This window comes from Argopecten irradians, chromosome 13, assembly GCF_041381155.1.
Source record: "Argopecten irradians isolate NY chromosome 13, Ai_NY, whole genome shotgun sequence".
Classification (NCBI taxonomy): Eukaryota; Metazoa; Mollusca; class Bivalvia; order Pectinida; family Pectinidae; genus Argopecten; species Argopecten irradians.
In genome coordinates this window covers 9,170,421-9,314,599 of record NC_091146.1, presented here as the reverse complement: position 1 = coordinate 9,314,599, position 144,179 = coordinate 9,170,421, and the positions used below count along the sequence as shown (strand labels likewise).

The following is a 144,179-nucleotide window of genomic DNA, read 5'->3' as shown; positions in this document are numbered from 1 at the left end:
GCGACATATTATGTTTGTTTAAAGATTATTGTGTTGATTGGCTCATTTTGATTTCCATTAACCATAACACTAAATTACTTTATTTACGTTTTAATTCATTACATCGTTAAACAGTTATCACATTGAAAACACCATATCAAGAGTATTCTGTATTTGTATATTATAGAGGTATCTGTCTCTACGGGCATATATTGATTGTGATGTCATGTGTTTGCGAGTGTGACGTCTTACGCTTTAAAGAAAATGATGTGAATTTCGCACACAAAAATGATGGCGTCACAATGGATACCTACACCAGCAAGGGTGTTAACTGTGTAATATATAAAGACCGAATACTAATCTCCAGTAGAGAAAAATCAAGCAATAACGTATTGTGTTATTTTTTATTCTTTCTATTACAATATTTTATACCGTAGAAATAATCTACTTTTTGTAATGTCTTATAACATAGAGCACAATCTAGCATGAGACATATTGTATAATGTAAACAATGCATTAAATAATGTCTATTACTGATTTAGAGTCGCTTTGAGAGACAGCTCGTAGGCTTGGGGACTGCTAAGTGATTAAATCCCGGCTTTCGCTATGTGCCATTAAGACCTCTGTGCCATTAGGTTTGATTTATCCTTGCGCCATTGTTTCACCATTTGCTGTGACCAATCCCTATTAATGACCTCCAAAAGAGAGCGGCCTGATTATAGTTATTTCAATCTGCAGTGTTTTATGGCGGTGCTTTGTTATTCCCAAGGGCAACGCAATCATTGACACAAACGGAATTCAAAATGTAATGTCAAGATATTCCGTTCGGAAAATTAATTATTAATGAAGCAAAATGTCATACAAATTTAAAAAAAAATTAACTTAGATATTGTTCAATGATTTGTAATGGATTGGAATCAGTTTTTTTATGCACGAAGGATAGCGATTGAGAAATATTTTGCCTTGATGGGGGGGGGGGGGGGGGGGGGGTGTGGGGGACCATTTTCGACCTTTCGACTTTGTTTGAGACATAGATCGAGTATTTCAATATATCTAGATGATTGTAAAATGAAAGCATCCCGTCTTTGACTGTACGTGTTCAACAACTACACACAATGAAACTACATACATCGTCAAGGAAGATGTTAACCATCTACTCTGGGACAACTATATCCCACATTGGATACAATTGGCCAGCTTGAATTCAGTGAGTTATTTACGCAAGGGAGGTAACTGTTACAGAATACTGTGATTTAACGTTATTCCAATAACACATTAACAAAATAATTACAACCCAGGGCCTGAATAATGAGGACGAGGCTTCAGGATCGTACAAAACAATTTTAAATCCAAACTTTAGACTTGGTCGTTACAAAAAGTTACGTTATGAATGATTGGCTTGGTCAAAACTTAAGCCTAAGATTCATTCATGACCCTAGAGCATGTATTACTTATCTAATCTAACAATGCCTTCCACCTAAACTTATAAAATACATTATTTTAACTACGTAGATAGCGGATATATATGGAATTAATGAAATCTATTTGCATAATTTGATAACAAAAACAAATTACTCCGTTTACATCGATATTGATATAGATTCCACCTGACATATCCGTATAGTGTACTACTAGTGTGTGCAAACTGCAGATTCACTACGGAGGATGTATACACTACAGGGAGTTACAACACCTCCCTTTTTATCCGTTCTTTACTCTATCGAATGAACTAAATGTGTATACTCTTTGACAATGAATTGTTTTATATATTCCTATGAATGAAATTATTATTGTTAATATATAGAAAAAAAATTAGGATAAGTGCACAACCGGAATGGAAATTTATCCATCCACATTACTTGTAAAGATCTAACCTCAATATATATCTTAACCAGAAGCCTGAAGTGGCTCTCAACGATTCAACCCATCAACTGATTTATTGATTGAATATAATGTATTGTTATAAAATTTCAATGAATAATATCAAACCATAAAATGAGTTCATACTCTTTAATCGACATTTGACAATCAGATCATGTTTTGTACCATACATTTACAAAAGATATGCGTTTGTTGACCAGATATGCATATATGCTAATATTAGAATTGTTAATGAAAAATGTTGTAGTCTTTGTTTCGGAAACAAAAAAGACCTTTAAGCGTGAACTTAGGTAACTATCCTGACATCATATGCTTCTGCGAATAGCGTTATATCTGCAATGGCCTTCGGCCTATATAAATGAACACATAACTGAATAATAATTCGAACTAGACAAAATATATTGTATATATGATATATAACATTATCTGCTACATTAATATTACATGTTCATAGATATCTAAGTTTTGCACCAATTTTACACAAGTCTTTTTATATATGTAATTTTGTTTACGATATTCTATATGGCAAAGCAAATTAACATTGTCAACATTGACTTGATGCCCAGATTTAGCACCAATACGTTTTGTTGTACATCGTAAAGTGACCTTGATTTACAATGACAATAAAATGTCAAACTAAAAGTTTAATCTTAATAGGCAGTATTTCATCAAATTCATTTTTACGTACATCATACATTTTACTCCAAAATGTTTCACAATCTGCATTATAGTAGTTAATCAAATCATTATTGGGAGAGAAATAAACTTGAACTTTTAATTAGGTGTGAAGAACATATTCTTCCTAACCACATCCGCCTAATCGTTGCTATGGAAAACCGTTATATAATACAGCTCACATGTACATTACACAACTTCCATTTGAATAGATGGATATTGCTATATAACCAACTTAAAGATTCTCCACCGCCGATAGAGCATAAAATGTATTTCTCAATTAGAAAATCATTGATTTTTGATCCTGTATATATATGTCTTATCACAATGCATAAAAAATAGTCTGTTTTGATTTTATTGTCTGCGCAAACAGTACATCATTCAGTCTATGTCATATTGCCATGCCTAGGGCATATTGTCATGGATTTTTATTCGGGATGCAATTAAGTATTTTAGATAATTTTATATTGAAGAAATTCAAAACAATAAATGATGGAAGAAGTGTCAAATAAGTAACTGTTGTTACGAATGAAAAATATTTATCCATCTCTTTCTTTACTAATAGGTATATAACATTACCATTCGTCGGCGGTGTAGCATCTTAACGCAAACTTGAACCAACAGGAAAACTATATAGCTGACCTTCTAATAGAGCAATATCCATACCATAACAACGATATGTATCAATAACGTATCTTGGCAATGTTGACAATCTTTTTAAGAGAGTGCATCAATAACGACTTTTATATGGCTGATATAAACAACATAGAAAATGTCTGTGCCGTAAAGCTCTACGTTAATTAAATGCCTTGTCTAGTACACGTATAATGCAGATATTATAACCGACCATTTCACACCCATTTGTTCCAACAATAAGTGTTTTGTTCTTAATATCAACCAATATATAACATAATGAATATAGCAAAATAAAACTCAACCCCCTTCATCAAGTACTTTCGCCATGGCATTTTAGGAATATGAAATTGAATGATACCCATATCAGACAGAAAAGTAACAAAAATGAAATGACTATGAACTTAACATAATGTATACATATACATATATCCTATAATTCAAACATGCAAATCAAGATGGCCTACTGTAACAAATGGTAATCAATTTATTGATTTGCAACGGTAACAAACATTTACAGAAACAAAACAGTCAACAACAATGTTTGGAAATGCATGTATATTAATCTGTGTATCACCATCTATAATATATGCCATGCATATATCACCACCTTACACGGTATAATTTATGTATTATAATAGTAAACAAAACAACGGACAATTGGAATATAAACCTCTAGCGTCAATATATATTACCAGAAACATATATACATAGAGATTGGAAACTCCCTCTTTGTCTTTGTTGACAGGCAGAGGGACCTCCGGTTAATAGGCATTTTGCCTTGGCTAACTACTTTTAAGTGTAATCTTTCAAACTTTTTCATCAAACCAAAGTTTAAAAATCATGTCATAGTTTGATGTGATCAATTTTTCCGATTGATGTTATTTGATATGATTTTTGAAAGCACGAAAATAAGCAATTTTACCTGGGTTTTTTTTTCGAAAATCAGTCATTCAAAACCGGAAGTGCATTTTCTTTTATTAATAAATAGTTAAAATATATTTTTTTCTATCCAAAATCGTACTCAAACCATCTGAAAATTAATGAACTTTTACAACATATCAAATTTATTCTGTTATATTAAACTATTTAAGAGTTTATCTAAAAACCCCTAAGCACATACAGAGGTACAATTGAATTGCCAATCACCAATATTAGAAAAATGGTATGTTGATACATGAGAATGAATTAATTTTCATTGAATACAAGTAGCATTACGAAATATAATAACATATCACATTAGCGACTTTAATTAGTTGAAGACACCTCATTATGTTAAAGCATTGGCGAGTATCTAATTATTTTAGGCTGTGTGCCCACATCAACACCGTCTATTATTAACAAGGAGTTATCTCCCTTCCAATGGTGTATTATTGATTGACAATAGAAACACTATTTGTATACGCAGATGGATATGCAAAAATTATATTTTCAGCATTTCCAATATAAAGATGCTCCACTGCCGACAGAGCATAAATGATATTCATCATTTGAACAATAATTAGTGTTTAATCGTTCAATTAATTATTTTTTTTTTTTAACTTGAAGTAAAATTAGAAGCTCAAACTTTTCAACGGCGGTAATGGTGTAAGGTAAGTAACTTTTGTCACTGAAGAAAAATACTAAACCGTCTGCTGCTGTTTTTGATAGTGAAAAAATACCATTTTTCAGCGGTGGAGCATTTTTAAGAAAACCTCGATATTTTATCGGTAAACAAGCTTCTGGGCTATATAAATGGAGGTTGTTACCGATGCACCACAATCATAGGAAAACCACGGATCACGAACATCTAATGATATTGCTTTATCACCTATCAGAAAAAGGCAAACCGTAATCACTTTTACCAACATCTATATATTGTATTTCAGGACAAAATACCTTGAACTGCGTACAAATGGTAATGATATTGCTTTATATATAAATTTAAAATCACTTAACAATGTAGTGTAACATAAATAATGTAAATGTCCAGTAGAAGGGTAATATTTAACCTCGGATTATTTTTCCCAGACATGTTTCCAGGGAGTATCCCACAGTCGGGTAACAAACCTCTATATTACACTGGAGCAACAATGCGTGGATATTTTGTAAACTTGTTAAAATTATCGATAACCATACATGTTTAATTCTAGAATTAAGACGTAAACATGTATGACGTCAGTAATTATTGTACGCAAATAATGTACCCGGCATCTATTTTACGTTGGATGTTTAAATAGTTTGATGTTAAAGTACCTATTAACATATTCATATACATGTACACATTTATATTTACATATGTCCCTATAAGTCAACGGGAGGGGAGTTGCGTTCAAATTAGCGTAAACGCAATGACGTATGAATAAAAAAGCAGTGCAGGTTCGGACTACTTCTAGTTCACGCTTCGATAAGATTTTGCGTCATAAGTTGACGGATTTTAAAATAACAATAAAGAGTTTTTATTACATCCAATTAGATATGTATTTGACATCAAAACAAAATATGTGTGTTCAAGCATTGTAACGGTAATAAACTACAAAATGAATCGCTGGTCAGGGCTACAACCGGGGACTTTCCTAAGGAATGTTCGGGGAATCCCATAGTTACGTCAGTTGTACATGTGTATACAGAGCATCTTATTGTCGGTGAACAATTCTGGGAGCGTCTAAGCGAACAATAGGTTAACAGATCATATACAGGTTTCCAGAAAAAAAAAAAAAACATTACAGGTAGCCTATCCGAAACAGTATCATCAGCTTTAATGGGGGCGTCTTGGCATTCAAAATAGGCCTACACACACGCAAACACTTGTCTATCCTCCGTACAATAAAATAAAAGTCATGACTATGAAAAATTTAGTCTAAATCGCGTTCTTAGACCGATACATACATGACAAACATTCAGCAGCTCAACGGTCATACCATCAAAAGGCTAAATCACAGTCACTTTCTTCGGTTGAAAATCAAATATGGCGGCTCGCTCCACTTCGGACCGCATCCCTACCCTGACAACGATACATACCGGTAGTCGTTCCGCCTTGGTTATCTTAATTTTTATTCGAAATGGACATTATTGATATAGTATCAAATTGAAAAAAAATATATGTTGAAAATAATTGAAAAGTGTCATTGTTGTATTTCAAACCAAACTGCAGCTATAACATTCAACAGTCGGAACTATATCTTCGGTCATCCTGACTACCGTAGTTACCCAACTTAGCAACCATCACCGTTTTAAATTTTACGTAAAAGTAAATTTATTTATGTAAATATATAGATTGAACAGTGTTTTGATTGCGTTAAAGGTGGTATGAACGCAATGGGATACAGACATATTCTACATGTAGCGCTAACGCGCTACATTGAATATGTCTGTATCCCATTGCGTTCATACCACCTTTAACGCAATCAAAACACTGTTCAATCTCTATATAACCGCACAACGTAAGGAAAAACATATTATTGTTTGATATATATTCATGATAAGTCACCTTTATTGATAAATCCACCGTGTAAAAAAATGTCAAAAACCATTACAAAGAATATAGTTACGATCCTTCCATTTCTTTCCAATAATTTATAAATTATTATGCACTTGCTTTTTAGATATTTCTACATGAAATATCCAACATACACACATAAATAAAACTAATTTACATTGTAAGCATAAAGTATACAAAAACAGTAATGAAACTAATTAAACTACTGAAACCGAATCTTTAGCTTTATAAATCAAATATTCAAATCACATCAATACGGTGTAATCAAATCTTATGAGGAAGAAATAAAAAAAAATCACAATTGTCATAGAGAGTTATAACATTGTACAAGCAGAGGAATTAAAAAAACACCTTACAATTGTCATTAACATTTATAACATTGTACAAAGCAGAGAAAAGAAAAGCAATCACAATTGTCATAGAGATTGAGAACATTGTACAATACAGAGGAAATGAAAAAATAAAATTGTCATAGAGAGTTATAACATTGTACAAAAAGAGGAAATAGAAAATAACAATTGTCATAATAAGTCAAAACATGAATAAAACAGAGGAAATCAACATCAACTAACTCACAATTGTCATAGAGATTTATAACATTGTACAAAATACAGGAAAAAAAATACAGTTGTCATAGATAGTTATAACATTGCACAAAACAGAGGAATTAAAAAAACCTCACAATTGCCATAGCGAGTTGTAACATTGTTCAAAACAGGTAATTTGGTTTCATTAATATTATTACATAGCATAGCTGGTACTAGTTTAGCATTAAAAAGGTTCATAAATACCGCATAGCCTATAATGATCATGGGGAGATATTTCGCAATTTTACAAAACATTGCTTTGGTCCACAAATTAATATTTATGTAACCAAATTGATAACTTTTGATAACCCTTATATCTAACGTTCTTGTCCTGAACCCGAGTCGTGAAAAATGACCCGTGATGGAAATGGTTATAAGGTATTGAATTACATTGGATCAACAGTCATTAACTAAGATAAAAATACATGAATGTTTAAGCATACAACAATGTATTGATACACCGAAAACTGTTCCCAATCTTATCAATCTTACGAAACACAATCAATAGCTCGCACAAAAGGAATACATACATACTTTCAATGGGACTGATTCAGATACCACATAATACCCGGTAACGTTTGTGCGGGACTAACACTGATTCAGATACCACATAATACCCGGTAACGTTTGTGCGGGACTAACACTGATTCAGATACCACATAATACCCTGTAACGTTTGTGCGGGACTAACACTGATTCAGATACCACATAATACCCTGTAACGTTTGTGCGGGACTAACACTGATTCAGATACCACATAATACCCTGTAACGTTTGTGCGGGACTAACACTGATTCAGATACCACATAATACCCTGTAACGTTTGTGCGGGACTAACACTGATTCAATAATACCGTAACGTTTGTGCGGACTACACTGATCAATACCACATAATACCCGGTAACGTTTGTGCGGGACTAACACTGATTCAGATACCACATAATACCCTGAAACGTTTGTGCGGGACTAACACTGATTCAGATACCACATAATACCCTGTAACGTTTGTGCGGGACTTACATCTCCAGTGGTGATGGAACGTTACTTTCTGTAATCGTTCCGTTGAAATGAATTTAGCGCGGCACATCATATGTTGACGTCATTCCACCAACTGTAGAAACATCAGACCCCAACAAACGTTATAGGGTATCAAGTGGTATGTTGATATCATGTTATTATTTAAATTTAAGTGTCTCACAAACGTGTTTATAGGGTTTACATTCAAGTTAATAACGAAATTGGTGGCAACAAAAAAAAAGTAAATTTAAAAACAAATAATTTTACTTGAAATATTGTTATGATATAGATGACGAAATGGCGCTGATAGTGGTCTGGAAAATATAAGTGTATTTTGTGAATTGCAGTATTTAAATCACTTGTTATACACGACAAGTGTGATCATGGAAACTATGTACAGTAGCCCCCTCCCACTTTTCACTTTTGGCATCTAGATATGAGGTAGGCAACACTAGAAGTTTAGAAATCCAAATACAAATGTACGACCAATCTAAAGATCTATATTGTGATAGCATTGAGATTTGTCTGAGCGGTGTTGGTTTTCAATCTTTGATCCGCATTTGCACATCACATGACTTTCTATACTGAGCATTTCCACCTTCTCATCACATTCTTGACAAGTTGAGTTATGCAATAACTTCACGCCGTATGCTTCTAAGCCAGTTTGTGCTGTGAACGCAATTAAAAACTCCACGCGAGAACCTGCATATTTAATACCCACCAAGTTTTCTTCTGTTTTAAATGGAAAGTAAAATATTTTTACAGGAACACGTGAATTGCCCTCGACATCAATATTGATGTAGCCTTTTTCTCTGTATGTATTTTCTGGTTTTATCGTTCCTCTAAATACAGTCAGAGTGTACATAGCGGCCTCATCGTTGAATGATCTTTTCGCTTTATTAGTTTCGAAAGTGTCCCCTGCCTGGAGACAGCTTACATCTGCCCCTTTTCCTAGTCATTCTCTTGGTTTGGAAGGATTTGATAGAGTTTTGCTCAATTGTCTACTATGGATATGTTCATCCTTTGTTTTCATTGCTTCCTTCAATAGCCTTTCATCAACTTGATTCCCTATGTTGATCGCTAATGTAAATAGTATGACAAAGAGATAAAACTTTGAGTAGGGGCTGTTGAGCTGTTTGTTCCAAAGACGCACTGTAGTTAGAACGTCCTCAAGTGGATACAGTTTTTCTTGTTTTTTATGCCTTATTGCATAAAGCTAGTCAAGGAATGTAAAATCAACGTCCATATTGGAAAATTCTTTTTTGCCAAGCTCTATTTCCTTGATATTTTGTTCAAGCATTGCTAGTATCATATAAAAATCTTTTGCGTCTGTGATATCATTTACTGTTCCAATACTATAACCATCTCCATACTTTAACTAAATGCCTGTGAGTTTGGCACATCTGGCTTCAAAGGAATCGCGGATAGTGACTGTATTGAATAACCACGGGATGATCATTTCTTTGAATAGAGATTGATATCGTGTCAGGCTTTGGCGGACTTCGTTGGCAAGGTCAGCCTGATCAATAATGGTAAAGCACGTAATGAAGAGGTGCTGGATTTTCGAAACACTTCTTTCGACAAATGAAAAGATCAGAGTGTTTTTCGATTTCTCTATCAGATCATCAATGGAACTGAAATGATAATGCCCTTTTAGAAACTCACATATGCATAAACGCACTTTGATCTCGCCATTACATCCATATGACTCACCAGCGACACCGCAACGACGGCACTTTGTAAACGCAGTACATGCAATATCTGCTAAGTTAAGTATGTTTTCAGCTGCCTTCTGAAATTCCATTTCTGAATCTTGTTGTCCTCGACACATATCTATTTCTCCTTGAATTCGTCGAAGATAAAACATGCCGTACATGTGTAACACGTAGCTCAGTACAACGTCAGGATCATCATAATCAGTGTCAGTCTGACTTTCCTCTTTTTGACAACCATCAATCGCTTTCTGGAAAAACGTTTCAGTTTTATCAAGTTGTACCGGACACAGCAACGAATATGCTCTTCCAAGATGTGCCCACAAGCTTGGGCTTTCGGGAAATGACTCTGCTAGTTTCTCTAAAACTTTCAGACATTCAGTAAATGGGGGCTGTGCGGGTATACTTTCTATCAGTTTTGAAAACTTTCGTTTTCTTTGTTGATTTTGATTTGAGCTGAATTCACGATAAATGAACGTTTGTATTATTATGTCAAGTACGTGCTTTGACATTTGACCAATTTTCTCTTGTCGCGTTTTCAGATCGTCTATAAACTCAAGAACAAATGGTTGTAGACGACTTTTAGCGGACTCGCTCAAATCACATCCCATTTCTTTGCTTGGATTTCCAGACAAAAGCTGATCGAGTATTTGTCTTGCTACTAGAAAATGGCATATTCGAATACTGTGCTGATTAGATGCTGAACCAACAGGCACGGTAAATTCTTGGATATCTCTTGGGAATTTGCCATATGTTAACTTGTAATCGTCTGATTTTCCGAGCATGGTACCTAACATTTGGCATGGCAGGATTCCTTGACCAAAAAACTGAACTAATGATAAATAGCCAAGGACTCTCTGAGATTTGCTGAATCCTTTGCTCTGTTTGTCGATTTTCAGATATTCCGCTACATATGATGCCAATCCGTTGAACTCCTCAAGGTGAATTACCAACCCAAATTCTATAAGATGGTGCTTCACACCTTTGCGAACGTCATCGACAAGTCTCTGAATCTGATCTTTCTTCTTCACATCATCACGACAGCATCTGATAAATCTGGGTCCAATACTACAAGCTTCTTTGGGCGATAAGTGTCCTTCCAGGAAATATTCGTTTTTTAGAGGAGTTATTTTGTTGTCAGAGGTACGTTTCAAATGTATAAATATGACAATAGTGTTGTGCAATTGCTGCTGAATCAGGTCTAATTGATCATCTTCTATTCCATCGGATAATGCTACAACAGGACTATGCGTATTTTTGCCAAGGGCAGATATGTTTGCTGCAATGTCTCTTGGCTTAGCAGCGGCATCAGTTCTGATTTGTATACATGGAGTAATGTTATGTAACTCCCAAATTATATTTTGACCAAGAGTTGTCCCCCCTGCACCAGGCGCATGCATTATTTTAACGATACCTGGATTCAATCTGTCTACGAATTCTCTTTTTATATCATCCACAATGGTACGAAGAAGATCTCTACTAGAATAAAAGTATTCAGGACCATTGGCGTAGTAAGATTGCCAACTCAAAGTACCGCCCTTAAAGAAATGCTGTTCTTCTACTTCAGAGGCCGACATATCTGACACACTACTTTGATATGGGTTGTCAAGGTATAGGACGTGCATATTTTCCCGAAGTGAGTTTGCCAGAGAACTGTCAATTTGAGCGTTATTGATCCCATCATCTGTCGGTAACATATACCTGAAATCCTCAGAGCTTTGTTGGGGCTCTACGTTTATTGATAAATCATGGAAGACATGTTCCAGTTTTTCTTTGAGGAAACGGTCTGGTGAAACCTTGTCAAGAAACGTATCATGTTCCGCTGATGGAGTACCAATCACCACAACCTTTGGAGCGGGTGAAATTGATTCTTCTAAAACGGAGATAATTTTTTGAAACTTCATGCCTGTAACCCTATCTTCTGGCCAGAAGGCAACAACTGTCAGTATACTCAAAGTATCTAGTAAACTGTTGATCTGTTCAACATGTTTCTCAAATTTCTGCTTTATTTTAGGATACCACTTCTTAAATTCATCTGGGGTTTGACTTTCCGGATCCTCCTTTAGACCGGATATGAAACACCACTCAGTTCCAGAATTGGTTATATTAGGGGGCTCGTTCCAAGTGCGAGGGTGCAAAGATCCAAAATTTTTCTTTACAATATCTTCAATTTTAAAAAACAGTCCGTCTTTACGGCTGCTGGGATCGAAATCGAAGACGCAAATCCATTTTATATTAGCCAGTGTGTCTATATGTTTGATAAAGTTCGTTTTGGATATCAAAAGTAAATTGTCCCCGCTAAAATGATTGACATAGTTTAGAAAGTCTTCAAATTCTGAACACTTGTTCGGAATGTAACCTTTTTGCTTTTGAACATACACCGGACGATCTGCTGATGCTGAATCTGTGGCATGTTTTGAACATTGTTTTGTTTCACGTTTGGAAGATATGATATTACTCTGAACCGAGCTTTCATTTGTTTCGTGAATCTGGGAACTTGTTTTCGGTGTACGCATGTGTACAAAATATTGACTTCCCATCATTGTTATAACAAAATAATCTGCAGCCTGTTTAAGAAAATCTAGCATTTGAATTCCATTATCAGATTTAAAACTCTTACTATACCTCCGATGAAAACATGCTTCGAGAGTTTGCAGCGACATTGTATTCATTCTTTCGTTTCCTCCTACTGCTCCTTGTCCAACCATTATCTCATGAAGTTGATCTCTGATTTTCTCGCTATCTAGACCACCTGTGGTGATTGAGAATGACATTTATTTATATCGCAATTTATTCATTACACATAAAGCATACCTTTCGTTATTGTATATTAGGAAACAACAATAGCGACTCTTTGTATACGTTACATACAAAATCATTCGTCTCTCTCTGTAAGTGGTTAATCGTATATGCCAGATACAAAATGGTATAAATGTAATGTAAATGAAAAAGGAAACATGACCGTATCATTACTATTAAGAAAATGGTTCTTCCTTGCATTGATGCATTGCCGAGAAACCAGTATAACTATGGTATATGCCATAACAATACATGTTTCATAATGGACAAAAAGTGTGATAAATCAGTTGGTTATCGTGTTTGTTTACACACTAAACATATAATCCATTGTGGAACTACCTAAGGCGCATCTGATTGGCCAATTCCAACATCATTTAATTCCGATTGCACTTCATTTTTGGACTGCTTTACATAACGCATTTTCTTTAAAATAACATTGTATTTACTGTATAACAGGTACCTATTTAATTAAGGTATTGAACAACAGAATATTGTCTCTTTATTCAGGCATTATATTTCCTGGCGGCAAGATATTATAACGCATTGCATGGTGGTAAGTAGGTGAACAACATATGACCACCATGGTATAAATATAAGAGTGAAAGGTATGGTATAAACAAGTTTTCCCGACATGCAACTGCTATTCATCATGTTTATCAAATTCGAGTTAATTAATTTTCATTTTTTAAGACACGAGCTTTTGCAACAAAAGTCACTTGTTCTGGAACCTCTATATTTCGTAGTATATTTTACCTGAAGGAGATGATTGACTTGTCTGTATTGACATGATATTATTGTCGCCGATCATCGCAGGCTCGTTAAAGTGGTAATGTACTGCTTCTGAAATTTAAAAGTGTTAATGAAATAATGGACCCTCTATTCTTTCTACCCGACACAATATGAACAAGAATTCGCGCAAATATCTACACATACTGGCGAAGTATTATATATTAGACTGAGATGATAAATCGAGACACTTTCATATATGATTTGAGTTAGGAATAAAACAAAATAACTTTGAAATGTTTTGATAAAAATGAGGTTTCTGTAGACTCTTTACATTACATGATGCACGCAATAAAGATGCTATTGTAAATATGACCATTTTACCTGTTTTCCTATCAGTTCTTCTTGTGGCTTCCTTTACTTCGTCTGAAATTGTTATTTCAATGTGTAAAACCTCAATTATCTATCTTATTGAAAACCAGAAATTACTGGTTTGGAATAATATCTGATCAACTAATTTCAATTTTCAGAACATTTTTTTTATATTAGAGAATTCCATCTTCGTATTATTCGTATAATGTATTTCTCATGACTTGTGTGTGAAATGTTTTTGTCTGTTTCATAAACATGGTAACGTAATCATTGAATTAAATCATCAAAAATTATATATAAAATATCAATTTTTATGGTTGACCTAATTGACATATTATTACGTTACATGATTTTTGTTAGTTAAAGTAATACTCATCATTGAGAAAAACGTGATATATCGCATACCTCTCTATTCACAAACTTACATTTCATTGAATTAGAATTAGTAAATATACTTTTGTAACCAGTAAATGATTTTTCCACTTAATAATAGTTTTCTAATAAAAATATACATGTAATTCAATTACAGCCTACAAAGAATAATTACAAGAAACTGATCTTTCTCACTTTACTTTATTTACTGAACTTTGAATAGCCTTAATTATGGATGTCTAATAAACCTAGCCATTGATAGGGTTTTTTTTTAATTTTTTTTTTTTAAAAACTAAATTTATAATAGCAACATATCATTGAAATTATCATATTGTCAATTTAATAAGTTACCTTCACATGGAGTTTCTGGGGACGCAAGATCATCTTTAAGTTCCAAAATCGCTGTGTCTTTTTCATCCGGCTCTGTATTCTCCTTAGGTGCTAAGGAAATAGATGGACTATTTATTGTTTTTAATTGTAAGGCTACTTGAATTCATCGGTTTGTGAGTTGAAGTTCAGAAACACAAATGAAAAAAGGAAAGATTTTTTTTTCTATTTTAGCATTAACGACTTCAAATGATTTTGCTGAAAACCCTTATTTTACAACTCCTTGATAGATTGAGATTCACGTTAAGTACTGCATGTGGATCTTGAAACAAATATATTTTGATATGTAAATCACTTCAATTAAGTTCGGTATCAGTTATTAGTTGTCTTTTCTCTAGCTGAACTCTTGCTCACAAATTCGTAGCTTATATTCCTATACGTAATATATCTTCACATTTAAAAATATGATATATCCATGATAAACATGAAAAAGATGTATTTCTATACATCCAGAATATAACTTCAGTACCATAGATATATTTATTAATTACCAGATATATACATTATGTATCTTTGGAATATGGAATATAAAATATTGTATATGAGCTGAAATAGACCAGAAATCAGGCAAATAAATAATAATATAGTGTTTTTAAACAACCGTAATACATTATCTTAATTCTACCTGATGGATATAACTACACAGAGACTTGATACGAATTTATATATATAGATATTTACATATTGACTATTCGTTGGATAATCGTGCCACGTCCCTGTGTATACAGTGTACATGATAGGCTGATGGGCTTTCATCACCGCTCTTTTCTAGGCATATATACATCCATATAATATCATAAAATGAAAGTAAATCATAATAACCAGCTGTACTTATATGTTCTTTGACCTTCGGTGCAAACTACCTGACGTGTTTGTGTTTACTTTTATTTGTTTTAAGATTTGTTGAGTCACCCCGTGGAAGGCCTCTTTAGGAAACATTATATAAACATGTGTTCGATTTCTACGTACATTTGCAATAAAGCGTGAAGTCGACCTGGCATGAAGTCGAGAGCAAATAGTAGAGATCGACTGTTTTTTAATTGATCGCTAAATCGTCGTAGTTATCAGAGTTTGACTCGTTTTTACTACTGTTCCAAGGAGCACATTTTTTTTATTTTACTCGTATTCAGTGAGTTTTAGGCTAATTTTGGAATCTCTCATCAAAAAACATCAGTACAAAAATTGTTTGGGAAATTCCACTTTTTTCCTGCCTGCGCATACGACCTCGATATTTTCAGCTCTGTGGTAATGAGTCGGAATACCCTCTGTTATACGAGGGTTTTTTGGTTTTGTTTGTGTTGTTGAAAAAACATGGAAACATTGGGAATTTTTCATTAGCAGATATTTTCATAAGGATATATGCTCTATCATTCAGCAAAGTTTGGTTCTTTATAACGATAATGTTCGCTCGTTTGAACACACACGAGGCCCAAGGACCTTAACGGTCATCCGACTGCCTTGGGAATAGTGGGATGACAAATGGTGCCATGGTGGGTATCTTTGATTTTGGATCAACCTTGAATACTTTGTCGAGACCATGTCATGATCATTTCAGTCAAGTTTCAGCCACATCGCACTGATGGAACTTCAGAAGTTCAAAATGACTTTTTAAGATGGCAGCTGTGGCCGCCATCTTGGATTTCAGATCGACACGAAAAATAACAACACTTTGTGGGGAAATGACATTATTATTTCAGGCAAGTTTTAGATAAATTTAACCGGTAGAATTTCAGTCAAGAAGTTAAAAATGTAAAAAAAATCCCAAAAAACACGAAAATGATGATAACTATAGGTTAACAATTACCTGTAAACTGGTGTAACTCTTGCGGATTTGACGATTTTTTAGAGCCACCCAAAGTTTCAGTTTCTGTGTCACCATCAGTTTCCTTTGCAATCCCTAAAAACAGGAACGTGATATTAAAATAGACGTTTCCCACATGATGGCAGTGACTAGCATCGATCATCATATTGGCTTTGGAGATTAAAATATCATAAATCTAAGTTTATAATCCTGTTGACGTGAGGGATCCGATATTGTCATTGTTTTAGTAAATGTGAATAAACTACTAAAATACATTTAGTGAAATATAGATTCACCATCATGGTTAATAAATGGTACATTTGGAACATCCTTTAATTCGGATATTATTGTCTGTCAAATTACATAAATGGTATTTGGATTAGTCGTGTACATTTGTAGGCAGCTGACACCAGAGAGAGACGGAAGGAATTTCACACTCTTATCTGAGCTTATTTTGTTCAAATTCAGTAAAAGTGACCGTCGATTGGAAATAAAAAAATGGGAAACAAAAATAGTTTTATTATCTTGAGGTTCTAATAACAACGAAGAAGTCTCATCCACCATTACAGATCGTGGAAATAAAGTCATAATGTGTGATAACCCGAAATAAAATCGTAACGCGTGATAACGCGAAAAAAAGTCGTTATGCGTGATAACGCGAAAGGGGATATAACCATACAGTTTGGACAGTTGTCCATTCTGTCCGGCTATATTTGGCGTTAATTGATCCCCATCTTTGTATAAGGTATTTTCTTTACTCCATTTTATATATAACAAACAAGTCTTTATACTAAGTAAAGATTATTGATTGTATTTCCGTCATTTATTATAATAATAAATGACATCATTCATTTCAAGAATATGGAGTTGTTGTTCTTCTTCCCATTATACAAACATAGCACATCCATGATCTTTACTGAATCAGAGCTAAAGTCTTATTTATGTTATGTACATAAATGGTTTTAGTGTCTGTTGAGTAAGTAACTTATAATCAGTAATTATCAGTAAATGTACGTGACAAGGGGAGTAACTCTTATTAAAAAAATGTCCAGATATTATGTGAGTAAGCGCATGCGCATTCAGTTGTTTATGGAACAAATAAAATTCACAACACGAAAATTTTCACAGCGACTTTTGAGAAATTCTACATCAAAAACCACCACCTCCCCTTCCACCTCTAGATCAGTTCATTTTTTGTTTACATGTATTTTTGATTCATGTATTTATGTATTTTTGATTCATTTATGTTTTTAATTTCGTTATTAGTATGGAGTAAGGCGTTAATTGATCCTCATCTTTGTATAAGGGATTTTATTTACTCCACTTTATATATAACAAACAAGTCTTCATAATAAGTAAAGATTATTGATTGTATTTCCGTCATTTATTATAGTAATAAATGGCATCATTCATTTCAAGAATATGGAGTTGTTGTTGTTCTTCCCATTAAACAAACATAGCACATTCATGATCTTTACTGAAGCAGAGCTAAAAGTCGTTATGCGTGATAACGCGAAAAAAGTCATTATGCGTGATAACGCAAATAAAGTCGTTATGTGTGATAACACAAAATAAAGTCACACCGATAACAGGTTGATATTCAGTAAATATGGCTCAAGTAGTACACAATCAGATAAATGTTAATCATCTTCTCAATATACCTTTTGTTTCCATAAAATCTGTGAGATGTAATAATCCTTAACATTCTTTGTACATATACCGCCCGAAACAGGTTTTCATTATAAACATTCAGTTTGCACGACTGAAATCGTTGTAGAACCAGGTACTATACGCTATTGTTTGCAATAATGTATGTTTATGTGTATGGATTTGGAATATATCGAACATGCCTTGTGATTTTCATAGTGTGTTTTGTCATGATCAGATGGCAAGACAAGCAACACCAGGAGTGTGTCACCATACAAACCACGCAATAATGAATTAATACAATGCTGTTTTTTGTGAAAGATACATATTAATTCGAGTGGAATCATTTATAATTGTACACGTATGGATTAGTTTTATACTTACGATTAAATTCTTCAATTTGCAATATTTTACCATGTATGATCGTTTTCCTCAACCAGCTTTGTAAGATAGGGATAGTGTTTAACCTTGATAATATTTTAATTAAAAATATGCGTGGTAGGAAAACAGGGGTTTATCAAAATGCGTATTCTTAGATTAACCATGACATTGCAGGACTTGTGACTTTTAATATTTGTGTATATCTTACAAACACGTACGGTTAATTAATAATTGCATTAATGATCGAAATATCACATATGAAATATCAATTTTATGGTCGACCGAATAGGCATATCATTACTTCACTTAAATATTCTTACCGTCATCGTTTTTGTCTTTGGCTTTTTGCTTATTTTTCTTCATTTTCTTGATGATAACAGGTTTGTCTGAAACATTGATAAGGTAATACTCCTCAATGTAAAAAAACGTGATATATTTCACAATTCTCTATCCATAAACCTGTTACATTACATCGCAAATAGACTTATTTAACCAGAATATGATTTTTTTTAGTTAAATCATAGTTTTCTAATACAAACGATATAGATATTTCATCTACGGCCTACGACGGATAATCACTGGGTCATTATTTACTGAACTTTGATTATTCTAGGATGTCTACTAAACCTAGCAATTGGTCGGGGTTTAAAAATAAATCTATAATAAAAACACGTGAATGAAATAGAATTATTATCAATTTAATAAGTTACCTTCACATGGAGTTCTGGAGGACGCAAGATCATCTTTAAGTTCCAAAATCGCTGTGTCTTTTTCATCTCTCTCTGTCCTCGCCTCAAGTGCTAAGGAAATACATGCAGATGGTTTGTTTTGGAATATTTTTTTATTTCTTTTTGCAAGGCTACTCGTATTCATGGGTTTGTGCATTTATGTTCAGAACACAGATGAAAAATGGAAGAATTATGTCAATGTGACCAGTTACGATTTTGTTATATTTTAGCATTAACAGCTTCGAAAGATGTTGCTGAAAATCCTTATTTTACAACTACTTAATAAATTGAGTTTTATTTTGAGTACTGCATGTGGATCTTGATATGACCTGCTTAGCATCATTACATGGACTGGATGACATGACAATACAATAACAGACACGTCAAGACACATTAACTTAGGACCTGTACCAGTAAAGATAGGGAGTCAAAATAATTGCAACATATTTTTTTTCTTTTTTTTTCTCATACATATTTGACTTTATTTAATACAAGAATAAACGTCGCCACAAATAAAATTTTAATAACAATAAAAAAGTGTTTTTATTCAACCCCTAAAAATCAGAAAAATGGGGATATCTGCATAATTGAACAATTTTGAAAGCCAAATATAAATTTAAATGGTTATCATAAGATACTAGAAAATTACTGAATGGCAAAAGCACAATATAATGGCAGCACAGTGTCAAAAACATTATTTGAAATCAGCACAGGCTAAAAGTATAACAACATGAAAATTGTATAATCATGTCATTGTGTAAGAGCCTAATATGCTTCTGTTGGATTGTTAAGATAAGAACTCGAATTATCAACAATACCATTTATACTCGTTTTGGTGGAATCTTTTGAAATAAATTTTGTTGATTAAAAACTTCAAAATTATTTAGTTAAAACCGTTGTAAAGTGTTTTGATAGTTATTTATTCATTTTCTATTTAGGCTATTCTCACTTAAAAGAGAAAACTATATCAAGATATAAAAGAAGTGAGATCGATAAAATCCTCATTTAGTGCAAATTTGACATACCTTCTCAGTCCCTAAGTTGAAATATCAAAAATGTGAATATCTGTTTTGTGACTAATCAGATTGCAAAATCCTTTGTCAGATATTATCGCCATAATGGGGAGTTCTTTATAAAAAGATATTTCTTTTTTATCAAATACATGTATTTGAACAGGTCAGTTTTTCATTTTTCCAAAATGGTACCGAATGGGGTTAACATAATTATCAATAAGATAATGAAATAAAAGAACAGTTCAATATCAATTTTATAGCTTAATATCATCACAGTTCTGATTGACTTACTGGCAAGTATGACAATCGAATAAAGAATGTTCGAAAAATCCAGATTTTTTAATTGCAGATTTATGGACTCAGACACATTTTTGTATTCAGGAGTTTTTGTTTACTGCATAATATGTGCATATTTATACCGTTTTTACAAAATATACAAAAAAGGATCTCACATATTTGAAAGCATCCGCTTTTCTATTTTCCGAAATATTAGCTACCAAACACCTCCAATTCGTAAGATCAGTCTACTTGACAGGTTGATATCTAGTTTTTTTTCTGGCAAATGTATTATAGGTCATGCATTTATATCAAAGAAAAAATAATCCTTTAAGACATTAAACATCAACTAATATCATTCAGTACTTAACCTTGAATATTCCTAGTTACGGATATTTACCTTACCTAGACATTGAATGTGGTTAAAAAAGCTTAATCTATAATAGCAATACATCATTGAACAACCTTCACATGGAGTTTCGGGAGACGCAAAATCATCTTTAAGCTCAAAAATCGGTGTGTCTTTTTCATCTCTCTCTGTCTTCTCAAGTCCTAAGGAAATAGATAGTAGTTTGTTTTGTAAGGCTTGTAAGGCTTCATATATTCATTGTATGTAATCATGAGTTTATGAATCAGGTCACATAAGTACAATGGTGAACGATTGAAGTATCTAATAGAAGGTAATAATACAAGAAGGAATGTTAAGATACATAATCTGATCTGATCTGATCTATAAGAAATACCCACAACGGCCTAACATAGAGGAATTGTTTTTCTTTATTATATCATTATTGTTGATGATTGTTGAAAAATGACAGCGGAGACCGACGTTGATGTCCAGTGATATGTTAACAGATTAACAAAATGTTCAATATTTATGTTTATCATTATCTTTTTCATTTGTATGAATTAAAGTGCCTTAAACTGGGTACGAGTATAAGCTACTACAATGTAACGGTTATTTCTACTATCTTTGTACGATACACGTTTTGTTTGGTCCCTTTAACTTCAAAATGACTGAACTAACTGACGCCAATTTACACCGATTGTGTTTCGCCAATTATCTTTCAATCACAGACAGAGTCAGTGCACACGGACACGCAGTTTTAAATAGTAATCTACAAGTGGATATAACATCAACCAGAACAACATGAGGATCGTAGTAGGATGAGCGTCAAAGCCACCCCAACAATTAGATCCTTGTCAGAACTACCAAATCAAACATCTCAGCGAATATGCTCCATATCATGGTTCAATACAGAGTCATATCTTACATGTAACATATTCAGAGTAGATAATGTAAATTTCTTACCGCTATCTCTTTTATGTTTTGACTGTTTGTTCTTTTTCTTCTCATTCTTTTTGACCTCAGATTTGTTCCCTGCCCACAGAAATAAAACCTTAAACATGCTTGAATATATTTTGTATTTATTTTACACCCGACAAAAGGTACTACTACATTTCAGGGAGAAAATTAAAAACGAATATTTGACACATATGATGTGTGCAATGTTCTTTCACAGTTTAACCATAGAACTTTCAAGAGAAAAACGACAGTATGTCAAATATAATTAGAAAATGTTGTAAAGCAAACCTTTTCCCTCCGATTCCAGATTGGCTATATTAACAGTGTGAAGTTCTTCGATGAAATCGTCCCATATATCCACTGAATATTTATCTGGTGGCCCTAAACATATTCGGAAACAGAAAACTATTTTATGAAGTTATAATTTTTTAGTTGGTTTAAGGTATCAACCTCTGTTTAAACTATTGATATTTTACATGTCTTCAGGTATACTTGAACATTACTAACATTTTATTGTATTACTGTAAAGTTTGACAAAATGCATGAATAATGTATATTTCATGAAAACAATCCACTGGGTTCCATACATATATCTGTCACTAAATAATCATATCGTTATATTTGCTAGTGTATATAACACGTATATAGTGTATTTACGAATCGACAGTAGTACCTTATATTAGCCATGACACATACACAACTTAGGTAAGATGTTCAAGTGTAATTAATAAGCTATATATAAACATGTACCATATCATTAGTTCAAACAGGGGCTGATACTTTAACGTTCCATAAATATTAGACGTATATGTGTATAAATAATGAGTATATGTTTTTGCACCTGTTTCATGTCGTGTTTGGGTTTCATTTTAGTTACCATGAGTTATTGGTATACTTTCTTTTATGTTTTCTTAGCATTACCTTATTCAATCTAGATATCACAAAAACTGCACACAGTCTACGTCATCAAACAAATCCATAAGCACACTTTCTTTGATGATAATTATATATATATAAGCATGTAACATATCATTAGTTTAAACAGGGGCGAAGACTTTAACGTTTCATAAATATTATCTGCATTAGACGCACATGTGTATAAATAATACACAGGTGTACATGCATATGTTAGCTTTGTATTTTGTACCATGCCTTAAATTCGTTATAAATTCGAGTCACTGATATAATGTATATTCGTAGCATTTCCTCATTTACTCTAGATATCACAATCCTGCACACAGTCTATGTTATAAAACAAATTCATTAACACAATTGCTTTGATGTTAATTACTCCTCTTAAGTTTTATTTTCAAAGTATTGTATTGACGGAAAAAATACGTCCCAGCATCAATGCGTAAATACCAGGTGTTTACATTACATATCTCCTACCTACCTGATTTAAAGTACTCGATCAGCAGGTCATTTCTGTTCAAATTCAACAGAGCTGTGTAGATGACATATACATATTTTGTTGTGTGCCTTCCAATCGTGTACAGCCATTTGTCTATCACCAATCGGTAAACGTGTTCTCCAGCGTGTTCTAGATGTTGCACCTGTGTTTCAGTAAATCCGATTTGGGATGCAAATTGGGTGAAATCACGTCCGAGTTTCAGTACTATGTCTGCAATCCACTTGTTCCCACTGGACCCTTTAAAAGTACATTGTCTTATATGTAAATGAACGTTGACTTGTCATGAAAAAATGTCTCCATCAAGCATTTCAAAACAATCATTGTCTTGTAAATTGGGTTAAGGGTAGATTGTAATTAACAGTAAGAAAAAAATCTTTGGCTATCGTTGTAATATAATCTTATTTTATAGCATTAGTTTAAACATATACTGTATTGCACTCAAAAAATATTATATTATTAAAGGCCTCAAATGAGATGGCAAATATATTTATTCCTATACGATATACATATATATATATATATATAGTTCTAGCATTGACCGCCCAATACGCAACATGTACGTGTGAGCATGTAATAGGTCCATAGCATGTACTATTTTGACAGGTATGTATATTTCAATCTGATTGTTCTATATTCGTAACCACAAGGCATGATGTTTTCATTCAAACAAAAACGAACTTAACCCTACGATTGATTGATTGATTGATGGGCCTTAACGTCCCTGTTCCGGTTATAACCTAAACCCTACGATACTAACAAACCTGTGATTTATGTGAAATTCTTTGTTATTAAGTTCACCCGTTTAAGGATTGATAGTACAACACTGACCTAGTTTGCGGCTAATACAGATGTACCTTTAAACTCACAACCGCTACTGTAAGTCAGACTCCTTCATATGTGCATGTGAGGCATATTCTACTTGGGGGTCACAAAATGTAGTAAAACCCAAGTTTTGTGATCCCGAGTATAGAATATCTCTATCCTTCATATCCACATACAAAAATAGTAGTTTTATCTCATGCCTCGACGTTTCTATTGCAATTTCATGAATTTTACAATTATGCTATCAATAAATTTTGAAAAAGTTCGACAAAAACTGCGACTGCAATGCAATTCTCCATGCAAATCTCACGGTTTGCTTATTTTATAGTAAAACAAGTCTAGATCCTTAAAAATGAAAGAAAATACTATTTTGTTGTCGCAGTGACGTAATGAAGTTGTATTGTGTGAGAAGTTATATGATATAGCCTCAGACGACACAGGTACATAAACCAGTATTACACCATAGTGATGTTATCTGATTACATGACTAGTATAGCGATTACCTGTTCTACTTCGCAAAAGCAGCCCCGAGGTCGGTGCACATGCCATACTTCATTTGTACCTGCAATACCGTACCACAAATCAATGATTATATTACTTCCAAACTTTCTAGATATTATAATTCATTCATTGAATTACTTATTTATTTGCTTTCCAAATTAATCATAAACTCGAAATACAATCATATAAATCAATAAAAAATGACTTTCGATATACATTGCAGAGAGCCGAATTTAGCTAACCCTTGAACTAATATAAATTGTAGCTGTTCAAGATGTGTTGTTTGTTAGCTCTGTTCATGAATGACCTTTATTTTGGTCTCTGAGTCCGCCATTACTTAAAACGAAAGAAGAAATTCCAGAAACTTCGAAAACAATTGTGTGTATCATATCAACATTATTTTCAAAATGACAAAAACATAATTGATTAATTACGTAAATTAAATATATACAACTGACCATGTTGTTTATAATCTATCTTATCAGTAACTTCCGGGTGCATAGATGTAAATGGTTATACCTTCGTTTAAAGTGAAATATACAATTAGGTCATATGAGTAAAATGTTGATATTTTACATGTTTTCAAAGTATTAAAGTGATATCTAGAACCAGTAATTTTAGTGAAACGATAATCAATCAATGCTAATAATTATGATAATGTAGAAACGTTTTCCAAAACGTTGACAAAAAGCTTTTGGGACACAACTTACTGACTCAAGGCTCCAGTAACCACACCACCAGGCACACAATTTCGGAATACCCTTTGTGGCGAAGATTAAATCCGCGTTGTCCGAACGGCTTACCAAATATGGAATACTGTATGTGTGTTTGATTACGTCAAGATACACATATAGTGTACATATTTTTCAATCGTTACTTATTTATTAATTGATCAATTAGCCAAAATGTACTTTAAATTTGTATTCTTCTTTCGCGATGTATGTCGCCACACCCGTATACCCTATTTTTAACAATGGAGGTCTAGTACATTTAATAGTATACTGTGGCCTAGATATATGTACAGGTAAAATTGTAGAAAATTACAATGAAGTCAGGCACCAATCTGATTAAAATACAGATCCTTATGCCCACTCCGTTCAACAGAGGATCTGACAACTTCCGATAAAGGGGTCATGTTCGGATGACCTTTATATCACATGTACTTCGATTAAATGCATTTCTACACATTGCTAGGTCAATTGTTAACATCATTTCGTCCCAGTGTACTTATACATTTAGCTTTGTTATGCATTTTGGGCGAGATGACTACGTATACGAAAATAACTTTGACAGTTTTTTTTCCAATAGTTTCGTTCCTAAGCAAGATTCTGGCAGCAACAATTGGATTGGCCATTTTCAAAGGTCACCAGAACGTGACACTAATGAGATGTTGTCAGATCTTCTTATCAAATGTAATGATAATAAAGATCGGTATTTTATATTATAAATTGTAAGTAAGGTTTGTTTAATAATTGTTTAACATAAGCATTATAATTATAATGGTATGTGTGATCATGTCTCCTAATGTGCATAGATGCACCAGAAAATATATACACGTGTGTACAACGACATCCTCAAAGCTTTTTCTCCTAAATGTCATTATAACAGTATGATTATTCTATTTTCTAATCGCTGAACTACTTGAAAATGTTTTGACAACACTCATATTGTATGATTCACATTATTTTAGGCTTCAATGCATAATATACGGATCTGATATAATCATGTTAAATATTTTGATAATTACAGATTGGAAATAAGTAATCCGGTGAGATGATTTCAGGAAATCCATTTTGTATTACTTTGAATTTCAAATCTACTTTCGCTTTCGGCAACCGAGTTATATAAATAGTTACCAACACAGCCACATTAGTGTCCTGAGTTATATACCCGATACACTAAATACCATTGTCTGATCTTTGATATGCGATATGTACAGTATAAAAGAAACAATTATTCAAACAGGTCTTTAAAACAGGATAACTGCCAAGGATTGCAATACGGGGATATTGTCAACTTCAGTGCATTAATAGAATAATTAACTTTACACCCTGTCCCTCTTTCCATCTAAAAATAACAGTTTTAAAATAATGCACTAGCTAAGTGTAATATGTATTTGGCCCTTGAATTTGTTTATCTTCACATCTTTAACATGCATAACTATGGAAAATATCTCGTATTACTATTAACTGTTGGTAAAAGGGGTTTTACTTTATATACAGGTATGTGTTACCGATATATATAATATGATGTGGAAGATACAGGTTAGCTCATAAAGACCAATAGCTATCGTCAAATATTTAAAAATTTGGAAGGCGATAACTCTTTTATTTCATTTATCGATATATCACCATATGCAAATTTATGACTATTTAAGGAAGTGTCTTATTTTCTTTCATATCTACGGGTGTAATACTGGCTAATCTAGGGCAATACACTCATGCCGCCTGAGGCTGTATTACATGGCTACCCATGCAATAAAGCCTCATGACGTCACGGCGTCAACAAAATTTCTATTTCCGCGGTAAAATTTTAACATTTTTTTCACAAATTTGACTGTTTTTACTATAAAAGATGCAAACAACGGAATTTTTGTTGAAAATATCACGTAATTTTTCATGTATGGAAAATTGACTCTCAGTCGTGGATTTCTTCGAATTTATTTCAAAATGGCGGGGTATTATAGTTGTAAAATTGCAATAAAACGTCGGGGTATGAAAGAAAAATACTCTTTCATAAGTGGATATGAAGGAGAGGGATATTCTACCCTCGGGACCACAAAATGTTGCAAAACCCTCGGCAAGCCTCGGGTTTTACTACATTTTGTGACCCTCGTGTAGAATATCCCTATCCTTCATATCCACATATGAAAGAGTCTTATAGTATTGAACCTGTATTGAAAGAAAATAATATGTAAATAGATAAGTGAGCACGAACTTATGACCCAGAGTATGTTGGTTTTCAATACAACTATTTAACTGTTAATCAAACTTAATATTCATCAAATAGCAATTAAATAAACAAGTATGTCATTTAAACTATATTCACATATTCACACTCATTTATTTTGCTTGAAGAATGCCAAACAATGCGCTGTATACTAGGATGTTTTTTGGAAATAAACGCAAATATAGCTGGTTTAGAATATTCGTGATATTCAAATTGATTCCGTTGTATTAATTATTGTATTTCGATAGATTTATTGCAATTCATGCTGGTATCCTATATGGAGATACTGTTCAAATCACATCATGTCTATAGCAGTTGTCTCCCGTTTATAACTCGCCATATATAATGTTTATTTGTCACAACTCCGATGACCAACGTTGCAAATATCGGTTTTAGATAAATACACAGCGGCATGAATAATAAGTCAGAACATTAAGATGGTAGCGCCATGTCTGCTAGATAAGTAGCTTATAACCTGAGTCCAGTTTCATGGTCATTCTGTAAAGTTACGGACATTACTTACAATTCACCTTAGGAAGCAGTATAGATTTTCAGGAAGGCTCCTTAAAGTTATATGTGCCGTATTTTTCATAGTCACGAATCTAGAAGAGCTTTTAATATGTTATTTAACTCCAAAAGTTACCAAAATTTTTAATAATTACAATACTTTCAATGTATAGGATTTAATTTCACAAGTACAAAAAGGGCTGAAAATGATTTTGTAAAGTGATTTCTGAAGGTATATCTCCATCTAAACATGTATATGGCATAAACACAAGAATTTCACAGTGCATAACCAATGTGTTCTATCTAACGTTTATAAGGCATGTACATATGTGTGTCTGTCCATTTGAATGATTTTCACAGCTTTATTCATTAAAACTTATGGTTTTAAATAGATAATTGGAGAAAAATTAACATGTCAAAATGTTCGGCCAGTTACGGCACTTATAATTTAAGATTAATTCCCTAACTTTTATAAAAGTAATATAATTTTCGTATAGAGAACTGTAAATTTGTTATCCCTTTAGGCTAATGAATGGTCATGACACTTGACTCTGGCAGTATCGGCTATCATGTAAGACATAAGTTCCTGTCAGTTTGGTGAGAATTCAATTAAAGACTATATGTATTCGTGTATTCACTGTTGTTTGGATATATTGGGATACCCCATAAGAAACTCCCCCACCCTCTCGTTATTCTACATTTGCATAATTGAAAAATATATTATTGTAAGCGCATCTTTTGTGCCTCGTTATATATGCAAATTGTGTTTTAGATAGGTAAAGTAGAGTTGTGTCCCTTTTGCTACACTTACACATAATCACATACTCTCCTCATATTTGACAGATGTTTATATATATTAAAATTGTACTTATTTTGTATTTTAGAAGTTAAAAAGTTATGTTCCTTTCGACGAAATATTTATGTGAAGTAGCAACAGAAATAGTTTAAAATCGAAGTGAAATAACAAGGCTTCAAATACATGTACATGTATATCTGCCGCATGGTAACCGAGTGCAGTCGGGTCAATAGAGGTTTACACTGAAATATAGGATTAGCGTATGTTCGGATGCTGGTTTTATTGGGAGTTATTTTCTGATATGCCGATGGTACAAACATCATATTTCATATCTCATATTCGATTTGAAATATTGCAGTTTTAATTAATATTGACACTGGACAAATTGGTTTTTTATATACATATGTGTTTAATTGATTGATAGTTGGTAAACAACCCTTGTAATATCACAGGGGATTACCATGGACACCTTTCATAAACAATTGATTAGCATTACATAATCTTTTAACTCTTATCTAAACTATCAACCGTTATGTACAGTGGAATTGAGATTGCACATCCATAATCAAATAACCTCATTATTTTGAAAATATTCCGAATATAGATTAATAGAATCTTACATGGGTCTGTGAAGTGGACAGGGATATCTCAACCCGAGTGAAATATTTTGGCCGGTCAACCCGAGACTTGTCGAGGGTTGCATTGACGGCCAAAATCTTTCACGAGGGTTGAGATATCCCTATCCACTTCACAGACCCATGTAAGATCCTTTTTTTCCCATACTTTGTAGAAAAAATGATGAAATTACACTTGGTTGCCAGTTTGTCATCACGCCATTATCGCATGAACGTCGTTATGCGTCAAAATTGATGACCTCATCAACAATGCGCGCCGTAGTTACGCCGCATGTATTGATGACGTCACGTTATTGTCTAGCGCGTGTGAGCTGTCTTACACCCCTCTGTGTAAGATAGATATATTTTCCCTAACAACCACGGGATATCCCTGTGAAGTATATGAGAATAATATAATCTTACACGAGTGAAAGATTTGGCTGTTCAACCCGAGGCTTGCCAAGGGTTGATAGTCAAAGTCTTTCATGAGAGTTGAGATATCCCTGTCCAACTGACTAGCCCATGTAAAATTCTTTTTCCCCCATACTTTGAGGAGAAATGGTGAAAATGCGGTCGACATGAACGTCGCTGTGGGTAAAATGATCGCCGCATGTATTGATGACGTCACTGTCTAGCGCGTGTGACCTGTCTTTTCCCTACCCCGGTAAAAGACATAATTATCTATTTCCTAGCGACCACGGGATAACCCTGTCAATTATGGAAGAATTTATTATTCTCATATTCAAATACTGTATACTCTCCAAATAAATAAAGCATTAAACAATATTATTGTTACAATTGATATATATATACATATGTATGTGTTCCCAACATGACTTCATATCTTTAAATGCGCGTTAAGTTCATTTTTTATCTTACTTATTTCCCATTCTACATGTAGATAAATACATCCCAACATAAGTTGTATCATCTGTTTATATAAAAAGTCAAATTGTAGTTGTAGATCAGTCATTCTCTGTGAAGACCTCCTATCCAGAGTTGGTACATGTGAGCAACCTTCCTGCAACAAACGGGGAAATCATTGTTATCTTGAATTTAGTTGGACTGGATACATGCATGCATTTGTATCTGCTGAACATGGGAGTATAGAGTCTCATCAGCCAATATTTAAAATAGTTTTGTCTAAGTTAAAAATTCTAATTCACTTAGCAGTTTAATTGCTTCTGAGTGTCTGTTCAATCGTGATTGATCACGCGTTTTTGTTCACCGTGTGGTTGACTTGTTGTGATGTAAAAGGGGGATAACTCAAACGCTAAGATTAAACTCACATATAGTAAAGGCGGAGACACTTGGTGTTCAGCAGCTGTCAAAGGAATTCGGTTTTCAATATTTAGATATGAGTAACAATTCAGAAGCAGCATTATAAATAAAAAATGGTAATTTAATAATAAGAAGATTTTGTATTTATAATTCTATGAGTTATTGTTATAGGTAATTGAAAACAAAACTTTCAATATCTAAATAATTAAAGAAATAACTATTAATCAAAAACCGTTTTAACCATTGATTTCAAATGTAACCAAGTAATTTAGAAAGTAGTTGTATATGTCTTTATTCATGATCTAATAAGGTATCGTATTCGCCGTAATTAGCGCCCCTCACCGTATTAACACCCCTCCCCGTTTCTGAAGGAGAAGTTAGGTTGTACAAACGCCCAAATTCCATTATCTAACTATGTTTTATAACAATGATGCCTCTGACATCATGCGAGTCTTTTACTCAAAGGTTACAAGGCATACACACATGTGTGCGTGTTTACCGTAACAGATTAATATGCCATGAGTACAGAAAGTGTTCAATTATGGCTGATTATTTTTGTCCACAACTTTAATATATTTTGCTTCACTAATAGGCCCCCCCCCCCTTGTTACAAGACTTTAAGTATCCAGGGCGCTAATTATGGCGAATACGGTATATGGCAGGTAAGTAGCATGCAAGCATGCATGCAATGTTGAACAGGTGCCGCAATCAGATTGAGTCTTCTATATCTATCAGATATTAGAATCATACCGTATTGACACAGCATGTCGATATTGGTAATCCATCAAAGTAAGTAAATGCAATACTTACGATACACAGTGACTTCATGCATGGGAGGCCAAGGGAGAAGGCGATGCTTCAATCCCTCAAAGTTAGTAATTAGGGGGGGGTGGCAGCGCATTTTGTCACCTACTTTCACAATCTTATTAAAATACAGATCCTATACTCACTCTATTTCATAGATGATCTGACAACATCGCATTCCGAGTAACATTTCGGTGACCTCTCGGGACCAGAATCTCGACCAAAGAGCACCACATAGCTACATACACGTATATTAATGCTGAGATGCTGTCATATGTAACGGAGTGATACTACGGATTAATATTTCAATCAGAAATGGACCTGTCTAGTTCTACAATACTTGTTTTGTAATTTAATATTATTACAAACAACATATCCTTATAATTAATTTTTATTTGTTTTCATACTAAATACGACTTTCCGACTTTGGCAGATTCTTTCTCTTCATGTACTTTGAAGAAAAAATCCGAGAACGTCACAATAGAGACATCGACGTTGCATATTGATTTAGCAAAAATAATTCATTAAAAAAACAATGGAATCTAACGTTTAAACGTATTTCGTACTATCACGTAACCTGAAAAATTAATTATAAGCATTTATGTCACTATTTTTGAACTTCATAGGTTTATGAAATAAATTTTTGATTGCAAATGTTTGTGAGAATCTGCAAAAAATATAACTTCCATACCCCTAAGAAGTTAAAAAATAGTGGCATCAATGCTTAAATCAAATATGAATAATTACTGTTAAGAAATAGGTATAAAACATCAACATTATGTCTATATATATTTAAGTTAGGACATTTAGCATTTTTATCACCATCGATTATCCTATGGTCATTATGACGACACAGCTGTATCATTATAAAGATTACCTGACAAGAAACGACATTACGAATGGCATTACGACGCCATTTTTCTTTGATGGGCTGATAAAGCCAATACTCGTTACACGAAAATTTATTTAATAATAATTATTTATTTTAGAAAATAAGTATTTCCAAAATATATGTGATGTTGTTGAACTAAAAGTGTAGACTTTTAGAAGACATTTCGATTTCGATTCGACACCCTTTGTCATCTGCCATTTTTATGTAAGGTTAACTGAGTTACCTGGCACAACATTATTAATTAATAAAGCGTTGTCTCCGCATACCACAGAATCTGCGTAAATTTTCAAACATGTAAGCAAAGGAAAAGCAACTTGTTAAAATTAAAGTAGAAGATCAAGGTATTGTCAGACAGATGTATGTTGTACCAATAGCACTACATTTTTGAACACAAATATTTAAAACAAAATATTAAAGATTCTCCACCGACGACAGAGTACAAACAATATTCATTATTTAAACAATAATTGGTGTTTAATCTGTATATATTTGCCTTATTGACACACTTGTTTAATACGTTATTTTACTTTTGGTGAATGCGCAATCAGAACATCATTCCATACAGGACATAGTGCCACGGAATTCTTTCGGGACGCAATTAATTGTTTTCAATACTTGAAGTAAAATAAGAAGCCCAAACTTTTCAATAGTGGTAATGTAAGTAGCTTTTGTAATAGACGAAAAATATTAATTTGTCTTTACCAGTTTTTGATAAAACAAAAATCATTTGTCAGCAGTGGAGCATCTTCAAATATCCTTTACTTCGCCGATAATCCATAAATTGTATAATACAAAGTTTCATTGCTTCACTTATAGATTATATACAATTTGTAGTACTAATATCGAGTAGTAACACATTATTACTACTGAATCGTTTCAGTAAAAAATACATAACTGAGCTATTTTTATATAATTTCAAGGACTAAGGTGTTTTATTATTAAAGTTCTTACCATGATTGTTTTGATCATTTCGTCTACTCTTTCTATGCTTGGGCTTTCCCATAATTATGGTATGCTATCTGAAACAAAAATATCTGTTTATAGACTATGTGGAATATATCTCCCGCATTCTTTTGGAAGGACACTAACGGTGATATGATTAATATTTAAAGAATAATATTATACTATTTATGAAGAAGATTACAGGTTATGCGAACTTTCTTCGTTACGAACAATGTCTGTTTAAAGACAATAAGAAAATACAAGATAAATAAAATTATATAGTGGCCCTAATACGCCGCCGTACATATGAATACTCAATTGTGACAAGAATAATATTGATATAATTACTAGATTTATTGCTTGATTTCCTGGTATCAACAAAAGTTGTTTTTTAAAAAGCAATTGTGTGTTTATCAAAATGTGTAAAATATGTGGATGGAAACTATAGACAAAATTACCTGATAACTGGGGCTTAATCAGAGTGTCGTTGTCGTGGAGAACTAGCCCCACCAAAAGGCTCCTGTTATACCAGTCGCTTTAACATCAAATCAACTTTGAATGAAAGTATGTAAGTTAAAAGATTGTTTCACAATAAGCCAATATGTAATGGTTTCAGACAAAATAAGCAACATTTCCACATAAACAATAAAGACAATTTCAAAAGAAAAAAAATCAATTTATATTTTGATATTGATTGAGATAAAGAAACATACATGAATATTGTGTGTGGAAACGCTATTAGGTATATAATGGGGACCTGATAACTGTAATCATTCACATTACTCACATTATTTACATAAGGTGATATATAATAGGGAGCTGACTAATACTTAAGGTCGATCGATATTCCAAAGCGAAAGTAAAAATTACCAGAACTTATCAATCAAAAAGACACACAGATAAGACAATATTAAACAAAGTACAAATAACAGAGATTTTCCATAAAAAAGACACACAGAAAAAACAACACAATTTTTATAAATACGTTTTATTAATCGCAATATCGTTATGTATCAGTTGGCACGGCGCATCTGATTGGTCAATGCCAAGATATCTTGATTCCAATTGGCTTTCAACTTTAGGCTACTTTTCATACATGTAGCACATTTTCTTTAAAATATCATTGTATTTACTGTATAGCATGTAGATGTTTATTTAAAGTATTAAACAATAGAATATTAGTTCATTCTTAAGGCACTATATTTTATGGCGGAAAGATATCATTACACAATGTTTAGTGGTAAGTTTCCCTGAATGAAGACGAGAAAATGGTCACCACGGTATAAATATAGAGTTAAAGTTATGGGATAAATAAGTTCCCCAACGCGTGACTGTTGTTTATCATGTTTATCTAAACTCTCGTTAGTTAATTTTCAAATTTTAAAAAAAGACACTCGCTAAAGTTTGGGTCTATTAAAAATTTGAAAATTAACTAACGAGAGTTTGATAAACATGATAAACAACAGTCACTTGTTGAGGAACCTCTATTTCAATCGGAGCGAAATAATAGATAAACCATCGTAATAGAAAGTAGAAATGGAAATACATAGACGATCCATTTTTCACGATTATTAACATTTTTGTTTTATATAATTGGAGCTGACTTGACATGGATCGATAGTCAAAAGCGAAAGTATCACCACAAAATGACTGTATCACCACGGTCCAAACAGGTGTTTTATTGCTTTACACACTGTGTTGTGTACACTATTACATAATTATCACGCGGGGTGTGCATGTTTAGGTTATTTATATGTCTACATAAATGAGGTCATCAGACGAATAATACTGATTTAAAACTTTATGTCGGATAATTTTATCGATACAATACTACAACATCCCGAGCAGCATATAGGACTATGATTTACATATGTATAATAAAATAACAACCAAACTCCCAGATGTTGTGTTTGTTGTAAACTACAATAAACCCTATCACAATTTCGCATATTAAGAACTATTTAGACTATAAAAACAATATGAAACTAGGATATATACATTGAAGTCTGGGAGACATGGGAAACGAAAAGAAAACATACCATACCATATAATCAAGATCTTTAAATACTTCCAGGATAACAAAGTTCTTTCCTACATTGAATAAGTAACTGGACTAGTGTATGGGACTAAATTCGATTCCGATAACACTGTTTATGATATCTGTACTCCAGCCATTATGCAATGAAAAATGCAGAATGAAACGGTACTTATTCTCTACCTGATTTTGTAGCATTATCGCTTTATTTGTCTCTGTTCTCGGGAGAGTACGACCTTTTCCTTCTTCTACGAATAGCGAGGGAGATGAGAGACATATATAAAACATTAAAGATAATAGCCAGAATAGGTTTTGTTAGGTTAGATTGTAGCGTAAAACTATCAATGAGAAATGTATTAAGAAAGCATCTAGAAGACATCTCAATAAATTTGTGTCTTGATTGAATACAAGTATAACGCTGCCTGAAACAATACAATAGTTAATTTTGTTTACAACATACTGAGTATACCAATTTTTTCTAAACTCTTGTAAAAACAACTTGGCAATTCGAATTACAGGTAATTATGTCTACAATTATACATGTCATCATCAATGGACTTAAAAACACAAATCAGACTTAATTAATTTTTAACCGTAGTTGATGATTCTGTATTTCCTGGTGATATGAAGAGCATTCCACCTAATTCAGAGTTAACCATAAAGTATGGCGTACTTTTCTTACAATTGATTTTATTATAAGTTTAACAAAATCGATATGTACCTTTTTCAATCGCAGAGTAGCATAAAATTCCGTGTTTTACAGCCATAGATAAGGACTGGGGATACAGAAACATTCCAAATATTAAGCTTACACTTTATATCGAAGGTCAGACTATTACAGTAGCATTATAATGAACATACGTTTTCGACCATGTTCCGGATTTTTTTTTTCTCTTTGTTAACAGTAAGAAGTCAAGTCTCACTTTAATAATTGAGGCAAACCTAACAAGTGTTAGATGAAGGTTATGTGAATATAACTGTACATCATTGTATCTTTTAAGAGCACAGCATCGATCACCGGAGGTATTAATCAGTTCAATTCTCAAATTAGTAACATACATAGAATAAAGGAAGGGAAATAACCCTTTCCTCTCATTAGCCTTGAAAACGGCTTATACTTTTTACATGGTTTAAACTCATCATATGAAGATTTTAGGGTATTTTCCACGCATCCTGTGATTAAAAATGTCTAAAACAATTAAATCTCTATCAAAAGCCTTACGAAAATCAAACAACAGAACTGTATAACTTTAATTTATAAGACAAATAAATTCTAAGTAAACTTTGAACACTTGATAGATAAAATGTCTGATTCAGTGAGATGAAGGATTTGGTGGAATGTACTTTATAAAATCATATCTAATCGATAGATCTAGATGTTTAATTAACGACATAGAAAAACAAACAGGCCACCCGTATGTTGACCAAAGTGGGATCAGGAAGTCGACGTGTATGACTTTTTGGTTATTTAAACAGAAATTATCATGTTCAAGCACTTGCGACTTGCCATTTGACTACAGACTTTACACAGAAATTGTATTAAAAAATATTATTGTTTTTGTAGATCAGCACAAATAAACGGAGATGTTTGATACCCAATATGTCATTTAATCACATCAAAAATATAGGTATCAATTTGAATAAAATCTTATGAAAAAAATGTATATATCAGATCATATTCTCTATTACATATTTTTGATGTTATACATTATTGTACACTTGTATATTTGTTAAGATAATGTCATAGGGTAGAGTGATATCAAGTTAGACAGGCTGTACAGTCGGACTAACTGTCCTTATATCGGGCACCACGTATAAAAGTTGTCTACAGACTAAATTAAGTATTGGACTTCTAGAGTTGACTCCGTTTGATCACTTTCTAGTTTTGATGCTTTGCTGTGTCCGACATTTATCGGAAAGAATGGGTAAAGTTAAGAGACTTTTTAAATTGGTGTGAAAAATCATTGCTTTTGATTATTAAGGCATATAACTGAAAACTAAAGTTGAACTGTAAGAATTCTTTAAAAATAAATGCAGAATTATCTTCACTCTGCTAAAAGACACAACGTTTTATCTGATAATTTGCTTCAAAGTTGCCAATGACATTTGACCTTGAGTCGGACACCAAATATTTCCAAAACGACCATAAGTCGGACAGTGTATATTTTTATCATTATATGATAAAGCATTTTATTCTAGCGGCCGTTTTCATATCACGAGTACTATTTTACTGAACGCAAAAGGGTGTCTGACTTACGATCACCCTATTTATCGAATAATGTCTAGCATTACGTAATGTATATGTGATTTGTGCAAAACTATTTTGCACACGTTCCTATACACATGTGAATGTACACACAGGCAGCCATTATTCTAGAAGGATCCAAACATGTGATCGCTGGTTTAAAACCACAAGCCGAGGTGAGCTAACGTCTTACATTATCTTAACTAACAATTAGACAAGCTTCAGAGAATACAGAAAAAATGTTTTACTCAAAATTTAGAAATCGCACTATTGATATCTTAATTCAAAACAAAAAGCTATAGTGTTGTGCTTTTCCAATGTGTCTGTATGTGCAAATTATTGAATACATCTCATAATCTATCCGCTCAACATAACTTACAAACAAAATATATCTACACATGCCGCATATCATTAACAAGCAAACGATTCATGCGGACCTCGCTGAATTTGCTCTCTCAGGAACTAAATCAACTATTACCAGTGCTGGTTTGTTTAATATTATAACCTACTCAGAACCAGGGTCATTTAAGGACGAGATTTCGTGAAGAATCAAACCACCGATATTGGTTCCCTATATTGCGGCTACCCGCTAGTGTGGCTTTCGAAAACAAGTTCTTATTGCTCGGGACATATTACGTGTAACCATTCTACCACATAGCCAATGTTCATATTATCAAACGTTTAAAAAGTTTGAATTGTTGTCATGGAGGTTAAAAATATGATCAATGGCGTTGTTTATTGACATGTCAGTTTTTTGTATTCTTTACAGCTCAGCTAAAAATAAAACAGTTTTTAAAGATCAGCATTTGGCATTGTTCAGTACCCATGAGAACACGTACTTCATTCAACAATGATCACTATTTTTGCAGTGTTACTACAACCAAGAAGGTAGTTAGGGGGATCTAAACAAATCGTTAGGCAATACCTGGAATTTCCTGTTATGTCTACTTTCGCTTTCGGTAACCGACCTACTTATTTACATATATACACATCAAAGTGGTCCAAGATGAGTCATATAACTGTGTAAACTCTACAGTGCTATCTGATATTTGATCTTCAATATGTGAAACAGAACTAGCATTCAAACAGGTCTTTAAACAAGGCACAATAGCAAACTATATTTGCCATTATATGTGTGTTATAGTATATATATATATCTCCTATAACTGATACGTAAAACCTTATCTTCATCGACCGGAGTCTTTTAAGGTTTTTTCTCAATTCTTATATGGAATGTCATCGAGTAGCTGTAACACATAGCAATCGAAGGGGTTTAGGTTTATTCCAACTAATTCGCTGCGATCACCGGCTTTAACGAAGAGTACTTAAATTGGTGAATCTAAAAAGTATGTACACAAACAAAATCCATTAGTTAATCATTGAAAAATACAGATGTCCAAATTTCCCCGAAGCCACTATTTAAGTTGAAGTTGTCAATCGAAAAAAAAGATAGGAATAACACTTGATTGGGTTGTTTTGTTTCTTTTGGTTGGCTCTGCGGATAAGTTGATTTATCGTCCTCTTTCTCTTTTACATAAAATAAAACATACGTCTTTTCTTTACGTGCTAACGTAAAACATTCTGTATAGGACAAAAACTGATATGTAGGATAATAAGTATTGTATGTAGGACAGTGAATTATCTTTTATGAAGAGTACACAATCTTTACTTCCTCACATAGAAGAGAACTAGTTTTCACATTACAATACATATTGTTATTACTCTGCGTGAAACAAACTATTTCTCGCTCTACAGAAAAGTACTACGTGAACACATATTTTTCACCTTACATACAAATATTGCATGTGGCATCTTTGCTGCCGTATGAATCGCACTCACTGGTATGATTGTCGCATCTTTGCTGCCGTATGAATCGCACTCACTGGTATGATTGTCGCATCTTTGCTGCCGTATGAATCGCACTCACTGGTATGATTGTCGCATCTTTGCTGCCGTATGAATCGCACTCACTGGTATAATTGTCGCATCTTTGCTGCCGTATGAATCGCACTCACTGGTATGATTGTCGCATCTTTGCTGCCGTATGAATCGCACTCACTGGTATGATTGTCGCATCTTTGCTGCCGTATGAATCGCACTCACTGGTATGATTGTCGCATCTTTGCTGCCGTATGAATCGCACTCACTGGCATGATTTCGCATCTTTGCTGCCGTATGAATCGCACTCACTGGCATGATTGTCGCATCTTTGCTGCCGTATGAATCGCACTCACTGGCATGATTGTCGCATCTTTGCTGCCGTATGAATCGCACTCACTGGCATGATTGTCGCATCTTTGCTGCCGTATGAATCGCACTCACTGGCATGATTGTCGCATCTTTGCTGCCGTATGAATCGCACTCACTGGCATGATTGTCGCATCTTTGCTGCCGTATGAATCGCACTCACTGGCATGATTGTCGCATCTTTGCTGTCGTATGAATCGCACTCACTTGCATGATTGTCGCATCTTTGCTGCCGTATGAATCGCACTCACTGGTATAATTGTCGCATCTTTGCTGCCGTATGAATCGCACTCACTGGTATGATTGTCGCATCTTTGCTGCCGTATGAATCGCACTCACTGGTATGATTGTCGCATCTTTGCTGCCGTATGAATCGCACTCACTGGCATGATTGTCGCATCTTTGCTGCCGTATGAATCGCACTCACTGGCATGATGTCGCATCTTTGCTGCCGTATGAATCGCACTCACTGGCATGATTGTCGCATCTTTGCTGCCGTATGAATCGCACTCACTGGCATGATTGTCGCATCTTTGCTGCCGTATGAATCGCACTCACTGGCATGATTGTCGCATCTTTGCTGCCGTATGAATCGCACTCACTGGCATGATTGTCGCATCTTTGCTGCCGTATGAATCGCACTCACTGGCATGATTGTCGCATCTTTGCTGCCGTATGAATCGCACTCACTGGCATGATTTGTCAACCAATGTTGTTAATAATACGGATGTATCTTCGATCCTATTATATAAGATTTTAATTGATGATGTACATGAGCATGACATTTATTTATATACAAAAAAGAGGACGCAAATGTTTTATTGAAATACATTATTAAAATATTATTTATTAAATTGTAAACCTATAAAATAACGTAGCATAACGTACACTATAGAGATAAAAAACAAAGCATGGCAGTGATACTAAATTGTCCCAACAAATAATAACTTACCACACGTTTGCTTAAGCGTCATGAAAAAAACGTACTTGAAAATTACCTGGCATTGTTTTCAGAACTGGAAGAAAACAACTCAAAGGAACAGCCTAGATGATGGCATTAGAAACACACAACCCGTATTGGTAATATACTGCACGCGTGTACTGCTTTCTTTTTACAACGTGGATATTTTACGTTTTCCTATTATTGACTTTTACTTCTTTATTTCTCAAAAATAAAAAAAAATGTCAGGTAAATAATCATTATCAAATAATACATGGAAATATGCAATTTTCATTCAGATATATTATTCTCAGAACATACAGAATAGATGTTTCATGTTTAACTTCGTGACTATAGAGCCTGTCACTTGGCAACATGTCGTGAGTTATTTATTATGTAATAATAACTTGAAAACTTCCATATAAAAAAATAAACAACGAGAATGCAATAGTGTCATTAATCGCTCCAAAAAACGTCAAATGTTTCATTCGCGTACTTGCATATATTCTATAGTCATCTAACTTCTGTCAGATGTGGGTTTTTCCTTTTTTTTTTCAAATTGAATATTGGTATATACGAAATATTTGATGTTCGTTAAAATCAAAATTTGTACTGTTGTTAATGAATTGAACATTTTCCTATCCATATCATTATTATATCGCCACATACAGGTAGTGGTAGAGTAGTGCCCGAAATGGCCTGGCGGTGGAGGATCCCGTAAGAGGGTCGGCAGAAATGGAGGTAACTCGTCTTCTCTTTAATGTTATACATTTATAGTAGAATATAATTTAATATTTCCCTACATACGAAGATGTCGTGACAACGGAATTACAACCCAAAAAGTAATTCAGGAAACGAAAAGCTACGAGTCTTGCCGAAGGTTCAATATTAATGAATTATCCCGAGGAGTTTATTTTTGTTGTAATAACCTCATTTCTCTCTTATATGAAGAAATAGGAGATAATAGATTCTATCTCAAAAAGAAGCTTTTCAACCTGCATCATACTTTAAATAGTTTGCAGATGAAAGGATTATCGTTTCTAAAAATATCGGGCGCTCATTTTTATATTTTAGAGCATATAGTTACCTGAAAAGGTGGGGTGTAGATAGATCAGTCTTGTAAAACCTTATGTGACCAAATTATTTCAACAGCTTTAACTGTACATGCTACAATGGACTACTGCTTCAGTCATTATATAATATAACTACTTCAGGTCATGTAGTCTGAATTAACAATCGTTCTTAAAATCAGACGAAAAAAAAAAAAACATAAAAGTAATCAATTTCCGTAATTTAGCTATTGCATAAAATTCATCTACTATTAATTTTCGTCGATTTGTTATTCAATATGTCTTTCTTCGTCGCTTGTTCATTCGCAGCGAGGAACGGATGATTGTCAACTAAAGTATGTTATTTAATGATGATGCAATGCAATTTTGAATTCTAAGTTTATCATTAAATATTTTAGACTATATAAATATTTGTTCTTGATTGACTTTAAAACACGTAATCGAAAAAAACTGCTTTGCCACTCTATTTGAAGGCTCCAGGGCATTGTGAAATCAAACAAGTGTATGGATTATGAATTTAGCCCGAAGAATTGGGAGAGGACTTTCCCAAAATTAGCAGTGAAAACTAGGATTTAAAGACACACAGATAATACACATTTCCAAGATGTGGAAGTCCAGACAATGACAATCAACTTCCCCATTAAAGTGATGGATAAAATGGTTATGGTCTACCATTAAGGCCGCCCTTAACCCTTACAATACATCAATATACCATACTTTAAAGCCTTGGAGGACATGCAGATACGTAATGATACTTTTGGATTAAACATTTCGACAACAGTTAATTATGTTTACATTCTAAAACTCTTTGGAAAATTGATTTTCTTGAATATACGTTTTTTATGTTTAAATATCAAAAGTGGTAAATTAGTATGTGATCATACCCTCCGCAACGAAGTTAGGGGCGTAAAGTATAATAAGTTTGTCTGTTTGTTTGTCTGTCCGTTAATCCGTCGATCCGTCTGTAAGTCTGTCCATCGTCGTCCGTCCGTAGACAAATTTTGTCATGTACTTCCGTTAAAACTACAGGACACATTGAAATAGAAACTTGGAGCGGTATTTTTGGTAACCATTTGTAGATTGTGTATGCTGGTGTTATCATTTGTGGAATATTTTGTTGTCTTTGTAACCAGGTCATTATAGATACTGGGTTTTCAGGGACAGATCCTTCGATAACCCTTGTAATTATTTCACATGAAACTTGGCAAAAATATTTGGCGACGCAAATAATGCTGTGAAGGGCTTTTTTTGTGAAATTAATCGATGCCATGGGTACGCCAGTTCTATCTATTAACACATGTTATCTCAAATGTTTCATAAACGGAATATACCACATCATCAGACTGTCAAGAAGGCTTGGGTATTAGGGGCCTGCATCGTCATAAGTTCTAGTTGTAATTAGCACTTCAACATTTCGGATTGATTTCGGGAAAGTGATGGGCATTTCACGATTGCCACATTGTACATACTATTGGATCAAATGGGCGGACAAGTGTGGCATTGGGTGTACTGTGCATATTACACCGCCAGACATGTTATATAGCCCAAGATTAACAGAATGCTGAAACTTGTAATTATACATATAAGTGTATGGAATTGTACAACTATTAAACTAGTAGTGATAGAAGGAATGAACATAGAAAATAAACGAATATATAATATATTTTTTTCCAGAAGACAACCAGAAAAGCATTCTGATGATATATGGGATGATTTCATTGGAGAGTTGGGAAGTTATCAACGTCACTGACACACAGGCACTACTAAGGTAAACTAGTCAAATGCTAACATGCGCCTTATGTCGTTGCTTCATTTAGAGTTTCAACTGTATGTAACAATACCGAGATAATACGAGATGGAAATCTCTAATATAAAAAAATGTTCTGAAAATTGAAATTAGTTTGATCAGATTATTATTCCAAACCAGTAATTTCTTTGTTTATCAATAATGATAGATAATTGAAGTTTTACACACATTGAAAACAGACAATTTCAGACCCAAGGGAAAGGTGAATTCCACAAGAATATATCAGCATTGGTAAAACACACGTTATAAGATGGTCATATCATAGAATTGCATCACTCTTGATATAGGGCGACTGCCAGACACATCGTAATGGGTATAGACAGGGTTACAAGCCGAGAAACCTCATTTTTATGCAAACCGATTTTGCAAAGTTATTTTGTTTTATTCCTAACCTCAAAGATCATTATATGAAAGTTGACTCGATATATCCATATCGCCAGTTCCTAAATATATAATAACTTCGCCAGCAAGTGTAGATATTTGCGTTCGAAACTCTTGTTCAAGGATTGTAGTCGGGATAGAAAGTATCAGAGGGGTACATTTTGTGCCACTAACAACTTATAAATTTCCAGAAGCAGTCACATTCACCTACTTTAACGTAGCCTATGCGATGTACAAGGCGACAGTAAATAATCATGTCAATACCAGACTAGGTGTCATTCATGCTCCTCTCAGGTACAAAAAGACAACTAACGGATAATATATAGAGGTTCTCTCTGAACACAGTGACTTTGTTGCAAAAGCTCGTGTGACTTTAAAAAATGAAAATTGTGTTAACTCGATATTTGAAACTCATGATGAATATCAGATTGCATGTAGGCGAAAAACTTGTTTATACCATACCCTTTCACTCTTACATTTATACCGATGGTGGGTCATATGTTGTTCACCCTACTTAACCACCATGCACTGCGTTTATAATATCTTACCTTGTCGCCAGGAGATATTAGTGCCTAGAATAGAGACCAATATTCTGTTGTTTAATACATTGATTAAGCAAGAACCTTTTATACAGTAAATGCCATGTTAATTTTAAAGAAAATGCGTTATGAAAAGTAGTCCAAAAATGAAGTGCAAATCGGAATTAAATGATGATTTGGAATTGGCCAATCAGATGCGTTTAGGTAGTTCCACAATGGATTATATGTTTAGTATGTAAACAAACACGATAACCAACTGATTTATCACACTTTTTTTTTCCATTATATGAAACATGTTATTGTTTATGGCATATACCAAATTTTATACTGGTTTCTTGTTCATTCCTTGGCAATAGCATCAATGCAAGGAAGAACCATTTTCTTAATAGTAATGATACGGTCATGTTTCCTTTTTCATTTACATTACATTTATACCATTTTGTATCTGGCATATAAGATTAACCACCTACAGAGAGAGACGAATGATTTTGTATGTAACGTATACAAAGAGTCGCTATTGTTGTTTCCTAATATACAATAACGAAAGGTATGCTTTATGTGTAATGAATAAATTGCGATATAAATAAATGTCATTCTCAATCACTACAGGTGGTCTAGATAGCGAGAAAATCAGAGATCAACTTCAGGAGATAATGGTTGGAGAAGGAGCAGTAGGAGGAAACGAAAGAAGGAATACAACGAAGCTGCAAACTCTCGAAGCATGTTTTCATCGGAGGTATAGTAAGAGTTTTAAATCTGATAATGGAATTCAAATGCTAGATTTTTTTAAACAGGCTGCAGATTATTTTGTTATAACAATGATGGGAAGTCAATATTTTGTTCACATGCGTACACCGAAAACAAGTTCCCAGATTCACGAAACAAATGAAAGCTCGGTTCAGAGTAATATCATATCTTCCAAACGTGAAACAAAACAATGTTCAAAACATGCCACAGATTCAGCATCAGCAGATCGTCCGGTGTATGTTCAAAAGCAAAAAGGTTACATTCCGAACAAGTGTTCAGAATTTGAAGACTTTCTAAACTATGTCAATCATTTTAGCGGGGACAATTTACTTTTGATATCCAAAACGAACTTTATCAAACATATAGACACACTGGCTAATATAAAATGGATTTGCGTCTTCGATTTCGATCCCAGCAGCCGTAAAGACGGACTGTTTTTTAAAATTGAAGATATTGTAAAGAAAAATTTTGGATCTTTGCACCCTCGCACTTGGAACGAGCCCCCTAATATAACCAATTCTGGAACTGAGTGGTGTTTCATATCCGGTCTAAAGGAGGATCCGGAAAGTCAAACCCCAGATGAATTTAAGAAGTGGTATCCTAAAATAAAGCAGAAATTTGAGAAACATGTTGAACAGATCAACAGTTTACTAGATACTTTGAGTATACTGACAGTTGTTGCCTTCTGGCCAGAAGATAGGGTTACAGGCTTGAAGTTTCAAAAAATTATCTCCGTTTTAGAAGAATCAATTTCACCCGCTCCAAAGGTTGTGGTGATTGGTACTCCATCAGCGGAACATGATACGTTTCTTGACATGGTTTCACCAGACCGTTTCCTCAAAGAAAAACTGGAACATGTCTTCCATGATTTATCAATAAACGTAGAGCCCCAACAAAGCTCTGAGGATTTCAGGTATATGTTACCGACAAATGATGGGATCAATAACGCTCAAATTGACAGTTCTCTGGCAAACTCACTTCGGGAAAATATGCACGTCCTATACCTTGACAACCCATATCAAAGTAGTGTGTCAGATATGTCGGCCTCTGAAGTAGAAGAACAGCATTTCTTTAAGGGCGGTACTTTGAGTTGGCAATCTTACTACGCCAATGGTCCTGAATACTTTTATTCTAGTAGAGATCTTCTTCGTACCATTGTGGATGATATAAAAAGAGAATTCGTAGACAGATTGAATCCAGGTATCGTTAAAATAATGCATGCGCCTGGTGCAGGGGGGACAACTCTTGGTCAAAATATAATTTGGGAGTTACATAACATTACTCCATGTATACAAATCAGAACTGATGCCGCTGCTAAGCCAAGAGACATTGCAGCAAACATATCTGCCCTTGGCAAAAATACGCATAGTCCTGTTGTAGCATTATCCGATGGAATAGAAGATGATCAATTAGACCTGATTCAGCAGCAATTGCACAACACTATTGTCATATTTATACATTTGAAACGTACCTCTGACAACAAAATAACTCCTCTAAAAAACGAATATTTCCTGGAAGGACACTTATCGCCCAAAGAAGCTTGTAGTATTGGACCCAGATTTATCAGATGCTGTCGTGATGATGTGAAGAAGAAAGATCAGATTCAGAGACTTGTCGATGACGTTCGCAAAGGTGTGAAGCACCATCTTATAGAATTTTGGTTGGTAATTCACCTTGAGGAGTTCAACGGATTGGCATCATATGTAGCGGAATATCTGAAAATCGACAAACAGAGCAAAGGATTCAGCAAATCTCAGAGAGTCCTTGGCTATTTATCATTAGTTCAGTTTTTTGGTCAAGGAATCCTGCCATGCCAAATGTTAGGTACCATGCTCGGAAAATCAGACGATTACAAGTTAACATATGGCAAATTCCCAAGAGATATCCAAGAATTTACCGTGCCTGTTGGTTCAGCATCTAATCAGCACAGTATTCGAATATGCCATTTTCTAGTAGCAAGACAAATACTCGATCAGCTTTTGTCTGGAAATCCAAGCAAAGAAATGGGATGTGATTTGAGCGAGTCCGCTAAAAGTCGTCTACAACCATTTGTTCTTGAGTTTATAGACGATCTGAAAACGCGAAAAGAGAAAATTGGTCAAATGTCAAAGCACGTACTTGACATAATAATACAAACGTTCATTTATCGTGAATTCAGCTCAAATCAAAATCAACAAAGAAAACGAAAGTTTTCAAAACTGATAGAAAGTATACCCGCACAGCCCCCATTTACTGAACGTCTGAAAGTTTTAGAGAAACTAGCAGAGTCATTTCCCGAAAGCCCAAGCTTGTGGGCACATCTTGGAAGAGCATATTCGTTGCTGTGTCCGGTACAACTTGATAAAACTGAAACGTTTTTCCAGAAAGCGATTGATGGTTGTCAAAAAGAGGAAAGTCAGACTGACACTGATTATGATGATCCTGACGTTGTACTGAGCTACGTGTTACACATGTACGGCATGTTTTATCTTCGACGAATTCAAGGAGAAATAGATATGTGTCGAGGACAACAAGATTCAGAAATGGAATTTCAGAAGGCAGCTGAAAACATACTTAACTTAGCAGATATTGCATGTACTGCGTTTACAAAGTGCCGTCGTTGCGGTGTCGCTGGTGAGTCATATGGATGTAATGGCGAGATCAAAGTGCGTTTATGCATATGTGAGTTTCTAAAAGGGCATTATCATTTCAGTTCCATTGATGATCTGATAGAGAAATCGAAAAACACTCTGATCTTTTCATTTGTCGAAAGAAGTGTTTCGAAAATCCAGCACCTCTTCATTACGTGCTTTACCATTATTGATCAGGCTGACCTTGCCAACGAAGTCCGCCAAAGCCTGACACGATATCAATCTCTATTCAAAGAAATGATCATCCCGTGGTTATTCAATACAGTCACTATCCGCGATTCCTTTGAAGCCAGATGTGCCAAACTCACAGGCATTTAGTTAAAGTATGGAGATGGTTATAGTATTGGAACAGTAAATGATATCACAGACGCAAAAGATTTTTATATGATACTAGCAATGCTTGAACAAAATATCAAGGAAATAGAGCTTGGCAAAAAAGAATTTTCCAATATGGACGTTGATTTTACATTCCTTGACTAGCTTTATGCAATAAGGCATAAAAAACAAGAAAAACTGTATCCACTTGAGGACGTTCTAACTACAGTGCGTCTTTGGAACAAACAGCTCAACAGCCCATACTCAAAGTTTTATCTCTTTGTCATACTATTTACATTAGCGATCAACATAGGGAATCAAGTTGATGAAAGGCTATTGAAGGAAGCAATGAAAACAAAGGATGAACATATCCATAGTAGACAATTGAGCAAAACTCTATCAAATCCTTCCAAACCAAGAGAATGGCTAGGAAAAGGGGCAGATGTAAGCTGTCTCCAGGCAGGGGACACTTTCGAAACTAATAAAGCGAAAAGATCATTCAACGATGAGGCCGCTATGTACACTCTGACTGTATTTAGAGGAACGATAAAACCAGAAAATACATACAGAGAAAAAGGCTACATCAATATTGATGTCGAGGGCAATTCACGTGTTCCTGTAAAAATATTTTACTTTCCATTTAAAACAGAAGAAAACTTGGTGGGTATTAAATATGCAGGTTCTCGCGTGGAGTTTTTAATTGCGTTCACAGCACAAACTGGCTTAGAAGCATACGGCGTGAAGTTATTGCATAACTCAACTTGTCAAGAATGTGATGAGAAGGTGGAAATGCTCAGTATAGAAAGTCATGTGATGTGCAAATGCGGATCAAAGATTGAAAACCAACACCGCTCAGACAAATCTCAATGCTATCACAATATAGATCTTTAGATTGGTCGTACATTTGTATTTGGATTTCTAAACTTCTAGTGTTGCCTACCTCATATCTAGATGCCAAAAGTGAAAAGTGGGAGGGGGCTACTGTACATAGTTTCCATGATCACACTTGTCGTGTATAACAAGTGATTTAAATACTGCAATTCACAAAATACACTTATATTTTCCAGACCACTATCAGCGCCATTTCGTCATCTATATCATAACAATATTTCAAGTAAAATTATTTGTTTTTAAATTTACTTTTTTTTTTGTTGCCACCAATTTCGTTATTAACTTGAATGTAAACCCTATAAACACGTTTGTGAGACACTTAAATTTAAATAATAACATGATATCAACATACCACGTGATACCCTATAACGTTTGTTGGGGTCTGATGTTTCTACAGTTGGTGGAATGACGTCAACATATGATGTGCCGCGCTAAATTCATTTCAACGGAACGATTACAGAGAGTAACGTTCCATCACCGCTGGAGATGTAAGTCCCGCACAAACTGGAGATGTAAGTCCCGCACAAACTGGAGATGTAAGTCCCGCACAAACGTTACCGGGTATTATGTGGTATCTGAATCAGTGTTAGTCCCGCACAAACGTTACCGGGTATTATGTGGTATCTGAATCAGTCCCATTGAAAGTATGTATGTATTCCTTTTGTGCGAGCTATTGATTGTGTTTCGTAAGATTGATAAGATTGGGAACAGTTTTCGGTGTATCAATACATTGTTGTATGGCTTAAACATTCCTGTATTTATTATCTTAGTTAATGACTGTTGATCCAATGTAATTCAATACTCTTATAACCATTTCCATCACGGGTCGATTTTTCACGACTCGGGTTCAGGACAAGAAACGTTAGATATAAGGGTTATATCAAAAGTTTATCAATTTGGTTACATAAATATTATTTTGTGGAACCAAAGCAATGTTTTGTAAAATTGCGAAATAATTATCCCCATGAATGCCGTGATAAACTGCGAAAAAAGTCGTTATGCGAGATTACGCAAAATAAAGTCCGTTTTGTGTGAAAACACAAATATAAAGTCAGCAGCGATAACAGCGTTGATTTTTCAGTAAATTTGGATCCTCAAGTAGAGGAGTACACTAATCAGATAACTGTGTTATCTCCTCTCTACAATATACACCATTTTGTTTTCATAAAATCTGTGAGAGATGGTAATAATCCTTAAATATTCTTATGTAACAATATACCGTGTCCGTATTATTAGGTTTACATTTATACAACATTCAGTTTGACACGACTGGTAATCGTTGTAGAAGAATCAGGTACATATACGCCCAATTGTTTGCAATAATGCTTTGTTATATGTGTATGGATTTCGGTAATATATCGAAACCTTATGCCTAGTAGATTTTCATAATGTGGTTTTTGACATGTGACATGATCTGCATTGCCATACCACAAGCGATCACCTGGATTGTGGTTCTATCACCATACAAACCTACCGCAAAAATTATGAATGTATTATCATGTGGTTTTTTTGTGAGCAGTGATACATACTAATTGGATTGGAATTCATTAACAAGTTTACTACGTTAATGTATTAGCCTTATATCAAACCACGATTTGATTATTTTAATTTGACAATTATTTCACCATGTATGTTACTGTTTTCCTAAACCAGATTTGTTAAGATAGGGATTCGTCCGTTTTACCGTGAATAATATTTTGTTTAAAATTATGCGATTGCTAGGGAAAATAACAGGGTGGTTTATCTAAAAGCCGTTATTATCTATATAATCCTTTGGACATTGCAGAGGACAAGTTACTTTTTATATGTGTGTTATATCTTTTTAACACGTACGGTAAAATTAATAATTGCATTAAAGATCGATAAATATATATTATTACAATTATCAATTTTTATGGTCGAACCGAATTGGTCTATATCATTACTTCACTTAAATATTCTTACCGTCATCGTTTTTGTCTTTGGCTTTTTTTCTTCTCTTTTTCATCTTGTTCTTGATGATAACAGGTTTGTCTGAAAACATTGATAAGGTAAATACTCATCAATATGAAAAAACGTGATATATTTTACAATTCTCTATCCATAAAACTTGTTTACATTACATTCGCAAATAGACTTATATAACCTGAACATGATTTTTTTTTTTTAGTTAAATCATAGTTTTCTAATACAAATGATATATAGATATTTCATCTATGGCTTACTAACGGGATAATCACTGGGTCTTTATTTACGTGCACTTTGAATATTCTTAATTACGGATGTCTACTAAATCTAGCCATTGATCAGGGTTAAAAAATTAAATTTATAATAGAAACACATCATTGAATTAACATCATTATCAATTTTATAAGTTACCTTAAAATTGCACGAAAGTACTGGAAAAGTTCGAAATGTTGAAAGGTTTACGCACAGCGCACGGCGGGAAAACGGCCCTGACGAATATGATGATCATAGGTCATACTGACCCGACCTGGAGGATCAGTATTGCCTTAAAATTACCTGTAGACCCTGGTGTAAATCTTGAGGATTTGTCGACTTCGTTAAACCAACCTAAAGTTTCATTTTCTGTGTCATCATCTGTTTGCCTTTGCAACCGCTAAAATATAGGAACGTTTTATTTAAAATCACACGATTTACGTCAACGTAAAAGTAAGTAGATTTTCAGTATAAATACCTCAGATAATATACAATCAGACAATCGTTAATCACCATCTAGATATATCTAGTAAACTTGGAAATGTAACCCCCCGCAGTTCTCTTTATAAAGTACCGTCCCTAACAGGTTTTCCATTATAAACATTCAAAAACAGGTACTGGACACTATGATTTGCAATATCTTACGTTCTTGTGTATAGCTTTAGGACAAATCGAAGATGCTTATGACATTCACAGTGAGTTTCAGATATGGCAAATGTCAGGATGGCAAGACACATGTATATCTTAAATTTGTCTTAACCATGCAACAATGGATGATTACAATGCTATTTCTTGTGACGGTACACATTACATTGATTGGAAAACATTTTCCACATTTTTCTTCCTGAAAAATCTTATCTAAGTTTAAACAAGGGTTTAAAAATACTCAATTTTCATATGATTGCATCATGTGTGATCGTCCTCCTCATGTATGATAGTTTTTTTCTAAACCATATTTTTTTTAATTAGGGGTAATGCTTAACGTTTATAATATTCATTAAAGCTAAAAAATTAAAAAAAAAAGGATTGATCAAAATGCGTATTTCTAGATAAACTAATTTTGCGGGTTAATGTATTTTTCATGAATTGTGGGTTTAATGTTTTTGTCTGTCTCATAAACATGGTAACGTAATCATTGAATCAAATATCATATATGAAATATCAATTTTTATGGTTGACCTTATTGACATATTATTACGTTACTTGATTTTTGTTAGTTAAAGTAAAATTCATCATTGAGAAAAAACGTGATATATCGCATTCCTCTCTATTCACAAACTTACATTTCATTAAATTATAATTAGTAAATATACTTCTGTAACCAGTAAAATGATTTTTTCCACTTAATAATTAGTTTTCTAATAAAAATATACATACGTTTCAATTACAGCCTACAAAGAATAATTACAAGAAACTGGTCTTTCTCACTTTACTTTATTTACTGGACTTTGAATAGCCTTAATTATGGATGTCTAATAAACCTAGCCATCGATAGGGGTTTATAAAACTAGATTTATAATAGCTACATATCTTTGAAATTATCAAATTGTCAATTTAACAAGTTACCTTCACATGGAGTTTCTGGGGATGCAAGATCATCTTTATGTTTCAAAATCGGTGTGTCTTTTTCATCCGGCTCTGTCTTCTCCTTAGGTGCTAAGGAAACAAATGGTATGTTATGCAAAATTTATTGTTTCTAATTGTAAGGTTACTTGAATTCATCGGTTTGTAAATTGAAGTTTAGAACACAAATGAAAAATGGAAGAATTAGGTCAAAGTGACCTACTTAAAAAAACGACTTCGAATGGTTTTGCTGAAAACTCTTATTTTACAACTCCTTGATAGATTGAGACTCACGTTTTGTACTGCATGTGGATATTGGTACAGATATATTTTGATATGTAAATCACTTCGATATAGTTCGGTATCAGTTAGTTGTCTTTTCTCCAGCTGAACGCTTGATCACAAATTCGTAGCTTATATTCCTATACGTAATATATCTTCACATTTAAAAATACGATATATCTATGATATATCTGAAAAAAGTACTTCTTTACATCCAGAATATAACTTCAGTACCATAAATATATTTATCGATTACCAGATATATACATTATGTATCTTAGGAATATGAAATATAAAATATTATATAGGAGCTGAAATAGACCAAAAATCAGGCAAATGAATAATAATATACATTTTTTAAACAACTGCAATATATTATTTTAATTCTACCAGATGCATGTAACTACAGAGAGACTTGATATGAATTTATATATATAGATATTTAAATACAGTATTGACTATTCGTTTGATATTCGTGACACGTCCCTGTGTATACAGTGTACATGATAGGCTGATGGGCTTTCATCGTCGCTCTTTTCTAGGCATATATACATCCATATAACATCATAAAATGAAAGTAAATCATAATAACCAGCTGTACTTATATGTTCTTTGACCTTCGGTGCAAACTACCTGACGTGTTTGTGTTTATTTTTATTTGTTTTAAGATTTGTTGAGTCACCCCGTGTAAGGCCTCTTTAGGAAACATTATACATTTGCAATGAAGCGTGAAGTCGACCTGGCATGGAGTCGAGAGCAAATAGAAGTGCTTACTAAAGGTCGACTTTTTTTTAAATTGATCACTAAATCGTCGTAATTATGAGAGTTTTTGACTCGTTCTCACTCCTGTTCCAACGAGTACTTTTTTTGTTATTTTACTCGTATTCAGTGAGTTTTAGGCTAATTTTAGAATCCCTCATGTAAAATTGTACATAATTACAAAAATTGTTTGGGAAATTCCACTTTTTTCCTGCCTGCGCATACGACCTCGATATTTTAGCTCTGTGGTAATGAGTCGGAATACCCACTGCTATACGAGGAGTTTTCGGTTTTTTATGTTGTTGAAAAAACATGGCAACATTGGGAATTTTTCATTAGCAGATATTTTCATAAGAATACATCTGTATATGCTCTATCATTCAGCAAAGTTTGGTTCTTTATAATGATAATGTTCGCTCGTTTGAACAAACACGAGGCCCAAGGACCTTAACGGTCATCCGACTGCCTTGGGAATAGTAGGATGACAAATGGTGCCATGGTGGGTATCTTTGAATTGGGATCAACCTTGAATACTTTGTCGAGACCATGTCATGATCATTTCAGTCAAGTTTCAGCCACATCGCACTGATGGAATTTCAGAAGTTCAAAATGTCTTTTTAAGATGGCAGCTGTGGCCGTATTAATTTAAGGCAATTTTCAGAAAAATTGAACCGGTTGAGAATGTCAAACAAGAAGTTAAAAATGTAAAAAAAAAAACCAAAACAAAACAAAAACAAAAAAGCGGAAAAGCATGATAACTATAGGTTAACAACTACCTGTAAACTGGTGTAAATTCTTGCGGATTTGACGATTTATTAGAGACATCCAAAGTTTCATTTTCTGTGTCATCATCTGTTTGCTTTGCTACCCCTAAAAAACAGGAACGTGATATTAAAATAGACGTTTCCCACATGATGGCAGTGACTAGCATCGATCATCATATTGGCTTTGGAGATTAAAATATCACAATTCCGAGTTATAATCCTGTTGACGTGAGGGATCCGATATTGTCATTGTTTTAGTAAATGTGAATAAACTACTAAAATACATTTAGTGAAATATTGATTCACCATCATGGTTAATAAATGGTACATTTGGAACATCCTTTAATTCGGATATTATTGTCTGTCAAATTACATAAATGGTATTTGAATTAGTCGTGTACATTTGTAGGAAGCTGACACCAGAGAGAGACGGAAGGAATTTCACACTGATAGGGATAGTGTTTAACCTTGATATTATTTTAATTAAAAATATGCGTGGTATGAAAACAGGGGTTTATCAAAATGCGTATTCTTAGATAAACCATGACATTGCAGGACTTGTGACTTTTAATACTTGTGTATCTCTTATAAACACGTACGGTAAATTAATAATTGCATTATTGATCGACATATCACATATGAAATATCAATTTTATGGCCGGCCGAATTGGTATATCATTTCTTCACTTAAATATTCTTACCGTCATCGTTTTTGTCTTTGGATTTTTTCTTCTTTTTCTTCTTTTTCTTGATGATAACAGGTTTGTCTGAAACATTGATAAGGTAATACTCATCAATATGACAAACGTGATGTATTTCACAATTCTCTATCCATAAACTTGTTACATTACATCGCAAATAGACTTATATAACCTGAACATGATTTTTTTAGTTAAATCATAGTTTTCTAATGCAAACGATATAGATATTTCATTTACGGCTTACAACGGATAATCACTGGGTCTTTATTTACTGAACTTTGAATATTCTTAATTACGGATGTCTACTAAATCTAGCCATTGATCAGGGTTAAAAAATAAATTTATAATAGAAACACATCATTGAATTAACATCATTATCAATGTTATAAGTTACCTTAAATTGCACCGAAAGTACTGGAGAAGTTCAAAATGTGAAAAGTTTACGCACAGAGCACGGCGGAAAACGACGGACGAAATATGATGACCATAGGCCATACTGACCCGACCTGGAGGATCAGTATGCCTTAAAATTACCTGTAGACTGGTGTAAATCTTGAGGATTTGTCGACTTCGTTAAACCACCTAAAGTTTCATTTTCTGTGTCATCATCTGTTGCCTTTGCAACCGCTAAAATATAGAAACGTTTTATTTAAAACACACGACTTACGTCAACGTAAAAGTAAGTAGATTTTCAGTATAAATACCTCAGATAATATACAATCAGACAATTGTTAATCATCATCTAGATATATCTATTAAACTTGGAAATGTAACCCCCGCAGTTCTCTTTATAAAGTACCGTCCCTAACAGGTTTCCATTATAAACATTCAAAAACAGGTACTGGACCCTATGATTTGCAATATCTTACGTTCTTGTGTATAGCTTTAGGACACATCGAAGATGCTTATGACATTCACAGTGAGTTTCAGATATGGCAAATGTCAGGATGGCAAGACACAGTATATCTTAAATCTGTCTTAACCATGCAATCCAAGCAACAATGGATGATTACAATGCTATTTCTTGTGACGGTACACATTACATTGATTGGAAACATTTTCCACATTTTTTCCTGAAAAATCTTATCTAAGTTTACACGTGTTGCAAAGAATTATACAAGGGTCTAAACTACTTAGTTTTCCTGATTGCATCACGTGTGATCGTCCTCCTCATGTATGATCGTTTTTTCTAAACCATATTTTGTTTTAAAATAGGGTTAATGCTTAACCTTTATAATATTCATTAAAGAAAAAAATAAACAAGGATTTATCAAAATACGTATTCCTAGATAATCTAATTTTGCGTTAATATAGGGTGAATGTGGGTTGAATGTTTTTGGCTGTCTCATAAACATGGTAACGTAATCATTGAATTAAATCATCAAAAATTATATATAAAATATCAATTTTTATGGTTGAATTGACATATTATTACGTTACTTGATTTTTTTGTTAAAGTAAAACTCATCATTGAGAAAAACGTGATATATCGCATACCTCTCTATTCACAAACTTACATTTCATTAAATTAGAATTAGTAAATATACTTCTGTAACCAGTTAATGATTTTTCCACTTAATAATAGTTTTCTAATAAAAATATACATACATTTCAATTACAGCCTACAACGAATAATTACAAGAAACTGGTCTTTTTCACTTTACTTTATTTACTGAACTTTGAATAGCCTTAATTATGGATGTCTAATAAACCTAGCCATTGATAGGGGTTTTTAAAACAATAAATTTATAATAGCAGCATATCTTTGAAATTATCATATTGTCAATTTAACAAGTTACCTTCACATGGAGTTTCTGGGGACGCAAGATCATCTTTAAGTTCCAAAATCGCTGTGTCTTTTTCATCCGGCTCTGTCTTCTCCTTAGGTGCTAAGGAAACAGATGGTATGTTATGGAATATTTATTGTTTTTAATTGTAAGGCTACTTGAATTCATCGGTTTGTGAGTTGAAGTTCAGATAACAAATGAAATATGGAAGAATTAGGTCAAAGTGACATATTTAAGATTTTTTTTTCTATTTTAGCATTAACGACTTCAAATGATTTTGCTGAAAACCCTTATTTTACAACTCATTGATAGATTGAGATTCACGATAGGTACTGCATGTGGATCTTGAAACAAATATATTTTGATATGTAAATCACTTAAATAAAGTTCGGTATCAGTTGTTAGTTGTCTTTTCTCTAGCTGAACACTTGCTCACAAATTCGTAGCTTATATTCCTATACGTACTATATCTTCACATTTAAAAATACGATATATCCATGATAAACATGAAAAAAAATGTATTTCTATACATCCAGAATATAACTTCAGTACCATAGATATATTTATTAATTACCAGATATATATACATTATGTATCTTTGGAATATAAAATATAAAATATTGTATATGAGCTGAAATAGACCTGAAATCAGGCAAATAAATAATAATATACTTTTTTTAAACAACCGCAATACATTATTTTAATTCTACCTGATGCATATAACTACACAGAGACTTGATACGAATTTATATATATAGAGAATTTACATATTGACTATTCGTTGGATAATCGTGCCACGTCCCTGTGTATACAGTGTACATGATAGGCTGATTAGATTTCATCGTCGCTCTTTTCTAGGCATATATACATCCATATAATATTATAAAATGAAAGTAAAACATAATATCCAGCTGTAGTTATATGTTCTTTGACCTTCGGTGCAAACTACCTGACGTGTTTGTGTTTACTTATATCTGTTTTAAGATTTGTTGAGTCACCCCGTCGAAGGCCTCTTCAGGAAACACTATACAAACACGTGTTCGATTTCCACGTGCATTTGCAATAAAGCGTGAAATCGACCTGGCATGAAGTCGAGAGCAAATAGAAGTGCTTAGTAGAGATCGACTGTTTTTTAAATGATCGCTAAATCTTCGTAGTTATCAGAGTTTGACTCGTTTTTACTACTGTTCCAAAGAGCACATTTGCTTTATTTTACTCGTATTCAGTGAGTTTTAGGCTAATTCTGGAATCTCTCATGTACAATTGTACATCATTACAAAAATTGTTTGGGAAATTCCACTTTTTTCTGCCTGCGCATACGACCTCGATATTTTCAGCTCTGTGGTAATGAGTCGGAATACCCCCTGCTATACGAGGGGTTTTTGGTTTTGTTTATGTTGTTGAAAAAACATGGAAACATTGGAAATTTTTCATTAGCAGATATTTTCATAAGGATATATGCTCTATCATTCAGCAAAGTTTGGTTCTTTATAACGATAATGTTCGCTCGTTTGAACAAACACGAGGCCCAAGGACCTTAACGGTCATCCGACTGCCTTGAGAATAGTGGGATGAAAAATGGTGCCATGGTGGGTATCTTTGATTTTGGATCAACCTTGAATACTTTGTCGAGACCATGTCATGATCATTTCATTCAAGTTTCAGCCACATCGCACTGATGGAATTTCAGAAGATCAAAATGTCTTTTTAAGATGGCAGCTGTGGCCGCCCTCTTGGATTTCGGATCGACACGAAAAATAGCAACACTTTATGGGGACATAGCAGTATAATTTTAGGCAAGTTTCAGATAAATTGAACCGGTAGAATGTCAATCAAGAAGTTAAAAATGTAAAAAAAAAATAAAAAAAACTGAAAATGATGTTAAACTATAGGTTAACAATTACCTGTAAACTGGTGTAAATCTTGCGGATTTGACGATTTCTTAGAGCAACCCAAAGTTTCATTTTCTGTGTCATCATCTGTTTCCTTTGCAACCCCTAAAAAACAGGAACGTGATATTAAAATAGACATTTCCCACATGATGGCAGTGACTAGCATCGATCATCATATTGGCTTTGGAGATTAAAATATAATAAATCTGAGTTTATAATCCTGTTGACGTGAGGGATCCGATGTTGTCATTGTTTTAGTAAATGTGAATAAACTACTAAAATACATTTAGTGAAATATTGATTCACCATCATGGTTAATAAATGATACATTTGGAACATCCTTTAATTCGGATATTATTGTCTGTCAAATTACATAAATGGTATTTGGATTAGTCGTGTACATTTGTAGAAAGCTGACACCAGAGAGAGACGGAAGGCATTTCACACTCTTTTCTGAGCTTACTTTGTTCAAATTCAGTAAAAGCGACCGTCGATTGGAAATAAAAATTGGGAAACAAAAATAGTTTTATTATCTAGAGGTTCTAATAACAACGAAGAAGTCTCGTCCACCACTACATATCGTGGAAATAAAGTCATAATGTGTGATAACCCGAATTAAAATCGTAATGCATGATAACGCGATAAAAGTCGTAATGCGTTATAACGCGAAATAAGTCGTTATGCGTACGTGATGATGCGAAAAAAAATTCGTTACACGTAATATCGCGAAATAAAAGTCGATATGCGTGAAAACGCAAAATAAAGTCGTTATGTGTGATAACACAAAAAAAGTCACAGCGATAACAGGTTGATTTTCAGTAAATATGGCTCAAGTAGTACACACTCAGACAAATGTTAATCACCTTCTCAATATACCTTTTGTTTCCATAAAATCTGTGAGATGTAATAATCCTTAAAATTCTTTTAACATATACCGTCCGAAACAGGTTTTCATTATAAACATTCAGTTTGCACGACTGAAATCGTTGTAGAACCAGGTACTATACGCTATTGTTTGCAATAATGTATGTTTATGTGTATGGATTTGGAATATATCGAACATGCCTTGTAATTTTCATAATGTGTTTTGAATGTGTCATGATAAGATGGCAAGACAAGCGACACCCGGATTGTGTCTACACCATACAAACCACGCAATAATGAATTAATACAATGTTGTTTTTTGTGACAGATACATATTAATTCGAGTGGAATCATTTATAATTTTACACGTATGGATTAGCCTTATACTTACGATTAAATTCTTCAATTTGCAATATTTTACCATGTATGATCGTTTTCCTACACCAGCTTTGCAAGATAGGGATATTGTTTAACCTTGATAATATTCTAATTAAAATATGCGTGGTAGGAAAACAGGGATTTATCAAAAGGCGTATTCTTAGATAAAGCATGACATTGCAGGACTTGTGACTTTTAATATTTGTGTATCTCTTATAAACACGTACGGTAAATTAATAATTGCATTAATGATCGAAATATCACATATGAAATATCAATTTTATGGTCGACCGAATTGGTATATCATTACTTCACTTAAATATTCTTACCGTCATCGTTTTTGTCTTTGGTCTTTTTTCTTCTTTTTCTTCTTTTTCTTGATGATAACAGGTTTGTCTGAAACATTGATAAGGTAATACTCATCAATATGAAAAACGTGATATATTTCACAATTCTCTATCCATAAACTTGTTACATTACATCGCAAATAGACTTATATAACCTGAACATGATTTTTTTAGTTAAATCATAGTTTTCTAATACAAACGATATAGATATTTCATCTACGGCTTACAACGGATAATCACTGGGTCTTTATTTACTGAACTTTGAATATTCTTAATTACGGATGTCTACTAAATCTAGCCATTGATCAGGGTTAAAAAATAAATCTATAATAGAAACACATCATTGAATTAACATCATTATCAATTTAATAAGTGTCCTTAAATTGCACCGAAAGTACTGGAAAAGTTCGAAATGTGAAAGGTTTACGCACAGTGCACGGCGGAAAACGACGGACGAAATATGATGACCATAGGTCATACTGACCCGACCTGGAGGATCAGTATGCCTTAAAATTAGCTGTAGACTGGTGTAAATCTTGAAGATTTGTCGACTTCGTTAAACCACCTAAAGTTTCATTTTCTGTGTCATCATCTGTTGCTTTTGCAACCGCTAAAATATAGGAACGTTTTATTTTAATCACGCGATTTACGTAAACATAAAAGTAAGTCGATTATCAGTATAAATACCTCAGATAATATACAATCAGACAATCGTTAATATCCATCTAGATATATCTAGTAAACTTGGAAATGTAACCCCCCGCAGTTCTCTCTATAAAGTACCGTCCCTAACAGGTTTCCATTATAAACATTCAAAAACAGGTATTGGACCCTATGATTTGCAATATTTTACATTTGTGTGTATAGCTTTGCAACACATCGAAGATGCTTATGACATTCACAGTGAGTTTCAGATATGGCAAATGTCAGGATGGCAAGACACAGTATATCTTAAATCTGTCTAAACCATGCAATCCAAGCAACAACAATGGATGATACATGCAAGCTATACGTATAGCTAATTTTATGTACTGACACATATAGAAGTAATTGTGTACAATTTAAGTAGGAGTTCTTCCCCTTTGCTTGACTGTCCCTTATTTGGGGTACCGTATGACGTCACCTTTTTGTAAAAGAATCTGATTGGCTAAGCCATCAGCCCTTCACCTAAGAAAAAAATTTCACGGGCGCCATATTGGCATACATTTTGTGCAACAATTTATTGATAATAACTCAACAAATTGCCAAAAAATTTGTGTTTTGAGCTTTCCGGATCAACTTGTCATGATGTTTTTCACTATACTATATGTCTTCGCCGTTCCGGTTGGACAAACAGGAGTTTAAACAACGATCAGCCTGACGTGCAATTTCCCGTTTGTGTGTAGTCCTTCGACAGCCACCAAAGCCAGAAAGTTTATAGAGAACAATACAATTAAGTATATCTATATTATTATAAGCATGAGTAGTAATGTGTATCGTTGTTTGATACTAGGACATAGTTTTGTACGTCGTCTGGAAAGATCCCTTCATACAGAAGCAGGCCTATCGCCTGATTTCAATTTAGCACAAGCGGAGATCAGTCTTGTGGGATACCCAGGTGGCACTGTACACAAACTTAGAACTAGCTCTAAATTACATGACCACTTATTATCATTGCAACCACACGTGATAATTCTACAGATCGGTGGCAATGATTTGTGTGATAAATCTACGGCGCCTGTACAGATAGCGGCTGACATTGTACGTTTTGCTAGCCACCTACGTCGCAATTATGGGGTTATGTTCGTGTTGATTTGTGACATATTCAAACGCCCGAACCCTAGAGGCATGCATCCCAATGTATATGAAACTCGTAGAGAGGAGACCAATGCTGACATTTTTAAATTAGTACAGTTATGTGAAGGTATACTGATGTGGCGTCACAAGCGCATGCATGAAAGCCCACACGACTTGTTTTTACCTGACGGATGCCATCTTAACTCACTAGGCACTTCTAAGTTTTATCGGAACCTAAGACTGGCCATTAAACATGCATGTTCCAAATGTATGGCTCATAGTGAGGGTAGGTTTTAGCTTATTATAAGCGGTGATTATTAATGTTAAATTTTTACACAGAGTCCAGCTTTATATTTGGCCTTTGGGTTGATATTTCAGTTTGTACTATAAAGATTATTTAATTTATATTATTCTTTAGCTTTTGATTGAATCTGATATCTCAGCTCAGTCAAACTGTGAGATGTTAATTAAAAACTAGTTACAGCTTCACACATTGGTTTGATAATTCAGTACAGTCCAGCTACATGACTGGTTATATTTATAATATTTCAGATTAAAAACAAGTTACAGCTTCACACATTGGTTTGATAATTCAGTACAGTCCAGCTACATGACTGGTTATATATTTATAATATTTCAGTACAGTCCCAGCTATGACTGGTTATATATATTTCGTACAGCCCAGCTATAACTGGTTATAATAGTTTGTACAGCCAGCTATGACTGGTTATTATATTCAGTACAGCCCAGCTATGACTGGTTATTATATTTTCAGTACAGCCCAGCTATGACTGGTTATTATATTCAGTACAGCCCAGCTATGACTGGTTATTACATTTTAGTACAGCCCAGCTATGACTGGTTATTATATATTTCTGTACAGCCCAGCTATGACTGGTTATTACATTCAGTACAGCCCAGCTATGACTGGTTATTACATTTTAGTACAGCTCAACTATGACTGGTTATTATATTTTAGTATAGCCCAGCTATATCTGGTTAATAATTTGTAGTACAGCCCAGTTATAAATGGTTATAATATTTAGTAAAGCCCAGCTATGACTGGTTATATATTTTAGTACAGCCCAGCTATGACTGGTTATATATTTTAGTACAGCCCAGCTATGACTGGTTATTATTGTATAATTTAGTACAGCCCAGACAGGTCTGGCCACGTGGGTTTTATACATATATAGCCAATACATATGACTGTTTTATATGCTGGTCTTCTTTTTCCTTATACAGTGTCCAATTAATATGGCATCCAGACCTAAGTCTACCAGCACCAGGGCTACTCGGAAACGCAAAGCACCCACAAGCTCATCTCCAGTGCCCATTATAAGCGTACCAGCTCAGGAAGACTCTGCAGGAGCCATTCCAGCAGCTACCATCTCCGCAATAACGAAAACTGTAACTGCAGCAGTTTTGGAGGAGCTCCGAAAGCCACCTGCTCCCTTGACCAGTGAAACTACCTTATCATCATGTGAACCAGCTGCTGCAGCTGGGAGCTCAGCAACACAGGCCCGCGATGCGCAAGCTGTGATACCTCCGAACACTTCCGGCGATCATGGACATACGGAGACAGGTGCTAATTTTGATATGAACTATCATGTACCTAACAGTAACAGTAATGTGTTTGTACCTGATATGCCTTTTGTCAAGCCACCACAGATATCATGCCGTCCATTATATCAAAAAGTTGCTCCTAAATTAAGGCAAAAAATATGGGATGGGGAATTCTTAGACCTATCACAAATTTTGGACGAGCAAACTGCTCCAAAGTACACTTTACAATTGGACGACTCTGTTAGTGTTGGCTTGACTCAGGCAAACCAGAAAAATATTTTTTTTTATATAGAAAGATGGACAGATGCATTTAGCATCTTTTCCTCTGTTTATAGACAGAAGTATCCAGAGGCCACTGAGGGTTTGGCTACTTACCAACATGTAGTTCGCAATATTGCGAAAGCCGGTGGTGCCTGGTATACGTACGATACTAGTTTTCGCCGTCTCAAGCAAACAGCCATAGATATGGATTGGGGCTCTTTAGAGCAAGAGCTATATTGCATGGCTATGACAGCATCAAAGTCAAAACCCCAATCATCCAATCGAAAACAAACATTCCCTTCATCTTCCCCCCATACATCAGGGAATCATTCTTTTCGTTCCAATCCAGGAACCTGCTTTCGATTTAACAAGGGAGCACACTGTGGGGGTTGCTCCTTTTCCCATGTCTGTGGAAAATGTGGGGGCAAACACCCTCAGTTCAAATGTTCCGAAAAACCTAAACCAACCACAGCTTCATCCTCCTAACTCTAGAATATGTTCTTCTTCAGTGACAACACCTATAAATGTTGATAAACTTAGAGAGTATTTACAAGGCTACAGTTCAGATAAATTGTCATACCTTATTCAGGGTTTTACAAATGGGTTTCATTTACATTTTCAAGGTGAAAGGCGGCCGCAAATTAGTCCTAATTTACAATCAGCTTTAATTAATCCTAACATCGTTCAAAATAAGATTGATAAGGAAGTCGATCTGGGGCGAGTTAAGGGTCCTTTTCCAACTATCCCTTTAAAAAATTTGAAATTATATCCCCTGGGCTTAGTTCCTAAGAAAACACGAGGCGAATTTAGATTAATTCACCACCTGTCTTACCCTCGCAATGGGTCACAGTCACATTCTGTAAATAGCGGTATTCTCTCTGAATCTTCAGAAGTCCATTATGCTGGCATAGAAGACGCAATATCACATGTGAAGCAGTGTGGGTCAGGATGTTTCATGGCAAAAACTGATATTAAATCGGCCTTTAGAATTATACCAGTTCATCAATTAGATCATGAATTGCTGGGTTTTTCTTTCAATAATCAGTACTATTATGACACTTGCTTACCCATGGGGTGTTCTACATCTTGTAAAATTTTTGAAGCGTTTAGTACTGCTCTAGAGTGGATAGCTGTCACTAATTTAAAATGTAATCATGTTATACATATTTTGGATGACTTCATGTTTGTAGAGGAGTCCCATTTATTTGGATGTGTAATGATATAGGAGTTCCCATAGCTGTTGAGAAAACTTTCCCGCCTAGCCAACAAATGTCGTTTGTCGGTATAGCACTTGATAGTGTAACTTCTACAGCTTCATTACCATCAGATAAAGTTGATAAGTCTATCATAGCTATACAATCTTTACTCAACAAGTCAAAATGCTCGCTGAAAGACTTAAAATCTCTGATAGGTTTACTCAACTTTGCGTGCTCTGTGGTTGTGCCTGGTCGTCCCTTCCTTCGACGTCTCAATAAGTTAACTATTGGAGTTTTTGAACCCTTTCATCACATTCGTATTACATTAGAAGCAAAGGATGATTTACGAGTGTGGTTACAGTTTCTCCAAGAGTATAATGGGCGCACAATTTTCATAGAGGAAAAATTCCTGTCCAATCACACCTTACAGTTGTATACAGATGCCTCTTCTACTATTGGTTATGGAGCTGTTTTCAAAAATAGTTGGCTGTACGGCGTTTTCCCTAAGTCATTTAGAAAGTTTAATATCTCGGTGCTCGAGTTTTACCCTATTTTACTAGCTGTGTATACCTGGGGTCACCTCTGGGCTAATCATTCCATCATCTTCTTCACTGACAATGAAGCACTCGTATCGGTCATTAACAAACAAACTAGTAAGGAGAAAACACTCCTGAAAATGGTCAGATGTTTAGTTCTAAAATGTCTACAACTAAGTTTGAATTTTAGATGTAGACATGTTGCTGGAAAACGCAACATCCTTGCTGATTCCCTTTCTCGGTTACAGATTGCCAAGTTCCAGACTCTCGCCCAACAGGCGGATGTTCTTCCAACAGAAGTTCCCAACCACTTGGTACCACACAACTTCTTCCAGTCATTGAACATCTACTGACAGCTTCCCTGGCACCATCAAGTCGCAATATTTATGATAGAGCTCTGAAATACTTTCAAGAGTTTGCTGTAGCAAGTCAATTTGACCCCTTTAGTCAACACCTTTGCCCATCTCATATTTCACTTTTCGTTGCTCATTTGTATTATCACAAGTTTTCACCTATAACTATTTCTACATATTTGTCTGCTATTGCCTATGTTCATAAACTATTGCATAGATCTGATCCAACAGCATCCTTCCTGGTTAAGAAAGTAGTTGCTGGTGCGTATCGCTTAGCTCCTTCCATGGATATGAGATTGCCCATTACTGTACCAATATTAGACCGTATCATACAGGCAGTGGTTCATACAGCCACAACAGCATACTACAGTGTCCTCTTCCAAGCAATGTTTTTATTGTTTGTTATTCCTGGCAACACCCCAGTCCCCCGCCCCCTTTTTGACAGACAGTTACACAGATGTCTAGCTTTTTGTTAGTTAGATAGTACATGTTATAAAGGCCATAGCTTTAGGATCGGGGCGGCATCCTATGCTGCAGAACAAGGCTATTCTGATGCCAAAATTTGTTCTATGGGGAGATGGCATTCCTCAGCCTTCCGGAAATACATCAGGGCAAATTCAGTGATATAGTTAGATCATTTTCACTTAGTATGTGTTGTTTTTATATGTTTTTAATATGTACAGTATTTCTTCTTGTGCAAGTAATATAGTGTACATGGGATAGCTTGCTTGGGCCGGCTTCCTCTTCTATACTATTTTTTCTATATGGTTTAGTTTTTCTACTTAATAAATTTTGATGTATTTTTAACATTTTCCTGTTTAGGAAAGCTTGCTTGGGCCGGCTTCCTTGTTCACATAAACGTATAAAGTTTGATTGCAAAGATATTTGGCAATATAAATCTTCTCTTAGTTGACTTTAAATGTTTTTGTACATAGCCTAATATGTGTTATTTTGATTTAGTAATCTTGACAGGAACTTGCTTGAGCCAGTTTCCTGGATTTACTGTACCTCATAATTTTAGTTTATGGTTTCTTTATATATATATTAGCACCTGTCTCCAAACAACAAATTATGGTCAATTCAGTATAGGAATTCAGGGACTGTGTATGTGATGAATTCCGTCAACTAACTCGAACATTCAGAAATCCAAATACATATTGTGGAAATCTCCGTATGTGGACCATAAGGAAGATATATGTGATAAAAGCGTTGATATAATAGTGAAGAACTTGACAATGTGTATTTATCTTGCCATGCTTGGGCTTGGCAAGGTATATTAGTGGGAACAATTTTATTTCAGCTGATATTAATTTTATTATTGAGTCCTTTTTTGAACAAACAAATTGACTGTTAATATACTCTACTTTAAAAACCTTGAACTGTTTCTTTTATTTACTTGAATGTGTTTTAAAGTGAACTTTGTGTGTTGGTGGGGAAGTTAAAAATCCTCTTTGAGATATTTTTAACTTTGTGGCCCTGTTCTATCGAACCCCCACCTTAATATCAATATTGAGATGTTCTAGATTATGTTATGTTTCATAATCTTTTAACATAATTCTTTAAAACTGAATTATAATTTGTTTGCATAATATTTGTTTTATAACTTTGATATGAGTTTTATATAATTTTATAATAAATATGTCACCTTATGGTGGCCATTTTCAATTCATTTAACTCTTTGTTTTCTGTATGTGGAGTGTGCATAAATGCAAGCTATACGTATAGCTAATTTTATGTACTGACACATATAGAAGTAATTGTGTACAATTTAAGTAGGAGTTATTCCCCTTTGCTTGACTGTCCCTTATTTGGGGTACCGTATGACGTCACCCTTTTGTAAAAGAATCTGATTGGCTAAGCCATCAGCCCTTCATCTAAGAAAAAATTTTCACGGGCGCCATATTGGCATACATTTTGTGCAACATTTTATTGATAATAACTCAACAAATTGCCAAAAACCCACCCTTTGTATACCCGCCCAATTTTTTATTATTTTAGTTCCTCTTTGAGATTTTTTTCATATTTTTGGCCCTGTTCTATCGAACCCCCACCTTAATATCAATATTGAGATGCTCTAGATTATGTTATGTTTCATAATCTTTTAACATAATTCTATAAAACTGAATTATAATTTGTTTGCATAATATTTGTTTTATTACTTTGATATGAGATTTATATAATTTTATAATAAATATGTCACCTTATGGTGGCCATTTTCAATTCATTTAACTCTTTGTTTTCTGTATGTGGAGTATGCATAAAATGCTATTTGTTGTGACGGTACACATTACATTGATTGGAAACATTTTCCATATTTTTTCCTGAAAAATCTTATCTAAGATTACACGTGTGGCAAAGCCTTATACAAGGGTATAAACTACTTAATTTTTCTGATTGCATCATGTGTGATCGTCCTCCTCATGTATGATCGTTTTTTCTAAACCATTTTTTTTTAAAATAGTGGTGATGCTTAACCTTTATAATATTCATTAAAGATAAAAATAAACAAGGATTTATCAAAATGCGTTTTTCTAGATAAAGTAATTTTGCGTTAATGTATTTCTCATGACTTATGTGTTTAATGTTTTTGTCTGTTTCATAAACATGGTAGCGTAATTATTGATTTAAATCATCAAAAGTGATATATAAAATATCAATTTTTATGGTTGACCTAATTGACATATTATTACGTTACTTGATTTTTGTTAGTTAAAGTAATACTCATCATTGAGAAAAACGTGATATATCGCATACCTCTCTATTCACAAACTTACATTTCATTGAATTAGAATTAGTAAATATACTTCTGTAACCAGTAAATGATTTTTCCACTTAATAATAGTTTTCTAATAAAAATATACATACATTTCGATTACAGCCTACAACGAATAATTACAAGAAACTGGTCTTTCTTACCTTACTTTATTTACTGAACATTGAATAGCCTTAATTATGGATGTCTAATAAACCTAGCCATTGATAGTTTTATTTTTAAACTTAATTTATAATAGCAGCATATCGTTGAAATTATCATATTGTCAATTTAACAAGTTACCTTCACATGGAGTTTCTGGGGACGCAACATCATCTTTAGGTTCCAAAATCGCTGTGTCTTTTTCATCCTGCTCTGTCTGCTCCTTAGGTGCTAAGGAAATAGATGGTATGTTTTGGAATATTTATTGTTTTTAATTGTAAGGCTACTTGAATTCATCTTTTTGTGAGTTGAAGTTCAGATAACAAATGATATATGGAAGAATTAGGTCAAAGTGACATATTTTAGATTTTTTTTTCTATTTTAGCATTAACGACTTCAAATGATTTTGCTGAAAACCCTTATTTTACAACTCCTTGATAGATTGAGATTCACGTTAAGTACTGCAAGTGGATCTTGAAACAAATATGTTTTGATATCAGTTAGTTGTCTTTTCTCTAGCTGAACTCTTGCTCACAAATTCGTAGCTTATATTCCTATACGTAATATATCTTCACATTTAAAAATACGATATATCCATGATAAACATGAAAAAAGTATTTCTATACATCCAGAATATAACTTCAGTACCATAGATATATTTATTAATTACCAGATATATACATTATGTATCTTTGGAATATGAAATATAAAATATTATATAGGAGCTGAAATAGACCAAAAATCAGGCAAATAAATAATAATATACATTTTTTAAACAACCGCAATACATTATTTTAATTCTACCAGATGCATGTAACTACACAGAGACTTGATACGAATTTATATATATAGATATTTAAATACAGTATTGACTATTCGTTTGATATTCGTGCCACGTCCCTGTGTATACAGTGTACATGATAGGCTGATGGGCTTTCATCGTCGCTCTTTTCTAGGCATATATACATCCATATAACATCATAAAATGAAAGTAAAACATAATAACCAGCTGTACTTATATGTTCTTTGACCTTCGGTGCAAACTACCTGACGTGTTTGTGTTTACTTATATTTGTTTTAAGATTTGTTGAGTCACCCCGTCGAAGGCCTCTTCAGGAAACATTATACAAACACGTGTTCGATTTCTACGTACATTTGCAATGAAGCGTGAAGTCGACCTGGCATGAAGTCGAGAGCAAATAGAAGTGCTTACTAAAGATCGACTTTTTTTTAAATTGATCGCTAAATCGTCGTAATTATCAGAGTTTTTGACTCGTTTTTACTACTGTTCCAAAGAGCACATTTGCTTTATTTTACTCGTATTCAGTGAGTTTTAGGCTAATTCTGGCATCTTTCTTGTACATGTGAACATCATTACAAAAATAATTTGGGAAATTCCACTTTTTTACTGCCTGCGCATATGACCTCGATATTTTCAGCTTTGTGGTAATGATTCGGAATACCCCCCCCCCCCCTGCTATACGAGGGGTTTTTGGTTTTGTTTATGTTGTTGAAAAACATTGAAACATTGGAAATTTTTCATTAGCAGATATTTTCATAAGGATATATGCTCTATAATTCAGCAAAGTTTGGTTCTTTATAACGATAATGTTCGGTCGTTTGAACAAACGCGAGGCCCAAGGACCTTAAAGTCATCCGACTGCCTTGAGAATAGTGGGATGACAAATGGTGCCATGGTGGGTATCTTTGAATTGGGATCAACCTTGAATACTTTGTCGAGACCATGTCATGATCATTTCAGTCAAGTTTCAGCCACATCGCACTGATGGAACTTCAGAAGTTCAAAATGTCTTTTAAGATGGCAGCTGTGGCCGCCATCTTGGATTTCGGATCGACACGAAAAATAACAACACTTTGTGGGGACATGACAGTATTATTTCAGGCAAGTTTCAGATAAATTGAACCGGTAGAATGTCAGTCAAGAAGATAAAAATGTAAAACAAAAAACAAAAAAACACGAAAATGATGATAACTATAGGTTAACAATTACCTGTAAACTGGTGTAAATCTTCCGGATTTGACGATTTCTTAGAGCCACCCAAAGTTTCATTTTCTGTGTCATCATCTGTTTCCTTTGCAACCCCTAAAAAACAGGAACGTGATATTAAAATAGACGTTTCCCACATGATGGCAGTGACTAGCATCGATCATATCATATAGGCTTTGGAGATTAAAATATCACAATTCCGAGTTATAATCCTGTTGACGTGAGGGATCCGATATTGTCATTGTTTTAGTAAATGTGAATAAACTACTAAAATACATTTAGTGAAATATTGATTCACCATCATGGTTAATAAATGATACATTTGAAATATCCTTTAATTCGGATATTATTGTCTGTCAAATTATATAAATGGTATTTGGAATAGTCGTGTACATTTGTAGGAAGCTGACACCAGAGAGAGACGGAAGGCATTTCACACTCTTTTCTGAGCTTATTTTGTTCAAATTCAGTAAAAGCGACCGTCGATTGGAAATAAAAATTGGGAAACAAAAATAGTTTTATTATCTAGAGGTTCTAATAACAACGAAGAAGTCTCGTCCACCACTACAGATCGTGGAAATAAAGTCATAATGTGTGATAACCCGAAATAAAATCGTAATGCGTGATAACGCGAAAAAAGTCGTAATGCGTGTGATAACGCGAAATAAAGTCGTTATGCGTACGTGATGATGCGAAAAAAAAACGTTATTGTAATAACGCGAAATAAAGTCGATATGCGTGAAAACGCAAAATAAAGTCGTTATGTGTGATAACACAAAATAAAGTCACAGCGATAACAGGTTGATTTTCAGTAAATATGGCTCAAGTAGTACACACTCAGACAAATGTTAATCACCTTCTCAATATACCTTTTGTTTCCATAAAATCTGTGAGATGTAATAATCCTTAAAATTCTTTGTACATATACCGTCCGAAATAAGTTTTCATTATAAACATTCAGTTTGCACGACTGAAATCGTTGTAGAACCAGGTACTATACGCTATTGTTTGCAATAATGTATGTTTATGTGTATGGATTTGGAATATATCGAACATGCCTTGTAATTTTCATAATGTGTTTTGAATGTGTCATGATAAGATGGCAAGACAAGCGACACCCGGATTGTGTCTACACCATACAAACCACGCAATAATGAATTAATACAATGTTGTTTTTTGTGACAGATACATATTAATTCGAGTGGAATCATTTATAATTTTACACGTATGGATTAGCCTTATACTTACGATTAAATTCTTCAATTTGCAATATTTTACCATGTATGATCGTTTTCCTGAACCAGCTTTGTAAGATAGGGATAGTGTTTAACCTTGATAATATTTTAATTAAAAATATGCGTGGTATGAAAACAGGGGTTTATCAAAATGCGTATTCTTAGATAAACCATGACATTGCAGGACTTGTGACTTTTAATATTTGTGTATCTCTTATAAACACGTACGGTAAATTAATAATTGCATTAATGATCGAAATATCACATATGAAATATCAATTTTATGGTCGACCGAATTGGTATATCATTACTTCACTTAAATATTCTTACCGTCATCGTTTTTGTCTTTGGTCTTTTTCTTCTTTTTCTTCTTTTTCTTGATGATAACAGGTTTGTCTGAAACATTGATAAGGCAATACTCATCAATGACAAACGTGATGTATTTCACAATTCTCTATCCATAAACTTGTTACATTACATCGCAAATAGACTTATATAACCTGAACATGATTTTTTTAGTTAAATCATAGTTTTCTAATACAAACGATATAGATATTTCATCTACGGCTTACAACGGATAATCACTGGGTCTTTATTTACTGAACTTTGAATATTCTTAATTACGGATGTCTACTAAATCTAGCCATTGATCAGGGTTAAAAAACAAATTTATAATAGAAACACATCATTGAATTAACATCATTATCAATTTAATAAGTTACCTTAAATTGCACCGAAAGTACTGGAAAAGTTCGAAATGTGAAAGGTTTACGCACAGCGCACGGCGGAAAACGACGGACGAAATATGATGACCATAGGTCATACTGACCCGACCTGGAGGATCAGTATGCCTTAAAATTACCTGTAGACTGGTGTAAATCTTGAGGATTTGTCGACTTCGTTAAACCACCTAAAGTTTCATTTTCTGTGTCATCATCTGTTGCCTTTGCAACCGCTAAAATATAGGAACGTTTTATTTAAAACACACGATTTACGTCAACGTAAAAGTAAGTCGATTATCAGTATAAATACCTCAGATAATATACAATCAGACAATCGTTAATCACCATCTAGATATATCTAGTAAACTTGGAAATGTAACCCCCCGCAGTTCTCTTTATAAAGTACCGTCCCTAACAGGTTTCCATTATAAACATTCAAAAACAGGTACTGGACCCTATGATTTGCAAAATCTTACGTTTGCGTGTATAGCTTTGGAACACATCGAAGATGCTTATGACATTCACAGTGTGTTTCAGATATGGCAAATGTCAGGATGGCAAGACACAGTATATCTTAAATCTGTCTTAACCATGCAATCCAAGCAACAATGGATGATTACAATGCTATTTGTTGTGACGGTACACATTACATTGATTGGAAACATTTTCCACATTTTTTCCTGAAAAATCCTATCTAAGTTTACACGTGTGGCAAAGCCTTATACAAATGTTTAAAATACTTAATTTTCCTGATTGCATCATGTGTGATCGTCCTCCTCATGTATGATCGTTTTTCTAAACCATTTTTTTTTAAATAGTGGTGATGCTTAACCTTTATAATATTCATTAAAGATAAAAATAAACAAGGATTTATCAAAATGCGCATTCCTAGATAAAGTAATTTTGCGTTAATGTATTTCTCATGACTTATGTGTTTAATGTTTTTGTCTGTTTCATAAACATGGTAACGTAATCATTGAATTAAATTATCAAAAATTATATATAAAATATCAATTTTTATGGTTGACCTAATTGACATATTATTACGTTACTTGATTTTTGTTAGTTAAAGTAATACTCATCATTGAGAAAAACGTGATATATCGCATACCTCTCTATTCACAAACTTACATTTCATTAAATTAGAATTAGTAAATATACTTCTGTAACCAGTAAATGATTTTTCCACTTAATAATAGTTTTCTAATAAAAATATACATACATTTCAATTACAGCCTACAACGAATAATTACAAGAAACTGGTCTTTCTCACTTTAATTTATTTACTGAACTTTGAATAGCCTTAACTATGGATGTCTAATAAACCTAGCCATTGATAGGGTTTAAGAAAACCACAAAAAGAAACTAGATTTATAATAGCAACATATCATTGAAATTATCAAATTGTCAATTTAACAAGTTACCTTCACATGGAGTTTCTGGGGACGCAAGATCATCTTTAAGTTCCAAAATCGCTGTGTCTTTTTCATCCGGCTCTGTCTTCTCCTTAGGTGCTAAGGAAATAGATGGTATGTTATGGAATATTTATTGTTTTTAATTGTAAGGTTACTTGAATTCATCGGTTTGTGAGTTGAAGTTCAGATAACAAATGAAATATGAAAGAATTAGGTCAAAGTGACATATTTAAGATTTTTTTTTTCTATTTTAGCATTAACGACTTCAAATGATTTTGCTGAAAACCCTTATTTTACAACTCCTTGATAGATTGAGACCCACGTTAAGTACTGCATGTGGATCTTGAAACAAATATATTTTGATATGTAAATCACTTCAAGAAAGTTCGGTATCAGTTATTAGTTGTCTTGTCTCTAGCTGAACTCTTGCTCACAAATTCGTAGCTTATATTCCTATACGTAATATATCTTCACATTTAAAAATACGATATATCCATGATAAACATGAAAAATGTATTTCTATATATCCAGAACATAACTTCAGTACCATAGATATATATATAAAGTAAACACAAACACGTCAGGTAGTTTGTACCGAAGGTCAAAGATCATATATACAGCTGGATATTATGTTTTACTTTCATTTTATAATATTATATGGATGTATATATGTCTAGAAAAGAGCGACGATGAAATCTAATCAGCCTATCATGTACACTGTATACACAGGGACGTGGCACGATTATCCAACGAATAGTCAATATGTAAATATCTATATATATAAATTCGTATCAAGTCTCTGTGTAGTTCTATGCATCAGGTAGAATTAAGATAATGTATTACGGTTGTTTAGAAAAGTATATTATTATTTATTTGCCTGATTTCTGGTCTATTTCAGCTCATATACAAATTTTGTATTTCATATTCCAAAGATACATAATGTATATATCTGGTAATTAATAATTGTTTTAAGATTTGTTGAGTCACCCCGTCGAAGGCCTCTTCAGGAAACATTATACAAACACGTGTTCGATTTCTACGTACATTTGCAATAAAGCGTGAAATCGACCTGGCATGAAGTCGAGAGCAAATAGAAGTGCTTACTAGAGATCGACTGTTTTTTAATTGATCGCTAAATCGTCGTAGTTATCAGAGTTTGACTCGTTTTTACTACTGTTCCAAGGAGCACATTTGTTTTATTTTACTCGTATTCAGTGAGTTTTAGGCTAATTTTGGAATCTCTCATGTACATGTGAACATCATTACAAAAATTGTTTGGGAAATTCCACTTTTTTCCTGCCTGCGCATACGACCTCGATATTTTCAGCTCTGTGGTAATGAGTCGGAATACCCCCTGCTATACGAGGGGTTTTTTGGTTTTGTTTATGTTGTTGAAAAAACATGGAAACATTGGAAATTTTTCATTAGCAGATATTTTCATAAGGATATATGCTCTATCATTCAGCAAAGTTTGGTTCTTTATAACGATAATGTTCGCTCGTTTGAACAAACACGAGGCCCAAGGACCTTAACGGTCATCCGACTGCCTTGAGAATAGTGGGATGAAAAATGGTGCCATGGTGGGTATCTTTAATTTTGGATCAACCTTGAATACTTTGTCGAGACCATGTCATGATCATTTCAGTCAAGTTTCAGCCACATCGCACTGATGGAATTTCAGAAGATCAAAATGTCTTTTTAAGATGGCAGCTGTGGCCGCCATCTTGGATTTCGGATCGACACGAAAAATAGCAACACTTTGTGGGGACATAACAGTATTATTTTAGGCAAGTTTCAGATAAATTGAACCGGTAGAATGTCAGTCAAGAAGATAAAAAACATTTTTATCTTCTTGACTGACATTCTACCGGTTCAAAAAAAAAAACACGAAAATGATGATAACTATAGGTTAACAATTACCTGTAAACTGGTGTAAATCTTCCGGATTTGACGATTTCTTAGAGCCACCCAAAGTTTCATTTTCTGTGTCATCATCTGTTTCCTTTGCAACCCCTAAAAAACAGGAACGTGATATTAAAATAGACGTTTCCCACATGATGGCAGTGACTAGCATCGATCATCATAGAGGCTTTGGAGATTAAAATATCATAAATCTGAGTTTATAATCCTGTTGACGTGAGGGATCCGATATTGTCATTGTTTTAGTAAATGTGAAAAACTACTAAAATACATTTAGTGAAATATTGATTCACCATCATGGTTAATAAATGATACATTTGGAACATCCTTTAATTCGGATATTATTGTCTGTCAAATTACATAAATGGTATTTGGATTAGTCGTGTACATTTGTAGGAAGCTGACACCAGAGAGAGAGACGGAAGGAATTTCACACTCTTTTCTGGGCTTATTTTGTTCAAATTCAGTAAAAGCGACCGTCGATTGGAAATAAAAAAAATGGGAAACAAAAATAGTTTTATTTTCTAGAGGTTCTAATAACAACGAAGAAGTCTCGTCCACCATTACATATCGTCGAAATAAAGTCGTAATGTGTGATGACGCGAAATAAAGTCGTAATGCGTGATAACGCGAAAAAAGTCGTAATGCGTGATAACGCGAAAAAAGTCGTATTGATACCGAAAAAATGTTATACGTAATATCGCGAAAAAAAGTCGTTGCGTGATGCAAAATAAAGTCGTTTGTGATAACACAAAATAAAGTCACAGCGATAACAGGTTGATTTTCAGTAAATATGGCTCAAGTAGTACACACTCAGACAAATGTTAATCACCTTCTCAATATACCTTTTGTTTCCATAAAATCTGTGAGATGTAATAATCCTTAAAATTCTTTGTACATATACCGTCCGAAACAGGTTTTCATTATAAACATTCAGTTTGCACGACTGAAATCGTTGTAGAACCAGGTACTATACGCTATTGTTTGCAATAATGTATGTTTATGTGTATGGATTTGGAATATATCGAACATGCCTTGTAATTTTCATAATGTGTTTTGAATGTGTCATGATCAGATGGCAACACAAGCGACACCCGGATTGTGTCTACACCATACAAACCACGCAATAATGAATTAATACAATTTTGTTTTTTGTGACAGATACATATTAATTGGATTGGAATCATTTACAATTTTACACGTATGAATTAGCCTTATACTAACGATTAAATTATTTAATTTGCAATATTTCACCATGTATGATCGTTTTCCTAAACCAGCTTTGTAAGATAGGGATAGTGTTTAACCTTGATAATATTTTAATTAAAAATATGCGTGCCAGGAAAACAGGGGTTTATCAAAATGCGTATTCTTAGATAAACCATGACATTGCAGGACTTGTGACTTTCAATATTTGTGTATATCTTATAAACACGTACGGTAAATTAATAATTGCATTAATGATCGAAATATCACATATGAAATATCAATTTTATGGTCGACCGAATTGGTATATCATTACTTCACTTAAATATTCTTACCGTCATCGTTTTTGTCTTTGGCTTTTTTCTTCTTTTTCTTCTTGTTCTTGATGATAACAGGTTTGTCTGAAATATTGATAAGGTAATACTCATCAATATGAAAAACGTGATATATTTTACAATTCTCTATCCATAAACTTGTTACATTACATCGCAAATAGACTTATATAACCTGAACATTATTTTTTTAGTTAAATCATAGTTTTCTAATACAAACGATATAGATATTTCATCTACGGCCTACGACGGATAATCACTGGGTCTTTATTTACTGAACTTTGAATATTCTTAATTACGGATGTCTACTAAATCTAGCCATTGATCAGGGTTAAAAAATAAATTTATAATAGAAACACATCATTGAATTAACATCATTATCAATTTAATAAGTTACCTTAAATTGCACCGAAAGTACTGGAAAAGTTCGAAATGTGAAAGGTTTACGCACAGCGCACGGCGGAAAACGACGGACGAAATATGATGACCATAGGTCATACTGACCCGACCTGGAGGATCAGTATGCCTTAAAATTACCTGTAGACTGGTGTAAATCTTGAGGATTTGTCGACTTCGTTAAACCACCTAAAGTTTCATTTTCTGTGTCATCATCTGTTGCCTTTGCAACCGCTAAAATATAGGAACGTTTTATTTAAATCACACGATTTACGTCAACGTAAAAGTAAGTAGATTTTCAGTATAAATACCTCAGATAATATACAATCAGACAATCGTTAATCACCATCTAGATATATCTAGTAAACTTGGAAATGTAACCCCCGCAGTTCTCTTTATAAAGTACCGTCCCTAACAGGTTTCCATTATAAACATTCAAAAACAGGTACTGGACCCTATGATTTGCAATATCTTACGTTTGCGTGTATAGCTTTAGGACACATCGAAGATGCTTATGACATTCACAGTGAGTTTCAGATATGGCAAATGTCAGGATGGCAAGACACAGTATATCTTAAATCTGTCTAAACCATGCAATCCAAGCAACAATGGATGAATACAATGCTATTTGTTGTGACGGTTCACATTACATCGATTGGAAACATTTTCCTATTTTTTTGGCCTGAAAAATTCTATCTAAGTTGACATATGTGGCAAAGCCTTATACAAGGGTTTAAAATACTCAATTTTCATGATGGCATCATGTTTGATCGTCCTCCTCATGTATGATCGTTTTTTCTAAACCATATTTTGTTTTAAAATAGGGGTAATGCTTAACGTTTATAATATTCATTAAAGCTAAAATTAAAAAAAAAGGATTGATCAAAATGCGTATTCCTAGATAAACTAATTTTGCGTTTATGTATTTTTCATGAATTGTGGGTTTAATGTTTTTGTCTGTCTCATAAACATGGTAACGTAATCATTGAATCAAATATCAAAATATCATATATGAAATATCAATTTTTATGGTTGACCTTATTGACATATTATTACGTTACTTGATTTTTGTTAGTTAAAGTAAAATTCATCATTGAGAAAAACGTGATATATCGCATACCTCTCTATTCACAAACTTACATTTCATCGAATTAGAATTAGTAAATATACTTCTGTAACCAGTAAATGATTTTTCCACTTAATAATAGTTTTCTAATAAAAATATACATACATTTCAATTACAGCCTACAAAGAATAATTACAAGAAACTGATCTTTCTCACTTTACTTTATTTACTGAACTTTGAATAGCTTTAATTGTGACGGCGAATAAACCTAGCCATTGATAGGATAGGGGTTTTTAAAAAACTAGATTTATAATAGCAACATATCATTGAAATTATCAAATTGTCAATTTAACAAGTTACCTTCACATGGAGTTTCTGGGGACGCAAGATCATCTTTAAGTTCCAAAATCGCTGTGTCTTTTTCATCCGGCTCTGTCTTCTCCTTAGGTGCTAAGGAAACAGATGGTATGTTATGCAAAATTTATTGTTTCTAATTGTAAGGTTACTTGAATTCATCGGTTTGTGAATTGAAGTTTAGAACACAAATGAAAAATGGAAGAATTAGGTCAAAGTGACATAGTTAAGATTTTTTTTCTATTTTAACATTAACGACTTCGAATGATTTTGCTGAAAACCCTTATTTTACAACTCCTTGATAGATTGAGACTCACGTTTGTACTGCATGTGGATCTTGAAACAAATATATTTTGATATGTAAATCACTTCAATAAAGTTCGGTATCGTTATTTAGTTGTCTTTTCTCTAGCTGAACGCTTGCTCACAAATTCGTAGCTTATATTCCTATACGTAATATATCTTCACATTTAAAAATACGATATATCCATGATAAACATGAAAAAAATGTATTTCTATACATCCAGAATATAACTTCAGTACCATAGATATATTTATTAATTACCAGATATATACATTATGTATCTTTGGAATATAAATATAAAATATTGTATATAGGAGCTGAAATAGACCAAAAATCCGGCAAATAAATAAAAACATACATTTTTTAAACAACTGCAATATACATCATTTTAATTCTACCAGATGCATGTAACTACACAGATACTTGATACGAATTTATATATATAGATATTTAAATACAGTATTGACTATTCGTTTGATATTCGTGCCACGTCCCTGTGTATACAGTGTACATGATAGGCTGATTAGATTTCATCGTCGCTCTTTTCTAGCATATATACATCCATATAACATCATAAAATGAAAGTAAATCATAATTACCAGCTGTACTTATATGTTCTTTGACCTTCGGTGCAAACTACCTGACGTGTTTGTGTTTACTTATATTTTTTTAAGATTTGTTGAGTCACCCCGTGGAAGGCCTCTTCAGGAAACATTATACAAACACGTGTTCGCTTTCCACGTACATTTGCAATAAAGCGTGAAATCGACCTGGCATGAAGTCGATAGCAAATAGAAGTGCTTACTAGAGATCGACTGTTTTTAATTGATCGCTAAATCGTCGTAGTTATCAGAGTTTGACTCGTTTTACTACTGTTCCAAGGAGCACATTTTTTATTTGTGACTTGTGAAAATTAGAGAGAAAAACTTTGAATATGAATATTTAACATTATTTTGGTATAAACCAAAAAGTGCTCACAGCATGTCACTGTAAGGGATACGCACAGTTTGTATACATATCTCTGTAGAGAAATGTCTATTACTGAAGAGCCAAGTATGACTTCTACACAAATAGACAGGACTATTTATGATGAAAAATAAAAGACTCAGTTGGGATCGTTGGACAAGCATAAGTTTTAAGAAACGTTTGAAACAGTATCTATTCGGGCAATGTAGACAATCTCATCGATGTTCGTCAATCTCTGTATGACCTGTCGTTAATGAAATTACGTGATACACCCCAGGGTACACTTATCCGGCGTAAAACGGAGGGAATTCTTCGGCTTTGGATTAAATATTTAGAGGATATTTACATCCTATTCCGATGTGTAGATAGTGGGACAGAAGCTCATAAAATCAAATATATGCTGAGAACACACGATACGGGAAATTCGACAACAGATATGCACTCGCCTAACAACACTCTCGACGAAATCGCTCCTACTCGGTGATAGTACCGCGTTTAAAACATGTATATTCCTACCTGTACAAACGAGTCACATCCATGCGTAGCGGCGTGCATACCTCCAATAATCTGTTGGACATTGGAAATAATGTAAATAAACAAACTCTTGCTGACTTGTTTATCTTTATTGTGGGGATGAGGAACGAAATGACAGAACAGATGAATGAAATAAACGTCGTTTTGCACGAAGAAATAATGAATTTGAAAAAAGAATTGTGCGCTGTTATCACCGAAAAGGAAAAACACGAACAGACAATTTCAACTCTAAAAAGCGACATTAGTGAATTACGCGCACAGCTTACTCTCCGGGAGAAAATCATAACTAATCTAGAGACACGTAACAATGCAAATCCAAACGAAGCAAAAATCAAAGTACCAGAAGTACTGAGAGACTCGGCTCAGGAAAACCAGAAACTGGATCCAGTAAATGATTTTATTTCAAAAAGCGAGAATAAGCACGTCAAATGTTGATGTACAATCGAACAATGAACCCAGTAAATGCGTGCATTCCTCATACGCTGATGTAACAAGAAAATCGAGAGTTGAGCAGCATCCCAAGCAAGTCTTGTCCGTTTACACTCGATGATAGCAAACAAGTCGACTCAGAAAGACCACACCGCAATGTGACCTTCTTTGGATACAACACACAACAACAAATGGGTCCGGCTGATGAGCATTCAGCACAATACCAATTTCGTGGCGTCAAACGCAATCCCCGAAAAAAGCAGCTTCTTATGTCTAGAATCATTGCGGACGCGTCAGAAGACGATTGTACATGTAATAAACTCCATCGCGGCAATGGCGGTATTAAAGTGACATACATGGAAATTATAAAGTTCTGGGGAGGTGAAGTCCCGACATACACGCCTGCCCGACTTAATGTCCGAGAACAGGATTTTGAACAAGCGATGGACCCAAGCTTCTGGCCTGAAAATGTACTCGTACGGGAATGGGAACATCGCGATCGTTTCCATGGAAATTCGCGCCAAAATAAACAATCATCATGGTAGTGAGACCAGCATACCAAAATCGGATATGTTTACTGTTTGTAATGGTAAACCCTACTCACGTGGAACATACGGGGTATAATGTACGGGACCCCGATGCTCTCGAAGCTCTTGAATGATACAGACATTGCCGTCATCACTGAGCACTGGCTTCTGCCAGAGCAAATTAACTTTCTCAATACCATTGACCACCATTTCAAAGCCTTCGGAGTGTGTGATAGCCGTATACCGTTAGAACCTGAAAAATAGGACAAGTAATTCGTGGTTTCGGTGGAATTGCTATTCTATGGAGAAAGAGAAGCGGAATAAATGTATCGCCTATACTGGACGAAGGGAATGAATAGAGTTATCTGCTGTTCCATTAAACTTCGTGACAAAATCATGCATATTTTTAATAGGTGTGTTAATGCCATCTACAAAATATCTCTATACAGACATATGTAGAAGATACTTTAAAATGCATATCTGATATCTATGGAACGCTACTCCGAACAAGGTCACGTGATTGTCCTTTGGTGATTTTTTAATGCGCAAATCGAACGATCCTTTGGTTGCAAAAACCATAGTAAAGCAAACGACAGAGGAATCGTACTACAGAGTTTTTATACGCGAACGGAACTTGGTCTCCTGTAAACATTCGCAGACATGGACAAATGGCGGGACATCTGCTTTTGTCTCCAAAGACGGACATGCATCTTTAATAGACCATATCTTAATGGAAAATTGCAAAGTTGATTGTGTGCAGGAGTGTTCTTATATTAGATGACCATTTACCTATAACGTGTCTGATCATTTACCTGTATGGATGCGCTATACACTTTCCCCACGTCATTCAAAATAAATCACAAATGTAGCATATTACTCCGTCAACTGGAAGAAGTGCACGCCTACACAAAATTCGGGCTACGCCAAAAGTATTAACGAGAAAATTTGTCAAAATACAGGCGCTTTTCTCAACGTCTAAAAGATATCAACTTTCTTGAAAAGCAGTTCAAGACTTTCCGTTAGTTGCATACATGACGCTGCACAGGGAAACGCTTCCAAAAAAAACGCCTATCGGCCGTATCTCAAACCCTACTGGAACTACAACCAAGAGTGAAATATCTGCATAAAGCGATGCGTGAAAAACGCTCTCTATGGCTTGAGGAAGGTAGACCACGTGGGGATGGAATTTTACTCATATCGACAGTATAAAGAACAAAAAAACGTATTTTTAGGAAAGCTCTCGATAACGCGCTGCAACAGTACGAGCACAAACCAGCTTTCAATGAACTACAGGTAGCTGCAGAGGTAGATTCTGGAACATTTTACAAGGCAGTTCGTGCTCGAAAAAATTAAAGGCCATGAAACGTCCGAACTGAGAGAAATCGATGGCAAGATATCTCGTGACCCAGATGTTAATAGGCAGGCATGGACAGATCACTACAGTACGCTAGCGAGTCCGACACTCAAACGTCATTTTTGACAGCGCGCATAAAACAACTAATAGACTCTAATGTCAGTAGCATTTACGCACAAAGTTATCATAATGAGAACAAGATTTGCCAAGATGACATTACGGAACTAGAAATAATAAAAACGCTCTAAACACATATGAAGAACGGCAAAGCTGGAGGTCATGATCATGTTGTAGTAGAACACATTCGGTATGGAGGCACGCACCTGTTTTCAAAACACTAGCCTTCTTATATAACTCTATTTTCGAAATCGAAGACTATCCACCTTGTTTTTAAGCACGGACCTAGTTATTTCCTTATTTAAGGGTGGAAAGAAAGACAGATTGGACACAAACAAACTTATCGAGAAATCACATTGACTCCAGTGCTACAAACGAAAGCTGGTATCGAAAAAGTCGTCCTCTTGGAAGAAATATTTAAGTTCTGTAAATAAAATTGACTTTCACATCGATTACAACAAGGCGTTTTAGGGCCAACAGTGCGGAAGTATTACTGCTGCATTCACAGTAAAGGAAGCAATATGTCACCATCTTGAACGCGATACAAGAGTCTACACGCTGCATTTACTAGACAACGCTTAAAGCATTCAATAGTGGTGTGGATAAACGGCCTCATTTTCAAGATATACAATATGGGACTCAATGGCAAAATCTAAATGGTCGAATTATCTCCTAATTCATTTTTTCGATGTATATCGTGTTGTGTCTATAAATGAGGGGAAACCGTAAATCCATACAAGGTCAAGCTAGGGAGGTCGGTCAAGGTCGAACGTGTATAGTGTCTTCATTGTTCTTCTAGTTCATTCAAATACATCTCATTTGAACGAACTTATTGTATAATTCTGTAACCTTTATATTCACATCTAATAGTTTTCTAATAAAAATATACATACTTAGCCGATTACAGCCTACAAAGAATTATACAAGAAACTGATCTCTAATTACTTTACTTCTTTAATATACTGAACTTTGAATTAGCTTGAATTATGGATGTCTAAGTAAAAAGTTCATCATTGGGGTTTCACAAAAAAGCCCCGATTCCATAATATGCAATGTAATCATTGAAAATATCAAATTATCAATTTAACAAGTTACCTTCCAAAGAGTTACTGCGGACGCAATAACATACTTTAAGTTGCAAATTTCGCTGTTGACGATAAAAAACATCATGTCATCCATGTGCGAAAATGGAGACAGCAATATTTGGATTTTTAATAGTATGGTTACTTAATTCATAGGGAGTGAATTATGAAGTTTTTCTGAACACAGCATGTAAAATGGATGCAATCTAGGTTCACGATATGTGACGATAGTTAAGATTGTAAAATTTAATCCTTTAACATGAATTTCAATCTACGCCTAGGAATCGACATCGTAATTACAACGAACGCCCGCCCTGGTAGGTACAACTTACTGATAGAGCAAAACGTTGAACATTCAATTAGCGTCACAATACGCGCACTGTGGATATTAGACATCTACGCCGATGGTTGAATTTAAAACTTCATATTTTCTATCAGTTAGTTGTTCTGTTTGTCCAGAAATAGTACAAATTCGTAGCTGAAAATTCCATTTACGATTAGATCTGGACACTTTTATATTCGGATATATCTTAATGGCTGAACAGAAAGTACTTTTTCATCCAGATATACTTCATCATTACGGAAAAATCTAGAACATCTCAATATGTTGTTGGACTATGTTGTATGGTTTTTGAAATTGTCTTTCGCGAACATGTTTGTAGAAGCTGAAATAGACCAGAAAAAATACAGTCTCGAGAAGGATTTATATTTTAAACAACTGGCAAGATATATGTATATGACTTCTAATTCTACCAGATGACATACAACACAGATTCACTGTAAATGGTCCTAAATATAGATAGCTGAGTTCGGAATACCAGTATATACATGTTAAATATTCGGCCAGCGTGGTGATAAATCGTATCATATTTCTCATTAATTTCACATCGTTTTCTAGCATAAAATACATCCATAAACATAGATAAAACTGATGAAAGTAACGGTTCATTTACCTGAAATCCAGAATTTATCCGGTTCTTCAGTACCTTCGGTGCAAAATGTCGGCGATGCATTATTACCAAAGATTTTTGTTTACGTAATTAAGGTATTTGAATTTACATTATAATTTGAGTCAACCCAGACGAAGGCCTCTTCAGGAAACATTATACAAACAACCGTTTAATGTTCGATTTCCACGTACATTTGCAATAAAGCGTGAAATCGACCTAGCATGAAGTCGAGAGAAAATAGAAGTGCTTATAAGATCGACTGTTTTTTAAATTGATCGCTAAATCGTCGTAGTTCTCATCAGAGTTTGACTTGTCTTTACTACTGTTCCAATGAGCACATTTTTTTTTATTTTACTCGTATTCAGTGAGTTTTAGGCTAATTTTGGAATCTCTCATGTACATTGAACATCATTACAAAAATTGTTTGGGAAATTCCACTTTTTTCCTGCCTGCGCATACGACCTCGATATTTTCAGCTCTTATTGTGGTAAATGAGTCGGAATAACCCCCTGCTATACGAGGGGTTTTTTGGTTTTGTTATGTGTTGTGAAAAACATGGAAACATTGGAAATTTTTCATTAGCAGATATTTTCATAAGGATATATGCTCTATCATTCAGCAAAGTTTGGTTCTTTATAACGATAATGTTCGCTCGTTTGAACAAACACGAGGCCCAAGGACCTTAACGGTCATCCGACTGCCTTGAGAATAGTGGGATGAAAAATGGTGCCATGGTGGGTATCTTTGATTTTGGATCAACCTTGAATACTTTGTCGAGACCATGTCATGATCATTTCAGTCAAGTTTCAGCCACATCGCACTGATGGAATTTCAGAAGTTCAAAATGTCTTTTTAAGATGGCAGCTGTGGCCGCCATCTTGGATTTCGGATCGACACGAAAAATAGCAACACTTTGTGGGGACATAGCAGTATAATTTTAGGCAAGTTTCAGATAAATTGAACCGGTAGAATGTCAATCAAGAAGTTAAAAATGTAAAAAAAAAACAAAAAAAACACGAAAATGATGATAACTATAGGTTAACAATTACCTGTAAACTGGTGTAAATCTTCCGGATTTGACGATTTCTTAGAGCTACCCAAAGTTTCATTTTCTGTGTCATCATCTGTTTCCTTTGCAACCCCTAAAAAACAGGAACGTGATATTAAAATAGACGTTTCCCACATGATGGCAGTGACTAGCATCGATCATCATATTGGCTTTGGAGATTAAAATATCATAAATCTGAGTTTATAATCCTGTTGACGTGAGGGATCCGATATTGTCATTGTTTTAGTAAATGTGAATAAACTACTAAAATACATTTAGTGAAATATTGATTCACCATCATGGTTAATAAATGATACATTTGGAACATCCTTTAATTCGGATATTATTGTCTGTCAAATTACATAAATGGTATTTGAATTAGTCGTGTACATTTGTAGGAAGCTGACACCAGAGAGAGACGGAAGGAATTTCACACTCTTTTCTGAGCTTATTTTGTTCAAATTCAGTAAAAGCGACCGTCGATTGGAAATAAAAAAATGGGAAACAAAAATAGTTTTATTATCTAGAGGTTCTAATAATAACAAGGAAGATTGTCACCACTACAGATCGTGGGAAAGAATATAAAGTATAATGTGTGATAACCGAATAAAAATCGAGAATGCGTGTGATAACGTCGAAATAAAGTCGTAAATGCGTGATAACGCGAAAAAAATGTCGCCCTATATGCGTGATATGCGCCCTCCCGAAAAAAGTCGTTTATGCGTGATAACGCAAAATAAAGTCAGTTATGTGTGATAACACAAAATAAAGTCACAGCGATAACAGGTTGATTTTCAGTAAATATGGCTCAAGTAGTACACAATCAGATAAATGTTTATCACCTTCTCAATATACCTTTTGTTTTCATAAAATCTGTGAGATGTAATAATCCTTAAAATTCTTTGTACATTTATACCGTCCGAAAAGGTTTTCATTATAAACATTCAGTTTGCACGACTGATAATCGTTGTAGAACCAGGTACTATACGCTATTGTTTGCAATAATGTATGTTTAATGTGTATGGATTTCGGAATATATTGAACATTCGCCATTGTAATTTCATAATGTGTTTTGAATGTGTCATGATAAGATGGCAAGACAAGCGACACCCGGATTGTGTCTACACCATACAAACAGCACGCACATAATGAATTAATATCATGTTGTTTTTTGTGACAGATACATATTAATTCGAGTGGAATCATTTATAATTTTACACGTATGGCCTTATACTTACGATTAAATTCTTCAATTTGCAATATTTTACCATGTATGATCGTTTTCCTAAACCAGCTTTGTAAGATAGGGATAGTGTTTAAACAATAAATATTCCATAACATACCATCTATTTCCTTATTGCACCTAAGGAGAAGACAGAGCCGGATGAAAAAGACACAGCGATTTTTGAACTTAAAGATGATATTGCGTCCCCAGAAACTCCATGTGAAGGTAACTTGTTAAATTGACAATATGATAATTTCAAAGATATGCTGCTATTATAAATTTAGTTTAAAAAAAACACAACAAAAAAATGTCAATGGCTAGGTTTATTAGACATCCATAATTAAGGCTATTCAATGTTCAGTAAATAAAGTAAGGTAAGAAAGACCAGTTTCTTGTAATTATTCGTTGTAGGCTGTAATCGAAATGTATGTATATTTTTATTAGAAAACTATTATTAAGTGGAAAAATCATTTACTGGTTACAGAAGTATATTTACTAATTCTAATTTAATGAAATGTAAGTTTGTGAATAGAGAGGTATGCGATATATCACGTTTTTCTCAATGATGAGTATTACTTTAACTAACAAAAATCAAGTAACGTAATAATATGTCAATTAGGTCAACCATAAAAATTGATATTTTATTTATAATTTTTGATAATTTAATTCAATGATTACGTTACCATGTTTATGAAACAGACAAAAACATTAAACACATAAGTCATGAGAAATACATTAACGCAAAATTACACTATCTAGGAATGCGCATTTTGATAAATCCTTGTTTATTTTTATCTTTAATGAATATTATAAAGGTTAAGCATTACCCCTATTTTTAAAAAAAAAAAACATGGTTTAGAAAAACGATCATACATGAGGAGGACGATCACACATGATGCAATCAGGAAAATTAAGTATTTTAAACCCTTGTATAAGGCTTTGCCACACGTGTAAACTTAGATAGGATTTTCAGGAAAAAATGGGGGAAAATGTTTCCAATCCATGTTATGTGTACCGTCACAACAAATAGCATTGTATTCATCCATTGTTGCTTGGATTGCATGGTTTAGACGGATTTCATATATATTGTGTCTCGCCATCCTGCTATTTGCCATATCTGAAACACACTGTGAATTTCATAAGCATATTCGATATGTTCCAAAGTTATACACACAAACGTAAGATATTGCAAATCATAGGGTCCAGTACCTGTTTCTGAATGTTTATAATGGAAACCTGTTAGGGACGGTACTTTATAAAGAGAACTGCTGGGGGTTACATTTCCAAGTTTACTAGATATTTTTAGATGGTGATTAACGATTGCCTGATTGTATATTATCTGAGGTATATATACTAGAAATCGACTTACTTTCGCGGTGACGTAACTCGTGCGTTTTAAATGAAACGTTCCAATATTTTAGGGGTTGCAAAGGAAACAGATGATGACACAGAAAATGAAACTTTGGATGGTTTAACGAAGTCGACAAATCCTCAAGATTTACACCAGTCTACAGGTAATTTTAAGGCATACTGATCCTCCAGGTCGGGTCATTATGACCTGTGGTCATCATATTTCGTCCGTCGTTTTCCGCCGTGCGCCGTGCGTAAACTTTTCACATATGTACTACCGATGCAATTTAGCTGAAACTAGCTAAAATGATCCTGCCATGCTATAGACGAAGCGTTGTTATTTTTGGGTCGTTTCGAAATCCAAGATGTCCGTCTTGTCCCTTCACCGGTAAAAGACAGAGCTATCGGTTCATTAGCAACTGCGGGATAATCATGAAAATCACTGTTAGCTAACACCAGAAAATTATTTTAAACATATTTCCATGTCAAAACAAATGACAAAGGGACATTGCCAAAGTTATTACAACTTATAAGAACCTTCTCGTAACATACAATGACGAGACAAGAGGCAATAGACCTATCCAATATGAATAACATTAAATAAAAAATTACATTTTTATAAAATCAAAATATTTTGCTGTACTTTATAAATTGATGCACGTGTCTGAAAATACTTTTATTTATATGATCAGCATATAGCTCGCTGCCATATAGTAAATCTATCAAGATTCAAGTTTCTTAAGATATCTAGTAAAATAATTTTGCCATTCACATACTTAGTACATTGGAAGAAAAAATAACAGGCACTCTCACACTTATGACCACGGATGCAATTTGGACTATTGATTAGGTTTACACGAAATAAATCGAAATTTAACTGGCTACATCGATGTCTTAACTTTGTATGTACAAAGTTTGTATTTCTGTCAACAAAATTGTAATAGGCTGGATATTTTTCATTAGAATTATGCGATATATATTTTTTAACTCGAATATAAAGCTGAAATAGTTACATATGAAGGTAAACCAGTAATAATCATTGCCGCTTCACGTTGAGCTATTTCTATTTTTATAGAATCTGATACCAAGCAACCATCCCAAAGCTCACATGCATATTCTAAAACTGGTAAAATAAAAGATTTGTAAATACAGAGTAGAGCATCCCTTTTTAAAATGTATTTAAATTCCTTAAAAAGATACATGAAAAACCATGTATCCTTAATTTCACAAGTAGTCCACAATAGTTACACGATCAAAAGCTTTAGAGATATCGCAGAATATTAAACGGGTGTGTTTTCTTTCTTCGAGTGACATGCAAACCTTATGATACAATTAAATTAGTTGAAATAATGTGGAATGACTAGGCATGAATCCTGACTGATGCTGATAAAACAGAGATTTTTTTAACAAAAAGTTATGCATATGTTTAAATATAATTTAACTCTCAAATGATAAAAGAGATATTGGTCTGTAGTTAGATGGAGAGTGTCTATCATTTATCTTGTATAATGGATTAACGTTTGCAATTTTCCATACATTTGGATATTTACATTTAGTTAGGGAAAATTAAATAATAATGTAAGAGGTTTACATACAGTATTGCAAGTATATTTTAACATTTGATGATTATCTTCATCATGACCCGAAGCCTTGCCGAGTTGTAATATATCTAACAGATCTCTGATTTCGCTTTCATGTAATATCAAATTATTATATGTATTCGTCGTTCTTAATGGAGAACTTGGTAGTTCTTTGTCGCTTTTATCTAAACGTGTAATGCTACAGAAACAGTCGTTTAACGAATTAGCTTTTTCAGTGTCAGATGAAGCCAGGGATTCAGACTCAGGATCTACAAGAGTTAGAATTTGTTGAGACATTTTACCGGTCTTCACCAAACGTTTGACAAGACTCCAATATGATTTCGGATCTGAACTAGAATATTCGTCGATAAGACCATGAACGATTTCGTAAAAAAAATAGACGGGCATCTTATCTAATTTATTTCTCTGATTCTTATATTTCCTGATAATTGGAATGTGTTTGGAATTTCTACTCTTTTTATGAAGTCTGTCTCGAATTCTAATATAAGTTCTAATATTTGAATTTATCCAAGGTTTGTCATTTGGTCGAATTAAAACTACTTTGGAGGGGATACATTCATTAGCAAACTGTACAAATAAGTCAGTAAAACGCTGACAAACTAAATCGACAGAATCACGATTCGAAACCATTTGTTGCCAGTCATATTCAGATAAAATTTAATTAAAATGAACATAATCAGCCCTTCTATAAATCTAGACTGTACGTGTATAAACAGACGAAATTTCACATGGAATTTCTATACATGATGTACAACCGTCATGATCACTAGTGTTTTTATCGATAGGGATAGTTGATGAGAAGGAGCTTTGGAGAGATCTGATAAAATTATATGGTCTAGTGGACTATTTCTATTATTACCAAACCGAGTAGGTTCTTCTTTTATGCTGACAAGACCAAAGGAAGTGATAAGGTTGCGTAGATTATGAGTAGGCGGTGTAGTTAATAGGTCTACGTTAAAGGCACTCTATAGGTAACTCCTCAGTTTTTATTGTAATCACAAACATATACAATAATCGAACATTGAACCAATTACCTAGAATAAAGATGATAGACGTATATTTTAACATTAATCCGTGCAGATAAACCTGTGATATCGAGCGGTCGGAAATCGTCTTGTAAACAAACTTGCCATCTCTAAACAGTCGTCATTGCATAACCGAGAATTACCGTAGCGTTATTAGGTCTCCCATTTGGAGGGCTGAAGTTGGTTGCGAGTTCCTAGTTCCTAGCCCGAGTTCCGTTTAACTTCAACGGAACTAGGAACCAGACCCGAGTTCCGTTTAACAAAATTACGGGTCAACGAGCCGAGTTCCGTTTATGAGGATTTCTATCTCTAATTGCATGTTCAATTACATATTATATACGGGAATCGAACTTAAAGTTTTCATGAATAATACAGAACAGAATTAATCTCTATAACACAGATTTCATTAAACGGATCCGACACCTATAATCCAGTTCCGTTTCACTTAAACGGAACTAGGAACCAGACCCGTTTTCCGTTTAACAAAAATACTGATCAACGAGCCGAGTTCCGTTTATTAGGATTTTTACCTCTAATTGCATGTTCAGTTACATATTATATACGGGAATCGAACTTACAGCTTATAAATATAGAGGTAATTTGTTAAATTGACAATTTCATAATTTCAGTGATCTTTTGCTATAATAAATTTTTTCTTTAACCGTAACCAATGACTTAGTTTGGTTGACATCCGTAATAAAGATATTTAAATTCAGTTGAATAAAGACCGTGTGATTATCCGTCGTATACCGAAGATGAAATATACATATGTATACGTCTTTTTTATATAAAAACTATTAATTAACTTGAAAGTCGTGTTCAGGTTACATAGGTCTATTTATAGTGTAATGAAACACGGTTATGGATATACATTTACATATATAGTCAACGGGAGGGGAGTTGCGTTCAGATTAGCGTAACACTGTTTTTAACCATACTCTATAGCTATTAGCGTAATCGCAACGACGTATGAATACAAACCCAGTGCAGGTCCGGACTACTTCTAGTTCATGTCTCGATAAGATTTTGCGTCATAAATTGACGGATTTCAAATAAACAATAAGGTGTTTTTATTAGACCCCCCCCCTTTGCATTCAAAATAGGCCTACACATACGTACATGCAAACACTTGTCTATCCTCCGTACTATAAAAACAAAGTCATGACTATGTAGAATTTAGTCTATATCGCGTTCGTAGACTGATACATACATAACAGACATTCAGCAGCTCAACGGTCATACCATCAATAGGCTATATCACAGTGGCCTAACTTTCCTCGGTTGAAAATCAAATATGGCGGCTCGCTCCGCTTCGGACCGCATCACTACCCTGACAACGATACTTACCAATAGTCGTTCCGCTCCGGTTATCTCAATATTTATTCGAAATAGACATTATTGATGTATGATAAATTGAAAAAAAAACACATTTCAAAAATAATTGAAAGCTGTCATTGTTATATTTTAAACCAAACTGCAGCTATAACATTCAACAATCGGAACTATTTCTTCGGCCATTCAGACTACCGTAGTTACCCAGCTTAGCAACCAACATCGTTTTAAATTTGATCACGAACATGTAAAAATAGACTTATTTATGTAAATACATAGATTGAACAGTGAATTGGTTGTGCTAAAGGTGGTATGAACGCAATAGGATACAGACATATTCTACACGTAGCGATAACACGCTACATTGAATATGTCTGTATCCCATTGCGTTCATACCACCTTTAACGCAATCAGAACACTGTTCAATCTCTATATAATTATAAAATATATAACTTTTTTCACATTGATCAGTATTCCTTTTTCAATGTTTCAGACAAACCTGTTAAAGTCAAGAAAACGACGAAAAAGACCAATAACAATAATGGTAAGAATATTCACATAATGTGTAAGTTATGTGGATTTGGTCCACTATAAAAGTGATATTTGATATCTGATATTTCGATCATTAATGCAATAATTACGTTATCGTGTTTATAAGAGTTACAAAAACATTGAAGACACAAGTCCTGAAATTATACATTTTATTAATCCCTGTTTATCATATCACGCATAGTTTCAATTAAAATTATAAAGATTAAGCACCACCCACATCTTAAAAAACTGATTTAGAGAAGCGAACATACGTGGTCAAATAATGCAAATGGAATATTCTAATCGTTTGTATAAGGCTTTTCAAATCGTGTAAGCTTAGAAATAGCTTTAATTAGAATTATAAAGGTTAAGTACTAGCCATATCTTACTGGTAACTTGTTAAAATGACAATTTGATAATTTTGATGAAGTAGAGATATTAGCGATATATCATGTTTTTCTCAATGATGTGTAATACTTTAGCAATGGTAAACTTGTTATCATAAAAAAGAAGAAAAAGAAGAAAGACCAAAGACAAACTTTACGTCAAATTTCATGACACGTTCAATTCCTTAGCAACTTTGGATAGTGATTTTTTGCAGTAGTCGTGCCAACTGAATGTTTACAATGAAAAAAGTGTTAGGGAAGGTATTTTATATCACTTTACTGATTTTTTGCAGCGACTTTTTTCACATAACTACTATGTTCAGAAGATTTATTTTCGTTTTCGAAACTTCTTCCACGAAATATTTTGTGGTCTAGTATTGAATGATATCAGCAGGCACTATTTTTCATTCATAATGTTATCTGACAATTAAAGGCTTCATACTAAAATAATCATGATATCTGGTCATTTTATATCGACGAGGTAACACCCTAAATTATAAAAGACAAGTAGAAACCACCTTTCGCAAAATGGACAGAATCGATGAAAGAGCATTGAACCAATATTTAGTATGAAAGGGTTAACATTAGATAATATCTGTTGTATATGGTAACAACATCAGGTATTGCTATACCTTTACTTTGTATTCCCTAACCTATTTTATAGAAAAACGAGTCCAATAGTTCATATGTTTGCGCGCGTGAAATGACAGGTCAACATTGAAAAATGTAGACTGCTTATGTCATCATGAAATCAATGACGTCACAATTCACTATTATTCGGTACTACTCGGCAAATTCCGCAAAAGTGAGTAAACCAATCGCGGCACTCATTGCTTCTCGGCATGTATCTGTATATGCTGAAAAAACAGACGAAACCAGACCAAAACGCACTTTAATTTGTTTTTATCAATGCTCTATCGTTCTGTGTTCTGTCAAATTTATCAAATCTTCGTAATATTATATTTCAAAACTTAAATGACTGCAGTCAGTTCATTTGCTGTCATATACTATGTTTAAACATTGGTATTGAATGAGATTATTTCGTATTTATATACACTATGGAAGGTGTAACAAAACATTTGAAGACCGAATTTTCGGTGAACATAACACATAACAAATGCACAATAAGCTCTCTCCGTATGCTACCTGAAATGGATAGGAAATAGGATTTAAGCACGACAGATAGATCCTAAAGGACAACCACGTCCTGAAAGGCCTGTAGCGACTGCAATTCCAGAGTCAATGATATTGATAGAAATGACAGGCGAGTTGCAGAATTGTATAAAGCCAGTACAGTTGGCGTTATCAAGCATCCAGTAGATTTGATTCTAACAGAGCATTATTTTATAGTCTTTTGGTTACAAAGTCATTTGCCAGTTGTATTTTTTTGCATGGCCAGGAAGATATTTATTTAAGTGATATTAAGGTACTTAACATTGATTGTCCGTAAAGCTAAAATTCAACATATGATACTTACATCAAATGAATCAGCACTCGTATATATCCAATTATATTATAACAATAACAAGATCATAGTCTTTGTTTTTATATCTATACTAAACTATAATGACATTATGTATTTTTTATCTAGCTATGCAGATAAAGCATGCGCAGACAGTGATATCCGGGGATCACAATATAATCATCGTAAACAATAGTCCCCAAGGTAATGGAATGGCAGACAAAACATTTTTTCAATTATATATCTAAAATTGAATATTATTGATAAGAATAAATAGTTTTCTTTTGGTAGCTAAACCGAAAAATCGAGTACTCGAATTTATCTAAGCACAATTTATTAACCATATTTCACAAGTCATTTCAGACTGACTATCAAGTAGTTAACGCATTTGTACTCTCGGCATTTCATTTATGTTAATGTATATTTTATTATTTTGATGATAAACTTTCGTGGTTATAATTTCTTTAAGATGACGAAGCTGAAGAAATAAGAAAGAGGTTGGTGGATATTATGCAGTCACATGGAGCAGTGGGAGGCGACCCAATAAAGAACAAAATGAAACTACAGAACTTAGAAACGTATTTTACTCAAGTAAATTGTGGTAAGAGTTTTGCTTCTATGTATCGTAAAGAAATGCGTGTATTTCTTAACCAATTCACTGATCACTTTACGTTGCGAAATATAGCTGGTCAGTGGTTTGTTCATGCAAATGAATACGATAAAGCTAGAGGCACATCTGAAAAGCCAAAAGTAAAACCTAAAAGAAAAGCATTTAATAACCCAACGTTTCAAAGACCAACCCAAGATCACACAAACAAAAAACAGCATACGCAAAATAAGTGCAAGGGATTCGGAGATTTTCTAAAGGAAATGAACAACTTTCGGGACGGTAACTACTTATTAATGATCTCAAAAACAGATCGTAATAAATACGAGGAAGCATTAACAAATATTCCATGGCTTTGTGTTTTTGATTTTGATGTCGCAAGTGAAAGAGAGGGGTTGTTTTATAGAATCGAAGATGAATTGCGTGCCAAACGGGATGCAGTTTACCCTTGTACTTGGAATGAAGACCCACACATCCAGTACTTTGGTACAGAATGGTGTTTTGTTACAGGGTCTTTAAATAATCAGGGTACCGTTGTTAAAGATATCTCTTCTGTGAAAAAATGGTATTCGGAAATACAAAAACAATTTGAATTACATGTGAAAGATATAACAAAGTTGCTTGACACTATGTTGTCACTAACTGTGATAGCGTTTTGGCCTGATGATGTTGAAACTGGAAGAAAGTTTGAAAAAGTGTTGTCAGTATTGGGTGACTCCATCAAACCTTCACCTCAAGTTGCTGTCATAATTGATAGTCCATCTATAGAGAACAGGACCCTTATTGAGAATGTAGAACCAGAACATACCCTGCGGGAAAAGCATGAACATGTCCTGCATGATATGATGTTAAATATACGACCAAAGAAAAGGTCTGAACTGTCAACCTATGAATTACCTACAGCCGGCGGTCTTAGCTCGAAATGTATTGACGGTTCTTTAGCGACTTCGTATAGAGACAGTATGCATGTTTTGTATCTTACAAATCCATTTCAAACCGACATAGCTGATCTATCAGCAGCAGAAGAAGAAGAAAACCTTTTCTTTAAAGGTGGTACCTTGAGTTGGGAGGCTTACTATAATCATGGACCAGAACACTTTTATGCACCAAGAGATATTTTTCGTTCTATTGTGACTGACTTGCGGAGGAATTTCATAGATAAGGATGAAGGGGGTACAATCACGATCTATCATGCTCCTGGGGCTGGTGCTACGACACTAGGACAACATATTATCTGGGAGTTACATAACGAAACACCATGTGTGCAAGTCAGGTCAGACTCTCAGGTGAAATCAACAAAAATTGCAAAGCAGATCAACATACTACACACAGAAACGCGCCTTCCGATAGTCGTTTTATTCGAAGGATCGTCAAATGACAATATTTTTGAGCTCATTCGAGGGAAGTGCACTGAATCGTGTGTTGTTTTTATACATTTGAAACGTGTTTCTACTACAGTTATGGAAACAAAAGACCATGAATACTTTCTTTCAGGAGTATTATCACATGGTGAAGCTGTCCGCATGGGGCCAAAGTTTTCTCGTTGCTGTGGAAATGATAATGATAAAAAAGACCAGATTCAGAGACTCGTCAAGGACTTTTCTGACGGCAAGAAACATCATCTTATAGAGTTTGGACTGGTGACATACCTCCATGAGTTTACTGGGGTTCGTTCTTATGTGTCGGAATATTTGAATTTAGTCGGGAAAGATCTTTCCAGATGTAGGGATGTACTTGGCTATCTGTCCCTTGTTCAGGTTTTCGGTCAGGGAATTATGCCTTGCCAATTGTTTGGATCAGTTTTTGGAAAGTCTGATAATTACATGTTCCAATATAAAAACTTTCCGGCACCTGTGAAAGTATTTACAGTACCGGTGGACACCGATTTTACACATAACTGTGTTCGCATATGCCATTACATAATTGCAATGGAAATACTGGAGCAAATTTTGACGAACGAACCAAGCATCTCAAAATGGGAGGATTTGAGTATGAAGGCCAAGAAGAACCTCAATCCGCTTGTTTTAGATTTTATAACATTTCTCAAAAAAAGACAAGACGGATTAGGGAAAAGCTCCAGGACAGTGCTTGATATAATATTACAAGTTTTCATTTACCGCGAATATTTTATGCACCGAAATGAACGACCAAAATTATCAAGATTATTAGAGAGCATTCCATCAGAGCAGCCATTTACTGAACGCCTCACAGTTATGGAAACCTTAGCAGATTCCTTTCCAGAACATCCGAGTTTCTGGGCACATCTCGGAAGAGCATACACAATCCTACGACCAACGGAAACGAAGAAAACAGAATCCCATTTTCAAAAAGCGTTTGTAGGTTTTCAGTCGGAGAACCAGGCTTTCACAGACACTGTTGAGATAGATGAGAGGGATACTGAGTTAAGCTATGTTTTTCACATGTATGGTACATTCTACCACAAGCGGATCCGTTCCGAATTAGACAATTTAAAACGTTGTTATTCAATCACGGAAATGGAATTTCAAGAATCTATTAGAGGCATATTTACACTAGCAACAACTGCCTGCGATTCATTCGATAAATCAACAAAACTTCGCTTTGCTGGTTATCAGGAAACGTTGGGATGCTTTGGAGAGATAGACGTTCTTCTAGTAATATGCCAATTTCTTAAAACTCATTATCAATTTGACACTATTCCGTCACTGCTGGAAAAAACGCAAAACTCCGAAATATGCTCATTTGTTGAGGATAGTTTGCCACGCATTCAGGAGTTATTTCTGCAGTGCAGCAGCCTTATTGATGACACGCAAGACAGCGACAATTTCTACAAGAAGATAGCCACATACAATGCGCTGTTTAAGGGAATGGTCCCAAACAAGTACTTGGATACTATTGACGTCGCTGACTCTGTCCACACCAGAAGATTTAAAATAGCTGCTATCAAACAAAAATACTGCAATGGCAATCAGCTTGGATTAATAGATAATATCACATCAGATACAGATATCAAAACTCTTACTAGTCTTCTTGAACAAGATATTGCTGAATACAAGACCATGAACGTACTGGAATCGAAAAGCGGTATTGATCATACCTTTCTGGATTGGCTTCAAGCAATTAGACATGAAAAACAGAGACGATCGTACACGGTAGAAGATGTACTGATGGAAGTTCGGCATTGGTTTAATGTAGTTCAAAGTCCATATGCACGTTTCTATTTATTCATCATGTTGTTTACCTATACAGTCACACAAGATGGTCCATGTGACAAAAACATCATAGAAGAGGCAATGGATTTGAAGGAGGGAAAAGTCGATTGGGTTCAAGCTGCAAAAACGTTACCTTTCCCTGACCGACCAAGGGAATGGTTAGGGAAGGAGCCCGGAATAAGGTGTCTTCTCCCGGGAAAGTCTTTTAGCCATGGTGAAAAGAAATACATCGACAATGATGCATGGTACACTCTTAAAATACTGAAGGGGAGAATCACTCATCCAAATATTTTGCGTGGTGAGGGTTACATACGTATGGACTTAGAAGGCAATTTAAATGTACCAATACGTGTCCGGTACTCCCCTATTCGAATGAAAGAAAACCTGACTGGGGAAAAGAATGTAGGAAGACGGGTAGAATTTATCCTTGCATTTACAATAAAATCAGGACTGGAAGCATATAATGTCATGTTATTGAACAAATCAACCTGCAAACACTGTGGTACTAAACATGAGATTGTTAGTGTAGAACAGAGCAGGAAATGCAAATGCGGAGAAACCGTTGAAAACGAATTTCCAATTAAGAGTTGAAATGAAAGATAGACTAAGGCGTCACCGGATTTGTATGAAGTCTGTAGCTCTATAACACAAATGCACTTTACGTATAAGATTTAATGGGTACTTTTAGGAGTGTCAAAATGTTTTGCAGAAATCATATTTAAAGCTTCCTGGTTGCTGTAGATAAGGTGTTAATATGTTTACACTTTAAACAATCAAAACAGAAAATAGTTGCCTTATGAAATTGGTATTTTATGTCATTAATGTTGTATGATATACGGGTCAAAAACGATGGCAAGACATCGTAAATACTAATCTTCAAATCAGTAGACTATATCACCTCGATACCTGCTTACAACTAACTTTTTATCACACCAAATGTAAAGTAAACATATGGAAACAAATATATGTTATCTATATGGGGACATATTTGTGTGTACTTGATGAATTGAGTGATGTGTAACATGCAGTGTATTTATAACCTACACTGTACTTCCGACAAAATAACTAACCCTTTTTAGCCCTTTCCTAATTTGTCAAAACTTCTAAACGTGACAACTTACCTCATGATTATGACATGCATATAAACCAAACAAAGAAAACAATTTGACTTAAAAGTGAATGTACAAACCCTTCAAAGAACGTTTTTCATTAGTAGCCATCTATTCATTTGCATGGATAAACTATTGTATAATTAAAACAAAGCATTGTTATACAACACAATGGTTATACCGCAGTACTTTAAATGTTTGTAATATGTAATATATGTAATATTTAATACATTGTATAAAGTTCATTAAACCATGTTTTACGTTTGTTCCCAGTGTACTATATTTATACTTTGTATATATTGTTTATCTTAGCCATCCTCATGTTTTTTCACAAGAAAATTGTGGAGTCAGTATATATCAGCAAGTGAATCCTTGTGATCATGTGATTACCATAATGTTAAATAAATAATCGTAGATCACTTCATAATAAAGGGATGAAGTTCAATTAATACACGATTATGTACACTGATATTTAGTTTATGTCTGGATTTGATTTAGTTTACATCTGTATTTTGTATTTGCTAACTTCGAAACTGTACATTTTCTTTGTACTTTTTTACTGCCGGTCTTCTTCATATGTGACCTGGTCGTTACAGTAGTATCATCCAAGGAAGCCCTTGTTTTATACCATTCGTATATGTATATATATATATATATATAGAGAGAGAGAGAGAGAGATGCTGAATATCAATATTGTGTGTAATATGGGTCATAACAATCAGCATGGTTAAGATAGTATTTACATAACATATATGGTTGTAAAAAATGTTTTGATCATTATTGCTAATGTTATATTGTGTATGTATGGGGAAAGTTAATAAAAAACTTATTTTGAGTGACTGGTATTTGGAATTAGTCTCAATATCCAGCAAACATCTACATTTAGTATTTGTATAACGAAACATATTTCCCATTTTCTAACATAATGTTGAATTCAGTAGGTATAAATGACAAATTTATTAGTTTGGTACATTGTTAAATTATTATCTCGCTTTGAATATGTTTATAACATTTATATGAGGAAAAGATTACTCGGTTTCCCGCCAGTTGATCTAGACACACCACTATTTATCCTATTCATGTATATATCATAACCATTTTGAAGCCATGATAATTTATTTCGTATTTTGGGTAAGTATCGCAATGCAAGAATACAGACCATAAGTTGAGAGAAAAAGAAAATATCTGAAAACCGGGAACCGCTAACAGATATTTTTTTTAAATGGTCGTCTAATGGCACGTCTTAAAAATTGGTTTCAGCTGATAATATTTGTGTAATCGGGAAGTCAATCTGATAATAACAATCAAAATCAACTAATATCAAATAAACAGTGGTCCTATATAGTGTCGAATTGAGATAGCTGACAGAATTATTATTTGACCATTTATTGTAATTAATCGCTTTTATTAAAGGAATGATGTTTGCTTACTTGAGTGTAGAATTAATTTTTGTACAGATATTTAAAATAACTCTTTTTGTAGATATTTCATTTTCTGATATATAATTCAACATTCCTATTATGTTTAAATCCATTTATATATTAAAGATCTGTCCATACAGATAGTTCTAATTAGATGCGCTCTGCACTACAGTGTTCTGATGTGTGTATTCTTGCGCGCCAACATCTGTGTTAACGCTAGCCCACACGAGTCCCGGTACGCAAGGTTATGTAGCAAAGAGTTAATGGAAATATTGATATTTTTATTTATATTTTTTGATGATACTGATTATCAAGATATATGTACGGATATAAAATAACCACCTACCGCGCTATAACAAAGCTATTAACACACAATTATGTGAAATTGTTATATGTAATGTGTAAAATCAGCTTTTTTAGCAAGGTGCTGTGATCTATATGAAAACCAATTCCTCTAGATAAGCGAATATTTTTTTATTATCTGGACGAATATAATTGAATATGTTTTTGTGTATTATTCCAAATTATAATGTTGGATTTTGATGTTGTTTTATTATGTCGATGTCAGTAATTACTGCAATTAATTTATACACGATATTCTTTATTTTTCCTCAATAATAAATTCAAATATTTTTGAAGAGTTTGACCGTTTTTACATAACGTTTTAAATATAATGACGCATATAAAAATATATGTACCACAATATGTGAAACATTAGATATTTAAACACAATACCCATTAAGTATTACTGTAAGATACACATTGCAACAACAATCTCATTCAGCAGTTTTGGAGAGTGACACATCTGTATTGTAAGCAATGTTAGTATTGACAATAGTATTAAACACGATTAAACATATTCGACTCATTATATATGTTTGCGATATTGAATGCACCTTTGGTAATGATTTGTATGGTGGCATATTTCTGCCATCGAGTTAGTTTAGGTCGAATGACGGTAACTTGACTTTGACCAATTATTTATGTAGTCAAGTCGAGTTATAACATGACTTGTTGAGATATTTATGTCGGTAAGATGAGTTTTAACACGACATATCCATATTGGAAAGTCGAGTTACACAATCGCGACTGACTATCGTGGATCTCGTCGTAATAAGGTAAGTCAGTGTTCCAGGATATAAATCGACTTCCCATGATGTAAGTTGACTTGCCGACATAAATATCACAAAAAGTCATGTTATAACCCAACTGATCGACATGATTATCTCGGCAAAGTTACTTTACGTAATTCGACCTAAAATAACACGATTGCAGAAATATGCCACCATAGATTTGGAATCATACTATATGTAAACATATTGATTTTGGGAAAATTGTGTGAAATTGTAAAGCAAAAAAACGAACTTAAACATGTTAGTACAATGCTGAGATCGCATATTTATCAGCATGACTATGTAAACAATATACAGAAAACCAAGTAAGTGAATCCCCATGTAGCGCAGCATGTGTCACTCTCCAAAACTGCTGAATGAGATTGTTGCTGCAATATGTATCTCGAAAACACATCTTGACCCGTTAGTTCCGGACTCTGACCTTGTTTTAGACAGTTTTAGTAGTTTTCATCGAAGGGATAGGCAGGTAGGATTTAGTGGTGGCATTATTATATATACAAGAGATACTGTAATCTGTAAGCGAATAAGAGATTTGGAGTCTAACAATATTGAAATTATTTGGTTAGAAGTTTTAGTAGATAGCCATAAGTTCTTACTAGGGTGTATATATAGACCAGAATCTAATGTAGAATACTGGCGAAAATTAGATGACATGTTTAATAATGTTTTTGATGATAATATTACTGATGTAGTTATAACTGGTGATATAAATGTTGATATGACAAACCTTCAGCCACACTCTCATCTAGGCCGATTACTTACAAAACATAATCTAAACAGTTTTATTAAAGAACCCACTCGCATTACTCCTACTTCTTCTTCTTCTATTGACATTGTTCTATCTAACAACAATCATCTTATAAGGGATACAAATGTTCTTGCTCCAATTTGCAGTGATCATTGTCTTATTAACTTTTGTATATCATATTCAGTATATAGACAAACTGCATATAAGAAAACGATATATGAATATGATGGTGCTGATATTGATAGGATTAATGATAATATTAGTAATATTGACTGGATATCTATCTCACAAAATAATGATGTAAACGAATTTAATAATATTCTAGTTGAAACAATTAACACACAAATAAATGACCATGTACCACAAAAAATAGTTACAGTGCGACCGAATGATAAGCCTTGGTTTACAAACACGATTAGATTAAAAATTAGACAGAGGAACCGCATCCACAAAAAAGCTATTAATTCAAACTCCCCTATTCATTGGGAAATGTACAGATTAGTTCGAAATGAAACTATTAACCTAATTAGAGAGAAACAAAACAAAATTATTTCATGAAACTTGAATCATCGTTAAATAATAATAGCTTGTCTCCAGATAAATGGTGGAAAATTGCTAAATCTTTGTTAAAAATTGATAATAAGCAAACGTCTATCCCCCCTCTAAAACATAATGAGTCTTTTCTCCAACATCCTTTTGAAAAAGCGGAACACCTAAATACATACTTCTCTTCAATCTCCACTTCTTCTAATGATCTTGATCCTCTTCCCCCTCCTCCCGAGTTTCCTTTTAAGATTGACAATATTGTATTTACTGAACAGGATATCAATGATCAGCTTTCTAATCTTAATGAAAAGAAACCTGCGGGACCTGATGGTATTGTCCTAAAATTCATAAATTTATTGACACCCTCTATTTCTATTCCTCTTACCCTTCTCTGCAATAAAACTATGGAAACTGGTTGTATTCCCTTGCCATGGAAAGCTGCTAACATCAATGCCATATACAAAGGGAAAGGTGATGTAAATGATATTTCCAACTATCGACCCATCTCTATCACCTCTTGCTTCAGTAAAATAATAGAAAAAGTAATTTTTAAGTATCTCTATAATTACCTACGTGATTGTGAAGTAATCACCAAACATCAGTCCGGCTTCATTCCCGGTGATTCAACTGTGAACCAACTTCTTTCGATATACAATAATATCACTGACTCATTAGACAAAGGAAAAGAAGTTCGGTCTGTTTTCTGTGATATAAGTAAAGCCTTTGATAGAGTGTGACATGATGGACTATTATTTAAATTAGAATCTTATGGATTTAAAGGGAAATTATTAGGGAGGTTTAGATATTATCTTACTGATAGGAAGCAACGTGTTTTAACTGAAGGCATTTTCTCTACATTTAAAACTGTTAACGCTGGAGTCCCCCAGGGATCTGTCTTAGGCCCTTTTTTATTTCTATTATATATTAACGACATAACTAATATTGTTACTAGTGATTGCAAATTGTTTGCAGATGACACTTCGATTAGTGAAGTAATTGATAATAACCAAATCTATGCTGCCCATACACTTTCACAAAATCTTTCGAATATAAGTACCTGGGCTCTGAAATGGGACATAAAGTTTAACCCCACTAAAACTGAATCATTAATATTTTCAAGGAAACGAAACGTCATTCATCCCGATATATATTTTGACAATAACACGGTTCATACAGCTAGCACACATAGACATTTAGGAGTTTTACTTTCTGACGATTGTAAATGGACTCACCACATAGATTATGTATACCAGAAAGCATTTAAAAGGATAAATATTTTAAAAACATTAAAAAAAAGAGTGTCACGTAAAACTCTTTTAAAGATTTATAAAAGTTATATTTTACCTATTTTAGAATATGCTGATGTTTTATGGGATAACTGTACTGAACAATGTAAACTTCTGTTAGAGTCTGTCCACTTAGAAGCCGCTAGGTTTTATAACGGGATTGCGCAGAGGTACCTCCCATGATATACTTTATAAAGAACTAGCTTGGGAATCTCTCTCAGATCGGCGTCAAAAACACAAACTTATTCTTATGTTTAAGATACTCCGTGGATTTGCTCCACAGCATTTGATTGAAATTGTACAACCATTTTTATATCAGCCTGAAAATGAGAGATATCCACTAAGGATGACAAGATATTTTAATATTCCTATGTGCAGAACTGCAAGTTACTATACTAGTTTTTTTCCAAGTACCTTTAGAGAATTTAATTCTTTCGCTTTAAACTTTGACTTATCGAATGTTAATACTGTTGCACAATTTAAAACACTCCTTTTTAACATTAATAAAATGGAACCTGATATAACAAATACCTTTATAAACAAAGGTTCTCGAATTATAAATATTACTCTGTGCCAGCTCAGAAACTCCTCTAGCAATCTAAATTCTGACCTATTTCGCGATCATTTGAGAGATTCTCCAATTTGTTCTTGTGGCCTTGGTAATGAAACAGCCGAACACTATCTTTTCATATGTCCTCTATTTAATGAACAAAGATCATCACTCAGAGCCAAAATACATAACTCTAATATCCCCCACTCGCATTTTAACACAAAAATTCTACTACATGGCTGTGACAATTGTGATGAAGAAAAAAATACATATTTATTGCAATGCATATCAGAATATATATCTGAAACTAAAAGATTTTTTTAGATTTTTCTACTATGATAGGTTGGGGAGATACACTAATAATAATATTCATTCATAATGTAATGTTAAATGTTAAAATAATTTGTTGATAATTGTACTATACCGGATTTGTTTGGAGATGGCTAATATAGGCTTTGCCTGTTGCCAAATCCATTTGCATATTATTTGCAATAAAATTTGTTGAAATGAAATATGTATCTTACAGTAGATATTTAAACATCTAGACATTTAGATATCTAATGTTTCACACATTGTGGTACATATATTTTTATATACGTCATTAAGAGAATCCAACCTAGTTCATATCGAGATCCAAACAAATGCGCAAATTATTCATTTTGAGAAATATTGTGTTATACTTTCAGTTCTGTATGTTGTTTTTTTCTTAATTTTAATAAAACAATTGGTTTATCAATTCATGAATTGAAATAATATAACATTTCCAATTTCATTCGACAACAATGGGCTTCATTGTTTTTATGCTCGGTACAAACTTGTGTTGACCTCGTGAACGTTTTAATAATAGAATAATGCTTTTAACTGCAATTGCTACCAATCTTTTAACTTTACACTATCGAGCCTCTGTATCATATCAATGAAGTGTGTATTTTTTTATTCTCTCCTTAGTAAACTAACCAGATTTTTAATTCATTTTTTATAGATACTAACAATCACAGTCAAATGGAAGATAGTATAATGATGTAATCATAAACATAATCTTATTTTACGTGTTCATTAAAGACCGAATGTTCGGGTTGATATGGTTCGGATAGGTATAGTTCAGTGAAAGGAAAAATGAGCTGGAGTCGATATAAACTAATTTGATTCAAGAATCGGAATATGTAGTTAATATAAAGTATCACAATTTCGATTCAACAGAGGACAGAATATCACGATTCAAATTATACAGCATGTTTTAACAGGCTTTGAATTAAAACAATCAAATAAGTAAAATTCTAAGCGATATAATTCGAGTTAACAAAAAGAATTAGATAAGTAAACGTTCGAAGTATTTCAATATACCTAAGTCTATTGTCACATATTTTAAATTCAACTATACATAGTGCGAGATAACGTAGTTAGATGCTAAAGAATATGTTTTACACAAGAAATCAGGTTTAACTCACCATAAGCGTTATCAACTTTTTTGTATGCTTTGCATTAAATTGCAAAATGGTTTAAGTAAATATTTCAAAACGATATTGAAATTAATTAATTCAATACTAACGTTGTTTATGTTAAATTTTGTTTATAAACATGTCGATATGTATATACATTATTCATTTAAGGATTGAATCTTGCTTTGGTCGAAATCATGGGGTGATGAATTGAGTTGCTCTTGAAACAAATTGAATGAACTGCTGCTTCGCGAATACAACTAATTAAAAATAAATAGCGCAAATATTAAAATTTGCCATACATTTATTTAGAAACAACTTTATTATCAATGTAATCCAGATGAAACATAAAACATTTACAATAGATTTAGAAGTGATTGCAAAAATCGTCCGCCGAAGATGCGGAAGGATAATGTCTAGACTGTGTGATACGGTTGTCTCCCGCTTCGATTCAAAATGGAGAGTCAACGTAACGTGATGGGAACGAAAAGGTTCCAGTGGGTTATGTAGCCTTTAGCCTTGATACAAGTTAAACAACTGATTAAAGGTAAATCAACACTCGTTGACTTTTACATAGTATTTCTTATCGCCGTTTAGGCTTCATGATTTGTTTGTAACTGAGACGTTCTAACGTAGTTTCGACACACGTCACACAGGGACATGGCACATTTTATTTTGCTTCGGTAGGCAATGTTGCTAACTCGAACGATACACAAGAGTCACGGAGTCAGTAAAACGAGAGTTCATAAAAATGCTTTTAAAATTGTAGAAATCTGTCCGTAATATTTGCAAATATTTTTTTAAACCACCGCTGTTTAGATCTAGGCTTAACTTAGGAATCTAGGCCCAGTAGGAAGCTTCTTAGGCAAAAGTAGGTATATATAAAATATTTCATTTTTTGCGCGAAAACCGATGTTAAGATACCCAAGTTCATACCTAAGCTCATGAACAAATGAAACCGGATTTTTTTAAGTAGTTTCATTGAGTCCAACTTCAGTGAAAATTAAAATATTTATATTTGAAACATGTGTGCATAAGGACAGTGATACAGACTGAATGTTTATTTTGTCAAAACTGATCAGATATGATACAGACTGAATGTTTATTTTGTCAAAACTGATCAGATATGTTTATTGGTTGGTTGTTGTAAGACTACAGTTTTGTATTCAGTTAACTGCATAGTAAACGATGATATTATCAGCTATGATAGTATCACCGTGGTTCACTTTGAATCCTTATTTTTTCTTTGGATATTTAAAGCTTTGTGTTTAAAGTACTTTGTTTTTGTATACATTTCGGTATTGTTAGTATGAACTTTATGGCAAAATAGCTTTGAAAATTGTTAAGAGAAGAAAGATATGAACACGATATCACATTTACATATAAAATATAGAATGCATATTTTTGTGAAAATTGATGAGTTGATATACATGTATTAGTATATAAATATCAATGAGGATATGTAACAAAAACCTAACAGTATGTTGAATGTTAAAGATGATCTATACAAACCATTGATATGACTAATAAATTATTTGTATAACTTTAACATACCCATGTGTAAGTGTCAAAATACAAAATGTAGTATGTATGAAATGTAATAATATGAAGAGTATTTTTCATGTAATTTTATAAGCAATTTTACAGTATCCCATAGATAATATGAATTTAACCCAGTGCAAGAATACGTATAACGCTGTACCATACGAGGACCATGCAATGAAAAGCGCCCAATGTCATGTTATATTTGAGATATTATTTACATAGCTGGCTCATCCATGCCATACGGTTTTGGCAACACTATTGTATAGTACATTGTGTTATAATATCATTGTCATGTCACATGTAATTATGGCATCACAAGCTAAATTCTACTTTGCACGATTGTCTCGGTAATTCGGGCATATATTTCAATGCAACCGTTTGATGTCACTATATCAACAAGATTCCTTTTTATTAAGATCGGGCTTTATTTTTAGAAAAAATGCTGGTTTTACTATGGAACAGACAAACAGCAATTTGAGTTAAAATTCTGGAATATTTCATGTTTGGATAACTGACTTTGATGCAGATTTCAAATCGGCGTGATATACTTTAATTGTGAAAATGTAATAAAAACGTCGAGGTATCGGAGAAAATATATTTTAAATGTTGGTATGAATGAAAGGGTAAACTACCCATGGGATCACAAAATATGATGACATGACATTTTATGACCCTCTTGTAGAATATCCATATCATTTATTTCACATATAAAAGAGTTTTCTTCTTATATAGAAACGAAATCGCAAGTTTAATTTATATTTATGTAATCATTGGGAATGTGATAAATACAACATTGCACCAGTGGCTACGTTATATGTCATTTATTAATATCTTGAAATAGTTAACTATGGTACTCACCTAAAGGCTCGTGCCATATACAAATTGAACCATTTGAATCAATAATCTATAGTCATTCGTACATGTAAGATCATCTGTATATTACATATGCGATGTCATTGAATACTTTTTGTAGAGTTAAAACACAGGTTGTAGTTGTATTACATTCCCATGTACATGTAAAATATTTTTTGTTTGAATTCATTATACTAAATAAAACAAAAAGCGTGTGATACCGAAAGTGATACAACTTATGATCCAGATATATTATTTGTAAAACTACGTAATAATTTTAATTGTAAATAATTCATAAATAAAACGTATTAATGTATATCAATGAGTTTTGTTGTCATTTGTTAACATTGCAATATTGTCATTACTTTATTACATACATTTGGTTTTTGGGTTTTTTTTAGTTTAAAGTCCTATTAACAGCAAGGCTCATATAAGGACTTGGTGTTTATTGGCGGAGGTAAGCCGGAGTACCCGGAGAAAAACCACCGAACAGTTGTCAGTACTTGGCAACTGTCCCACATTGAATACGAACTCGCGACCCAGTGGTTGAGGGCTTGTGGTTATATGTCGATACAACTTTACCACTCGGCCACTGCGGGCCCATACATAAATATTTAAATAAATACAAAATGTAACAAGTTTCCGATATGGAAAGGGGAAACGTGCATTGCTATGTGACAGGTCGAATGCTACGCTCGTCTCAGATGACAAAATAAGTGTATTATAAATAAATAACACTACCATTGGAAGTTCAAAATGTTATTTAAGCAAATAACGGTAGTAAATTATATTACACAGTTTTTGCCATGGTGTGAATGAGACATAAATATTTGTTTCATCTTAATATACTACTGATATTTAAGCAATGATATATCTATGTTTTAACTTCGTCGGGGTATGAAAGCGTAGCAGATTCTCACAAAAGTTTGCAAACAAAATATATTTCATAGCACGATGAGGTTAACAAATAGTGACATCAATGCTTATAATTAATTTTTCAGACTACTTGATAACATTAAAAATACGTTTAAACGTACGATTCCATTGATTTTCGAATGGATATTTTTTTCAAAATCAATACGCAACATAGACTTGTCTATTGTGACATCATGATAACGTCACGTTTTCGCGCCATTTTCGAATTATTTTCTTCATAGTATAATAAGTAAAAGTATCTGCCAATCAAAAACTCGGATTTACTATGGAAACAGATAAAATTAATTATTATTATATAAGATTGGCTAAATGCGAGGCTTTGTTCAGATTTTGAAATCAAGATCATGTTCACTTTAGGTATTCAAAGTTTATTTGCTACATGATGAAACCCTGACGTTATCGTTTGATCTGAAAATATAAACACTTGGTACTTGAGAACCGGTTATAACCAAAGAACAACAATCAAATGTATGGGAAAGATAAAACATGTGACATAAGGGGAACAACTCTGCTATACTTATCCAATAAATATATAGCTCGTTGTGTGAAGTATATTTGCTTTAATATTGTTTAAGAAAAGCTCATTATATCATAATTCAAGAAATGAACAGCATTTCTGCATTAACAATGTTGACCAATTTAAAAGAAAAAAAAATCGTAGTTTCAATTTACATTTTCATATTAAATGAGAAAAAGAAGCAAATTATCATGCATTGATGTTTTGTATGGAAACGCAACTATTTATATAGGGATTGAATGTATTTTTCTAATTTTCATAGCGGCTATGAATAGCAGAAGGTATCTAAATATCTTCCGAGGAGCGCTAACGCGCTCCACGGGATATGTAGTTAGCTTCTGCTATTCATAGCCGCTATGAAAATTAGAAAAAATACATTCAATCCATATATTTACATTAGAATACCTTATGAAAATAAAAATTCTTGAAAGGTTTCTATATTATTTTTAAAATATGACACCCATATACGACGAGAAACTAGATTAATGGAACAGCTGGATGACGACGTCGTTCCACAACGTCGCGTTTTCAAGCTTCCACCTTCCGGTCAACCTTTGTTTGCAAATGACAAACAATAAACAAGAAATATTGTTAAAATAAGATTTGATTGACTTATTACAGTAAACTTTAGTTGATTCTATATCAAGAAACAACACATTAGATATAACACATTAAACTATTGTGGGGGACTATTTTTTATTGATATGAAATGGCGCATTGTTTGAAATCAGCTGATCGATGCACGAGAATCGTTGTATTCATAGTGTATTCATAGTGTTTTCAAAGGCAAATGTTTGTTTTCGTCAGTTGGTTGATTCATATAGTGACGAAACACTCAGAATGTAAATATATTTGTATAGTTGTACATGTTCCTATAATAGGGTGGTGAGAAATGTCGTCATTTCCTATATTTACATAGTTGTTTTTTAATAAGGAAGTGGGAAATGTGGTTATTACCAATATTGATATAGTTTTTCTTTAACAATGAAGTGAGAAATGTCGTCATTTCCAATATTTACATTGTTGTTTTTTAAAAGGAAGTGGGAAATGTGGTTATTACCAATATTTATATAGTTTTTCTTTAACAAGGAAGTGGGAAATGTCGTTATTACCAATATTTATATAGTTTTTCTTTAACAAGGAAGTGGGAGATGTCGTTATTACCAATATTTATATAGTTTTTATTTAAAAAGGAAGTGGGAGATGTCGTTATTACCAATATTTATATAGTTTTTCTTTAACAAGGAAGTGGGAAATGTAGTTGTTACCAATATTTATATAGTTTTTTATTTAACAAGGACGTGAGAAATGTCGTAATCTCCAATATTTACATAGTAGTGCTATATCGGGAGCTGACGTATAATTAAGATCGACCGATATCCAAATGCGAAAGTAAATATACCACAAATTATCAATAACAAGACACATAAATAAACACATTTTGAAAAATTTAATATTGCAAAATAGTTCTTTATTGAAATATGACCTTATATATTTACATAGTTGTACATGTTTCTATAACAGAGAGATGTGAAACGTGGTAATTTTCAATATTTACATACTTGTTATATAGAAGGGAGTTGGTTAATTCTTGAGGTAATTTCTTTTCAAAATATTTTATTGTCTGATGTTAAAGGCAATCGGAATTGGGCAACAAACAACATACCTAAACACGCCCTCTCCTTACATATTACCAGTACATTCAAACCAAGATGTATAAATATAAACCAAATAATGTCGGTTACTATTTTATCTAATGATGACGACATCATAAAACATCAAGCTAGGCAGGCATTGATAAACATCATATGAAGTATCCTAGTTTATATCATTACAAATAGATGTTACAAGATATTCAAAGAAATTCAACGAAATTCATTTGGTATCACTCACAAAGCGAATACTTGAGGACGAGCGATATTCACGATATTCATATTGTAACAAAAAAGTTAAGCTCCCGTGGATATGATATTGCAAAATGTACTTCAAAACAATTATTTTGGTTATATATTGCGTGTATAATTCGAAACGTGCGTTTTAAATAAAAAAATGGCAACATACCGGACCAGTACCCAATTGACCACTCACAACCCTGTATAATGTACTTATCATGTCTAGTTCTAAAGGAATTTTTTAGTGAAAGTTGTAGCTGTTATCTTCCGTTAAACTGTCGGCTGAAATTAGCATATTTAGTGGGTTTTTTTTTAATTTGTATATGTATAAGTGACTATGCTGCATTGTTATTTCTGTAAGGATGGAATGGGCCACCCAAGCTAAAAAGGCCGTCATCAGACATGCTGATGTTTATAAGTGAACCGATGTAGTACTATTAATTGAATGTTTAATGTTTCTGTCCTGTAGTCATTATCTTATGAACACATTACATTTGTAAAATGAAATGTAACATGTACTTATCCTCTACCTGATTTTTGTCGCAATGACGATATATTATATTTGTTCTCGACTGATTACGAAATCTTGTACACATAGAGACTGAGATGAGATATGAACCTTAGTTATTATTTGAGATACATATCCAGAATATATTTTGTCAGGTATGAATTTACGTAAAACTACCAATGAAAAATCTCTACTAAACGCATTTGGAGGAATTTCAATAGATTGGTTTCTTGATTGAATTAAATAACCTGTCAAACTCTGCTTGATTTCGTAAATCATTAAACAGTATTATAAGAATCGCCCTTCGTCATAGAAACTTGCTTAGGTACTATATGTTCAAAACAGGAAAGAACTATGTAATCGTGGAAAATATTTAAAATCCTAAAAGTACTAAAAATATTCCTAGATCTTGATAATATGTTATGATTTGTTTTCTTTACATTTTCCATGTACAAATGTCGTGTGTAACAGTCTCACCTGACTTCACTGTAAATAATCTTAGGCTAGTTTCTTATCATTTATCATAGTCTTGAAAATGTGTAATATGACTAATACAACAATTGCAACATGTGGTATTTTAGTAGTTACTTTGATATACATGTGTAGTTCATTGATCTATCGGCTGCTCGGGATGTGTTTTAGCGTATATAGTCATTTTGAATACAATGTATGTTGCATTGTTTGATGCAGAGTAATGATATAATCATTAAAAATACATCCATCTTTATCAAATTATTAGCTCATCATTTATCAATGATATTTTCACCAATTACATCATGATGTATACATATACATGATAAAACGTAATAAACAATCAATCAACCAATCTGATTAAAGACGGTAATGGCAGAATTATCCGACATCAAGTTTTAAATACTGTTATTCGTCTGATAACATTATTTATGTAGGCATGTTGATAATTTAAAGATGCACATCCCGTGTGATAATTATGTAATAGTGTACACAACACAGATAAGTGTATAAAGCAATATAAATACCTGTTTGGGCCGTGGTGATACAGTAATGATGATACTTCCGTAGTAAACCCACGACTCAAACACATTACACAAAGGTGGACTTGTCTGACCAAGGTAAGTCAGTAATTTGTGGCCATTGATAAAGAAGTACTGTAGATAATATCTAATAATTATATGCTTAAAGATTTTACCTAAAACAATTAACGTGGGGCCGCGGTAGCCGAGTGGTTAAGATGTCGTCCATCTCTGAGTTGCGATAATCTCTGGTATTTTTGCTTTCGATTTTGAACTTGTCTTATTTGTGTGTCTTTTTATTGATAATACCTAATATTTTTACTTAAATTGCTTTTTAATATCAATTAACCCAAAATATTAATAACCTCTGTATTATAGAAAAATACTATAAACAGGAGCAGACGAATTAGCATTTTCATTCAGTTACAGAATGTACTTACCTTACACCATTACCACTATTGATAGTTTTAGCTCATTTTACTTCAAGATCAAAATATTAAAACTGCTTATTTGTGACCCGAAAAAAATCCATGGCATTATATCCTATATGGTGTTAAGTACTGATTACACATGCACCAAAAGCAAGATAAATTATCCTATGTTATTTTTTGTGTTAATTAAACACATATATACACGATTAAACACCATTTTGTTCAAATGATGGGTACTGTTAAGGCTCTATCGGCGGTAGAGCTTCTTTAATGTATGTTGCTATCTTGTTTTATCTCATTTAATATCAAAATGCAAATTTAATGTTATTCTCTTAAAATGGTCTTCATTGTTAATTCAGAAATGTTGCCCAATTTGTCTTAAAGCATTACCTATTGACCTATTTTGAACCAATCTTTTATATAACATAGTTTCATTGAAAGTTGAATTTACATTAATGATAACAACCAACTAAATAATTTAACATAGACCACAGTGTTCAACTTTGTTAAAGTTTTGTACTGTATTATTAAGACAAATGAATATTAGCTAGCTTTTGTGTTCTATAATTAAAGTCTAGGTTCTCATATGAGACTAGATAGAAAAAAAAGTTTGGGTCCTTCTGCTCAAACTCTAAACAGGGTAGCTTCATTGAAATCAGGCGCATTTTGCACTAAGAAATCTTGAAATTCTAATATTTTTACCTATTCATTATCAAAATTGAAATTTTGAACCTAAATCTCAATATGAATTTCCAAATTCATAACATGGTTATCTAGGAATAATTACCTGTCAGAAAACATTTTTACTTTTGAAATTCATAATTAGCCAGCCAATCAGCGGCCGGGTTAAAATTCTATCCTGGGCTCAATCTTGTATACACAGGGGCCATTTCGAAGTTTTTTTTTATTTAGTTGGTTGTTCCCTATAGCGACTGGTACACAGAGTGCTCTTAAGTGTATGAAAACGACACTCTGTTATCACCATGTAACAGGTAATGTCCGTCCATAGGGTTGTCTCCCACATATATTGCACGTTTTGATAAACATACAATTGCAAAATAGCTTTAAAAATCAAATTATAAAATACATTAAAAGTTCTATATCAAAGTAACGTGAAACTGATATTATGATTATTGATCTTTTGATTATAAAGTGACAGCGTGTTTTAAAAGTCGTTTTGCAATTGTATGTTTTTGAATGTCTTTTTTGTTTCATGTTTTTGTACTTTCGCTTTTGAATATCGATGGATGCCAAGTATCAATGAGCTCCTTTTTATAAAACAAAAGTGTCAACCCTACCTGATGGAGTCATGTTACAAGGCATTTCATCTTTGTATTTCCATTTCTACTTTCTATTACGATGGTTTATTGTATTACGTATTTGAATAAAGATACGAGGAATCAGTTTATATTAATACACCAATTGTTTTTTTTTTTTACATTTCAAATTGAACAGCATCTTTTGTTGATACAAGGAAATCAGGCATTAAATTCGGTAATAATATCGACACAATTCTTGTCACAGTTGAATATTCATATGTCTGTTTCTGTGTGTAAACTATGCTGTTACTGTCTTTCAACAGACCTTGTTTATAACTAAGAAGGTGAGCTTGTACTCATTGTAATGGTATAATATTTTCCTCAATTCTTCACCATAAGTGTCATTCTCATTCAATGCCAGAGAGATATTTCACAAAGAGTATATATATAGCCATTTTTTCAGATAACATCATTATGGGAAAGCATAGAAAGAGTAGACGAAATGGAATTCAAAACAATCCTGGTAAGAACGTTAATTCTAAATCACTATAGTCTTTAAAATTGACATTAACGTAGCTTAGTTATCTATTTTTTTCATAACATTACAAAACATGCTAACACCATGCAGCATACGACTTTACGACTATGATGATAACTTAACTATAGTAGCCTCTGTAACAATTAAGCTTTGGATTATTAAATTCTTGGACTCTTTGAGAAATACAAAAAAAGAAATAATAAAGTATAATGATGTTAAATTATTATGCTAGGGTTGTTCAAATACATATAAAATGGTTTATGTGTAAAATACATGTGTCTTACTGTTTTTTTTTATATATACAGTATATATATTAATATTTAAGGCCATGACAATACGTTGATCTTGTACATATGTACTTAAATCTTGAATATGTTGGTTTTCTTTGTTTCCTAACAGGTGTAAACATTTACGAGGGGCCGGTGATAATAGGAGACCATGCTGTAATTAATAATGTTGTGCCAGGTAACGTAGATAACTGTACATAAAATGTACATAAAATGGCAGATAGAAATGTGTCCAAAGATATATAAGGCATCCTCGAATATTGATGGACTATCTCGTAGTGAAGCATCAATTTGATCACAGGCTAGCAAAGATTTCCTTTGAAGACTAGCGACGCCTAACCAAAGTATTATGTTTTTTGACTAAATGACTAAATTGCGTTCTATTGAGTTTTATTGAGATAGTCTTAAGATCGTATTGACGGGATGAATATAAGGTTCGCTTCTAACCATCGTTAGGATTACCTTAACCATTGACTTTATCCGTCCATCGAGGAACGTGTAACGTCGTTTATATTCAGGTTAATCTTTGAATATATGGTATGGTTAGGTATGACCATATATGGTATGGTCTTTGTGATTATTCAGCTGTGTCATTATAGTAGGAATAGGATGATCGACGATAAAATGCTAAGACACACAAATGCTAATGCTAAATGTACCATTTTCTATGACATAGAAGTCTTATAAATATGTACATAATATATACAGCCTTTACTTTATATTAATTTTCATGTGATGTATAAATCATTGTTTTAGGTTATGGATAGAGGCCGATTTAATAGTTTGTTTTTATTCTAACCTCGGACTTCATGACTTATCAAATATAACCAACTTCTATTTATCAACTTATATATTTTAAGTATACCATATAACTTGTGATAAAAAAGAAAACGGGGGAGGCTCTCCTCAAAAGAGGATGACTCCTGTGCTGGGAAATAACAATCTAATTGAAATACAGATTATCATTATCACTCTGTTTCTTGGAGGATCTGATAACTTTTCAACATGCATATACATGCAGTTTTGTGGTGCTCTTTGGTCGAGATTCTGGTCCCGAGAGGTCACCAGAATGTTACTCGAAATGCGATGTTGTCAGATCATCTATGAAATAGAGTGAATTTGAGGATCTGTATTTTAATAAGACTGTTGAAATAGGTGACAAAATGCGCGGCCCCCAATTACCGGCTTTGAGGGATTGAAGCATCGCCTTCTCCCTTGGCCTCCCATGCACAAAGGCGCTATCGTAAGTATTGTATTTAATCACATTTATTAATTACCAAGATTATAATGTTGATAGGTATGATTCTAAGATCTTATATAGGTATAGAAGATTCGATTTGTTTGTTTGCAAACGCCAGTGTAAGTTAGCATTTACAAATTGCTTGAATTTTATGTCACGGCCCACCATACCTAATTAGCTCATGAATACAAAGGACAAAACAAACACTGTCTGAATTACAAGGTAACAAATGAGATTAAATGTTATAGCTGTTTTTTTATGAAGTAATATAATGGATAAGGCTTGAATCCACAAAAAAGTAATTATAAATAAAATCGGGGAGACTCTGCTGACTTTGAGGAATTGAAGAATCGCCTACTTGGCCTCTCATCCACAAAAGCATCTTGGAAAGCATTATTTTTCTATATACCTAATTACAAAAAAGTGTAGCTCATAAAATGACAAATACAAATTGTACTTATTATCAAATTGTCGAAGTTTACAATACATTTTTTTCAATGTCGCTTCTCAATTATTACACATATTAACCTATTGAAAACTGAATTCCTTTGACAGATGCTGACCACAAAGCTTTTGTGTCTCCACCTTTAATCTATGTGAGTACATTCTTAACGTTTGAGTTATCCCCCTTTTGTATCACTCGGTCAACAAAAACACGTGATCAACCACGATTGGGCAGACGTTCAGAAGCAATTACAGTGCCAAGTATATTGTTGTAAACAAATGTATTCATAACATATATTATTATTTAAAAATGCCTCGTGAATAACACAACATATCTGAACATATCATCATGTGAAGTGTTTTGTTCTCGTTGATGTAGCCTACATGAATTTGTTCTTCAGATGGTTTTTATGTTATCTTTGTACTCTACCGTTTTAGAAATTGTTTAATTGATTATAATAAATAGCTATTGTAAGTATCACATCTTGAGATTTTCATCTCAAATAAAGCTAATATTATGCATGTATGGCCCCGGTGGCAATACGATACGGACTTGGTTTATTTACCCGAAGGTGTAATATTTCCCGAGGCTGTCGACACTTCCCTTTTCTGTTATGATTCAATACTTATGTTTTACAAAAGTCACTTTGTGTATGTATCAACGAAAACGAAAATATGTGATAACATTACATTAGTTAAAACTATTTAAAGTTTTGGCTGTTGAAACGCTATACTCCCATGGTCAGCAGATACAAATACATATGCAGTCCAACTGAATTCAAGGTACAGTAATAATACTTTTTCCGTGTGTTGCAGGAAGGTGACTCTTTATCCCAGGTTTCAACTCCGAGGAGTAAATCTTTGCAGAAAATAACAATGTTTGATCTACAAATACAATTGGACTTTTTAAACATGTATACACAAATGCTAAAACTTGAGTTAGAATGGATCCACCTAGAAGCGGAAATAAATAAGATAGGAAAGGAAATCGACGGACAGTTAAAGATATGAAGTTATGCTGGGAACATATATATCAAATAAATGCATAATATTGTCAATGGAATTCAGTTATTTGAAGACAATGCAGTAAATGATTATGTGAATGGTGTATATATATCCATACCGTTTTCAAGATAATGAGGTTATTTGGTGCATGGATGTGCAATCTCAATTACAGTGTACATTACTCATAGTTTTAGATAAGAGTTAAACGATTACGTAATGTTATTCAAATGTTTATGAGACATGTCTGAGAATTCATTATGATACTACAAGGTGTTTTTGTTTGTTTTTCCAGCTATTTACCAATTAAACCCATACATTGTGTATCTATATATTTACATTTTCGTTGTGTGTTTGCTATATAACGTTACCAACGAATTCGGCGTTAATTTTTGTATGAACGTCACTTTGATGCGTACAAATATGTTGACGGTGAATGAGATCAATGCACTGATTTGACAAATACATACTTTTTAAGGTCTTAATTTGAATTTTGAAAATTAACTAATTCTCAAAGATCCAATCTAACGAACATATAGTTTGAACATGTAATTTTTTGAAATATCTCATAGAAACCGGATTTATATCATTGTGATTAAAAGTACAGTTATGGAAAACTTGTCGAAATGTTAATATAAGAAATAATTGAATTTTTTTGTTCACTGGGGTATGAACAGAAATTTTAACATGGCGCGCTGGGCGCCATTTAAAATATACGTCAAAAATGCCGTTCATATCCCATGAACAACAAAAAATAACAATTATTTCAATTAATTAATTTTCCCGTTTCTAATATGACTCAATCTTTTTTTTTTTTTTTTTTTTTTTTTTTTTTTTTTTTTTATTATTAATTAACGTCCTAGTAACAGCTATGGTCATGTAAGGACGGCCTCCCATGTACGTGGCGTGTTGCGGTGTATTTTTTATATTATTTGTCTAAGAAACAATAGAGTGCAATCTTGAACAAACTTGACATTTATTCTGAATATGTAGGTACCTACGAAGTATAAAATTTGTTCAATGATGCACCCAATGGTTTCTAGATGAAAAACGTACCAAAAATGGTCAAAATTGACTAAATTTCAACATTTTTATAATTTTTGCATATTTAGGATGGTTATCATAGCAACTACAATTGCAATGATATAGAATTATCTTAACTATTACGTCAAAGATGTACTCGATATTTGATATTCAACAATTTAATCACTAAATAACAGATTTGAAAATTTGATTGATTTAAGGGCCAAATAGAGACCAAACCTTACAAAGTCCTTTGTATTCATTGTTGGTAAAAACTAATATATAGCGTAATTGCATAAAGTATTTGTACTCGGCCATATGTGTGAACTCGGTGACAGGTAATGTGCAGAGACACTGCACACTTGCGTTTGCCGAAGTTGTCAAAACGTTGGTGTTCAAGTAGCTCAATGTGTTTGAGATTGTCGTCTGACTTGACGATATAACATGTTAGGAAGTCATGTGATTATATAATCTACGGTAGATTCATCGAGAGATGGAACAACTTCACTTGTGTTCGAAAATACAATGGGTATGTGGTGACGCGTAACTGTGAACAAGTGGATTTATAGCGGTGCATGTTTTATAATACATATAATTAAATCTCAAAGAACAAAGACAAGAGGACATGTTTTTTACTGACCTCTGTCAGGGGGGCCTTACGCCTGTTCACCCCAAAGACTCGATCGTAGGACGAAGACAGACACAGTGGTAATGTTTACATTTGATATTCATCATTTTGCACAAAAATGAAAGCACTGCACGTCGGGATAATTTTTACCGTTTCTTTAATATAATTGTCAATTTAAAACATGTTTATATTATATATAAATATAAATTATATATATATACATTGTGTTGTTTACATTTTTCCAAAATACTATGAAAACCAACACTATACTATACAATATACAGCACATGTAATATTCGTCAAAATGTAAACAAATCCATGTGTTTCTTTAAAAAAAGTAGTCCCTATACGTTGATTGAACATTGTTTTCATACGCAAGTTGCAGTTATGGTAAACAAACTCGCCTAGTATTTGCGTAGAGTGAACAAGCCTAGCAATGTGAAATATACATGTAGTATAATAAACATATAATGCCTTGTTTAAAGACCTGCTTGAATGCTAGTTTTGTTTCACATATTGTAGATCATACATAGTTATATGACTCAGCTTGGATCACTTTAATACAAGTTATTACTACAGAATAACTTGGGTTATTTAAGAAACAATTTCAACTTTTCAAATTTGTTTATTTCATTAATTTAGTTTAATTTATATATACGAGTTGTCCCCCTTCATAACATACAGCCCCATCGACCTTTTGTAGCTCGCCGGAAGTGACCTTCCCGGTCTTTTTTGTCACGGTGTTAACGAAAACCCTCCCTCCTATTCCCTTTAGAATGAAAGAGATTTCTGCGTTGTTTTTATGTCTTTTCCAGCATCGCTGGAATTTTCCTCATGGTTTGTGTTACACCTATGAAAGTCGCCATTCCAGTTATGCAGTTACAGGAGAATGGACGTTATATTGAATGCTTCAGTAGAGTTTGTGCCATGACTTTGGTTTGTATACTTCTGCGCGTGTGTTTCCTTCGTACTTTTTAATATCATATAGTTGGGCTGGCAGGACTTCGCTGTCATCAGCCCAGGGAATAATTAAAATAATATTTCACAAGTTAAATTGGCATATTTTGGATGATCATTGGATTCTCCTTGATCATCAAATGTCTTGAATTTTCGGTCATTTTAAATTGTTATTGCACTTGTTTTCTACTGGTAGTGATGCCAGTTAGGCAGTTATTGACGCCCTTTGATTGATGCGTGGGCCGTAATTGACGCCCCTTGAATTGTGTGGGCCGGTATTGACGCCCCTTGAATTGTGTGGGCCGTTATTGACGCCCCTTTGAATTGTGTGGGCCGTTATTGACGCCCTTTGCTGGTTGTGGGCCGTTATTGACGCCCAATATTAAATGGCAAAATAAACACCCTGGCCATTACTATCAATATTGTGTTTGTTGTTTTATTAAAAATAAGTTCCAAACAATAAACACGTGTTTTCCATCATGTGGTTGCAAGCTCAAAACCCACACGGGACAACCGCAATGTAGGAAACCCATGTCGGTGGTGTGATACTTTACAAGATCTTGAACTTAAATGATCCTATTGTATGTACTTGTAGGATATAAAACAAAACAAACTGGTGGTAAAAGGAAATCTTACTGAGAGGATTTATTCTGTTCCTCAGAGAGCGAATTCAGAATGAATTATTTGTTTGTAAAAGAAATCCCACAAGTTTAGATATATATTTCTCTCATACCTATACATGTAATACTGGCTAGTCCAGGGCATTGCACCCATGTCTCTTGAAGCCGTATTGCATGGCTACCCATGTAATAAAGCCTCGTGACGTCACAGCATCACCAAATTACTATTTTCTAGGCTCAATTTTAACAATATCTTTTTGAAATTAAGCTGGATTCACTTTAAAAGATACAAAAAACGGGATCTGTGTTGAAAATATCACGCAATTTTTTTCATGTATGGAGATTTGACTTGCAGTCGCGTTTTTTTCGATTTTATTGCAAAATGGCGAAAATTTATTGAAGTAAAATTGCAACAAAACGTCTGACTCAAGGTATGAGAGAAAAATACCCTTTGGATCACAAAATGTTGTAAAACCCCAGGCAAGCCTCGGGTTTTACAACAATTTGTGACCCTCGGGTAGAATATCCCTATCCTTCATATCCACGTATGAAAGAGTCTTATATTATTATATTTGAAAATGATTGCATTCGGTGTTCTTCTTGTTCATCTTTAATTCATTCTTAGTGCATTGTCTTGTGCGGGCATTATCTCATGTACGATAAGGCATGGGAACTTGGTGTTAACATGATCAACCATGATTGGGCAGACGTTCACAAGTGCCAAGTATGTTATTGATTTTGTAAATTGGTACATTCGTAAAACATGTTATTATGTTAGAAATCATCACTGACTATATCATAATGTAAAGTGTTTTGTTCTCGTTAAAAAAGTCTGATCTAAGAACGTGTTTTTAAAATATCTTTGAACTCCAAGGCTGCAAGGAGCCGTTTAATTAATGCTTGTATATATGTCACTTATTATAATGTCGTATTAAGTCATACTTCAAGTAATATATGGCTATTATATTTAATCGACATTACCGTTTTGTAACATTTACTTATTTATTATAATTCATTATCTACGTTTTCTTATATTACTCAAAATTAACTTTCTGTATACATCAACAAAAGCAAAAATGTGTGGCACAATTTTAGACAAAACATAGGTTTATGCTATACTCCCATGATCAGCAGATACAAAAACATACCCATTTTAATTAAATTCTAAGTAGCAATATTTTCTCCATGTTTTGCAGCAAGGTGACTCGCATGTACCATCTCCGGGGAGTAAATCTGCGCAGAGAATGACTGATCTACAACTTCAATTTGACTTTTTATATAAACAGATGATAAAACTTACAATGTATCTATCTACATGTAGAATTGGAAATAAGTAAGATAAAAAATGAACTTTTGAAAGCGCATTTAAAGATGTGAAGTCATTCTGGGAATGCACACATGTGTGTATAAATCACTTGTATTTATAATTTTATTTAATGCTTTATTGAGAATGAGAATGGTGTGTCTGTATTCTTAATATTTTTCATGATAATTATGTGATTTAATGTATGGATGTGCAATCTCAATTACACTGCACATAATAGTTGATAACTTTAGATAAGGGTTAAACGATAAAGTAATGCTAGTTAAATGTTTAAAGGTTTCCATGAGAATCTCCTATGATAGTACAAGGGCTTTTTTGTGACCAGCTGTTTATCAATTAAAAACATATGTTTGTAAGATAATAAATAATCCAATTGTTCGATGTCAAAATTGATTGGACCTGCAATATTTCAAATTGAATATGAAGTATAAAATATGATAGTTGTACCATCGGCATATATCAAAATACCTACGCTAATCTCACTGTAAACCTCTGTCGGGTATAGATCGAATTTACACTGTTTCTCTTTCTTGATCCACCTGGTATATATTGCAAGGGACATAACTCTTTTAACTACTACTACTCGAATACATAAGATATCGGGAGATTAGAAGCGTAACAAAAGGGCACAACTCTGGTTTACTTAACGCGGCAAAAAACTTGACGCGCTGATAATAATCTATTTTTTAATTTTCTTTTATATATCAGATACTCACAGGCATTGATGATCGTTTAGGATTCATATCAATATCAATTCAGTAGTTTTCGACAATAACTGAATTTTTTATGGTACGAACATCGTTTGAAAGAGCTGAGATTTTCTGATCAGAAGTAAACACATATTTTATATATAAATTATTCCATAAAAGTTATTATAGACACGTTGATTTTATTACTGAGATAGGGCTACGTGCGCTGCTATTTATCATCGAAGCATATCTTAATACGGTATATTAAACTTCCCCATTAATTCTAAAATCCATCGTCACACAAACCCATTCATCGTTCTATAAACTTAATTCGATGTATGGATGTATAAATCATTTGCCACTTACGACCTGATTTTTTTTACAATAATGTATTGAAGAACATCTGTCAGCAATACTGTCAGTCATCTCTACTTAGAAATATACTGCTGACAAGTAAACTACTCATGTAGTTATAACTGAACCATCTATTTGCTGAATATTAAAAGAAAACTCAGGCTTCAAACACTCGATAGAATGTTTTACAATTATCTTCAAAACGTGTTCCAATTTGGGTAGCGACATAGAATATATTCTATCAATTATCAATTAATGTCTAAATAGATAATATTTATGATAGTGATGAAGAAATTTAAAACGAAAAAAAAAGTATACTTTTTTTTACATTTTTGTTTCATATTCCTACCGTAGTTGTATGACATGTGCGGTTTTTGGACTGAGGCTAGACGTTATGTTAATCACACATTTACATCAGCAGTACCTCAAAGTCATGCTATCTATATCTATGTCACATAAGGCGGTAAATCTGTTTAAACAAGTGTTTGTTGCTCTATTAAATGCCAGGTTTCAGTGTTGACCTTTCTTGGTATAGATCTTAATTGAAAGGCGAATCTTATCATGTGACTCAGTTTTCCTATCCATATGAAGGTTCCTTTCTAAGTCTTTAGAGTTTCTGGTCAGCTTACTAAATGAACTTTTATGATATTTTGTTGGTATTCTGGTTTCATGACTTTCGTTATATTATCCTATTCTATTGTTTGTATCATAAGTGATCTTATACCTGTATAACTTCATATGATCACTTAGTACTAACTTTTACACCATTTAAGTTGTTATGGCATGCCTGAGTCGTTAACGTGACTTTAATAGAGGTTTTCTATGATTCAAAAATACACTTTTGAAATATATGAAAAAAATACAAAGCACAAGAGGTCACTTTTTTACGAGGCTGTTATGCAAATTTTCAATCAGAGGTTTAAACCAATGAGCTATATATGTCTATATATGTGCTCCCTATATCATTATTAATTCGGGGATAAACCGGTTTTTTTGTATTTATTGGGATATGGGAGCACAAATGGGAAACCAACGGTAAACACTGATCATTTTCGTGAAACATGACTCGGGTCCTTTGTGCTAATCGGTTTAATGGAAAATTAAAGTACTGGCTTCTAGGTCATGTTTTAATTACCGTTATTAGATTTCTCCCAATACTGGCAAGTGAAGAACATTAGTAATATTTGTTTATCTTGTATACACAAATCAGGCTAGGATATAAGATAAATGTATTGTATATTTTGTACATTTATAGACATGCATGGTTACACTATGGTAAAGGCTTCGAAAATAATTTAAATTAAAATGACAAAGCATGTACTTGTTCACAAAATTAGTAGTCATAACGACTTTTGAAATACGTTTAACACATTAAAAAGTTCTAGTGTGTTATAGAGTAAATACAATTAATATTATACTTCATTATGTACCACTTGTGTTTATATTAAATGGTATTGAATATCAAAGAAACACAATTTAACAAAGCATGGCAATTTATTGACTCGTGCCCTATCCGGGCCTCGAACTCACGATCTACGACACCCTATCGCCTAGCCAAACATAGCTGCGCCTTCTACCTCTGCACCACATCCACATCCCCATATTATATACAGTGTGCTAATTCAGAGAAACACTTAGTGAACAAGCATACAAGGGAGGATATAGCGATAGTGATAATAACCTCTCGGATAACAAGGGTGCTATCGGCCAGACCTAGACTGATACTGAAGTACATAATAGCGAACGACTTAACTTAAGGACATCGTTTATTATTCTAATTTTGATGTCATCAAATGCTTATGTTAATCACTCCGTACGTATATCTTCTAAGTTTTGCTCTGAATTAACACCGTATATTATGGCATTTGACATCCAAATTATAAAATGTTAAAGGTCCACTATTTTTCCCAAACAAAAAAAAAGTTTCTTTAGGATGCATTTTTCTGAGGTTTTAGTCCCGTTAAAGTTTCGTTTCGACAAAGATCAAAGAGTTTATGAGATTTGCAAATACAATTTATCAATATCTGTAGCAAGTTGCAAGTAACACATTTTGTCAAATAATTTCTTTTCTCAGTAGATTTTTTATATTGAGATTTTAAGAGATTTTGAAATTGTGTCTATTTTCGCTTTGATAAGAGCCACAGTTTTACCGTTTCTTTACCTCATTTGGTTTTACTTAAAGTATCACTGTATCAACATTTTTAGCTGTATTTAGCTAATTTGTGCTAAATTGTAAATCTTTACTAGGTTCGGGGTAAAATATTGAGCATTAATGTGTGAAATGATATACTTATGTCACTTTATTTTTACATTTAACAGTAATTTGAGCACTTTTATATTTTACTCTAAAATATTGAAAATACAAAATGTTTAAATGGGGCAGAAAAGTAACAGAAAAGTTGTGCTTTATTTAGAAAGAACAACCCTTTCCCTATTGATATGCAAAATATTGACAGAAGTTTAATAAATGAACTTTTTCTGTAAAGCGTTAAAATTGGCAAAAACGACTGAAAATGGTGAAAAGGTGTAGGGTTAGTATATGTTGTTAATATGAGTCAAATTAATCATTACTGGTATATTGGTAAAGAAAACCACTTGAAAATAATTTCTGCAAAGATCCGTACATATAAGAAGCAGTTTTGGAAAGGTAGTGGGCCTTTAAGTAATGAGGTTAATAGATACGTAAAAAGTGAACGGGTGATGGTGGAATGTTTTATCCAACGCAACACTATATATTTCATGTAACTATGTATAGTCTTCATAATACTATAATGCTTACTATATAGTGCCTAGATGTATAGTCTTCATAAGCTTACTATAGTGCCTAGATGTATACAGCGGAGGGTTAAAACATGCCCTCAAAGAAAAATCATAAAAATGTTGGAGATGACAAACAAGATAAGAACATACGCGTTAACGTTCGTTATAAATTCTATCCATACACATCACGCTGTTAAATCATATTTCACAAAGGATTTCAGTTCAATATTCAGATCGAAATTGGTTATATACATAGTGCGGAGGTTTTCATCAAATAACAAAGAAGTGGAGAAAGGAAAACCGTGTCCAAACTCTCCGGGTTTGTTTGGGTAGTATTCCAAATCCCCGTGTACTCATGTGAAGGAACAATCCAGTCCAAGTATGGTTAGCTTAATATAGCCATAGAACAAGTTATCACAGACGTTGCCATACCATTGTACATAGTTATACATTCAATACAACTTGTCTTGGGATATGCTATTCACTGGATCAGGTATTGATTCGTTTTACGGCTTTCTTTGATGACAAAGGTTAGCCTAGCAGTTCTCAAACTGAAACGTCTTTTTATAAATTCATATTACTATTATTAAGAGAAATCTTGTCCCTCCGAGCCCTGTATTGAAGCTCAATAGGTGACGGCAGGATAGCGTCTCCATTGAAATTCGCCGACATATAAAATTACCAAGTTTATTTTAAAGAACGATGATGACTTTATAGAGTTCATGGTTGGCTGAATACCACTCGGTATCTAATTTCTACCGTTACCCACACACACTCTCCATTCTCTAGTGTGTGATTCATATTAAAAATGAGGTGGCCTTGGATCGTGAACCTGTGTTACCATACACCCCTGCTGTAGAATATCTCCACACTTTCAATTATATATGTAGCAAGTGCTTCGCATACATAAGAAGAGAGAGACCTGCCACCAGTCTCTAGAATATTGAACAAAAAAAATCGCTTAAATTTTACTTGATTATTTTTGTCCCTACTACCTGTCTGATTCTATATACTAAGTTTCAAACCAGGGGATATAATATAGTAAAGAACTCTGCTGAGAAAGTCTTATCAGCTACTTCGGGTCTCGTGGCCAGTCTAAAGAAGAGAGTCAGGTTTGAAAGTCAGCCCAATGGAGAACCAGTGTTATCAACAGGGCGAGCGATGTGATGTTAGGTTTTGTCCGTCCGCGCGCTCTCACTACGACTGACCCTTTGGTGACACTGACAAGCTGTTATCAATTCCGACATCTAGATCATTTCCCTTTCAGCGTTAGTTAAGAATCAATACAATAAAAATCTAGATAGTTCTGTTCATTCAAATCTTCACCACCTTAGTCCATTTAGCCTGTATTAGGTTACCGTTAGTGAAAGCCAGCCTAAAGCTCATAGAGCACTTTAAAGTTATTTTCAGTAAATGACATTAATTGATTGGCAAGTTGTTAGCAATGACTACATATTAAATCATGAAATATCTAGAATATATGAATCCATAATGATTTATACGAATTGTCATAATAATTTGAATATGTAAAAAATGCATTATATTACATATCATAGCCAGATCCTTACAACAAAAGCTTAAAACAGGCAAAGTTGAACACATCTTTATTTCAATACTAATATGGGAAATTCTTGCAATCATTTTTTAATGTAAAACCCTTGTATAATTTTATAAAATTGATAACTTACCACAAACATTAATTAGGTTAAAATTCAAGTTAATCATCTTTACTTTCGATTAAGATCGAATCAATCTTACCAACACATATAACATATATAAACACTTTGTATACAATATAATTCTGATAAAAACAAAAACTTCAATACACAATAGTTTACAAGTGTAACACAAAGAGAACGTAAAGCGAAAAATGGTAAATGAAACTATGAATTGATTTATGTGTTTAGATTTATGAAATAATCATGCCATCCCTATTCTACATAGCACTTTGAATCTACTCAAGTAAAACTCACCCATAAGATAAAAATGATTGTGGGTATTAGATTGAGGTTGTAAAGAAGAAAATACTTATCAAACGGCTAGAGATGAAAGGGTGATTTAATTTATAGACAGTTAAAGACAGACGTACCTTTCAACAATTGGACTGAATTCAGACCATTGTAAATAAGAAATAACATGACTAGTTTTTATCGATTGTCAAATAATTAACATTAACTCTTAAAACGGTGAAATCTATAGCACAACTTAAATACTGACATTAAACAAGTGCATATGACAGATATTGATATTTTAACCACATGATTGCTGCATATGAAAAGTTTTCTCACTCTCATACCACGACATTCCCATAGCAATGTCACAAATAGGATATCTCTACATTTTGGAAACCATATGCAGTTATAATTTCAGTGGACGCAGTGACGTCATGCGGTTGTATTACAATGGACAGCCACGTGATACAGCTTTTGGATGACACGAGCGCACGAGATTAACCAGTACTAAACCATTGATGAGAGGTTAGTCATCTTAAATCATGAAATACGTGTTTAATGGCACATATATACGGCACGGGTATTAGTCCTGCGACCATATTTCTTAAATATAAAAAAAAATCCTTGTTCCACTAGATCTTGGTATCGATCAGTCAAACGCAAAACATGCTATAAGACTTTTCCATATGTGTTTATGAAGGATAAGGACAGTCTACCCGAGAGTCACAAAATATTGTAAAACTCGAGGCTTACCTTGTTAAAACATTTTGTGATCCCGAGGTTTGAATATCCCTATCCTTTATATCCACATACACAGGAGTATTTTTCTCTCATGCCTAGATGGTTATTGCAATTGAACAATTATGATATTCCGCCATTTTGAAATAAGTTAGAAAAACTCCGCATTTCTCATTACATGAAAATTGCGTAATATTGTCAACGCAAACCTCGTTGTTTGCATTTTCCCATTAAACCTACTTACGAGAAAATGCATTACAGTAATTTTGATGACGTCATGACGTCACGAGGCTGTATTCCATGGGTAACCATATAATACACCCGAAGGTATGAGATAGAATGTTGATATACTATGGCCAATTGGCCGGCGACAAAACCAATATGTACCTAATATATATATATATATATTACACATCAACAGTAAACCGACATCAGCCTTATTAAAACCAAATCATTCTCATTTGCATTTCTCCTTAGAGCTTTATAAAAGGAAAGTAAAGATATGTATTTAAATCATAGTATACACGCCATGTAATGTTATATATACGGCACTTTAAGAGTGTCTTTAAAACCCTAACAGTCTGTGGTGTATCACTCATAGATGTAGTCTCATATTCTACACAGATTATATATACCTATGCTTTACACTCTTTTTTTAACATTATAGTCACGATCAATTAACGTTAGCGCTGAATATGTAAGCTATCAACATGCCTCGGTGATTAATAAGCATGAATCAACATGTTTATATATATTAATCGTTTCTCGTCAGCTTTAACAGCGGTCACAACCACAGTGTTTGTATATAATGGTTTTTTTTTTCAAAATATTGGTTTTTTAAAGATGCTCCACCGCCGACAAATGGTATTTTTTCACTACCAAAAACAGGAGCAGACGATTTAGCATTTTTCTTCAGTTACAAAAGTTACTTACTTTACACCATTACCACCATTGAAAAGTTTGAGCTTTTAATTTAACTTAAAGTTTAAAAAAATGAAAAATGATTAATTGCATCCCGAAAAAATTCCGTGGCACTATATCTTATATGGAATGAAGTAATGATTGAGCATGCACCAAAGGCGAAATAAACTGTTTTATGTTATTTGTTGTGTTAATTAGGCACATATATACACGATTAAACACCAATTATTGTTCAAATGATGAATGTCATTTATGCTCTGTCGGCGGTGGAGCATCTTTAATAAGACCTGAAATATTTTTTTACGTTTTATGGGTCCGGTGTAAACTAGGACGTGATATTCCTGCTATAGTGTTATTTAAGTTCGAGTTACGGTAACATGACTTGATTACTAGTCGAGTTATAACATGTCTGTAAAACAACTTATGACAAAACATGTTGATATACACAACTTAGAAACACAAATTATATCATCGGAACTAGATATCAAGGATATCATAGTAATTAGCTAGGTAAGTCGATGTGTTATGATAAAAGTCGACGTTCCATGATGTAAGTCAATTTGACGACATGAATGATTGAGGTATGTCTGGTTGACATGAATATATCGGCATACTCAAGTTACCTTAACATGACTCAAATTACTGCGATGGCAGATATTTGTAACCATAGTAAACTTATATGACCCCAGAATGACCATAAGCGAGGTTAAGCAATGAACGTATTGATTATATATTTGTATCTGTAGCCTTGCTGATGAGCGAATTTGATACAATTATTATACTAAATAAAACATACGGCTTTCGTTACCCTTTGTTTCAATAAATGTTGTATAGGTTTCTATAGAATATAGCCTCAACAAATAAAAAATATGAAACAGAGCGATGCTCTTATACAAATGATCTCTTAGGCAGTTATAAATGTCTTTTTTATACGTTAACGTTTGTATTTGTACATGTTATGTGTGTTCGGTGATGTTGTACAAAGTTTGTACCCATGCTTCAGCAAACTGGACGTCTAATAGTTCTAAATACTGTCTAGAATATAATATCTTATATAACTCTACTAGATCGACATTCACATCATTAGCATCGTCATCGGCCACGTCAGCAGAAAGTAAATCAAACAGTTGTTTTCCTTTCTGATACAAGTCTAGCTCCGCATTAAAATCCTTCAAGTCATTATGAGCATTCCGTTCTTGAATCACATATGGAGCCGAGAATGCCAAGCGGATGTCAGTTCTGTGAAAGAAATACTGTGCAATATAGCTCCTCCATATATCACTCACCCTCCCATTGACACCGATCGGCAGTGCCATGTACGGGAACGCAGGGGCTAACCATAAAGTCGCTTGGGCATTGAATGGTGCATATGTGTTCCTTGGTAACACAAAGGGTCGATGGGAGGTTCTTGTTGCAGAGAAACTAAAGGGTGCAGCACGTGTCATTCTATAAATAGCATCAACGTCTGGTTGTTCATTGGCTAATGATTGAATAACGCCGAGTTGAACCGGCGTGTTCGATTTGCACACAACAGGCACTGTTGTTCTGTTTTTAATGTATTGAAGAGGAAAACCCCTTGGCCAAGTTAGGCTTTCAGAAACACCAAAATAGGGATAGGGATTATAGAGTTTACTTTGCTTTTCATTGCAAACCGTCACGTACGGAAACGGGGTATCCATGACGAAGTCATTTAAATTCACTGTTCCGAAGTTATCGTCGTCAAACTCCCAGATATATTTGGCTTTATGGTGTATTGCATAAGCATACCCTATATTTTTTCTCCCGAAATGTTTAGTGGGGATAGCATCTGATAGTAAAGGATACAATTCCACCTGCTCCTTAACTGTAAGAAATTTGACTCTATCCGAATCATACGAAGTTATTCCCAATTCCACTAGAAATGTTTTTTCATCTGGTGTTGCCGTGTCAGCTACTATGACTAAACACCAAGTTGACAGATTAGCTACGTGTTTTACTGAGCGTGATGGAGAAAATATAGTGGTCACCACGGCCCAATTATCACAAGTTTTCCTTTCATCAAACACTGGAGCTGGAAGTTGTCTGTTAATTAGAGAATCCGATAGCGGTGTCCTTACGACATCACCGGAGAACAAACTCCCGGTCACGGCACCAATAAACCCATCATGTGCTTTAGACCCAGGTTTGTTATATTCGTGAAGCTGCTTCATAACTTCAACTGTTGATTTATGATTAAGAACATACCTTGAACAGAAATTCGCATTAATGTTCTGCAGCATCTGATCCATACTATCACGACCGAACTGGACTATCCTATAATTATCGGGCTGGTGATCGACATCATTATAGATTGATAGCCAGGACCCGATAGATGTCCCGCCGTAGTTCGTGTCTATCAGATCCACACTCGGATTGCACGATTCACCGTAACAGTAACTACGCTTGGCGATCCTTTCTATCAGGTCCCTCCCTAGAACAACGAACATCTCGTCAATTCTTTGTTCTATGTCCACATTACATCCAGCACCGTGGGACCATCCATAATACAACTTGGACGATTTAAACTGGTCGATCCGTTTAAAGATCTGCGGAACACATAGAAACACATCATCGTCTAGTTTCCCACCTAGTAAAGCGTCCGGATAATGTTCATGGATGTATTTTAACCATATGTGTAATTTCTCCCCGAATTTTACAGCTCTTCCTTCGCCTGTGGCATTCAAAAAGACTATGTCATTATGCTTTTGGTGTTCATGAACGGTGTAATTTGTCGGCCTATCTACAAGAAACTTGTAGGTTATTCTGAACGGCAGCTGATCTCGTAAAAGCCGTATAGTTGAAATCCAAGTAGAACGCTGCCCGTCTCTGAACTCTGTATTCGTGTGAGGAGTTAGTACCCCTAACACTAAGTGTGGTCTTTGTTCTTTGCTAACTATTCCGGAGCCTCTGTGTATTGACGGTTTTGTGGTGGTATACCGCAACAGGTAAATAATGATTGCGATAGCGAGGACAATAAAACAAAACGAACAAGTCTTCACCGCCTGCTTCCGTATAGTGATCTTCATTTTCCTGGAGTAAACGTTTTAATCAGGTTACCTGAAACATATAAAACAATCGTTACAACATTTGAATTCAATGGCAGTTTCAAAACGAAAGTAATCTGTTTAAATTGTACAATCACGCCTGATGGAGAAATATGAATAACAACGTTCAATGTGAGCACAGTATCCATTATTACCAGAATTACTAATGCAATACAATTCTCGTGTAATGAATCTACTTCATATGCTTATTACGAATTAAATTCAAATCTTCAGTTTTGGCTCCTCTTAATGAATACTTCTTTTAGACACGTATTACGAATTTGCTTATAACGAATAACCATTTGATGCGAAGTGATTTCGTTGTGACGTCAAGCAAATTTATGCTATATAACTTTTTTTTTCCAGAAAGTGTTGGATGCAGCCTTGTTTTAAAGTGAAACTTGACCTAAAGAGGAGTCTAATGATAGGAAATAAAATATGATCAAAGTGTATACTTAATTGTCGATATTTGGAAGACATTGTTGCCGATATTGGAATTTGTGAGTTAGGTTGGTAACTATTTCGTTGATTCGGGGTGCATTCGGCCTGTGACTTTAATCAACGTTATAACAAATTTTTATTGTTACGTAGTAGCATTACCTCACTGAAGCACACTGTAGAGGACAAAGTGCTTGACCAAAACAGATAGCCACTATATCTCTTTAAGTTTGCCATTGTAAGTCAACACAGAACTTCACGATTTATCAAATCAATTTCTTGGATATTGACATCCACATTATCAAAGTGAAGTTTAACTATAACTAAAATAGACTCAAACTTGCGGTGTATGGAATGCTTGTTATGATTGTATATTTTGTATATTGTTAAAACCACTTATGCCATATTCAATAGTAAAATACAATGGCAGCATAACAGTGGCACCCCGTAATGGTTATTATTAAACTATTGGTATCTTTATATAAATGATGTACTAATTATGTACACATATAACTACCAAGGATGTAATGTGTTCTTGTAATTACTGTTATTCTGTTTACAACACATAAACAAATAACTTTAATATGGTTACCAGAAAAGAGTGTTTGTTTACATAATCTTGTCATAAATCCCATGCGAAAATCCATCTGCTCATACAGTGATGTCGTGCTCTAATTTACCTTAACTCGACAATCTATAAAAGGGATTAAAATGAAACTGGATTTCAAAGGCAGAGATATAATCCTCATCCCAATACCTGGTGCAACACGCCTGCATTGGTTCAAGTTATTTAAACCGTGTATTAAATAAGTTTAGTGTAAATGTGCTCGTCGAAAATTAGCCGATGAGTATCAATCCTACCACCAACTGTGTCTTTATCTGTGCCACATGGGTTAGACCTTTATGAAAATTTAAAAAGAGACTATACAGTAAATCGAAATTTATACCACAGTACCCCTACACCGACACCTGACCTCATATTTTAGGCTGTATATCTCTATTCACCAATGTCATTATTATTAATAACCATGCATACATAAAGAATAAATAGCTGTCTTACAAAGCATAAATCATGCACCTATAACCATCTGATTTTGAATATATTCCACACGAGTGAGTTATTTTTTTTTAATTACAAAAGACACGAGCTTCAGCAGAGTCTGCAAGTAATATAGTATCGTCAGCATACCGCAAGACGTAGACCTAAAATTTAAGGTAAAATTTAATTTCATTCTCCAGTTTTCCAGATAAAGCCTTTATAATCAGGTGATTTAAAAAAAAGTCTTCTAAATCATTTAAGAATATTGAAAGAAAAAATAAGGATAATTTTTCAACTTGTCTAAATCACTTATAAACTGATTTACCTTTAAAGTGAACAGTCGGGCAAGGATGGCTAAAGTCGGTAAAAATGGTGTGAATGTATCCAGTATAATTTCTTATGAAATAGAAAAATAAAATCTCTCGCCAAAATCTGTCTGCGTACGAAGAAATTAATTTAAAGTATGGGAATTCTAAAACGTCCTCCCGGCTTACTATGTCCGTGGTTACATTTCCACGCAGCCTCGTTTTCAATGCTTTCAACTTTTCTTTACTTTAATGGTCAGAACTGGGAAACTAAGCATAACTTGACCGTCGTATTAGTAAGTAAGAACTTTTGGAAGGCCAATGAAAGCATTTCGACTATTCACTTTAATGAGTTGAGCTTTCAAAGCTCAACTCATTAAAGGTAAAAATGTCATTTTTCATATTAGTTATAATATTAAACCACTTTCCATTGATACCACTTAATATTTTTTTTTCAATAATCCTAATTTCCAAACACTATCAAAAGCTATTTAGACTCTGACAGTACTGAATTCCATCTTTTAGATGCATGATAATGCGTGAATGCAATGAACAACTCTCAGGTAGCTATGTTTTAAACTTTCGAACCTTACGGTAGTCCAACTCGGTACGGGTTATCATGAAATTGAAGCTGTAAAAATCACTTTGACATGACACATGTAACTTTGGAAACCAGTGGCTACTGCAATTAAAGATAATACCACTGCATAATACCATGTAGTCTGCGTGCTACCTGCTACCTACAAAGACGTACTAGTGCACCACCGAATGCATTAGTTATGGATCGCTGCTTATGATTACCTTGTGAGAAGACGTGCTATGGTTTTTAAAGTAAACAAACTCTACGTTATAATCAAAATGGATCTCGCACGTGGAACGAAGGTATGAGTTCTCTCTTTACGTTTTATTCATCTGTATAAATCTATAAAAGGTTTTTAGAAATCTTATTTGAGAAAACATTGAACGTACTAAACATTTTATTCTTATGACACAGGCTCGGGTTACACGTAAATACGTCTTTGGTATATAGTACAGTAGATCTATAGCTGATCAGGTGTTAGTTGTTACACCGTGAACAGCAAGCGTTCGACTGATTGCACGTGTGTGTGGTTTCACGCGCTTTATATAGGGGTAGGTACCCGGTGTTGTATCCAAGCAGAGTTAAAACAAAATGGCGAGGCGACAGCCCGTCCTTAGAAACGCAATGGTTGTATCAGAAACGAGTTTTGAAAAAACTGTGATTTTTTTAAAATCTCAAATGTATATTTTTTAACTTGCATTGTCAACTTTAAATAATATACAATTTCAAGTTTATTTGGTAAAGTTTGCTCAATCAATTTTCAAGCCAAAATGAAAATGTACCAAATTCCAAAGTTTGTTTACTTATTTACACCCACAATACCGTTTTGCTACTTTTGATTTAGTGACTTTTTTCCATTGACTGTTTCAGCATTTGTTTTCTTTTTGACAGCTCTAAATAAGAATGTTACGAATTTTCGATTATTTTAATGAATGTAAACTTCAGAATCTTATTATACTTAAGTAGTAAGGTTCACTATTTAATATTTAATATTTAATATTAAGGTTTAATATTGTAAGTGTAGCTAAAAGAATAAACGTATACTTTCTTTTTAATAAACGTATACTTTAAAAAAATACCAGTATGTAAAGCTACTTTTTTCCTTAATGAAAATGTTCCAAGATTTATTTTGTTTTAATTGATGAACACGTTGATGTTGACTTGTGATTTAGTGCTTTTATTCGATATATATAATGGAAATTATTAAAGATTCTCCACCGCTGACAAATGGTCTATTTTTAACTATCAAAAACAGGAGCAGACAATTTAGTATTTTCCTTGAGTTACAAAAGTTATTTACTTTACACCATTACCACCATTGAAAAGTTTGAGTTTATAATTTTACTTCAAGATAAAAATATTAAAATAATTAATTGCGTTCCGAAAAAAAACCCACGTCGCACTATGTCCTATATGAAATTAAGCCATTTTTTTGCATGCATTAAACGATTTTCATACTTAGTTTGTTTTCATTATCTTTTTTTTAATAAATCGGTTTTGAAGTTTGAAAATATCGCAAGTGTACTGTACGAAATTTAGTAATTTTACCGATTTGAAATCCTGTTATAACTAAGATAAAATTTTGCTCAATTTATAAATATGCATAGGGTTACAATGAATGGCTAGAAGTTCATTATATTTATTTATATCTATTCAAACAATGTTTTTATCTGATTTTCTTTTTTGTTCCAGAAATGCCATAATGAATATGTGCCAAATTTCAATGTTTTTAATTGATTTTCTTTTTTGTTCCAGAAATGCCATAATGAAAATGAGCCAAATTTTTATCTGATTTTCTTTTTTGTTCCAGAAATGCCATAATGAATATGTGCCAAATTTCAATGTTTTTAATTGATTTTCTTTTTTGTTCCAGAAATGCCATAATGAAAATGAGCCAAATTTCAATGTTTGTTGAGCTATGTGCACTTTCCGTATTGTATTGTTACTTTTGAATATATTCTTAAAATAAATTCTGCAAAGATTCTTGAGTTTGCTCTCATCCATCATCTTGCATGACACGTGTTACCATAGGTGATTTGCAGAATACTTTCATAAGATTATTAATATTAATCAATCTCTTTAAGTGGGTATGCTGAAACGTTGCTTCACAAATTACTGATAAATATGAAGTTAAAAAATAACTTTATTCATTTAAAATTATGGACAAGGAATTTTTAAGCGCATTGCTTCTTCTTTGCTACTGTTCAAGCAGCAATATTTCACGTGTCAAATATCAGATATCCTTCACATGACACTGAAATTTACATTGGCCGACAGCAGCCGGCAACCCATAGACGCATATTAGAAAAAAAATATTTACCTGGAAAGATTTATAGAGGTCACGGCCGCTGTCAGCAATCGTAATAATGAGCTTTTCGTCTTCTAATAGGTTATCATAAGCAGCGATCCATAACTAATGCATTCAGCTGTGCATTGTTATGTCTTTGCAGGTAGCAAGTAGCACCCAGACTACATGGAATTATGCAGTGGTATTATTTTTAAATGCAGTAGCTACTGGTTTTCAAAGTTATATGTGTCATGTCCAGGTGATATTTTACAAGTTCGATTCCATGATGACCCATACCGAGTTGGACTTCCATACGATTCGAAAATTTAAAACATAGCTACTTGAGAGTTGTTAATTGCATTCACGCATTATCATGCATCTAAAAAGGTGGAATACATTTGTATGATGCCATTGCTAAATGTAGGAGTCATGACCTGTCTATTGATTGTAATTTAGACATTTTTGATAAAGTTATAAAACCTGTTATATATACAGTCGTGGGTTTTAGGAGTTTTAAGATTACAAACTCTTAGAAAGTCTCCACCTTCAATTTTGTAAACATATTCTTAAGTTTAAAACATCAACACCCAATTTCATGGTGTACGGGAAACTTGGTAGATTCCCATAAGCTATCAGTATTTAAGTTCGCATGATTGGCTATTGGACAAGGATGTTAGAATCATCGCCAAAAAACGCATTAATTATAAACTGTTCCAGATTACAAATAATTATAAACACAGTAGTTAAAATGCTTTAAAAGTACTTTTGAAGAATGTAATCTTGTTCATATTTTCGAAAACAGGGAATTCACTCATTTACATTGTTTAAAAAATAATATTCCATGCCCTCAAAAGTACTTTTATATGTAGTTGGAAATATGATATTTTCAACTCTCCGAAAGGTACTAATTATAGAATGAATAAGCATGAGTTGAATTTTGGAAACTATTTGATTGTTGTTCCTCCACCTCTAGCGAAGACCTATTGCAAATTAAGAACATGTAATATAAAACTTACGATTAAATGTGGCAGATTGAATAGTATACCAAGAGAACAACGATTTTGTAGCATGTGTAACAAAAATGAAATTGGAAATGAGTTTCATTAATCATTTAACTGTACTGATGATCAATTAGTATATAATAGAAAGAAATTAATATTTAGATCGTATTATAAAATACCATTCACCGTCTTTGTGATAGATACTACTATGTTCCATTAGAGTATGTTTATTTTCTATGCACTCGCTGACTAAAATATAATTTAACCTACTGTGTACCAACGGTAGCTTGTGTTAGATTGTATTGTGTTATATCAAGTTGTTGGCTGTGTTTGTCTTCAGACATATTTATTATGAACTGGCCATAAATTTGTTCCCACAGCCTTTCGTTGTTTATACACCCATAAACCTTTATATAATCTGGCTATGGCGTCTGAGTGCATTCAAACTAAACATGGATAAGTCTGTATTTCCATATTGCCCTTATAGAAAAAAACGACGTTTCACTCAAAAATTAATGACATTACAATATATATCTACCAAAGAGGTAGCTCAAAAATGTAAAGTGGAGACAAGAATAAATGGAAAACTGTAGGATTAAAACGCAGAAATAATGGAAAACATAGAGCTATTTTGGGAAAAGCTAGATTTGTGATCCAGAGGTTAAAACAAATGTTTATTGTTTGTTGAAATTTGTACAGCCCATCGACAACTAAATTGATCCAGGGCATTAAAACAAATACGAATAATGAAATGAAAATGAATAAATAATAATTAGAATAACTGATTGGCACCATATATTATATTAAACTGAATTATTTTTAACCACCATAACAGTGAGAAATATTGTAATAAGAAATCTTCTTACCATATAATGACGTTGTAATCCTCGAAACTTGGTATTTTATTTCGTACTGTGTTTACGATGACATTTCTAATCCATGCAAAGAAGCAAGCCGGTTGACGAAATGTCTGTATTTGTGTGTTTGACACGGCCCACTGTTTATACGTGTTACTTAGCAACTAGTGAGATACTTGTATGTAAATAAAAATATTCCCCGGCTTCCATCCAGTTGTAACCCGAGCTGAGTCTGAATAGTCACGTGTGTATCGTATAAACCCCTATGCAGAGAGGTGTCGATGGTCCCTTTACTGAACAGGAAGGTCTCGTTCTAAACGGGGTACTCTTACATTGCCGCCTGTCTGGACAAAGCTCTGTATCATCAAACATAACAGTTATAAGATTCATCACCTTTTGTCCGAGGTATACAATTTCGCACCGGTAAATGAATCAACTAGTCTGTCGGTATGTCAATTAAAACACCGTCAACGTTTCTGGTTCTATAACCCATTCATACGGTAATGCTAGAGTGGGTGGAGCCTATAATGGAAATCGACCTGAGTTCTATATTAAACACACGGGTTACTGTTGTGCATAGCTGACCGCAGTCTATGCTTACAACATTATAAATTCTGCTCGTAGATGTAAAATGTAGTTTACGATGCATATATGATGATATCCCTTTATTTCGTCATTACAGTGGATTAACACTGTCTAGTTTATCGTGTCCTATAACCTGATTCACTACCAGTGGATTCATTGGACATATCATGCATTATTCTGAGCACTTCATAGTTGGAAGTTGAAAAGTATCATTCTCAAGCAAACATTCCGCCCCACATCCATAAGTTGTCTACTTTCAGAGCCGAAATATGCATAAAGTACGCTTTGCAAAAATTTCTATCGTTGGTCGTTTTTTTTTCAATCTCGAACGAACTTTCTATTTACTGAGATATGTAAGCACAAATAATACTGTTTGTTTTGTCTAAGAAACAATAGAGTGCAATCTTAAACAAACGTTCTATTTACTGAGATATGTAGGCACAAATGATACTGTTTTGTGTCAAAGAAATAATACAGCTCAATCTTGAACAAAATTTCTATTTACTGAGATATGTAGGCACAAATGATACTGTTTTTTGTCAAAGAAACAATACAGCACAATCTTGAACAAAATTTCTATTTACTGAGATATGTAGGCACAAATGATACTGTTTTTTGTCAAGGAAACAATACAGCACAATCTTGAACAAAATTTCTATTCACTGAAATATGTAGGCACAAATGATACTGGTTTTTGTCTAAGAAACAATACAGCACAATCTTGAACAAACTTTCTATTTAATGAGATATGTAGACACAAATGATACTGGTTTTTGTCAAAGAAACAACACAGCACAATCTTGAACAAAATTTCTATTTACTGAGATATGTAGGCACAAATGATACTGTTTTTTGTCAAAGAAACAATACAGCACAATCTTGAACAAAATTTCTATTCACTGAAATATGTAGGCACAAATGATACTGGTTTTTGTCTAAGAAACAATACAGCACAATCTTGAACAAACTTTCTATTTAATGAGATATGTAGACACAAATGATCTATCTAAAGAAGAAACAACATGTATGACGTACCTTTAAGAATGCGCTATGTCGTTCTAGATGAAAATCTAAGCAAAAATGGCAGGAATAATGCTGATGATGGTTACCGTAGCAACTGCATCTGCAATGATTACAGTAATCCTAAATTCTTGATCAAGGATGTTTTCTACGTTTGAAATTCAACAATTTAACCACTAGATAACATGAGGGCCATAACAGACCAGCAATAGGCATTGAATGAATTAAATCATGCGTTACTGATATGAAGCTCCTTAGTAAATACCAATTGAACGAAAATTCCGAGGAAAAAAAACCCAACACAATAGTTCTTCATTCAGTTACTTAACCATTGCAAAAAACAAACCAGTACGTGCCCGATGGCCCTGTGATAATCTGTCTGATTGACGTGTATGCACACATTATCTTACTTTGT

At 33.6% G+C, this 144,179-nt stretch overlaps 4 protein-coding genes and 1 long non-coding RNA gene across 7 annotated transcripts; 2 read left to right on the top strand and 3 right to left on the bottom strand.

The window, feature by feature from the left end:
- Positions 1-8,122: 8,122 nt before the first annotated feature.
- On the bottom strand, positions 8,123-25,318 carry LOC138306160 (uncharacterized). Of its 2 annotated transcripts, XM_069246551.1 has the most exons (13): positions 25,215-25,318; positions 24,507-24,565; positions 23,164-23,418; positions 22,059-22,151; positions 21,777-21,845; positions 20,994-21,016; positions 19,158-19,224; positions 18,768-18,833; positions 16,423-16,515; positions 14,583-14,672; positions 13,872-13,913; positions 13,515-13,601; positions 8,123-12,714 (listed from the first exon to the last, which is right to left on the bottom strand). In XM_069246551.1, the coding sequence occupies exons 2-13, from the start codon at positions 24,550-24,552 to the stop codon at positions 9,629-9,631; spliced, it is 4,017 nt and encodes a 1,338-aa protein (XP_069102652.1). In that variant the 5' UTR covers positions 24,553-24,565; positions 25,215-25,318; the 3' UTR covers positions 8,123-9,628. The 2 variants fall into 2 exon arrangements, with proteins under 2 accessions (XP_069102652.1, XP_069102651.1); XM_069246550.1 differs by lacking the exon at positions 20,994-21,016 and having other exon boundaries at positions 19,158-19,247.
- Positions 25,319-50,508: 25,190 nt separating this feature from the next.
- On the bottom strand, positions 50,509-89,510 carry LOC138305581 (uncharacterized protein DDB_G0286299-like). Its single transcript, XM_069245886.1, has 18 exons — positions 89,480-89,510; positions 87,241-87,333; positions 79,935-80,024; positions 78,650-78,742; positions 78,116-78,181; positions 76,575-76,667; positions 74,664-74,753; positions 73,380-73,472; positions 72,848-72,913; positions 71,286-71,378; positions 69,416-69,505; positions 59,096-59,188; positions 57,204-57,293; positions 55,939-56,031; positions 55,405-55,470; positions 52,902-52,991; positions 51,081-51,149; positions 50,509-50,606 (listed from the first exon to the last, which is right to left on the bottom strand). Exons 1-18 carry the CDS (start codon positions 89,508-89,510, stop codon positions 50,509-50,511), a joined length of 1,497 nt encoding a protein of 498 aa, XP_069101987.1.
- LOC138306249 (uncharacterized) lies at positions 88,600-103,216 on the top strand. 2 transcript variants are annotated; one of them, XM_069246645.1, is made up of 5 exons: positions 88,600-88,689; positions 89,886-89,978; positions 94,266-94,316; positions 96,281-96,355; positions 96,621-103,215. In XM_069246645.1, the coding sequence occupies exons 4-5, from the start codon at positions 96,283-96,285 to the stop codon at positions 100,538-100,540; spliced, it is 3,993 nt and encodes a 1,330-aa protein (XP_069102746.1). In that variant the 5' UTR covers positions 88,600-88,689; positions 89,886-89,978; positions 94,266-94,316; positions 96,281-96,282; the 3' UTR covers positions 100,541-103,215. The 2 variants fall into 2 exon arrangements, with proteins under 2 accessions (XP_069102746.1, XP_069102747.1); XM_069246646.1 differs by lacking the exon at positions 89,886-89,978 and having other exon boundaries at positions 96,621-103,216.
- Positions 103,217-117,354: 14,138 nt separating this feature from the next.
- Positions 117,355-120,962, top strand: LOC138306183 (uncharacterized). The gene is made up of 5 exons (XR_011205797.1): positions 117,355-117,636; positions 118,051-118,116; positions 119,094-119,181; positions 119,734-119,774; positions 120,439-120,962. It is a non-coding gene; the product is annotated as an uncharacterized lncRNA (long non-coding RNA).
- A 9,639-nt stretch (positions 120,963-130,601) lies between these two features.
- Positions 130,602-142,643, bottom strand: LOC138305974 (uncharacterized). The gene is made up of 2 exons (XM_069246282.1): positions 142,169-142,643; positions 130,602-135,665 (listed from the first exon to the last, which is right to left on the bottom strand). The coding sequence occupies exon 2, from the start codon at positions 135,632-135,634 to the stop codon at positions 133,547-133,549; it is 2,088 nt and encodes a 695-aa protein (XP_069102383.1). The 5' UTR covers positions 135,635-135,665; positions 142,169-142,643; the 3' UTR covers positions 130,602-133,546.
- Between the last annotated feature and the right edge of the window lie 1,536 nt (positions 142,644-144,179).

Coding starts and splice junctions, on each gene's coding strand:
- LOC138306160 (XM_069246551.1), bottom strand. CDS start 24,552: ATGGCATGTGCACCGACCTCGGGGCTGCTTTTGCGAAGTAGAACAG. Junction 23,419..24,506: donor GCTTTTGCGAAGTAGAACAG/GTAATCGCTATA, acceptor GTACTTTTAAAG/GGTCCAGTGGGAACAAGTGG. Junction 19,225..20,993: donor TTGAGAAGACAGAGAGAGAT/GAAAAAGACACA, acceptor AGGACAGAGAGA/GATGAAAAAGACACAGCGAT.
- LOC138305581 (XM_069245886.1), bottom strand. CDS start 89,510: ATGGATGAATACAATGCTATTTGTTGTGACG. Junction 73,473..74,663: donor CCCAGAAACTCCATGTGAAG/GTAACTTGTTAA, acceptor CCTATATTTTAG/CGGTTGCAAAGGCAACAGAT. Junction 55,471..55,938: donor AGATTTACACCAGTCTACAG/GTAATTTTAAGG, acceptor TCAATGTTTCAG/ACAAACCTGTTATCATCAAG.
- LOC138306249 (XM_069246646.1), top strand. CDS start 96,283: ATGCAGATAAAGCATGCGCAGACAGTGATATCCGGGGATCACAATATA. Junction 96,356..96,620: donor CGTAAACAATAGTCCCCAAG/GTAATGGAATGG, acceptor AATTTCTTTAAG/ATGACGAAGCTGAAGAAATA.
- LOC138305974 (XM_069246282.1), bottom strand. CDS start 135,634: ATGAAGATCACTATACGGAAGCAGGCGGTGAAGACTTGTTCGTTTTGT.